Source organism: Marmota monax, unplaced genomic scaffold, assembly GCF_021218885.2.
Source record: "Marmota monax isolate L192 unplaced genomic scaffold, Marmota_monax_Labrador192_F-V1.1 WCK01_AAM20220418_F8-fsc00010, whole genome shotgun sequence".
NCBI lineage: Eukaryota > Metazoa > Chordata > Mammalia > Rodentia > Sciuridae > Marmota > Marmota monax.
Genome location: NW_026692321.1, coordinates 13,576,415 through 13,698,310, shown reverse-complemented (window position 1 = coordinate 13,698,310; position 121,896 = coordinate 13,576,415). Strand labels below are relative to the sequence as shown.

At 51.3% G+C, this 121,896-nt stretch overlaps 1 protein-coding gene and 2 long non-coding RNA genes across 5 annotated transcripts; 1 reads left to right on the top strand and 2 right to left on the bottom strand.

Moving 5' to 3' along the window:
* Positions 1-1,308: 1,308 nt before the first annotated feature.
* On the top strand, positions 1,309-38,096 carry Hs1bp3 (HCLS1 binding protein 3). Its single transcript, XM_046441329.2, has 7 exons — positions 1,309-1,413; positions 6,684-6,849; positions 10,082-10,289; positions 12,360-12,582; positions 24,652-24,809; positions 26,275-26,410; positions 30,993-38,096. Exons 1-7 carry the CDS (start codon positions 1,382-1,384, stop codon positions 31,240-31,242), a joined length of 1,173 nt encoding a protein of 390 aa, XP_046297285.1. The 5' UTR covers positions 1,309-1,381; the 3' UTR covers positions 31,243-38,096.
* A 17,638-nt stretch (positions 38,097-55,734) lies between these two features.
* On the bottom strand, positions 55,735-59,185 carry LOC124090644 (uncharacterized). The gene is made up of 2 exons (XR_006851189.2): positions 58,853-59,185; positions 55,735-56,443 (listed from the first exon to the last, which is right to left on the bottom strand). It is a non-coding gene; the product is annotated as an uncharacterized LOC124090644 (long non-coding RNA).
* An 8,491-nt stretch (positions 59,186-67,676) lies between these two features.
* Positions 67,677-95,928, bottom strand: LOC131424075 (uncharacterized). 3 transcript variants are annotated; one of them, XR_009226555.1, is made up of 5 exons: positions 95,708-95,928; positions 95,030-95,216; positions 94,329-94,393; positions 82,367-82,466; positions 67,677-69,469 (listed from the first exon to the last, which is right to left on the bottom strand). It is a non-coding gene; the product is annotated as an uncharacterized LOC131424075 (long non-coding RNA). The 3 variants fall into 3 exon arrangements; XR_009226553.1 differs by lacking the exon at positions 67,677-69,469 and adding an exon at positions 79,717-79,845; XR_009226554.1 differs by lacking the exon at positions 67,677-69,469 and adding an exon at positions 79,717-79,845 and having other exon boundaries at positions 95,801-95,928.
* Positions 95,929-121,896: the final 25,968 nt, after the last annotated feature.

The following is a 121,896-nucleotide window of genomic DNA, read 5'->3' as shown; positions in this document are numbered from 1 at the left end:
GATTCTCAGTCCCCAGCACATCATGTGTCTTGGGTAAACATGCAGTGGTGATTGCTGCACTGTGGGCACCACACCCAGATTCCCAGAATGCTAAGCCCAGGCTGTTTTCTACCAAGCCCCAAGCTCCCTTCCTCTAAAAAAGGGTGTGTCATTTTAAATAAGACACGGAGACAATTCGCTGCCACAAGCCGACCTTACAGACAGGCCAATGAGCAGACAGCAGGCTGTGGCTCCCCAGCCTCTAGCCTCTCCCCTGCAGCCTCCTGGGTCCCCCTCAGAACTCTCATTTACTTGGCCACCCTTCTCTCCATTATTGCTATCTTATCTGTTAACAAATCTGGAAAAAAGAAAAAGAAAAAGAAAACAGTAAGGCATATGAAACCTTATTCAAAAGACACAGCGGGAAAAGTCATTTTTTTCAAAATTTTTTACTGTGGGATTTCTTCACTAAAGTACAAGGTAACAATGATGTTGAGGATGATGGTAGTGGTTTGTCAGCGAGGTCAAGGACACCCAATGTTGCCTTCTGGGATGGCTAAACCCCAGCTTCTGTGGCTTTTGTACCTACAACAGGATAAGGGCCACAGTTTGCACCCGTCCCCTGACCCTGCTTCCAGAATTAGCCATTCTCTTCCTGGGCCACTTTGGCAGGTAACAGACTTCTGCTTCTCAGGAGAGGTGAATCTACCCCGAGCATGTCTGTTCCCTTCTGCAGGCCACCAAAGCCACCTTCTGAGGAAAACTGTTCCTGGGACCCCATTGCCCTGGCCCCCAGCTGGGGACCTAAAGGCAGCCATCAGAGGCAGGCCAGGGGTTCCCCGGCTCTGCTAACCCCCAGTCAGTGGCTCTCTGAAGCTCCTCAGTGCGACAGAGTGCCTGCGGGTACCGAGTGTGAGCCAGCAGTAGGAGGAAGAGCGCCTCCAGGACAGGGCGGGAAAGGGAAGAGGCAGCAGGCCTGTGACACACCGTGGTGTTGGCTCTGCAGTCCCCAGTCTCCACAGCGGGACGTCCCAGCCCAGTAGACTTCTGTTGACTGACAGGTTCAATGCTACCTAACACCAGGAGGGAAAGAGAGGGACCAGCAATAGAAACAGCAGTCCTGTCTCTTCAGGGGCTAAGCATTAGCGCCACACAATGCACCGATCAAATGTCACCACGCCAGGCCCTGGGATAAGTGTTTTCTAGGTGGTTGCAGGACCCGGGAGTCGCAGCGCAGGTCGCTGCGGGCCCCGGGCCACGGAGGCTCCACCGAACTCGGCTACGGCCGCCAGGGGGCAGCGGAGAGGCGGCGCGGCTCCAGGAGCGCGGAGCGGGGACGCAGCGACGTCGGCGCCGCCGGATCGCGTGATCGCGCTGCCGCCCGCCCGCAGCCGCCACAGTCATGCAGTCCCCGGCGGTGCTCGTCACCTCCAGGTGAGCCAGACTCCGTCCCGCGCCTCCCGCAGAGCCGAGCCGGGTGCGCGGGGCGGAGGGGCAGGCGCAGGCCGCCACCGCGGCGCCCCGGGCGGTTCCTGCAGGCCCAGCCGCCCCGCGTGAGAGGTGGCGTGCCATCGAGTGTCTCCTTTTTGCAGATGAGGAAACTGAGGCACCCAGAGGGTAAAGAATTCACCCAAGACCCAGAGGAAGGCCGGCGCCCGGCCGGTCCGTGCAGGCGCCCCAGAGGAGCCACTGCTCCCCTTTTCTTCCCACTTGGGTTCTTTTCTTTGGGGCCTGAAGATCGAGTTCCCCACCTTTCCGGCGCTCACTGTGGGCCAGGTTGGGCGTGGACACCGGGCCCTACTGGACAGACCCGCACCAGGTGGCAGGTGCTGGGACAGCTGTGCGTGCCGGTTGCCATGGAACGCTCTAACCCGGTGGAAGAGACTAGGGGCAGCTGCCAAGGAGGGAGCTCAGGGTGAAGTTGCAGCAGAGGCCCCTGATGAGTCCACCCTGGGTCAGACCTAGAGGACCCGCCAGGATAGATCCTGGAAAGACTGGGAGGAACGTGGTTTTACTCTTTCCCCCTTTTAAACGGCCGCAGTGATGCACTTGGGGTATTTTCATATATGCCACACCTGTGCTGTAACACAAAATCTTGGGCTAGGAGAGCAGTTTGTCATGTACATGAATGTGTGGCCCAATCCAAACGTTAACATTCCAGCTGTAACCTAAGCTACCTGTGACTTCAAGTCTAAAAAGAATAGAATTCTTTCTGTGAGCCTTGGGGTTGGAACCTGTTGGTCTCTGCTTGGTAGTGAGGCTGCAGGTTGCATCTAGGTTGGCAGAAGAGGTTACCCTATTGCCTAGAAAGTCTCCTCTTTCTGAGTCTCAGTTTCCTTTTCTGCAAATTGGAGAAACAGGTAAGAGCACATCAGCAGATTCCTTGAGTTGCACTGTGTAGACTTATAGAGTGTGACTTTGGGGCTGGGTACTTGGGAAGGGAGCTTTCCTCACTGCCTACCCCCCACTCCCCACACACATGGTGTGTTAACAGGCATGAGGTGCTGCTGATGGAGAATCCTGCTCATTCCCTCCTTCCAGCAGGTACCGGCAGACCCAAAGAACTTGCCTGCAGAATATGTTCAAATGCCTTAGTCCAGCAGTGAAGGTGGCCTTTCCCTTGGGGGTAGCTCATGTTCCCAGCCCAGCTTCCCCCCACCACCCATCTTCACGTGCATACCTGCATTAATTCAGCCAGTAGGTGCTGAGGGCCTGTCCTGTGCCAGGGATCTGTCCAGATTCTAGGATACAGTGGTGAACAGAACAAGGTCCTGCCCGTGGTTCTTTAGTGGGGGCAGGTGAACCACAGGCAGATACAGAATATGGCAGCGATGAGACGTGCCTGGGAAGGGAAATTAAATGATGGGGTAGACAGCGATAGGAATGAATGCTGTTTTATTTGGTGTGGTCAAATGCCATCTTTCTGATAGACTGACAGCTGGGTAGGTCTCAGCTAGGCTCTCTGAGGGAAAGAGCTATGGGAAAGAAATCTTGACAAAGTGGGTACTCAGGCAGAGAGGACGGAGGAGCCAGTCTTGTGAGGCCAGTGTGGCTGGAGTGCAGGGAGCAGGGGAAAATGTCAGGTGATGTGATGAAGAGGTGGGTGGAAAGGCCAGGGACTTCACTCTGAGCTTGATAGGATGCCAGTGTGAGCTGACCTGGTTCACAGGGATCCCATGGCTGCTGTGCTGATGTGGTCTGCATCTGAGCAGAGCCTTCAGTGGGCAGCTGCAGAACAGCCATTAGCATCTGCTGCAGTTTCCCCAAGAATGCAATGGAGAGCAGGTGCTGGGTTGGTCCAGCATGTTGGGGTGGAGACGTGTAGATTCTGGATGTGTTGAGGAGATTGTTTCAGGTTTGCTGATGATTCAGTGTGGGGTGTGAGGACAAGAATGAGGAGGCAAGACCAGCTGCAAACCTTTTGTCCTCAGATGCCGAGAGATGGGAAGACCTCAGGGGCAGGTTTAGGGGTAGAGGGAATCAGCACTTGCCTGGCAGGTTAATTTTGAGGAGCTTGTTGACAGTCAAGTGAAGATGTCAGGAAGGTGGTAGGAAGGAGGATGGCCTTGAAAGGAGAGTTTGGATTGCAGAAAGGAATTGGGTGTCATTGGTTCTGAATGGTATTTAAAGCCTTGAACCTAGTCAGATCGCCTTGGGAGGGTACTTCGGAAAGAAGGAGGTCTAAGGAGGGCACTGTGGACCATCCAGTTGAAGTGAGAATTCACCTTCAAATGTAACAGCACAGAGGTCACAAGTGATGTGGGCAAGGGCAGTTCAGGTGGACATCATGAGGACAACTTTTCTGTTGGAATTGGTTCAAGGTAAACAGGAGAGGGAATATAGGTCACTCTCTTGAGTTTGGCTGGAAAGGGGAGAGAGAGCTGGAGGGAGAATAAAGCGGGGTCAAAGGACAACTTTTGTTATAGGGGAAGCAAGAGGATGGCTGCCTGCCAAGCAGATGATCCCATAAGGAGAGAGCATTGTGGTGCAGAAAAGAGGGCTAAGTGCAGAAGCTGCATTCCTGAGAATGTATGCCAGGTCCACGGCCCGTGGAGAGGCCTGTCATAGGAGGAGCTGCCAGTTTGGCCACTGCCCCAAGAGGGAGCAAGCCCAGTGGTGGGTCTTCTGATTGCTTCATTTTCTCAGTGTAGTAGGAAACAGCATTATCAGGGGATAGTGGGTGGATTTAGTTGTAATGTCTTGCTATTCAAGGGCTGGTCCCTGGAGCAGCGCACAGAGCAGCGTTAGCATCAGCTGGAGTTCACCCTCGGGGCTTGGACGCAGAATTGGCATGTTAAGATCATCACCAGAGGCCTTGTAGGCACATTCCAATTTGAGCAGCTTGGTCTAGGACGAAGGGGAGTACATTATGTCTGTGGGCCATGTCCTGCCCACCACTTGCTTTTTATGACTTAGGGTTCTATGAGAACACATCCTCTTTGTGAAGGTGTGGTCTATAGCTACTTTCATGCTCCAAAGGCAGAGTTGAACAACTACAGCTGAGATCAAGGGGCCTAAAAAGCCTGAAATATTTCCTGCCTGGTCTATATAAAGAAAGTTTTCCTTGGGGCATAGGAATGGAGAGTGAGTGAATTAGGCCCAGGTGCATCAGGCTCTCAACAAGGGAAGATCTCCAGCCCATCCCAGGCTCCTGAGTCAGCAACCTGCACATGCCTATCTCGCGAGTTCTCAGATGATGCCGATGCTGGTCCAGGAACCACACTTTGAGAACTTACATATAAGGTGAGGTAGGATTACCAGAGCCACTGCTGCAGCTTGAAGTTAGTGGCCATGAGTTTCAGGCAGGACTAGGCAGTATGTTTGTGCCTATGTATGTTGAGCTTCCAGGGCACAGGGGCAAAGGAGTCAGACAACTAGAAAACTGGAAACATGGTCTTTTTCTAGGCCAGGTCAGCCCTAGGTGAGAAGGCAGGGGAGCCGAGGCCTGGGGCGAAGGGATTCCAGCAGTGGAGTGGGAAGCTCAGCCAGTGAGGCACAGGCATCCTGGTGCTCTCAGACCTGGGACACTTCCAGGGAGCCCAGCCCACTGGAGATTCTGGCATTTGAGGGACTAGAGGGCCGGGAGGGGAGATGAGATTTGTCCTGAGGTCCCCTCCAGTCTTCTTTCTAGCCGTGGGACCCTCCCCTTTGTCCCTCCCATCCATCTGTGCTTCCTTTTCATCATGATCCTAAAGAAACGGTGCCTCATTTCTTCATCATGCCCCAAGGGGCCACAGAGGCTCTGGTACGACTCTCAGGATTGAACCCTGGCCCTGCCTGGACCCACTGAGAGTTCACACGCCCCTCCCTTGGTGCCCGTTTCCCTGTCTTGAAGGTGTATTTGAGCAGTCACACTACTGTGGGGCCATGGGAGGTGGAAGTGACTTAGCACAGTCCACCTGCTGGGGGTCTCGCTGTTGTTGTCCCACTCACCTTAGCCGCCAGTCTCCTTTCCCTCCTGTCCTGTGACAGCAGAGAGATGCCGAGCACACATAGTCTGCTCAGAGTCAGGCAGAGGACACTGTGATTTGACCACTGGCAAAAGAAGGAGAGGGCTGATCGGTGGCCAGTTTTTCTCAGAGCATCCCTCTGCCTTCACTGCACTTTGACACCTCCCAGGAGTCAGGTCAGCTGGGCCTTCAGGAGGGACTTGTGCTTATCCGTGTGCACAGCACACGAGCGTGTTCTTCATGTGTGCCCATCGGTATGGTCACTGGGTATGCACACACCATGAGCAGCATATCACAGTTGGTCTCCCAGTTTTTGACGGCTGCCTGGTGTTGGTGACAGGGCCAACATGTTTACCCTGTGGGGACGCAAGGAATCCATTTGGAGCAAGTCCCAGGGGATGGATGTTTGATGGACTGGGGAGTAATTCCAGAAGTGAAGGGCAAGACCAAGCAGTTTAAGCTCCAGAAGCCCGTCCAGGCCTGGAGCCGCAGCCTGCATTCTGAAGGGCCTGCCTGGTGCACAGCAAGAGTGTACCTGCCAGAGGTGTTCGTGTGGGGTGCGTTTGTCTACACAGGTCTGTGACACAGGTCTGCAGGATGAGGAATGTCCTCATGTCTGTTCTCCCTTTGAGAGAACCCCTCGTGGTTTCTTTGCTCCCAAACAGACCCTGGTGTCTCAATACCATTAAAAACTCTCCAAGAGCTATAGTTTAGCTAGTACCTTCTCAGCCTCCATTGGGAGATCCTGGCTGTCCAGCTGTGGAGGTTGGCCTGGTCAGTGCCTCACTGGCCACCTTCAGCATCACTCTCATTCCCCAGCTGGGCAGGCACGATAGCCAACCCCCCTGCCTTCTCACTGATGGAAGAGGTGTGAGTCTGTCCGGGTTCACAGACCCAGGCTCCTTCCCTGGCCTGCACAGAGCTCCAGGATGCCGTCTGTTCAGGTTCAGCACATGCTGAGTGTGTCAGATGCTTAACTCTTCATGATTTTATGTGGGCCTAATCCTTCCCCGTTTCCTGCTAGGAACAGACGTCTATACCAGAGGCAGGACCAGGCCTGGTCCTGGGAAGCAGGCTTTGTGAGGAGTTGGTATGTGGCATGGCAGGTGGCCTGGAGCAGTGACTGCAGAGGGTGCCCAGCGGAGCAGCTGGGCCCCCAGGCCCCCCCGGGCATTGCCAGGTCTGCCTGCATTTCACTGGTGAAGAAGTGGCTAACTTAAACTGAACTTGGCTTGCCTTCTTTTCCTTTGGTAGGCAAGTTCAGAATGTCCACACGGGCCTTGACCTGACCGTGCCCCAGCACCAGGAGGTGCGGGGCAAGATGATGTCCGGCCATGTGGAGTACCAGATCTTGGTGGTGACTCGGCTGGCTGCATTCAAATCAGCCAAGCACAGGCCTGAGGATGTTGTCCAGTTCTTGGTAAGCAGGGGACCATAGCCAGAATGTTCCAAGGGTACCTAGAGTCAAGATGGGCAGAAACACCAGGGTGCAAGTAGAATCAGGGTGTGGGCACTTCTCCATCCAGTTCTTGCTCAGGGGCTGGAGTGCCAGGCTATGTCACAGGTGGGCACAAGGGTGAATCAAAAGTGCACAGTCTAGGGAGACAAACTTGCACGTGTGTGGGCATTACTGTGAGGACAGAGTGGTGGGAGACATGGGGGGCTGTGAGAATGGGGAGTGGGGTGGGGAGGGTTTCAGTCCTGCTTTGTCTGCACAGACCCAGGCTCCTTCCCTGGATGGTACAGGAAGCGCAAGCTCGGGCCATCGTTGGGCCTAAGATGCAGGTTTTAGATTCATCCACTTGGAGGTGAGGTTAAAAGTCTGGGAGTAGATGAAGTTGCATGGAGAACAGGAGAAGTGGAAGGTGCAGAGAAAGGCTGAGGAAGGGATCCTGGGGACCCCCACAGGTCAGGGAGAGTCAAGGAGAGGGAAAAGTCTGCAGTCAAAACTGAAAGACTCTGGTGGGGTCATCAGAGCTAAGGGAAGAAAGTTTCAAGAAGGGGTGAATTCACATGTTCATTTATTTATTCTTTACCCTTTGGTCTCTTATAAAAAGGGTCTGGACCTGGCAACCAGGAAAGATAGGCTACAGGATTTTAGGACAGGGTAAAATGAGCTAGAGCCCTGCAGTCCAGAGGGAAGCAACCTGCTGCAGACTTGCTCACAAGTTGGTTCTGAATCTTCTGGCAGCCAAGGAAAAAAGGGAAACAATGAATTTTATAGCTTTGAAGACCTGTTTATAAAGACCAAATTCTAAGAGAAATATATGGCACAATCTTTCTTCAAGGGACATTCAGTAACATCATGAGAAGAGCCTAAAATAGCAGTGCTGTTTTTCGTGTGACTGCTGCTTAAACCCACTCTTGGTGAGAACCCAGGTAGAATGTGAACTGCTGGTTATGTCTGCATTGTTCCAAGAGTGACTCTGCTCTGGAGGGCTGTTTTTTAGCTCCTGGTAATCACGCTTTATTCAAGATGGGGTTCAACACACCCTTATCTTCAGGGACAAAAGCAGAAAGAGAGAACATTTTGAGATTGTGTTGCTGGACAGGAGGGAGCAGCTGCACTGTGGGAACCCTTGAGAGGCACCAGGTCATTGTGCTCTGTCCTGTGCTGCGGGCCCACCTCACATGCAGGGCGTATGTGAAGATGTCTGTAACAATTCCACATGCCACACCAGTGCTACTTTGTCCTCACCAGTGATGCTCATACCCTGTGTGGTCCCAGAGCACACTGGAAGGTACTTCTCAGACATTTTGAAGTACCTGCAGAAGCAAAGCAGAACTCCTTTCCTCCCTGTGGGATGATCTGGGGTGGGGTGTAGCCCAAAATTGCATGCCCCAAACCTGAAATCTCTCTGGAGCTACATGATTTAGATAAAAGAATTAATGAGCATTCAGCATCTACTCCCTAAAAAGACACATTTTTAAAAAAAAAGTATAGATATGTTTAATTGCTAACCATGAAGTAAAACTAGCCTTCAGGACTGGTAGTATGTTCAAGGCTTGGCAAACCCCTGTGTGTAAGCATGGTGCAGGCATGTGCACAGGTTCGGGGGCTGTGGGCTCTGTTACCGTCTGCCCAGTGATGGCCTGTGCACGGGGTGCATCACGTACATGAGTTCTCGTCTCAGCTCCCTCCGCTCTCAGTTCCTCTCCCTTGTTCTCCTTTTGTGGTTGGGGCAGGTCACTGATGGCTATGGGCCTTTGATGGTCTGGGAGCTCAGCCTTAGAACTCCTGTCCTCCCATGCTCTCTAGATTGGTGGGTCTGTGGGCCCAGCCCACATGGAGGACTCAGGCCAGCAGGGGGCGCTCGGCCCCCACTGCTGCCTGCTCTGCCTTCTTGGCTGGAGTCACCAGTCCTCCAAACAATGTGGGTCAGGGCCAGTGTTACCAGTCACTCTTTGAGAGGATCCCCCTGCCTTTCCTGAAGGGATATTCTTAGGAAAGCTCGAGAACCAGATTTTTGTACTGACAGCTGCTGACACCTATCCCAGGTGACTCCCCACTTGGGAGGTTCTGAAACCCCCAGCCATCTCTGGTATTTAGAACCTTAAAACTGGGGTGCTGAGTGACCCAGACATATCCAGTACAGGGGACCACCAGACCTCCTGAGCCCAAGTGAATGGGATTGTCCCTGTCTCCTGCTTGCCAGCGTGTTCTAGAGAGTGCTAAGGGAACAGGCCAAGGCTAAGGGTGCACGTGTTAGTCACCCGTGCCTTTCCCCTCCACACTGCTACAGGCTCATCAGGGAGACAGCCCCAGCCTCTGGGGAAGCACTGAGGAATCCAGCAATGTGGGGGCTGTTGGTAGAGGCTGTGGCATAGGACAGGTGACTTTTCTCGTAGCCCACACCTGATTGTACAGACTACAACAATGGCACCACACCCTCTGTGCTTCACCCGCTCACCCGTATGAGACCTGAGCCAGCTGGAATATTCCATGTGGAGCAAACACACAGCAAGAGCTTGATAATTGAATGAGTAGATGATTAAGCTGCCTGGGAGTAATAGGGAGAGGCTGAGGAGGAAGAAGAGGTGGTCAACCTGGAGCCCTGCAGGACGCTGAACACCACCCTCAGGGACTCAGATGGCACTTGGGACCACCTTCAGCAGGAGTTTCACTCAGGTCCTGGCAAGCTGAGAGGTCCTGATGGCAGTGCCGAGAACCTGTTTCAGCAGTGCCTGATTCCACTGTGGCTTAGGATTGGCCCTGCTGGAAGGGAAGGCTGCTGCTGACGTACATGAGACAGCCAACAAGATTTCTGTGCTGAGAAAAGGTGACTCATGGCATTGCTGGAAGATTACCGGACAGTCTTCCAGCTACTGAGATCACCAGCTGATGCAACAGAAAGCCCAGGATGAGGCGGAGGCAGTGGTCTCTTGCAGGCCGGGGAAGGGTCCCTGTATCAATTGTCTTTACCTGGACCTGCAGCAGTACCTGGAATCCCACCATGGCTGCAGCTTTCCTTTGGGCCTCTAGGATTTTCCTAAGGGACCAGAGCCTGAGGTGGGGAAGCTGTGGAAGAGCAATAGGCAGGCCTGCTCCAGGCGCACTCAGGCGCACTCCGGTTGGGATTCTGGTTTGGGGGCAAGAAGACCTCTCCCCTCCTGCTCTTCACTCACGAAACCTCGTGCTCTTCTCATTCCAGGTCTCCAAAAAGTACAGCGAGATCGAGGAGTTTTACCAGAAACTGAGCAGTTGTTATCCAGCGGCTAACCTGCCACCACTGCCCAGAAAGGTGCTCTTTGTTGGGGAATCTGACATCCGGGAAAGGACAGCCATGTTCAATGACATTCTGCGCTGCGTCTCGAAGGATGCCCAGCTGGCAGGCAGCCCAGAGCTGCTAGAGTTCTTAGGTACCTAAGGCTCTGTCCAACATTCCTGAAGTCCCCCTGGCCCAGAACCTGGCCTTGCTGCCAGGGCGGAGCAGGAACCAGTCCCCAGCTGCCCTCCCCAGCCTGGAAGCTTTGACCAGGCTGTTGAGGCGGGTAGACCTCACTGACATCTTGAGCTGAATGGTGAGCTCTTGAAGGACTGACCGCTAGGGTGCCGGATGGGCTCACACTGTGTGTTCTCCCTAGTGCGCCCCCCAAGGCTTCCAGGCCAGCTCCTCCCTGAACACCCCTATACATACACCCTCCACCTCCTGCCAGCCAGGCCTAGGGACTGTGACATAGAGGGTAAACTGTGCTTCCACAGCTAGGCTGGTGAGCAGGACCCTTGGGACACTACCTCTCTGCCTCTGCCCCCACAGAGAGGCTTGTGACCCAGCACCCCTGCCTTCAGCAAGGAGACCTTGAGCACTGTCAGTCTGCGCCCCAGCCCTTTGCTCTCCCTTTAGTTTTCTCATCTGTAAGGTGGGGAGGTGACCAGCTGACAAGTGGTCATGTGTTAAGCACTTAGAACAGAGCCTACCTACCACACAGGAAGTGGTAGCTAAGATGATACCCCACCCCAGCACACTCTTGTCAGCTCCCGCCCCATGGCCTGAAGGCAGGAATTGTTCCCTGAGCCCTGAGGACAGGGCAGGACCACTGGGAGGGCTGGCCTCTTACCTGACTATCCCTCTTCAGGTCAGTGACTTAACCACTGTGCATCTCTTAATTCCATAGGACACAAGGGAATTTTTCAAAAAAAAGGTTGACAGCAGATAAACCAATTCAAAAAAAATAAGGGTCAGGGACAGAAGCAAAACCAGCAAGTGCACAGAAGGACTCAGATAAGACAGGGTCGCAGAACCCAGGTTTCTACTCTATTTCTGTGCCCTGTGCAAGGGTCTGGGGTTTTTTGCCTGCTCCATTTGCTCCAAAGCCAAAATCCTTTCTTCTCGCCTGGCCTGTGATGAGGGGTGACTGCAGCTGGAGGAGAGGTTCAGGTGTCCCCACCCCTCTCTTTTGGAGAGATAGGTGGTCCAACTTCCCTTGCTGCCGTGCCTGGTTCCTCTTCTGTAAAATAATGTCTCACGGGGTTTGTGTATTCACATGTCAGATGCTTGTTACATGAAATTGAAGGGACATGGGCTTTTGGATATCTAAAAGAAAAGAGCAGAATATACAATATGATCATCACCACTCGCTAAGTACATCCTGTATAGGCATTAAAAAATACTCTTAAGTTTTGTTTTTTTTTAACCTACAGGGAGATATTTTAAAAAGTGAAGGCTCTGAAAGATAAACTACTCAGTCACTATTTAGATAGAGACAAACAAGTAGTCGGACCCACGCTTCTCAGACTCTCCGCAGGGGAGGACTAGCTTTTTTATTCCCAGCCTTCGCAGACGTGTACTTTCACAAATGCCACCCACAGATGCTGCGGGGTGCCAAGCTGCTGTGGATGTTTCAGGATGTTTGCTCTCCCTTTCTGAATGTCCGTCATCCTGGACACCTGTCTGTGGGCCACACTTTGAGATCTAAATCAGATTGTAATGGAGTGATATTGTTTGTTCTGGAATCTTCTACATGCTCACTCTTTGTGCTCATCGAGGTCATAGTCTGATTGCTCCAGCTCTGTGAAGCCTCTCTGGTTGGATTGGCAGAGTCCCTTGCCATGTCCCACACTGCAAGATGGTTCTAGAACTATGCTGTACACTGGTTGGTGGAACGCACCCCAGCCCAGGGGATGTGGACTCAGCCAGCCCTGCCCTGCCGACAGGCTTTGGGCTATTCAGGAACCACCACCTTGGTCTTGCTCTGAAGCTCCCCCTGTGACTGTACCATGCCAGGCATCCCTGGAGAGCTGCATTAGGCCCCTGATTGCCCCCCGGATGATTGCTGCCTCCCATCCACATAGACCTGTCATTCTGTTCAGAAGGAACTTGGTCCCAGGGAGCTGTGGGATGCCCCAGGCCTCAGATCCTGGCATGAGGGAGTGCAGTGATCTCTAGCTCTGGGGTGGGCTTCAAGCTCCTGTTCTGCTTTCTCCCACAGGCACCAGATCCCCAGGGACTGGAGGTCTCACCAACAGAGATTCCTCTGTTCTAGATGACACAGCCAGTCAGCCAGGGGACGATGAGGAAGCTTTTGATTTCTTCAAGCAGCAGGACCTAGTGGCAGGTGAGGGCCCACCCATCCTGGCCCATAAGGATGCAGAAAAGTCCTTGGAAGAGGAGGAGGAAGAGGAGGAGGCATTGGATCCATTGGGCATTATGCGGTAAGTCTCCTTTTGTCAGAGGGACCCCCTTGGCTCGTTCTAGGCTTGGTGGAGACAGCCCTTCCCTCCCTCTTTTCTGGAGTCTGAGAAGACCCTGAGCTTCCCAGGTCACTCACTCACAGGCATGGGGAGCCACAGGGCCTTAGCCCAATATGTTCAAGGGATCTGGCTCTCTGTTCACCTTTTTTCTTTCTTTTTATTTATACATGGCAGTTGAGTCAACTTTGACATATTTATACAAACATGGAGTATATCTTATTCTAATTAGGGCCCTAGTCTTGTGGGTGTACATGATGGTCATTCACTGTGGTGGATTCATATATGAACACAGGGAAGTCATGTCAGGTTCATTCCACTGTTTGCTGTTCCTGTCCCCTTCCATTCCTTTCATTCCCCTTTGTTTAGTCCACTGAACTCTCTGCTCACTCTTCATGCACCCACATCTTTGGGGCTAGGCTCAGGTACCCTTGCCTACCCCCCGTGTCACTGGGTGCCCCCTACCCCTGCATTTATACCAAGGCCTGGCGAGCTGCCCCCAGGACAGCTTGGTAGCCCAGGCTGCTGGACCCAGCCTCCTGCCACCAGGGCCTGGGCTCTCCTTCTAGCCAAGTGCCTGGTGCTGTGACTGTACCTCCCTGGGCCTTCCTCACCATCTGTGAAGTCAGAGGATTGCCCTTGGCTCTGCTCCCGTGGTTAGTTGGAGGTTCCTATGAATCATGTGGTTGGAGGGGACTTGTGACCACAAATGCTGTATGTGATGCGGGAGGTAGAGCGCACATGGGTGCCTCAGCCAGTGGACAGTGTCCTTTTCCCCAGCATACACACGCACACATGTGCACACACTCTGGCTGGAGATGAAGAGGCAGGCCAGCCAGGCGACCCTTTTTCTTTCCTGGCCCTCTGACTACCTTCAGCCAATCAGCGAGCTGCTCCTGAGCCCCTAGTACATGTATCGTCCTATGCTGGGAGTGGGGGCAGGGAACACTGTTCAGATATCTGCTCCCAGGCCCTGTCTGGTGACACAGGTCATCCCAACCAGAGGGCAGTGGCTTCCTGAGGCTTGGGAGCTAGGACACTCAGCTACCCCATGGCTCTTGCTTTTTCTCTTTGGTCCAAGCAAAGTGAAATTCACATTTTCTGAGGACCTACTATGTGCTGGACATTGTACTTTGTACTTCACGTACTTTGTCTCATTGTCTCCCTGCCTTGCGAGCAGCTGGCAGTATCCTATTATAGAGATTAAAGAAACTGAGCCTGCATTGGCCAAGTGCCCTGCCTGAGGTCAGACAGCTGGCAAAGACTGGTACCAGAGTTGGAGCCGAGTTTGAAGTCCTGGTCTCTGGAGGGCTTGAAATCCTGCCTTTGCCACTTACCAGACATGTGCCCCTGACCATTTACCTCTTCTCTTCAGTTCTCCCCAGTGAAAATGGGCTCATGATAGTCCCTACCTCTCAGGGCTCTCAAGAAGATTAAATGAGTCATGTAGACGTTAGCCTTCTCTGTCATCATCCCCCGTTTTCTGTGGAATCAGATCCAAGACCAGGGTGCCCTTCTGCCTTCCATGATGAGCATGTCTTAGGGATTTACTAAGACCTCAGTCTGGAGAGGAGGGAGCCCTGTCTTCTAGGACCTGCTCCAGAAAGGAACTAGAGCCAGGGAGAAATCAGACAGAGGCAAATCCAACCTCAGCATGGAGAATGAGGCCCTAATAGCTCTGCCCCTCTGCCCCAGTGGGATGTGTGAGCAGTGGGCTGCTGGAGCATGAGGATGCACACTTAGAAAAGCGCCCTGTGCTCAGGAAGCCACAGCAGAAGCAGGGGTCTCTCTCCTTAGCGACCCTCCAGCCAGCCTTGTCCTGGAAGTTCAGGGCAGTGTGGATGATGCCAGAAGTCTATAATAGCCACTGCTTATCAGCCTGGCCCAGCCAGAAGCCCTTCTTAGGCTCTATTTTGGTATGGATAAGGCGTTGTTTGAACTCACTCTCTGTTGTTCTGAGTAACTACATGTAGTGCCAAACTGAGATAGACTTCTGTGGTTTGTGCCAGCCTTTGGCTGGAGGACATACTTAGAAAAGAGGCTCCTTTTTTGGGTAGGAAAATGCTCTTTGGGATTAGTAAATGCTGCCTTGAACTTCCTACTTGCTCCATTAACAGCTCACGAGGGGGATGGGTCAGCAGGCCTAGAATCCCCTGTACCCAGCTCTGCATTCCAGGGTCCTGGCTCTCAAACCCTAGGAAAGCTTAGCACCTAAGAGGAATCCCCTCTCCTGCCAGTTTTTCCTTTAAGAACCATGTGACACTAATTGGTGTTATCACCTCTGTCAAGAATAAGTAACATTTTTTGGAGCTTATTAAATGCTGAGAGCTGAGCTAGTTAGCATTTGCTTGCATTAGCTCATCCTGTCTTAGAGTCAGCTTTTCTGAATCTTTTTGCCCCCAGTAAAAAATGATGTTGTATGTCATAACTCAGGACATACATATTTCTTATAAAATGGAAACAAAAGTTTGAAGAATTCATATGAAACCTTACTAAGGGTATTGTGCTCTGATGGTTCCTATTCTGTTTCAGTTTTTGAAAAGGTCATGATGCATCAAACTGCTGTCAGGATCTGCCTTGGGCACAGTGCAGGAAGTGGAGCTCTGGGAGGCTGATACTGGCATTGACTTCATTTTGCATATTAGGAAACTGAAATTCAAAGTCAAGTTGCTCATCCACACTCATAAGGCCTGCAAATGGTAGAGCCAGGACAAGAGGCCACCTATAGTCTTTCTTGTCTTTAGTTGGTGTGCTTAGAAGGTAGGGCCCTAGGATTGTCCCCTTTCACAAATAGGGAAATTGAGGTCAGAGCTAATCAGGGATTTGACAAGAGCCTGGTATGTGGCAGAACTGAGCCTTAAGATCAGGTTTCCCACTGTGCCTCTTGTGGACACCCAGGGGTTCCTGTGGGTGGTCTTAGAGGGCTACCTGTCTCACCTTTGGTGGAGAACAATCTGTCCTTTGCAGGCAACTTATGTTCTACAGCATCTTTCTCTATGCTGTGCCCTCAGTTCCTTTGCACACATAGCAGCCCTGGCCTCCAGGCTGTGCCCACACCCCAAACCAAGCTCCCATCTGGGCCTGGCTCTGCCTTCCTGAAGCAGCCATGTTTCCATGCACCGGCCTCGGTCCTTCCCTGCCAAGGCCGCGGTGGGGCGCTGTGGCTCCACCTAGAGCCGCCTGGGAGGGTGGGAGTTGCCAGCACAAAGCTGGGGTCTGACGCTTTTCTTTGTCTTTTCAGCCTGCCTCTGATTAGGAAGAAGGGCGTTATTGTGCCTTTAGAGAGACAGTAGGACAGAAAAAGCCCTCACCCTGGCCCATCTGACGCTACCACTGCCCTTTCTTGCTGGGACAGTTCTCTGTCCCTGACCCTGTGCATCCACATAACCACAGACAGGGAGCATGTGCCGTTTTATACTGTTTTTGCACTCGGTGTCTGTTTTGATTGCTTCTCCGTGTCGAACATAGTTTTCATATTTAACACTCTGTTTAGCTTCTTCATGGTTCTAGGAAAAATGAAGTTATGCCATTATGGTCTGCATTCTACTAGAAAAACTTGCTAGGGACATTTTTCACTGTGACTCAAATAAGATGCAACTAGTAGAGAAAAATGGAGAACACAGGAAGAAGTCCTTCCCTGTGGAGGTGTACACTTCTGAGCATTCACATCTTGTTACCCAGCAGAGGGGTGGTACCTGTGCTGTTCCATAGTTTGGTTTTTCAGTGTGTGTAGATCTTTCCAGGTCAGTGAATCCACATTTCCAGTTGTGCACTGCTTGTCCCTCAGGCCATGTGCTGTAGAACACTGCCAGACCCTGCAGGTAGAAGCTGTGGTCTCTTCCTGGGCTTTTGCTGTGATAGGTAGTAGCTTGAGGAAGTTTTGCATGTACAGAGCTATGTCTGCTCAAGCATTTCCCCTAGGTCCAGAGTCCGGCGCAAGGTCCCCAAAGCTGTAGCAAAGAGGCTGCAGCAAAGGGCTCTTTGACAGTTAAGTTCCCTCTGTGGTTGGTGGGGGGGCTCTGCTTTTACAAACCCCTCCCACTGCAAGACTGCTTCCTCCCATCTCTCCTAGCCCAGTGCCCAGTCACAGGGAGCCTGCTACAGGTCCTAGGTCCCTGAGGATTCAGGTGCTCTTGGGTCAGGCTGCCTCTGTACACCCTGAGAGGCAAATATCCTCCCAGACTTTTTTTTTTTTTTTTTTATGGTGCAAGGCTGGAACCCAGGTGCTTGAGCTTGCTAGCTAGGCAAGCACTATACCACCAAGCTAACCCCAGTCCATCCAAGACTCTCAAGGTGGGGGTCCCGTGCTAAGGCCTCCAGTGGTGAAACTGCGTGTTTCTTTGGAGTGCTTTTCCATCATAATTTTTATAGAGATTTTGTTTTATTTTTCATAAAATAACTACAGGTGTTTCAATATAAAAATAATATTTTACTTCTTGTATTAGGATGAAATCACTGCTCTGGGAAGACTATTTGGTTTAGAATGCCCCTGGCATACTGTAAGTGTCACAGATTTCCTGACCCTGCATTCAGAACTTAAGCGGACCCCCAAAGTGAGCCATGATTCCCGTGTCCCCACTTTAAGGACAACATGGCCTTAGCCTACCCCCTGAGGGGCCCTGGACCTGTCTCCCTCTTTCTAAATAGCTACCATCTCTCCTGGACTAGGGCCTTGAGCCCAGGTATCCAGGTCTTCTAGAGATAGCCAGCTGGGGACTATGTCCAACCTAGAGCTGCTTAGAGATGCAGATTCTCAGCCCCCTGGGATCTGGGCAGAACAGCCCTTGAGGTAAGTCCTCTGTGAGCTCATGTTACAGAAGCCCAGAAATCAACCCCATTGAGTGCCTGCAGCCCCCAGGGTACCTAGGAGGGGTTCCACGTTCAGGGCAGCCCCTCCTTGACTCTGCTCCTCACCTCCTTGTGCTCCTCTTGGATTTTCCCTTCTGCCTGTGCTCTTCCTTGATTATCAGGGCAGGGGAGGCATGAGCCAGGGCTGGTGGGGCCTTAGCTTGCACTGTGCCCCCATGGCACCTGGAAGGACCCTGGCCAGACCCCATGCAGGTGAGGAATGCAGGAGGCAAGAGATTGTCGGGAGCTGCTCTGGAAATACACGCCCTTAAGTCCCGAGCAAGAGATACTGAACAATTATTGTTCCCCGAAATAACTTGGGCTTTACCTCCCCTCAGATAATGAGGCGTGGCTCCAGGAGTAGGTGTTACCTGGTGGATTGATTACACTCACCTATTTCTTTGTAATCCTACCCCTTTGCCCTTTTGGGGATAGAATGTTCCATGGAACCTTCTCTTGTGTGTCCCTATATAAGAATAAAGAATTCCAATGGCTCTCTCTATTTCCACAGACCCCTAAGGTCACAGAGTAGTCCCCGTATTTCGAAAAGATACTTCTGTGTGTTTGCGTGCTTTCTTTGCCATTTTCTTAAGTTATTGGAATAGTCAGATTTTGTGAACCCAGAATTAGGTCGCCAGCTAGGATAGATGGTGATAGGAGATGCAGCCCTCTTTGGCCTGACCCCACTGCAGAACTGTATTTCCCTTCCAAGTACTGCTCCCAGTCTGGCCTGCATGAAGGGACTCATGGGGACCACAGATGGAGCAGTTGTTTCTGCCTTTTTTGCTTCAGTAGCAAAATCTGTGGTTCAAGGAAAGCCTCCTACTGAAATCTCCTGATGTATAAAACAGACCAAAGTAGGATTGCTTCAGTTCAGACAGGAGTGGGGGCTGGATCTTTGGGCCTCAGCCCCACATTCAGAGGTGGCCCTAGACAGCTTCGCAGAAGCCAGGGCTCCTTAGAGCATGGTTTGTAAGCCACTGGGAAAACTGGGACCCAGGATGTGTGAACCCCAAGCCAGGTTAGAAGCAGACAGTCCTAAGTTCAAATCCCAGCTGGATGGAGGCACTGGGCAGGTGGCTGGCCTTCTCAGAACTGCAGGTTCATCTTTATAAAGTTGGGCTGAAGTCCAAGCCAGGGGTTAAAGGATGGAAGGGAAGTTCTTTGTAAAATGGTATCACTACTCAGGTTCACTCTGAAGGGATCTGCGTGTGTGTTCACAACAGTACAGTGCAGGAGGCAGCTTTCTCATTTCCTATCAGCACTGTGTGACTCACCATGGCTTTGCCCACTGCCAGGTGCATCATACACCTGGAGGTGGCAGCCTTGCCAGGATCCTAGCCTCTGTGCCTGAGAGGAAGGGCCTTGCTGGCATTAATGGTGTTTTACTCCTTCGGGATGGGATCTTGGAATTCATGTCTGCCATCCTCCTGTCTGAGGCTCTACCCAAGTTGAAACATTCTTAGCATGGCAGAGTCGTTAAACCTGAGGTTCCCAAGATCACACAGGAGCAGGCTGAGAGCAGGATGGGGGTCCCCTGACTGTGGGCCCAGGACTTTTTCCTTCATCCCTTACTGAGACCCCCATCTGTGTCAGGTACCGAGTTCTCAGCCCTCATCTGTTCACTCTGCACTTTGATGATGTGGGTGACTGGTATCTGCACAGCAGGGCAGCCAGCTCCCTGCCCACATCATGTCACATTTGGGGTGCTGGGGAAGGGTTATCATCGGATAGAAATGAAGAGCCCCCCAAATGAGAGCCAGCACAGGGTATTTGCTCAACTTATGGTAGCCAGGGAGGAGTTGGCCACCATCACCTGCATTTACCAAAGACTCTTTAAGCTGGCAGGGGAGTGGCCAGCTTCACCATGGACACAAGAAGGCTTTGTGTGCCCTCACTGGGGGTTATTGACATAAGGAAGTAGAAGCAGGACATCCTACATCCTACCTGAGCAGTTAGGGGAGCATGTTTCGCTTTCTCTGGCTTGTCCTACTGAACTAGAAATGGAGGTGACAGTTAGGGACATGGACGATTATTGGTCAAGACTTGACTCTTGCAGAAGCCGTGGTTTGGCATCCTGGGCTGGCTGCTGCAGGCTGTGAATCTGAGTTCTACTTTTACATGTGGCTTGGCCTTTGTCCCTTTGTAAACTCAATCTCTGTGGATGATTTGAGTGCTTGCCTTAGGGCAGAGGGTTGCAGAGCCCCCACAGCAGAAACACTCTGGTTTTCTGGTGGTGTATGATGGGTGAGGGACAGTGCTGGTCCTTATGCAGAGAAGGTGAAATGGTATCACCCACAACCCAAGAAGGGGGACTTGTTGCTGGGGCCCTGTACCCCAGAGTCGGGATTAGCCCTGGAGGGATCTGGAAAGTCAGACTTTAGTTATTGAAAGGATGACCCTGGGTACCATAGCAATGATAGTGTCCAGGGTGGCTCCCCACAGTGGATCCTTTTCCCTGTTATGGCCCAGGCCATAGTCTGCTGGGTGGAGAATGTAAGTGAACCTGGACATTATCAAGCAGAGACTGCGATCTGGGGCCTCTGGCCTAGCCCTCTGCTCACCTGCACATGAACTCCAAAGTGTTTCTGTGTCAGTTGCTCCCTTTAACAAATGAAAAAGCACATTATGTGCCGGTCTGGGTCACACACAGGTTCTCCTGCAAGCCCTTCGGCTGCTTCTCCCACAGCAAAGGCCAGAAACCCCCAGGCCCCTCAGGATATGCCGACTCCCCTCAGCCCCTCCTCTCCCTGTGCACCTGCTGCCCAGCTGTTGGGCACTGCCACCCTGCCAGGCACTGCCCACCATGGCATTTGCACAGAGCTGTCCCCTGCCAGAGGTACAATGTTTTCACCTCTGCTCACCCTCCCATCCAGTCCTGAGAAAGCCCAGGGAGGTATCCTGGCCATCAGGTGTGGGGGGGGGGGCGGGGAGATGCTCCCTGACACTGCTCTCCAGGGAGGCCTTGTGCTGGTGCCACAGCAGATAGCGCTGGGCTAGAATGAATTTCAGAAGCTCATTTCACCAGCACGAAGAAGCCAAAAACAGAGTGTAAGATGAAAATATGAGAAGTTCTTTATTTTAAAGCAGAAAATTTGCATCATTGGAAAGGAGGTTGATTTGCCTGTTTGGTTAGGCATCATCCTGGCTTTGAAGGTAAGGGCCCTGTGGTGGGTCTGGCGGTGGAAGGGACTCGCCTCCTTCTGTTCAGACCCAGTTGCGCTGGCTTTGTCTGGAAGATCCTCTACCACTCCCTGGTACAGGGGCCTGGGCAGCTGGTACCCAGCACTGGTCCATCAAAGTAAGGAGGCTGAATCTGGAATGGCGCCACTGGCCCCCTGGGTAACCGGAGGGGAGGACATTCTTATGTGTCAGTCACTATCACAGAAGTGCCTGAGCCACAGGGAGTAGGGCGCTTCTTGGCCAGTCAGAGCTTTGGAGCTGTCAGCCACAGCAGCTGCTGCCCCTCACTCCTGGGTACTGCACTGCACGCCTGCCTGCAGGTTGCGGCCTGGGCTGTGCATCTGTCTGCTGTCAGGCACGCAGCAGGAAAGCTGGCGTCTTCGCGTGCAACACGCGGGTGCTTAGGCATTAGACCTGCCTGCCTCGTGTGCCTTGTACGCAGCCAGACTGTCTTTCCAGTGGTCCCTGTGACCTGGGAATGTTCACCAGGATGCCAGGAGCTTCCCTCCCATTCTCTGAAGACCTCTCTGTTTGATGCCTCTGGGCCCCATCCCTGGTGACAAGAATCTAATCTGTCGAGGAAGAGAAGAGGGCATCCTTTGTCACGTCAGTGAGGGATTTGTCGCCCGTCAGTGCCAGGTGGGCTGCCGGGTGGTGTTGCAGCACTGGGAGGTGCGTCTGCCAACAGCTAGGTGGACACTGATATAGGAGTGGAGGAGGAGGAGGAAGAGGAGGGGGGAAGATCACCAGGGAGTGAGAGAAGGAAGGGCTCAGAGACTGAGCGACTCACGTCACTGATGGAATTACCGACCCAGCCATCCGTCAGTGAGGGCAAGGCCCAGCAACTGCACAGACAGCTCCCTCTGCACAGGGCTCACGTTCACCATCCGCTCTGTGGTCATGTTTGGCCTCTGGAGCTCTCTGGCCTCGCCTGCCTCCCGCACTGCTCTGCAACCTGGGGCTGGTTGTTTTCTCTGAGGGTCATGAGCAAAGGCTCCATGAAGAACCAGGCTTGCTGCCCTTCCCCTCACTGTGCTGCAAACCTGAGGGGTTCCTTGTCACTTAGAGACCTGGGTTCCTGGTCATGCCCAAGTTGGGCTCCTGCAGACACAGGGTTTCTTGCAGTTGGCTCTGAGGTCACTGCCCACCTCTCTACCGCTTCCTCAAAGAACCCCTCCTCCCTCTGCTCTGGCTGTGACATACTGTATCCCCTGTTTGGTAGTGATCAGGGTATCTGTGCTCATCCCTGTGCTTCTGGGCACAGTGGCAAGTCTTATTCATGTCTGTCCACATCACCTAGCACAGGTGGCTGCATGAGGGAGGTGCTGCATGAGTGCTAGTCATAGGAGGCTCTCCAAGGGGAGGGGTAGGTTGCTGATGGGTAGGGTGACTGACGGGCTGGCGGGGAGACCCATTGGTTGACTAAGAGATCTTCAGGGGAGCAATGGAGTGGGGGGCCTTCCAAACATGAGTGCTAAGATGGATGCTGGGAACTCATCTCTCCTCACTTGCTTTCCCCTCATCCCTGGGGAATAAGCAGAAACAAGTCTGAATTAGAGATGTGCTGTCTGCCTGCCTGTTTTCCTCTCCTCCTTCCTTGCATCCATCAACTGTCCAACCACCCAGATAGTAGCTGCCTCCTCCTCCCTCCCTTCTTTCTTCCCTTCCACCTACCCACCCTTCCATCTAGTATTCATTAAGCATCTCTCTGGACCAGGCCCACTGCTGCATCCCCAGAGCCAATCAGAACCATGAGGCTTTTAGGCTCCAAAGCTTCATGTTTCCTGATACCCTTTGTCTCCCCTTGGTGGGGTCTGAAGTATTGGGGGACAGGAAGCCCAATGGGTGGGGTGGGGCAGAGTGCCTGACTGAGCAGCCCCCCACGCCGTTTGTTTGCCTTATCTTAGTTAACAAAAGTTCACAAACGTCTCTAGGGAGAAAGACGCAGGTGTGAACAGTTTGAGAGGGAAACCCCCTAGAAGGAAAGTCCGTCTCATTCATGCTGACAGGCGCGCGCGCGCACACACACACACCTCTGAGCTTTCTCCTACTGCTGGTTGATGGAAACTACTGTTCCTGCCCCATGGGGCCATTAGCTGCATAGGATGCAGGTTTGATCCCAGGAAGCAGGGAAGGGGCCATGGGGAACATGGAACATGAAGCTGCTGCTGCTGCAGCCACAGCGCAGCCTCAGGCTGCACTTCTGGAACTGCCTGACCAGGTGCAGGTGTGCTGGGCTGGGGGTCTCACTGCTGCAGTCCCTACCAGATCCAGGGACAGAGACCAAGCAAAGGATGGTTGCAATGAGTGATCAAGGGACAGAGGTGACAGGGCAGAGCCATTTCATTCCACAGGAAATTTGAACCCGATTTCCAGGTTCCACCTGGGATTTCTGCCCACAGTCTTGGCTGGGATGGGACCATCTCCCTTGAGTCCCTGGCCCCTATTGGTACCCACTTTGAGGGGTCATGAGACTGCGCTGACTGTGCCTGATGGGTGAGAATGAAGGGCAGCTGAGCCCTCCTGCTGCATGTTTTAAGAGGAGCCAAAGCACAAGTTTCTGGAAAGTATTTGCTGTTGGGATGGAGAGTCCCTCACCCCACCCCCAGTGCCAGCCCCACAGGGCCTCGGGATGGTGCAGAGTGGAGGCATGCCCCAGTGGCCTGTATACTGGATGAGAAAGTCAGGGACTAGGATGGGGTTTTCTGAAACAGACCCTGGGCTGAGTCCCTGCACTCCATCACTATCTAACCGACCGTGGGAATGGTCACCTCGGTGCCTGGCCACTGTAGCGTTCTGTTACTTTTGTCTGCCACTGTTTAGTCTGCATCACTGTTTAGGGCAGTGCCAGCCTCTCTGCACAGTTTTGCCACATAGTGTTGCCAACCTGAGCTCAGAGGGTGACCTCAGTCCAGTGGGACTGCCCGCCAGGCAGATAGCCGCATACGATTTCAGTTTCCAGTAAAAAGTGCATTCTCGTTTGCGAAATCTTAAAATGACTTATGTTGGGCAGCAGCCGAAGGGCTTGGGTCAACATTAAAATGGAACCAAGTTTGTTTATTTACTGTTAGTGTCACTTAGGGTGACGTGGGTGATGTGCATAAGTTGTGAGCATGCAGCACATGAATGTCTGCCCATCCCTCTTACCAAGAAATAAAGCACTACCATGTCCCAGAAAATCCTGGGCCTCTCCTGCCACAAGCTGGCCTAGAGGGACCTTCTCAGCCAGTCAGTAACCAGGCTTAATCAGACCTGAGGGGGGCAGAGCCACGTGGGACCCTGAGTCCCAGATGCTTCCTGAAGAAGACTGTCCAGTGGGACCACAGCATTCATTAGAATAGTGGCTGGTACCCCATTTATGGAGGCGGGGGGTACAAAGGCTTTCTAAGGGTGCTTTTTGCTCTCCCAGGTCCCTGTCTCATACTATGTTTACCCATCTCCAGGTGGCTATAGAGGATGACTCTCTAGGCCTGTCCCCAAGTGGTGCCTCCACCTCAGAAACAAAAGCGTGTTCTCTGACCTGTGAGCAGGCAGCAGCCTGAGACCCAAGTGGGCCTTCAGAGTTGGGAGCTATCTGACCATCAGGATCTACTTGAGATGGCCACTTGGTTTCTCCCTGCCGTCCCCAACACCAAACACAGAGTGTGGCTGCTTCAGTAGCAGGAGCCTCACCACTTGTTGTCCAATCATGGTAAAGCAAACCTGCCTCCTCCCAGCTCCCTCTGCCTGCCTACTTCTCCCTCCTGGGGAAGGAGGACCTGTCTGTTGACTTAAGGGCCACTTCAGTTGCTCTGCCTGCCAGGATTGCTCGACTTGGCTGCTTTGGCATTCCCATGGTTTCCTTTTGGCCTGGTCTTTTCTGGCCTCAGCTTCCAGCAAGCCCAGTGCCTGGTGTGTCTCAGTGTGTCTCAGACTGTGGGCCCAGTGCCTAGGTGCAACTAGGAGGCCACTGGGGCTCTCACAAGTTAGTCCTTACCTTGTGTATTGTCTGTAATTCTCCAGCTCCAAGAAGTCCAAGAAAGGCCCCCAGGTGACGGTGAAGCCCAAGCCCTCACCCCGGCTCACCATCTTTGACGAGGAGGTGGACCCTGATGAGGAACTCTTTGGCCCAAGCAGGAAACTGTCCCCTCGGAGCCTCTTGAAGAACACACCCCAGGACTGTAAGTAAAACCCTAGCGTGAGTTCCCTTTGCTCTCGGTATCTGCTTGATGGCTGACCTCTATCCCAAATATCCTTTGTGAGTGGGATGTAAGTCTCTCTTTTATCCTGTTCCAACGGAATACGGGATCAGCTCATGGAGATTTTCTGCTTGAGAAATCCACCCTCATACCTGGTGTCCCTACAATCCAGAACACTCTTGGGCTGTACATTATTCTAAACATTCTACAGAGGAAGAGGTTTCTTTGTTGCTTGGAGAAAAAGTGCCTTCATTGTCTCTGCAGACAGATGTGGGCACTGGGCCTCTAGGCACCCTTAGGATGGACGGTGGTTGCTGGCCCACCTTGGACGTGTGTGCGACGCTGTATGATTATTTATTTATTTATTTATTTTTTATTTTTAAGAGAGAGAGAGAAATTTTTTTAATATTTATTTTTTAGTTCTCGGCGGACACAACATCTTTGTTTGTATGTGGTGCTGAGGATCGAACCCAGGCTGCACGCATGCCAGGCGAGCGCGCTACCGCTTGAGCCACATCCCCAGCCCATGATTTTAATTTTAACATTTTGTGTCACCTGCATAGACCCCACTGGAAGGGTCGATGCAGAGCTGGCAGCCTAGGGACTTTGCCTGTCCCTGTCTGACCTTTCCTTCTGATTCCCCAAATTCTCCTCCAGGGGGAGGGAGTGGATGTCACCCATTGATTCAGACAGTACTTGGTGAGCACCCACTGATGTCCAAACCCCAAACACACTGAGGAATAAGACCGGTCCCCGCATTCTCAGGGTCCCACAGGGAGACAGGACATTACCTGACTATTGCAGAGTAGCATGAGCCTGTACCAGGGCTGAGCAGAAACACTGGTTCCCGTGGAACAGCAGGCAAGACTTCCTGGGTGGCAGTGTAACCAGCCTGGCCTGTAGCCAGGCTGGGTCCTGAATGTTGGCTGGAGTTAGCCAGACTGCCAAGGAAAGGCATTCCAAGTAGAAGCCACGGTTGACACTCCCAAAGGGCAGCTGAGAGCAGCCCAGACGGGGAGGCAGGCTTCCTGTAGACAGGGACTTCAGCAGGACAGTGACTATCAGGGACCCCATGGCAGCAAGCGCCCCTGGCTGGCAGTGCCACTCAGTCCTAGCTCATTGGAAGACACTGTGACTTTGGGGTGAGCTGAGGGGTCCGGTTGTATTGGACCTGGGACCGTGACTGGTGAGTCAAGAGGAAGTTTCACCTAGAGCAGCGGGAAGCCAGTCAGGACTAGAAACTGGAGTGGGGCAGAGACAGATGGGTGTCCTAGGCCCACAGGGGCTGCTGTCCTCACCCTTTTGCATGCACCTGCTCCCTTTTCTCTAGTTTCCTTTGTCACTCACCTGGGTGGCTAGGAGGCTGGAGCAGTGTCTCTGCTCTGTCCCCAGCAGCTAAAGATGAGCCAGAGCTGCTCTGACCACTCTGCTGCTGCCTTCCCCACAGCCCTGAAGCTGTTTGATGACCCTGACCTTGGTGGGGCCGTCCCCCTGGGTGACCCCTTACTGCTGCCAGCCGCCTGTGAAAATGGAGGGCCCACATCAGGCCGGGGCCTCAGATCTGCATCTGAAGAGCTGTTCAGGTACCATTGTCCCAGGGGTTTTTCTCAGCTCTGAGCCAGCGACCCCTCCCAGGATGGGAAAGTTCACCAGCCTTGGCCTCCAAGGGGAGGGATCCTGGCCTACTCAAGGCCTTCGGCTGGGAATAACCAAGAGGCAGGGATGGGATTTGCATCCAGGGCAGCTCAGCGGGTGAGGGAACTTCAGTGTTCAGCCAGTCAGTTTCCTTTCTCACATACATTCCATTATGTGTAAAGAATGATAATTAAATTACATAACTCAAGAGCAAGTGTAACTGGCAGAGATGGGTTTGGGAACAAATAAAATTGATAATTCATAGCATGTGTCTCTCCCAGAGGGAGAAGAGCTCAGATGTACCTACAATGGCCCATCCCCTGGGAGGGTCCCATCAGAGGGATGATGGCTGCTGTTTCCTGAGCACTTGTTGTGTGTCCGGCAGTGTAGGAGACTCTACAACTTATTTAATCTTCACAACAGCCCCCAAAGCAGCTACTGTTCTTTGCATTTTACACAAAATCAAGCATGGGAGAGGTCACTTGTCTGAAGCTGCAGCTTCTGCCTGCCTCTGTCCTGGCCTGCACTCCATCCGGGACTCTGAGCGCTTGGAGACTGGGTGCTCACCTCCCTGCAGGAGCTGTGAGTTCTCCCTGGGCCTCTGCAACCATGTTCTCGGCATGCTCAGACTTGAGCAAGTGTCCTCATCTGCACCCCAGGATATAGGGTGTGCTTGGCCATTTACAGGAAGCTGAGATGCCTCTTTCTAAGAACAGTTTATGTGGCACCGAGGCATGTAGTCCCAGGAGGCTGTCATCTGCACCCCTTGTTAGGAGCCCCAGGCTATTAGATAGCCCTCTAAGTGCCCGCCAAGCCTGAGTCACTGCGATGGCTTCTGTGTTTACATTTCCCCAAGGCCCCTGACATCTGTTCACTTTCATCCTGTGTCCTCGCTTCTAACATTCCAGCAGGGTGAAAGGAACCAGGATAACTGTTATTTCATCAGGGAGGAAACTGAGGCAGCAGGGAAGCCAATACTGGATCATCCTAGGGAGCAGCAGGGCCAGGCTGAGTATATCCTAGAGGGGCAGTTCTTATGGGACCTCTCCAGTGTATTTATTCTAAATCCATTATTAGCCAGGTATGGTGGCACATACCTGTAATCCCAGTAGCTCGGGGGGCTGAGACAGGAGGATTATGAATTCAAAGCTAACCTTAGCAAAAAGTGAGGTGCTAAGCAACTCAGCAAGACCCTGTCTCTAAATAAAATACAAAATGGGGCTGGGGATGTGGCTCAGTGGTTGAGTGCCCCTGAGTTTAATCCCCTGTACCTAAATAAATAATAAATAAATCCATATTTACCAGTCTAATTTTGGCAAAGCATGGTAGAGTGGAGTGTTATTAGGCTACCTTCAGAGGGTTCTGTGGCCACGTGATTTGGGGAAATGTCAATGCTAGGCAGGACTCCTGCAGGCCTGTCATCTGGGCAGACATGTCATGTTTCTCATTGGTCCCTGGGACCCTTCCTTCATGTCTCTTAGCAGCCTGCAGAGCACCTTGGGAATCCCTGCTCACAGCATGTGAGCCCTGCATCCTCCCTTCACTCTAACAACATCTGGTAATGAAGAATTCGCTTCTTGAGAGCAAGAGCCATATTTCATTCTTCTTGTGTCTGCTGTGTTCCTACTCAGGAGTAATTAGACTTTCTTATAGAACAAAGCTCTCCAGCAGCCATTCCCTCCCCACTTCATCCCTTCTTTGATGCTCTCACCCCTCCATTCATTTCGTCAGCAGCCTGAGCTTCAGCCATCCCCAGGCAGCACAGGGTGGGACACGAGCAGGGTTTGGCACTGAGGAGTCTATGTTCCTCCGGTTCTGCAGACACATCAGGGCTGGCCTCTGGTTTTGATCTTTAGCCAAGTTCTGTCCTCTGTAGGGACTTTAGGACTTCCTCACCCCACACTAGAAGACCCCACCAAAGCTGGGTCTCGAAGAGAGTGGGACTGAACCTCGTGTTAGTGAGACCTGTTCCTAAGTGTGTCTCGGGGAGCCCCCATGGAAATAGGGTGCTTGGAAAGAGGGAGCCTAAGCAGCCACTTGTATCCCAAGAATGACTACAGTACCTTTGTATGGCCTCCCACCCACAGCCTCCCACCGCATAGCAAATCCAGCTTCAGACTAGTTCTATAGCAGCTGCTTCGCCTGAAATGTGACACGGGCTTTTAACTGCTGCTTCGTTTTCCTAAAGACCCCTGTTTTAAGATAATTCAGTCACTCTCAGCTTTCCCTGGTTACCCTTGGCCTCCACTGGAGAATGTAAAGGAACCAGTGGCTGATGCTGGGGAGCCGAGGAGGGGCCTTGGCTTGGAGGGAGCTGGGGCACAACTGAGCTAAACTTCCAGAAGCAGCCAGACCGTGACACCTCCCAAAATCTCCCTGAACCCTGTGCAGCTGCTCTCTATAGAGAGGCATTAGTGGGTCCATCTGGGTTTGGACCAGAAGGATACTTTTTGTTCATCTGGAGCAAGCTCAGAATTACCTCCCAGAGGTCTCTGCCCATTGCAGGAGTTCTCCCCCAGAAGCTCTGTGGATGGCAGGTTCCTGGCCTGCAGCCCCTCTGGGGATGCTGTGCCAGCCACCTCCACCCTCACACAGGCTCTGCCAGGCCATGCAGTGCCAGAGAGTTCTGATCAAGGCGCCTCTGCTCTGCCCCTACCCAACCCAGCCGGTGTCTGAGCAGATAATACTCTTGGTTCTGCGGTCGGGATATGCTGCTCAGGGCAAGAAACCTCTGCTGTCGGCCTGCTTGGCTCCTCTGCCAGTTCGTTCCCACCTCCAGACCTTTGCTCTCCGCTACGCCCTTCTCCAGGGTCCCTCCCTAACTCCCCTCATGCTGGGCCTGCCCTGCTCCCTTTCCTGGGAAGCTTTCCTCACCTGCTCTGGCCATGCGCTTCCCGCCTTCAGTGACATCAGGATGTTTGCAATTGGTGAATCCTGTTGGACTGGCTTTCAGGGTGCCCTGGGGAAGGAACCTAGGCATTGCTCCTTTGTGCTTTGTGCTTGCTCTCTTCAGTGCCCAGTGAATGTCGACTGGCACCTGCAGTATTTTTTAGATTTATAAAGCACTTTCCATCTGGATTTTGTTTGATTCTTACACAAATCCTGGCGAGGCTGGCAGAGTGAGAGCATTCCTACTTTACAGATGGGGCCGCCAAAGACCAGGAAGGTGGAGTGGCCTGAGGCTACCAGCCAAAGGAGCCACAGGACAAAGAATAGCAGCCGCTGCAGAGCCAGCACCTCTGTGCATAGTGCTGGCAACCCTGCCGGGCGGTGCTGCTGGTCCAGTTTTATAGATAGAGAACCAAAGCTTGGAGAGGCCAGTTGCACCTGCTCCCCAGGTCCGTTTTCTTCCGTGCCTATGTCCCCCTCACCCAAGCCAACATGGCCGAGGGTGCCTATGGAGATAACTGTCGGGCACAGGAGCAGCTTCTTTCTGGGACTGGAGAAGGGGCTTCCATGTAGAGGTGCCCCAGGAAGGTGAATGCCCCCAAGAGAGCCAGCCACATGTGGGCCAAGTATTCTGTGTCCTCAGGATAGCTGTGCAGACCAAGGCAGGGCCCTGTACTTCTCTGCACCTACGTTTTCATGTCTATAAAATAAGGCCAATATCTGCCACCAGACACTGTTTCGACATTATTAAACAATTGAATACATGTGGAATTGCCTGGCCATAACAGGCACCCAGCATGGTGCTGGGTGGGTGGCAGGTCGAGTGAGTCCTCCAGTGTATATCTGGCCTCTGGGAATCGAGTTCCTTTCCCAAGAGCCAGCAGCAGGAGCCTGCACCAGGCCCAGAGCAGAGGTGGGCAATGGCCTTTTTTCCCTGCCATTCATACCTAGAGATGGTCCTCCATGACTGTCACTTTACCGTGGACAGTCAGAGGTGTGAGCCATGAGTGAGTCTTGGTGGGCCCTCGCTGGGCCTGTTCAGCACCTGTGTGGCCCACAGAGAGGCAGGCAGAGCCCACATCACCACAACTTCAGGCCCCTCAGTTATTCTTTCTCTGGGTGAACTTGGTTTGGCTGCATGCTGGTCTCTAAGGTCTTGTTTGATCCTTACACAAATCCGGGTGAGGATACACATCCTCTTAGCTGGGCCTTCAGCCCCCTGGGTTCCAGCTTCCCCTCTACAAGGTGGACACATGGGTGCACCTCCCTGGAGTGGTGTTTTGAGGACAAAAGGGATAATGTGTCTGAAGTGCTTGTCCCAGAGCAGGGCTTGCCAGTGGACGGTTATTTCTAAAGGATTGGAGGGAAAGTCCCCTGAATAGGCCAGCAGGCTTAGAGAGAGGTCACCTGAAGAGCATCCTCAGGAGTGTCTGGGGGACTGGCTCTGCTCCCTGTGCTATGGGGGGAGGGAAGAGCACTGCCCTCTGGCTTCTCCCTGGGGCTGGGGGGATGGGGAGCCAGGCCTGTCATGGGCTGGTCTGGCCAGCTGCCCAGTGCCCTTGGGTGGAGGGGTGCTGCCTGGGGGTCTTGCCGCCTTCACAGGGGGTCCTTATGCTCAGGGCTGCTCCTTTGGTTCCCTAGAGTTGAAGAGGACTTGGACCAGATTCTGAAGCTGGGGGCTGAGCCCAAACCCAAGCCCCAGCTTAAGCCCAAGCCACCAGTGGCAGCAAAACCGGCACTGCCCAGCAAGCCGCCTGTGCCCCCCAGAGCAGGTGCAACTGAGAGCATGGCGGGGCGGCGGCAGCAGGTCCAAGCCATGGACGAGATGGACATCTTGCAGTACATTCGGGACCATGACACACCTTCCCAGACCTCTCCCAGCCTCTTCTGACCCCACTCCATGCTGCCTGGCCCTGCACACCCTCTGTGGAGGCGTATGTGTGTGCAGCCAGGACATCCTTGGGACAGGTGCAAGCCTGGGCCCCAGGAGCACATAATTCTTTTTTCTCCTGGGCTGTGGGCTTGAGGTGGAATCCCTGCAGAATACAGGCTGGAAGTGACCATGGGAATTGAAGCCCACAGTGTCCGTCTAGCTGGGTGTGGAGGGGAGACTAAACATGGAGCTGCTTGGCTCACCAAGGACAAGGTGAGAGGTGAGGGGACCCCGGGAGGTGTTCCATGGGACAGGGAAACCTCCTACCCACCTGTGCCCACTGGCTCTGCCAGCCCAGCCTCAAAAGGAAGACCTGGCCTGACTGGGCCCAGGCTGAGATGAGGGAGCACCCATGCCAGGCCACCCAAGAGTCTCTGCTTAGCATGCCAGGGCCTGGAGAGGCACACTGAGCAGAAGAGCCCTGCTGTCCAGAGTGCCCTGATGAGTCTCTCATGAGCCTCATAGTTACCAGCCCTAAGGGGAGCAGCTGGGCCCAGCCTGCTTCTCTGGGATATAGAAGACTGCTGGATCCCAAGTTTTCCTTCTACTTCCTTTCCCAGGAAGGGTCTAGCCAGCAGTGACCTCCTTGGGCCTCTGGGCACAGAGCCAGCACCCCCTAGACCTCTGCATGATCTTGGGACTTGAGTTGGCTTTCTTCCCAGTGCCGTCTCCTGCTCTCCAAGGAACATGATGCTCTCAGGCTTCTGCTCCAAGGCCTTGCCTATCCTCAGGATCTGGACTTGTTCAGTGGCCTTTCGCCAGTAGAATCACCAACCTAGGGAGGAGCCTTGTTCCAGGGCAGGCCAGTGCCTCAGAGTTCTCCCAGCCCCGCAGAACCCACAGTGGGGCACACAGTGCTGGCTAAGATGCAGCACCCAGGAGACTCAGCGAATGTTGCTTCATGGAGCAAATAATATTAGATTGTCTTTCTTGGATGTATATTCTCCATATTCAGAGCTAGTTTTTAATGAAACAAAATAGTTTTTAACAAAATGCAACCACTGTTGTTTCTTGGTGCTGTCCTGCCTGGCAGAGGCATTGGAAGGGGTCAGGACCTAGGCCTGTGACCCTTTCCTGATCAGGCCCAAGAGCCAGCCCAGGGGAGGCCCCAGGTGACGTGGGCCAGTTGTTTGCCACTGTGTGACCAGTATCCACAGCTCCTGCCCTGTGCAGGAACCGCAGGGCTGGGTTGGGAGCCCTGGGCCTGGTCTGTCATCTGTCTTACCACAGCCCTCATCAGCTGCCTGCCCTTGAGCAGGTCAACACCCAGTGAGAAGATGTAGGTGGTACTGGGCAGAGTTCTGCCTTGCCTGGTCAGAGGGGCTTCTCTCCTCAGGGACTGGGAGCTGGCTGTAGAACAGCTTCCACCCTGACTCATCTTTCCCTTTCTCCATCTGGCATTCAAACCCTCCACCCTTCACCTGTTCGTGCCCAGCCCTGCACCCCACAGTCTCTGCTGGCTGTGAAGGAAGGCCTCTGAGGACCTGAGACCATGTAGCCAGGTCTTCCTCTGAGAGTCTGCCCAGTCAGTACTGGCCCCAGCCCTCCTTTGGGCTCTTCGCAACCCCTGCCCTCTCCTCTGCATCCTGGCTATCAACTCCTTATCCTTCCCCACCTCCCCGCCCCCCTTTTCTGGGTGACTGGTAATGTAGGAGCAGAGGATGTAGCTGGCAAAGTGGCCATTGGACCAGTCCCCTGGCTTGGGCCTCTGACAGAATCTGGCCAGACACTTTAGTGTGGGTTTGCCCACTGCACGCCCTGCCTCCTCGGTGGCCTGGAATTTTCTAGATGCTTCTACAGAGGTCTGTGTCCCTGAGACATGGCTGTTCCAGCTGTGGCTTGTTCTCACCATACATCTAAGACCTAAAGCCAGTGGGTGACACCCAGTCATCCAGTAAAGTCTGTGTGCGTGCCTCATTCTGGAATGTGCCAGTGATGTCCTTTTCCATCCCTGGACTGATGGGAGGTGGTGGGGGGTGTCAGGGTGCAGGAGATGCATGTAGGGGGTTACTCATAGCAAGAGACAACCAGACGAGCTTCCCTCGTGGGACCCCACATCTTCTGTTGCTCTGCCTCATCCTCCCAGCTGCCTCTTACTAAGGTAGGGCAAAAGGAAGAGGAAGATTCTGTTCTTTTCCATTGTGTAAACTGAGGCAAAGGACCCAGAGGCGCAAGCCCAGTGAGGACATTAGGCCAGTAACTGATCATCCAAGACCTGTGTGGAAAGGGGAGCCCTTCCTTCTCCAGGCCTCACCTCCCACCCCCACACTGCAGAGCTCTAAGCTGGGACCATCTAATGTCACACAGCCCTCCTGGCCTCTGCTCTCCTGCTAGAGCTCCGGTTCTAGGCTGCTGCTTCATCCCTGAGACCCAGAGGTTCAACAGCAGATGCTGCAGGGTGACACCCACTGGATACCTGAGAACAGGTTCCCGGGGAGCCAGGGACTCCACACACAGGACAGTCTGTGGGCTGATATCGCTGCCTCCCTCCCCCATACCTTGAGCTTGGCTCTTGCAGCCGAGATTGAGTTGGGAGTCTGGGTTCCCACAGACCATCAGGCCATTCTGAGGAGGACGGCTCAGCCCCAGAGCGTGCAGCTGAATTCACCGTGGAAGAGAAACAGAGGCTGAACTGGGGACGGTGTCCTTTGTTTACTTGGAGGCCATTGCAAGCCCGGGTACAGGATGTGCCATCTGTGGCTGGGCTGCTCCCTTTCCCCTGCATTGTTTCTCTCAGGAAGCCATGAGTTCAGGCCAGTTCTGGAAAGTCCCAGTCTTCGGGCTGGACCTAGCCAGGCCAGTGTCCTGGGCTCTGCTGGAGATGCCCACCCATTAAGCTCCAATCTCATGACCATGTCGATTTGATGTGACCAGACCTCAGCTCACCCATGGTACCCCGAGGGCTGTCCTACCACTGGAGCCCTCATGCCAGGTGAGGCAAGATAGCCACGTCACTCTTGGGGACCCTGTTCCTCCATGCCCAGCTGACAGCTGAGTTTTGTGGATTTAACTGGCATGGAAGGTCATGGTCAGTTCTCTAGCTCACCAGCTACCCAGCCGAACACATCCTGAGAAAGAGGGCCACAGAGCTACCAATATGTCCCTGAATAGTGGCTTTGGCTGGACAGCAGTCACTTTCCCGTGCTGTGGGGGTGTGTGTGTAGACTGCTGGCCACCCAGAGCAGGCACAGTTAAGGCACAGACCCCTTTAAATGGTCCTGTTCACTGCAAACTCCCCGGGTTCAAACCATCCTCTGCTTTGTGCCGTTGTGGCTAGGGGAAGCTGCCCAAGGGGCACGTGAGTGGTCATAAGTGGCTGTTGGTTCTCCTGGAGCCCACAGCATCCTGGTGAAGCAGTGGTCAGGCTGAGTCACCATGGAGCTATCTGGGTTCCAGCCCAGCTGGGCTCTGTGAAGTCCCCTCACTCCCCAGTGCCAAGCAAGGACCTTTACCCTGACTTATGTGAATGTAAAATCCCATCCGTGCCTAAAAAATGTTTTAGTGGCTGGTCCCTCCTCACAGAGGGACCCTCTGCCCAGGACAAGCTGGCTGCAGGGTGGGTGACCAGAAACAGGTCAGCTTTAGCTCAACCTCCAGCCGGGTGCCCCTGATCTCTATGCTGGATGTTGTGCTATGACATGGTGAAAACAGAGTGTGCAGACCTCCACCTGCCCAGTGTGCTGGCCTCTGGCTCCTGTTGTCCATGCTCTGGCCACTGGTGAGAACTGAGATCATTCTCAGGACGAAGCTGCAGCTTCTGGCTTGGGGATTATGGGCTCGGCATGAGGCTTGGTAAGCGGACTCTAAAGGCAACTTAGAGGCCTGATGCATCTCTGCCGACTCAGCAAAGAGAATGGCCTGTGAACAGATTGTTAATAAAGCTGGGGTAACTCCCTCCAGCCTTGCTGGCCAGTTGTGTTATGGTTCCTCATTCTCAAACCGTATTCAGTGGGCATCAACTGTGTGCAGGAACTGTGTCCCTCAAGCAGGGAATCAGGAAGGAAGAGGCCTAGGAAGGCAGAGAAAAGCATGACAGCCCTCCTGGTCAAGAAGCACCATGTTGCCAGGTGTGGTGGTGCACATCTGTAATCCCAGTGACTCAGGAAGCTAAGGCAGGAGGATCGCAAGTTCAAAGCCAGACTCAGCCAATTAGTGAAGTCCTGAGGTCCCAAGCAACTTAGCAAGACTCTGTCTTAAAATAAAACATAAAAAGGGCTAGGGGTGTGGCTCAGTAGGTAAATGCCCCTGGGTTCAATCCCTGGTACAAAAAAACAAAAAAAGTGCCTCATCATGGTGGCAGTCACAGTTGGTGTGCATATCAGCTGCTGGGAGAAGAAGGATGAGGGTACAAACCATACCGCACAAGCAGGGCGGGCGTGGTGAGGGGCCTGGCAGCTGCAGCTGTGGCCAAAGAGGGACTAGGCCTGTGCAGACAGCTGGCACTGCCATGGAGCTGCTGTCTGCAGTGCCTGTTCCTGGCGTGGCGGAGGACACAGAGACGGAAGCTCCACCGTTACAGCTGGTCCTGCCAGGAGCCATGCAGAGCCCTTGTCTCAGTCCTGTTCTTCAGGCCTCCTGCCCAGAGACAAGTAAAAGAGGCACCTTGTCCTCCATGCACCCTCTCTGCCCCCGTTCTTCCCTCTTTGCTGCCTGCAGCAGGTATGGTTTGTTGTAGCAGCCTGAGCCCAGCTTTTGGTCCCTGCACCAGTGTCCAAGGGCTGCCATAACAGAGTGGCTGTAAACAACAGAAATGTTCTTTCACAGTGTGGAGTTTAGACCTCTCAGATCAAGGTGTTCTCAGGGCCACGGTCTCCAGAGTGTCTTTCTGGCTTCTGGTGGCTGCTGGCAACCCTTGCATTCCTTGGCTTATAGCTACATCACTCCAGTCTCTACCTCCATCTTTGTGTGACAGACTCCCTGTGTGTCTCTGTCTTCACACAGGGCTCTCCATGGCCTCTGTGTCCAAATTCCCCTCATTGGATCAGGACCCGTCCTAATCCAGAGCTTACTACCGTATTCACATCTGAGAGACCTGTTTCCGTACAAGACCTTCACAGGTTCCAGGTGGACATGAATTTGAAGAGACCATCTTCAACCTGAGTTGCCAGTCACTCAGGTTGAAGAGTGTCTCCTCAAATTCATGTCCGCCTCCTGCCCTGAGTGGTGGACATTCACCTCCTGCCCTGAGTGCTTGGCATTAAGGCAAGGGAGGCAGCTGCCCCTTCTACCCTGCAAAGCCATGGCCTCCATGCTGGTCCCTGTAGGAAGCCCCTTGTCCTGGCCCTGTTCTTCAGACCTCCCGCCCCCTGGGGCATCAGTGACTCACTTGGGGCTGTCATGCTAACAGTGGGCAGCAGTGTTCCTCCCTTTCTGGAGGGCAGCACAGCTCAGGGAGGGTCTTCCCTGGCAGGTAGCATCTGCCACCCAGAGACTTGGTCTCACGTGGCCTGATGGCTGTTCCAGGCAGCTGCCTCCTGGGGCTTCCCCTCTGCATCTCCTCATCTCTCACCGCCCTCCAAGGAGATCAGAGAAGTTTCTTGAGGCAGGAACCCAGAGCTTCCAGAGCCTGAGGGCCTCAGACAACTCCTATGCCCCGCATGCTCAGCTGGTTTCCTGCCTCTGGAGAGCAGACCCTTGACATCTCCACTGTGCACTTCTGTTTTTCTTTTGCCTTAATGGCACTTTGTGGACTTCCCCTGAATTCTCTGGTCCCAGAGGGCAGTTTTGTAGGTCAGAAAGTGGACAGTAGATTCCTTGTCCACCTGTTTCTCAGACATCCATGAGCAGAGTCTGAGTTTGATGCACTGCCCCACCCCGCCCCATGACAGCCGTGCTACACTCCCCAGGCTGGTTCTAGGACTCTCATGAGGTCCCCTCTGAATTTGAATCTGGACCTCCCAGGCTGCAAAGCTCCTGAGTGTGGGAATAGAAAACGCTGCAGCACCTTGGAAAGAAGTCGGGCAGTTTATCATAAAAGCCGGATATAAATTTATCATACAACCCAGCAACTCCCCTCGTAGGCATGTGCCCAGAAAGAAAGGGAAGTATGTGCCCACACGAGGCTTGTACAGAGATGTTCACACGGCAGCATTACCTACCACGCCCCAAAGTGGAAATAATGGAAAAGGTCCGTCAGCTGGGGAATGGGGACACCATGCAGTCTGTCCATACAGCGTAATGTCATTTGGCCATTAAAAAGGACTGAAGAGGTGACACCTCCTACAGCGTGAATGAGCAGCAAAGCATCATGCTAAATAAATAAGCCGGACTCGGAGACCACTTATTGTTTCCACGTCCACGAATGTCCATGGCAAATCTCAAGGCAGAACATAGATTAGTGGATGCCTCAGACTGAGGGTCAGGACCAACAGTGATTGCAGATGGCCACAGAGGATCTTTCCTGGAGCGATGGAAATGTTCTCAAATTGGATAGTTGTGAGAGTTAAACAATTCTGTAAGTTTACTGACATGATTTAATTGTACACTTAAAAAAGTTAATCTTACGGTATATAAATTATACCTCAATAAAACCATTAGAAAAAAAATAGTGACTGGAAAAGAAACAACCAAACAAATTCATGGGCAGTAGAATGCAGTGGCTAAAAGTGTGAGTCAACTCTTGTCTCTCTGGCCTCCTAGCAGTGTGACCCTGGGCCAGTTCCTTAACCTCTCTGTGCCTTGGTATTCCTGTAAAATGGGAATGATGATTGTATTTGCCTATTAGGCAAGCCAATATTTGGAAAGTTCTTTGATCAGTACCTGGTGCATTGTGTACATTACATGTGAATAATTAAAATAATGTTTACTTGTCACTCCATTGTCTGTGGTGCCTGAGAAATTCTGGAGGGAGGGCCGGACTTTGGGGTGGGGAGGGAAACCAATGGGGGTTGCCATGGAGGGCGGATGTAGGTGAGAGGAGGGTCACCCCCCATGAGAGGTCATTTTCTGCCAGTCACTCAGTTTCTCTGAGTCCATCTGCCAGGGAGGGTAACAGGCCCTGCTTCTGCTGCCTCATGGTGGGGTGGGGACATGGGAGATGGCACATGCCAAAAAACCATTTGAGACCCACAAGAGGCCCAGCATGAGGAGCCTGGAGCCCGGGGGGCCTGGGAAGTGAAGAGGGGCCAGATCTGGGTGGGCCCTGGAGGGCCGGGAGGAGGCAGCTGGAACGTGCTGGAAGCCGCGGGCTGTGGCGCAGGCGCTCCCCCAGTACACCCCACACTGAAGTTTTCCCTGCACCATGGAGATGCGGAAATAAACACACTGCCCTCCCTCTCAGGGCCCCTGACCTTTTGTTCAGAGCAACTGGCCAGTGGGGGAGGGAGGCGGGGAGGGAGGCGGGGAGGGAGGCGGCTGGCTGAGAAGGCAGGAGCTGCCCCTTCTGTGGAGCTCCCCATCCACTCCCCGCTCTCTGTGGGCCCGAGTGAGCCCTCACCCTTCCTCCCAGGAGAACCGCCCACAAAGACTTACGCACAATGTCCACAGCAATTCCCTCTGTCCAGAGGAAGCCACCCGAACAGCCTTTAGTGGGTCAGCAGACAGACCGAGTCTCCATGTACGGTGCTGTGCTCTTCAGCAAGGAAAGGGGAGACTTCCGGTGGCTCCAGCATGAGCGGATCTGAAAAGCATGTGGGGTGAAAGAAGCCAGACCCCAAGCCATGACTGTAGGCTCCCATTTATATGGAATTCGGGAAGAAGCAAAGCTGTAGTGACAAAGAGCAGGCACTTCAAGGGGACAATCAGAGGGGACTGACAGCAGCAGGAAACCTTTAGACCCATAGAGCATGACGTGAACGTGACCACAGGTACTCACCCAAACTCACCACCTGGACACTGAAAATGGGGGACTTTATTGCATTTACATTATAACTCAATAAAGCCATTGAAAAAGGAAGCTCAGTCCAAAACTGAACATTTATCCAATCCAGAAATCATGCCCCTTGGTGTTTACCCAAAGGAGTTGTGGACATAAGTCTTCCACACGTGGATATTCACAGCAGATCTCTTCATAATTCCCCACACTTGGAAGCAACTAGGATATCCATCAGGAGGGGAATGGCTGGATGAGCTGTCACACAGCTGGACAGTGGGACACTATGAAGCACCGTACAGAAATGAGCTATAAGGTCATGAAACGTTATTGAGGGCCCTTGAGTGCACATTAGTCAGTGAAAGATCCAGTCTGAAAGGCCCCGGATGGTATGACTCCATGGAAAAGGTAAAACCACAGAGACAGTAGAAAGATGAATGGTAGCCAAGTGTGAGACGGAGGGAGGGATGAGCAGGCAGAGGACGCGATTTTTAGGTCAGAGAAACTGCCTGCTTAATTCTCTGTGGATATGTGTCATTGCATTGGTACAAACCCTAGAGTGTACACTGGTGTGTACTCTGGTGTGGACTGGGCTGGATGATAGTGAGGTGCCACGTAGGTTCATTGGCAGTAATGTCTGTACTTCTCTGGTGTGGGGTGTCAGTGGTCAGGAGGCTAGACCTGTGTGGGGAACAGGAGGATACAGGAACTCTCCACTTTGTGTTAAATTTTCCTGAGGAAATCACTCTAAAATCGCTCTTTAAAAATCTACTTAAAATAAGTCATGGAGGATGCTCCCTAACCTGGAAGACTCTCTGAGATGTTGGCCCTGCGCCACCTTCCACGGTGTTCCCCACCTGGAAAGCTAAACCTCACCTGAAGATGGGCAAAATGGAGAAAGGAGTTGGGGGGCACCCTTGAAGGAAAGGAGGTCCCCAGAAGGGAGGTTCCTTTCAAGGCCTTGTTTCCTTGAAAGCACCTCTCTCCTCCGTGTGATTCCCATCTTTCCTCTCCCTGAAGTTGTCCTGGGCGGCAGGTGGGGAGGACGCGTGGCAGGGTGGTAGGGCCTCTCAGAGGTGGGTGACATGCAGCTGAGCAAAGCCAGCCATTGGCAGCCCACCCTCCTTCTCTCCCTATTTGGGATGAAGATGAGAGCGTCCTTGAGCACATCCAGGGTGCTCCCCAAAGCCCTCAGGAAGCTCCAGGGCCTTCCAGGGAGGAGACCCCCTGGTCCACCTGGGCCCCTGCAGTGGGCTTTAAAGTCACAGTCCTGCTGAGATTCCCCTCAGGCCCCCATGAATCAGAAAGTGCCAGTCCTTGGCTTGTTGGGACAGGGGAAGTGCTGCTGCATGGCTCTCAGGAGGCAGAGTGAGGGAGTGAGGGTCATGTCCCTGAGGCCCTGGGACTCTCACAGGGTGCTAGAGCAGTGGGCAGGGTCCTGGTGTAAAGGTCCCCTGGCTCTGTCTCCCAGGACAGTGACCCTCTTGCTGCTGGCAGTGGCCCAAGAAGGGGAAAGTGTTTTGTTTGGCTTTGTTTTGTTTTGTCCCATGGTTACATAAGGACTGTGACTATGCTGCCAGCTACAGGCTAGGAACTTTGCACAGGTCATATCCTGTCCCCCTACCCCGTACCTGCTGTTGCCTCCGCCTGTTCCTGGTATCATTCCCCCGCCCCTCTCCTGGCATTGATGGTTTGGAGCTCAGCTTTGGAGGGCCTAGACCTGAGGCTCCAGGGTCCTAAGTTTAAGAAGGAGACCTGGGAGCCCCAATCCTAGAATGGGGTACCTGGGCTCATGTGGAGATCAGGGCAACAGAGGGACCTTGGCAAAAATGGGAAGCTATGGACAAGGTCCCCTGTCAGCTCCCCAGGCCTGGCCTCACTCGGGTCCTTTTCTTCACCTGTCCATCACTCTGCCGTACCCCTTCCTCGTTCATCAATAATTATCTGTTTCTCCTATGGGTATTAGATTCATGTTTTTCTGACTCTTTTCAAGTTAATTTTGGTCATTTATTTTTCAAGGAAATTGTCCACCCTATCCAGATTTCAAATATATATCTTATTATAACTTTGAAAATTGTGTATATCCGTGGTGTCAGTTCAGTTTTCATTTCTAGGGTTGTTATTTGTTCATCTCTTGATTACTACTCGTATTTATGAGAAATGTGTGCTGCTGGTCTTTGTAAAAAGCTAGCTTGGTTTTTTTTGTTTGATTGTTTGTTTGTTTTAGACTTTTATTTATTTATTTAGTCATACATGACAGCAGAATGTATTTTGACATATAAAACATACATGGAATGTACATACATCAATCATATTGTCTATTCTATTCTGCTGCCCTTCCTATCCTCCCTACTCCTCCCCTCCTCTCCCATCCTTTCTCTCTATGCTAGCTTGGTTTTTAAGGATCTATTTTACTATTTTTTTCTAATTTAATATGTTACTCTTTTGAACTGTATCAAATTTGTTTCTCCTTTTAATTGTTTTTAGTCATTTTTTTTTAGACTCATATCAAATTTTTATTTGCTTTCCATTTTTGTTGTTGTTGTTGTTGTTGTTTAATTTTAGAAAACACTTTGGGCTACAAATTTTCCTCTGAGCTCAGTTTGGGCCATCTCCCATACACTTTATCATGTGGTGTTCTCATGTTTATTAATTTTCAAGAAGCTTAAATTTGGGGCTGGGGTGATAGCTCAGCAGTAGAGCGCTTGCCTAGCACATGTGAGGCCCTGGGTTCAATCCTCAGCACCACATACAAATGATAAAGAGAATAAAGGTGTTAAAAAAAATTCCTTCCTTTAAAAAAAAAAAAGAAGAAGAAGAAGAAGCCTGAATTTGAAGTTTTTACTTCTTGTTCAAAACAGAATCTGTTTAGAGTACAACTGATGTTTGTATGTTTGTATCTTTGTTCCCAGAGTTTTCCCACTATTATTGCTACCTTTTTGTAATTCATTTCTAGTTTCACTGAATTATATGGTTTGAGGATGGGAATGTATAACTTTTACTTTCTATAATTTGAAATTTTTCTTTACAACCACACGTACACATACCCACACACACCAATAGTTAGAAATGTTCCATGGATATTTTATATACATACACCTTATTTGGAGAATATATATAGTTTCGAAGTCATTGATTATGTGTCTCAGAATTCTCTTTCCTTACTTCCTTTGGGTCCACCTAACATCATTTCTGAGGATGTTAAAGTGTCCCGCTGTGGGGAGGGTTTTGTCAAATTCTTTTTTTTTTTTTTTTAAATATTTATTTATTTATTTATTTTAGTTATCGGCAGACACAACATCTTTGTTGGTATGTGGTGCTGAGGATCGAACCCGGGCCGCACGCATGCCAGACAAGCGCACTACCGCTTGAGCCACATCCCCAGCCCCAGGTTTTGTCAAATTCTTCTGGGAGTCACTTGGTGCTGGTCTTGGCCAAGGGTGCTGGCAGACTCTGGCCTTGCCTCGGAGAGGTGCAGGATCCCAGGGAAGTCTCCTCGCCTTGAGCCTCACTGTACGCCTGGCTTAGCAGGGAGCAGGGGGATGCTGCTCACCTCCTGGGCTCATTCTGGCTTCTGACTCTGGGCTTGTGCTCCAAACCCATGTTTGTGTGTCTCAAGTCATTGCCTTCACAGAGGTGCCTCAGAGCCACGGGCAGCAGGGTGGGGCGAGGAGTGGAAAGTCTGCCCACAAATAAGAGTTTCCATGGGTTGTCAGGCTCCACCTGCCCGGAGCCAGGTGCCCTGGACACCTGTGTTTCTTGGATGGCCATCAGTGTTCCTGAGGTCCTGCCAATCAATCAGCTGACAATATATGGAGATTTGTTTTTCCTGTGCCAGGCAGGCCAAGACATAGTTATTCTTAGCAAGCCTGATCTTCTAGGCTTCCAAACATAAACCCCAGAACTTCAGGACCCTAGAATTTATGAGAGGCACACCTGCCCCCTTGGCGCTGAGGGCTGAAAGAGGAGGCTAAGGGGGTGTAGACAGGCTGACTGTCTAGTATTAACTCAGGGGCTCCTTAAAAAACTCTTAACTAGAAAGACAGGAAACTCAACTGGGAAGTAGGAGGCAGAAGTGGGGACTATAGGATGTGGGTGTGGCAAAGGCTGGAGAATAGTTTCCCTAGAGCAGAAGAGTGGGCAAGGGTAAGACCTGGACTCTCGGGGACCATGGGAGATGAGCCAATGAGAGGCAAGAGAGCACTTCCACACTAGGACCAAAAGATCCAAATGCCTATCTATGCTCCCTAGTTCTACTTCACATTAACTCGAAGTCCTAGCCAGAGCAAGTAAGAAAGAAGAGAAAACAGGCATCCAGAGAGATAGTAAGAGAATCAGTAAAACCCCCTCTAATTACAGATGACAAGAGCTCATATGTAGACAATCCTAGAGAAACACACACACACACACACACACACACAACTATTCTAGCTAATACATGAATTAAAAAAGAAAAGAAAAGAAAACTGAAGGGTGCAATAGTCACAGAAAAAAATCAATTGCATTTTTATACACATTGGGAAAAGGAAATTAAGAAAGCCATTCCGTTTATAATAGCCTCCAAATCTAAAATGCTTAGAAATTAATTTACCCAAGGAAGTGAAAGACTTGTACACTGATAACTATAAAACACTATTGAAAGAAACTAAAAAATACCTAAGGAGATGAAAAGACATCCCATGTTCATGCTTTAAAAGACTCCATATTATTATAATGGTAATAATCCCCAAATGGATACATAGATCAGTGCCATCTCTATCAAAATCCCAATGACCTTTTTTAAAAAACAGAAACAGAAAAACTGATGCCAAGATCCATATAGAATTTCAAGAGACCCTGAAGAGCCAAGCAGCCTTTGAAAAGAACAAAGTTGGGGGATTGGGGGACTCACACATCCCAATTTCAAACACTACTACAAAGTTATAGTAATGAAAACAGTGTGGTATTGGCACAAGACTAGACACATAGGTCAGTGGAATGGATGTGAGAGTCCAGACACAAACTGGTACAACTATGGCACTTGATTTTGAACAAGGGCGCCAAGACCATTCAATGTATACAAAGTAGTCTCTTACAATTCAACAAGACAAATAATCCAATTACAAAGTGAGTAAAGGACTTACATGGACATTTTTCCAAAGAAGATACACAAAGAGACCACAAACATGAAAGTATGCTCAATGAATATCATTAGTCTCAGGAAAATACAGATCAAAACCCATATGAGCTGCCACTCATTTTACCAGGATGGCTAAAATTAAAAGTAAAATAAATGTTGGTGAAGATTTAGAGAAATTACAACCCTCATACAGTGCTGGTAGGCATGTAAAATGATACAGTCAGTATGGCAAATACTTCTTTATTTCTTCAAAAGGTTAATCAGAATTACCACATGACCAGGAATCCTACTCTTAGGCATATATTACCAAAATAATTAAAGACAGGCATTTGAACAAAACTTGTGCAGAAATGTTCATAATGGCACTATGCACCATAGCTAAAAGGTGGCAACTACCCGGATGTCCATTAGCTGATTGATGAACAAACAAAATGTGGAATGGAATACAGTGGAGTGTTATCCGGCCATAAAGTATTTGAATTCCAGCCCACGAAGTATCAGTACATGCAGCAACATAGATGAACCTTGAAAACATGAAATTGAGCAAAAGAAGCAAAGTCAGTTTCAAAAGACCACATACTATACATTACCCAGGCTCATGAAATATCCAGAAAGGCAAATTCAAAGACAAAGAGAGCAGCTGAGTGGTTGCCAGGGACTGGGGAGGGAGGAATGGGAAGTGACCACTTGGTGGGTGTAAGCTTTCCTCTTGGGGTGACGAGTTGTTCTGGAAGAAGATAGTGGTGATGGTTGTGCGACATTGGGAACGTACTAAGCACCACTGAATTGTACACTTTAAAATGGTACATTTTGTATTTTGTGTATTTTATCACCCCTCCTCCTAAAAAGAAGTGAGTACCCAGGGTATGATAAGAATAAGCCCAGAAAGGGAGGTGACCTTGCTGCCAGGCCAGAAGGCCATGGAGTGGTACATGATGTGGAGCAGGGGGTGACCTACCTGGGAAATTAGGGGGTCACAGAGCCTGGAGGTATGAAGCAAGCAGGCAGAAGCAACATGTTTCTATAGTTGACGTCAAAATCCTGGTGGAGAGCCTGCTGGGAACTGCAGGCCTCCCAGGTTTAAGAGGCTCGTGTGTGTGTGTGTGTGTGTGTGTGTGAGTGTGTGCATTTCCTGTAACTAATGTGGGCTGGGACTTGTCTGTCTTGGCTGCATTAAACCGAAGACAAGTTCTCCCTGGCTTGGCAGGAAGCATGTGAAGCTACTGCCAAGACATCTGTTTCATCTTTCTTGGCAACGTGAGGCCTCCTGAGAGAGAGACTGCAGCTTGGAAATGGGAACATCCGTACTTCTTTCTCCTATTCTCCTGTGGGACTTCACAAGACGCTCCGGCCTCAAGTTTAGAGAGAGTCACATGCAGGAGGCTGGGCTGCAGAGAACCCAGCACTCAGGGGAGAGGACCATGTGGGGTGCTGGGCGCTGGCGGGCAGGTAGCACAACCAGGGCAGGCCCAAGAACAGCCCGGAAATCCCGACTTGGGAGCAGCGTCTGTCCTCCTCTGTGACCTTCTTGGCTTCTGATGTGGGGAAATTGGGGGAACTGGTCTGGGAGAAAGAACATATGGGCTTCTGCTCAGATAGGCCAGGCCTGAGTCCCAGCATGCTTCCTCTCTGAGTGACCTTGGGCATGTTCCACAGCCTCATCTGTGAAAAGGGAAAATATCTTGTCTCTAATACCAGGGACCTGCCACTGACTTGCTGATATTTTATGACAAAACTCCAGTCACAGAGCTGTCCCTGGGAAGTCCTTAAAACAGGTGTTGAGAAGCAGGGTTCAGGTGTGGACAAAAAAGCTACTGAGTCTACAGTTGAGACTCAAATGACCATGGACACAAGGACAGCCATCTCTCTGACCAGCCCCAAGGCTCCCTATGGAACAAGTACAGAAGTGCCCTTAGTTATGCGACATTTCTTGCCTTCTGGAAACTTTTCTGAAGCTCTCAGACCTGAAAAGTCTGATGAATTTTTTTTAATATTTTTATTTTTTATAATATTTATTTTTTAGTTTTTTCAGCGGACACAACATGTTTGTTTGTATGTGGTGCTGAGGATCGAACCTGGGCCGCACGCATGCCAGACGAGCGCACTACCGCTTGAGCCACATCCCCAGCCCAAATTTTTATTTAAATATTTAAACATTAACTAGACCCTATAAAAGGAAATCGGCAGGCCCTGTTTATTTCGGAAATTTCACACATTCTGAGGGCAAGGTCTTAGAAGCATTTAGTCTATTTTCTGTTGCTATAACAAAACACCTGAGACTGGGTGATCTAAAAAGAATAGATATTCATTTGGCTCACAGTTCTGGAGGCTGGGAAGTCCAAGAGCAAGTGCTATCATGTGCTTGTCATCTGGCCCTCTTACTGCATCCTACATGGCTTTACATGAGGAGACAGAGCAAGTGTGCTGGCTTGGGTGTCATTTCTCTTCTTATAACGCCACTAATGGGATCATGGTGGCCTCACCCTCAAGACCTAATCCCATCCTAATTAGCTCCCAAAGGCTCTCCATCCAAAAATAACTAATGTGTAACTTTGGGAATTAAGTTTCCAACAGATGAATTTTTGTGGACACATTCAAACCATAGCAGGTCCTCTGGGAAGCGGCATATCCAGCACCTGCCGAGTTCTGGCACCTTCCAGGCTGATGGAGCCCACTGTGCATCAGGTGTCACTGTCTCCCTCACTGGGAGTTGCAGTGACTTGTCTGAGGAGAACTGAGAAGTCACTGAGCTGGAGTTAGAACCACCTCGTGACAACCCAAAGACTTGGGGTCCCTGTCCCAGTCTACAGGTGGGTCAGCAGGGTAACCTTACAGTTGATTTCTTAAATAGCCTTATTGAGATCAAGTCCACATACCCTGCAATTCACCCATTTAAAGTGTACGATTCAGTGGGTTTTACTATATCCATAGAGTTGTTACACATCCGCCACCACAACCAGTGTTAGAACTTCTTCGTCATCTCAGAAAGGAACTCCACACTTCTTAGCTATCACGCTCCCATCCCCACCCCTCAGTCCTAAATAGAGACCTTCTGTCTCTACTTCCCCTCTGAGCATGTCATATAAACACAACATGTAACGTGTGGCCTCTGGGCAATTCTGATTATTTCACCTTGTTAATGCTTCTCGGTTTCATCTGTGTTGTACGTGTCTCAATACTTCATTCCTTTCTGAGGCCAAAAAATTTTCCATTGTATGAGCGCACCATGTTTTTGTTTATCCATCCATTAGTTGATGGACATTGGGTTGATTCCACCTCTTTTATTATGAACATTCGTGTATAATTTTTTTGTGTGGACATAGGTTTTCATTTCTCTTAGGTGCACCTAGTAGTATCGCTGGGTCATGTGATAATGGAGTGCTTAACTTTCTGAGGAACTGCTAGGCCATTTTCCACCATTGAACATTCCCATCAGAAGAATCTGGAGCTCGCCATCTCTTCCCCTCCTGTAGATCTTTGTCTTTTTAATCAGAGCCATGTTTATCAGAGTGACATCTCCCTGATGACACTCTTTAGCATCTTTTCTTGTGCTTATGAGATATTTGCATATCTTCTTTGGAGAAATGTCTATTTAGATCTTTTGCCCATTTTTAAATGAAGTTGTCTTTTTACTAATGAGTTGTAAGAGTTCCTTATGTATTCTAGATATAAGTCCCTTATCAGATACATGATTTGCAAATATTTTCTTCCATTGTGTGGACCATTTTTTTTCCCCACATTCTTGATGGTGTCTATTTAAGCACTAAAGTTTTAAATTTAACTGAAGTTTATCTAGTTTTTCTTTTGTGGCTTGTGCTTCTGGTATCATAGACTTCCCAGTTTTTTCAATCAGTATTTAGCATGGATAATTATGACTACACCAAAACAGTCATTTGGTTTTTTAAAAATCTACTGAATGAGCAATCATAAGGATTTAAGAAACTGCTCAAGAACTGTTGAGTTTTTGTGTTTTCAAGCCCAGACTTTAAAAAAAAAAAATTCTTTCATTATATTTCACTTCATTCCAAAAATAATTTGATGCCACTTTTGAAAATTCAAATAAGGCAAAATACTATAAGTAAGGAATTCTGGACAAATTGAAGTATGCATTGAAGGCAAATCCAAGGGTAAATTAATCTGTAGAATTGCATACATAGAGTTTCCCAGGGGCCAAGGCAAAGAGGAGAATGCAGTTATTTATGATATATGCAGAACCATGACATGGAAACCACCTCGTAATGTAGAGGAGGCTTGGCTTTCTCCGGCACAGAGGCCAGAAATAAATTTCTCCCCTGGCTCCTCTTAAATGGAAATGCATTAGATTTATCAGTTAAAACAGCTCACATATCTTGTCCCTGATACACAATCTTTTCACAGCCCAATTTTCTTCTCTCTCTCTCTCTCTCTTTTTTTTTTTCTTGATCCACAACTCTCTTCCTGCCAATAGTTTTTGTCACACATGAACTTGTTCTTGTTGTAATAATCATTTGAAAAACATAAAAGGGGGGTGGAGGTGGAGCTCAGTGGAAGAGCACATGCTTAGCCTGTGTGAGGCCCTGGGTTCAATCGTCAACACCAAAAGTTTAAATAAAATTAATTAATTAGGGCTGGGGTTGTGGCTCAGTGGTAGAGCACTCGCCTAGCACGTGCGAGGCCCTGGGTTCGATCCTCAGCACCACATAAAAATAAATCAATAAAGCTATTGAGTCCCACTACAACTAAATAAATATTAAATAATAATAATAAATAAATATTAAAAAATTAATTAATTGAATTGCTCTGAAAACACAAATATGAGTATCTCACTTCCTTTCTTGAAGCTCTTCAGTGGCTCCCAGTTGCTGTCAGGGTAAAATGCGACATCATCGATGTGTCTTTAATGTGACTTGGAGGAAGCATCAAGTATGAACCCCAGCCCACAGGTGCCATGCGTTTGAGCCCTCCCCACCCTGGAGTTCAGCTTGCCAGTGCCTTGGCTCCGAAGCCCTTGCTCAGACCTGGGTTTCCTTGGTTTACGTGCCTTCTCATAGGTTTTGTTAAGCGAAATTTGATTCCAGAGGGAAAGAATGTCAGACCTCTAATGCTCTGCACCAGTTTTTAAAGAAATTAAGGTTTTTAGAAATAACAAGAGAGTGCTGACATACGCCTGAAATCCCAGCAGCTTGAGAGGCTGAGGCAGGAGGACCTCGAGTTCAAAGCCAGCCTGAGCAATAGCAAGGGGCTAAGCAACTCAGTGAGACTTTGTCTGTAAATAAAACACAAAATAGGGCTGGGGATGTGGCTCAGTGGTCGTGTGCCCCTGAGTTCAACTCTGGTACCAAAAAATAAAAATAAAAAAAATTAAAGAGAAATACTTGTTCATTATAGAAAATACAGATAAACCAAAAGAAAAAATTTACACAATCTCCTTTTGTGAAGATACTTATGGCTAACCTTTTGAAATATTTTCTTCTAAATTTTCCCTGTATATACATACATGTGAAGTTTTTTGTTGTTGTTTTTACAAAAATGCAGACACGGACTGCCATGTACCATAAGCATTTTAATTCAATAAACATAATTGACATCATCATTTGAAGACTGAAACTGTTACTGCTCGGTTTTACTGAGTTTAAGAGGAAGCATTTGGGTTGGACGTTTGGGTTCTTTCTACTTTTTCTCCTCCTTTCCTGATTCTGGGCTCCAGGGTGACTTTTTGGACCATGCTACGGCCATTCTTTTAGTTTGCTGGGTTCTCTGTGACTTGAAAGCATGATGTATCTCCTGGTAGGGCCATTGCCACTTGTAATAATGGCGCCTTGTGGCTTAATGAGAACAGGCTCTATTAATCCCTCTTTGTCTGACCTCAGACAACCTCGCCCTCAGTGGAAGCAGGATTCTTAGGCCCTTGGGACCCTTTTGAACTGTTGTCATAGTGATTGGTGCCAGGGGCAGGGTCACTGAGCCAATATCCCTAACCAAACCATCTCTGTCTTAATGAAACCCACAGATCATGGCTGTTCAGTCCCAAAGATGGAGAGAGAAGTGATTAATCAAGCAACACGGCCAGCATTTGGTCTGAGTGTACTAAGGCTGGGGTGCCCCACAACCTTCTGGAGCCTGGTAACTTTCCCCAAAAGAAAACTTAGCTGACCTGCCCAGAAGGCCCCCAGGGTGAGACTGCTATAGCCCCAAGGCTCTGGAGCCACTCCCAAATGCTTAGCTCAAGCCCTTGGGGGCCTCTCAGAGAATGCTGTCACTGAAACAAGCTCTGACCCCAGAGACTCTCAGGCCCGCTCCCTGTGGTGCAGGTGGGGAAACCGAGGCCCACCAGAGCCGGCTCTGATTCCAGAGCACTCAGCACCTGAGATTCTAAACCAGGCCCTTTTCCTCCCCACCTCCCACTTCTGAAAAGGAGTCTCTTTAAAAACAGTTGGTATTTTTGCAGTAAGTTTTTTTTTTAAGTCTGATCTGTTAAAAAAAAAAAAAAAAGACCACACACACACCTTTTTGTTTTGTTTTGTTTTAATTACACAAGCAAATCATGAGTATGTTTTCCTTGAAACAACAACAGCAACTACAAAAACACCAGAGCATTGCGGATGGATGAGATTCAAATGCCTTTGGCCTCAGTCCACAATCCCAGCAGCACCTCCCCAGACAGACAGGGACTCCTGGTATGGTGCACGTCCATATCTGATTTTAAATCATCTAAATCTCATTTGCTTGACTTGAGTGGCCTGGGCAATTGGGGTGATGCAGACCTGTGTACCCAAACCAGGCATGAGCCCAGGCAGCTCACTGGGGCCAAGGGTGACTCTTGGCTGCCCCTCGGCTGGCAGGATCACTCGTAGGGACATACTTCCCTGAAGTGAGTAGGACTTGTTGACTCCTGTGCTGTCCTCATTCAACCTGGGGCTGTGACAGCTCCTCCGTCTTCCTGCCCCAATTGTTGTTCCAGGATCCAAATAGCCCCCTGCTTCTGGCCTGGATTGGATGTCAGGAGTCTGAACAGACAAATAGAGATATTGCCATGGTTTAGCAATCTCTCCAGCAAGCTGTGGGGCCCTGGGGACAGAGCAGAGGCTGTGGGCTCCCAGGCCTACCTCTGGTTTCCATCCCAGCTCACCCCATGCCTGCCACTCTCCTCCAACACGGCAGGAAGCACCCTACTCAGAGCCCCCAGGGAGCATGGTCCTGCCAGTGCCTGATTCAGACTCCAGAACTGTGAGGAAGACATTTCTGTCGTTTTCAGTTACACGGTTGGTGGTCATTTGTATTGGCCACCCTGGGAAGCTGATTCCGATGTGGACCTATGGCGGGACTAAGCAGAGGTGGGACAGACTCCATGGTAAAGGACCCCTCTTCCTGCTGTTTGGAGAAGTGGGGGCCTGGAGGCAGATACAGTTCCAGGAAGTTGCTATGACGCACCTGGAATGAGCTGGTGGGAACAAGAGGACAAGCCCCAAAGTCCTGGAGAGCAGAAGGAAGGAGTTGGGAGGGGTGAGGGAGGTGGGTGGGGGACACTGGCATTGGGGACCAGGCCTTTAGGTTTAATGATCCAGGTGGAGAGGAGCCCCTGGCTGTGCTGACTGCCCAGAACTCTCAGAAGTGATCACACAGGGCTGCAAAGGCTCTGCACAGGTGCCTGATGCCCTGCTGTCCTCTGACCCCTTCCAGCCCTGTGTGGTCACTTCTGCTGTGTACCATTGGCAGCTTCCGACTCTGGGCTCCCAGATTCTGAGCAGTGGGTGAATCTCTGGGGACTGGCAACCATGCTCAGGCTTGAGGGTCTTTGTTTTGGTCAATTATCTGCTTTTCTTATCTGTTTTCTAGCAAGGTTTTGGTGGATTTATTGAAAAGTTATTTTAGGAGCTCTCTATATCTCTACATGTTATCCTTATGGACTAGAATGTGGTTTAGTTTCTCTCTCCTTTGTTTTTTTTTTTTTGTTTTTTTTTGGGGGGGGGGGTATCAGGGATTGAACCCAGGTGCACTTAACCACTGAGCCACATCAAGGGAGCAGCAACTGGGGAGATGGAAAGACCAAGAAGCTTCTGGGGTAAGGGGGTGATGCAGGGACCCACAGATCCTCCGTCATCTCCCAAGGTCATATTCTGCTGCAGAGCCCTAAGGGCAATAGATGGTGGCTCCGGCCTCAGTAAAGAGCAAATGGAGCCAGGCAAGGTGGCACATACCTGTAATCCCAGCGGCTCAGGAGGCTGAGGCAGGAGGGTCGAGAATTCAGAGCCAGCCTCAGAAAAAGTGGGGCACTTAGCAACTCAATGAGACCTTGTCTCTAAATAAAATACAAAATAGGGCTGAGGATGTGGCTCAGCGGTGGCATACCCCTGAGTTCAAACATCAAACAGCAGTATATTTAGAAGCAGCATAGTTTCCTTTGTGGTTCTCTGCTTATGACCCGTCTCCCTCTCGACAGTGCTTTTCACTTGAGCCTTACTGTACTCTCACTCAGAATAAAGTTCTCTTGCTTGGGTTTTGTGTCTGACTTTGAATTTTCTTCCATGGGACACGAGAACTGAGGTTTGGAGCTGCAGCTCTCTACTCGGCTGTGACACCCACCGGGGCTGAGAGGCACTGTGCTGCACGTCAGTCAAAAGGTCTGAAGAGCTTGTTAGGTCGAGCAGGGCAAGAAGCCACCAGTGCTGCTCTGCGGAACTGGCCAGTGGTCAGGCTGTGCTTTGGTCCTCCAGGAGGCCACATCTTCCCAGAGAGGCTGTGCAGGGTGTGCCCTGCTGTCTCCACTCCAGCCCCTCCTGCCCCTGAGGACCCGCACCTCTGCAGAGGCTGCTGTGCTGGTGGCCATCCCAGCTTCAGGGGACACTTGGTGGCCCTCCCTGCCCTCCTCACCATGGTGTGGAGCAGGTTCTTTAGAAAAGACCCTGGGACCCAAGGAAGAACTTCCAGCTTCCAGCAATCTGCCCAGGAACTAAACATGCCCAGGGGACTGAGTTCCCATGTTTGAGTTGCAGGGCCCCAGTTTGGGATGACTAACGGCCCTGGCCCCTTGGAGAACTCAAGCTGGTTTCCTGGCGACAGGTGCTGGTACACTGTGTTCAGCTGGTGGGTGCCAGATTCCATGCCCAGCAGAGTCGTCAGAGGGGGAAACATCACAAACTGGGGATTGCACTGCTTAGTGACCTACTTTTGTCAACTAATATTTTGTAGTTCTTTTTCCTATACCATTTTAAATGGCTGTGTAATCATGCAGGTGTACCATAATGTGGTTATTTCAAAACATGAGCTTCTTTTTTTTTTTTTTGCTATTCAACATTCTCTTTATTGATCATCTCTCATCTCTGTACATAATTTTCAGTATAAATCTCGGAATTATTTCCTTAAGGAAATTCCAAGAATTTTTTAGTTAAATATCCTAGATACATTTTACCAGATTGCCTCCAAACAGGTTGCCCCCGGCTTACGTGCCCCATTTGGATAGGGCTGGTGATGTGGTTCTACACCAGCTTAGGATAACCCCAGTGGAGCAAATCCTATTATCTGAAAGGCAAATTATGGTATTTTCAAATTATAATTTATATAACTATCAAAAAACAAAACATTACATAACATTGCAAGAGATTAACAAAACAAGCCATTACAGGCCATGTTTATTTATTTATTTTTGGTCAATTATCTGCTTTCCTTATCTGTTTTCTAGCAAGGTTTTGATGGATTTATTGAAAAATTATTTTAGGAGCTCTCTACATCTCTACATGTTATCCTTATGGACTAGAATGTGGTTTATTTTCTCTCTCTTTTTTTTTTGGGGGGGGGGTATCAGGGATTGAACCCAGGGGCACTTAACCACTGAGCCACATTTTAGCCTTTTTTTTTTTTTCTAGAGACAATCTCATTGAGTTGCTTAGTGCCTTGCTAAGGCTGGCTTTGAACTTGTGATCCTCCTGCCTCAGCCTCAGGTGTCACTGGAATTACAGGCATGTGCCACCGAGCTCAGCTGGAATGTGGTTTACTTTTGTTTTTGGTCTGGTGGTTGTCAACCTGCCAAAATTTATGTTTTTATTGTCAAAGTGATTGGCCAATCACTTTGTGACATGTCTGTGACTTACAAAGTCCTTCCTGAGAGGTAGCTTCTTAACTGGGTTTAGAGATTGCCTTTTCCTCTTCTTGGGATCTCTATTTTTGGTAAATTTTGAACAAACATCCTTTTCCCAAATACCATTTTCCCGGGAACATCTGGAATGCTGGAATGTGTTTGCCCTGTCCCTCCTCCCCAGAGGTTGGTGTGGGGTGGGAAGAGGCATTTCCACTGGGATGCTCTCCGGCAGGGAAACTGGCGGGAGTGGGGGAGTGAGATTCAGAAATGGCTCTTTCTGAAGCTCCAAGACAGCCACGGTCTGTTCTGGAAGATGTCTATCTTTCCCACCAAAGAAATGAAGAAATCATCCAAGGTCTCTTCCCGGTGATGTGTCTGCATGATGAAGAACACCTGTATATGGCCCAGATAAGCTCAAAAGGCAAGTTATTCTGCTCCATGATAGAAGGACACACTCTGGGGCCTGTGGATTTAGCCATAATCATCTCTGCTGTTCCCCCACCCCTGAGAAGCCAATCCCTTGGAGTCCAGACAGCTTTCCATCTCTCAGTTCCAGCAGAGTGCTGACGGCAGTGAACTGACCCCATGTCACACAGTTGGGATCTCTGAGTTCTAACCCCAGTCCTGCCTCCTCCCAGCTGCCTGACCTGGAGGAGTTTCCTGTCTGTGAAAGGAAGACCCTAACACCCATATTGCAGGACAGTGTGGAGATCAGATAATGACACCCTGTGCCATGCCTGGCACAGAGTAGGAGCACAGTGCTTCTGCATCGCATGATAATGCTGTTGCTGCTGATGCACAAACCATCGTTGCACACACTGTCCCTTGGAAAAGGAAAAAGGCAAAGATGGCCACGGGGTGGGGCTAAGGAAAGAGCTAACAACAGGACTTTGTTATTTTTCTGGTATTTAGGGATTCCAACTTCTTGGTTCTTCAAAGCATCAGTGAAGGGTCTTAGGTCGGCAAGTGTGGTTTTGTGGTTAGCAAAGGAGCACTGGAGTCAAGAGCTGAGTTCCTGACAGTTTCTAGATCTGCCACTTGTCATTGTGTGACCTTGGTCAAGCTACTTCTCTAAGCTGCATTTTTTCCTTTCTTTCTTTCTTTAATTTTTTTTCTTTTGTACCAGGGATTGAACCCAGGGGCACTCAACCACTGATCCACATCCCCAGCCCTTTATATTTTTTATTTTGAGATGGGGTGTTGCTAAGTTGCTTAGGGCCTTGCTAAATCATTGAGGCTCACTTTAAACTTGTAAATCCTCCTTGCCTCAGCCTCAGAAGTTGCTGGGATTACAGGCATATACCATTGCACTGGGCTTAAACTGCATTTCTTTATAGTAAAATGGGGTTACTAAAAGCGCCTCTTTTGAAGGGCAGTGTTGGACCTAAAAATGAAACAATTTAAGAACGCCTACTGTTAGGACCAAAAGTGGAAAGAGTACAGAAACAGACCAAGGAGAGGACCAACCTCAACAGACCAAACCAACTTTATTGAGCCTTGGAGAGGGGCGCAAAGCCGACCTGAGCAATCAGGAGGGAAGGGCACATGGTGACAGAGAGCAAGGGTTTTTTGTAGGCAACTTAAGAGGAGGTGGGTACAAAGAGCTAGTTTCAAAGAAAACACACTGATGGTCAATCTGACTTGAGCAACAGTTTTTCTGTCCAGGAATAGACCTCAGGGTGTGGGCAAGGGTGGTTCAGGGTGCTTCAGGGTGGGTCAGGGAAGAATCAAGCCACCTGTAAAGTTAAGGCAAATATATAATTACCTTCCAGAGTGGGACACTTTGGGGAGGGAAAGGAGGCTATGAAAAGTTGCCCCAGTAACCCAGGATTGTCACAGCCAGCCAGGGCATATTGCCATCCTGTGTGAAGGGCCCAGTGCAGGGCCTGGCCCTGAATATGGTCTCAGTGATGACAGCCAAGTGTGGGGCTTTCTCTTCAACAGCAGTGGCCCATGCTGGACATAAATAAGAACTGTGGAGAGAGCCCTGAGCAGGGTGGAGTGGAGTGCTCAACTCACAGTTATTCTCAGAGGGGGACGGGGAGCCACCAGGACCTCAACAACCTGTGTCCTCTGGGAGGTTGTCTTCTGTGTCAGGAAGTAAAGATGGAGCAACCTCCTTCCCAGGGTCACTGCAGGGGAGGCCCTCTTGGATTGGCCCCTGTCCATTTTCCTCCTGTGGGAGCAAATTAAACCCAGTTCCCCAAAATGCAAAGCCTCTGTTCCAACTTGGATCAAGCCTTCCCCTCACTGGGTCTATGACTCCCTCCCAGCAGCATCTCGGTGGCTCCAGAGGTCACAGCCTAGGTCTTCTCCTCCTTGACAGGGCCTTAGCCTTTGGCTTGGGGCCAGCCAGACATGGAGTGAATGGCTGCTTGTGTGAGGTCCCTCCAGGACCCTAGCTTCCCTCCAGCTCTGTAGCATAAACACATTCCTGAGGCCCAAACAAGAACCAGGCATGACTCAGGCCTCAGGAATGTGTAACTGGATCCGCTCTTCTGGGGGAGAATTCCTCACCCTAAGGTGAGCAGCCAGCTGGCTAGGCCCAAAAGCCAGAAAGGGGGCCTCTGCTTCTCCAAGGAGCATCAGGTGACTGGACAGGTTCCAAGGGGGAAAACCCCCTTCCATTGCCACCTCACTGCCCCCCCCCCCCACAGCCCTCCAGAGTCTTCGTGGTGTTGTGGGGAAGGTGGAGCCAGGGTAGAGGGAGTATGCTAACCCCATTCCAAGTTCAGGTTCAGTGCTTAGAGAGAGTGGAGCAGGCAGGCTGACTCAGCAGGAACAGAGGCCAGGAGCAAAATGAGGATAGACATCCATACTCCAGTTTTCCCACCAGCCCCGAGCATGGGTAGAGAAGAGATGCCCCTGGATCTGGGACTGAGAGGGCAGTCCGGCCTGCCTGGTCCAGGGAGTATTGGTACACTGACCTCCCCAACACAGCCTTTGAGAGGCTGCATCTCCAGGTTACCCAGGCCCCACCTGGCCCACACGATGCCAAGGGTTCTCTGGGGACAGAGCTGTGTCCTTGTTCAGTGCCAACAATCATTTTAATAGGGAATCTTGGGTTTAATAGGGATTTATAGATAGGAATTTTTATGTAGATCCCAATTTAATAGGGATTCATAGAAGTCCCCCATTTGATGGCTCTGAGAGTGGCCGTATTGCTGGAGGGTCAAAGATTAATGAGGCCCAAGTCTGTAAGCCAGTTGCCAAATATGATACAAATCAGAAACACGAAGTAATGGGACCTCAGCAGACACTTTGCTTGGCTTGGTGGAGGGACTCAGGTCTGGGACTAGACAAGACACGGTCACTAGCCATCACCATCTAGAGGACAGTGTGCAGGTATGGTGCTGACCAAGTCCTAAGAGTGACCTGCCTTCCTTCAGGTGGACCAGGGAGATTGCCAACCTGACAGTGTGGTCCACGGAGCAATGCGGAGCCCTAGGGGTTGTGATGGGGGCCACACCCGAGGCCCAGTATCTGAACACCCTTCCTATGCTGGAGACCCCCCAGGGAAGGGGAGAGCCCACCTCCTCCCACTGTGGGAGACCACACAGGGCTAATCCTTCTCCCAGCTCCTGGGCCAGAGTGACATTGTTAGTGAGGCTTGGCCAGTGGGCCCTTCCCCCCAGGACTGCAAATGTGCAGAGATGAGGCAAGGCTTCAGAAGAGGCACTAAGGACTGCCAGGCTGAAGGACTCCAGCTGTGTCCATCCATAGGTGGCAAGTCCTGGCATAGTCTCCCCTAGTGAGATCCAGTTATGCTCCCTCCCCAAGATCTTACTAGTTCCCAGCCTGGTCCTCTAGCCTGATAACCCAGTGAGCCCTCGATTGGTCCCTACAACAACCCTTTTCCACATGAGTTGGCCAAAGCTGGTTCCTGTGGGTGGCACTGAAGGTGCAATACCGTGGGATAGCATGTGCCCAGGCTCAGGTGTGACTAGTGGGCTCAGGACAGCTCAGAGGGGTTATCAATGGAGTCAGACCCTTCTATGGCATATGCGTACTCTGGAATCCCTGCTTGCTCTGGGCACTGAGCAGAGGCTGGAGTAACTGAGGATCTTGGTTCTGAGCGGAGGAGCTGGTCTCAGAGCTCTCAGGTGAGGTTGGGGTGTGGGAGCTCTCAGGTGAGGTGTGCCATGGGAGCAGGGCCTGGGAGTAGCCTAGGGCAGGATTCCTCCTGGGCCTGGTCAGAGCAGCAGCTTTGCAGGTTTTGGAGGTCCTGACCCTGCTGAGAGGTTGTCTGCCTGGACCTGAGTTCCTTGGGTGGGAAGAAGCCCAGTACAGCAGGCACTTGTCCACATGTGACAGATCCTCCCTGGAGCAGAATGGGCTGAGCCCAGTGGGCTGAGGTCATGTCTGCACGTGACCATCTTCTCACTGTCCTTTGGTAGGGACATATTGTGCTGTCCTTCTGCCCTCATCAAGAAGGGGTGGTGGCAAGGAGGTAGGCAGAGGAAGGACCTAGAGTGAAAGGAGCCGACAGGTGTGGGGAGACGTGCTTGTCTCTGAACCCTCTCAGCTGGAAGTGAGAAAATCTAATGACCCTCCCAGGATCTGCCACCCTCCACCCCTCACTTACCCTTGCAGTCTGAGAGCCAGTCCTTCCCCAGGACCTCTCTTTCCCTCTGTTCCTTATCACCCAGCTCCATCCAAGCTAGCTGTTCGTCCAGAGCTCCCATTCCCTGATGGAGAAAGCTGTATCTCTCTAGGCTCCCTGGGCTGCTGGACACTCCATCTCCCCTCAACAGAATGGTGGCCTTCACCTTCCAGAAGGTGTTAGGCAGTGTTCCTGCCCCGTGACTCCCAGTCCTGGTGTTCATACCCTGACTAAGTCCTCCTTTCGGATTGGGGTGCACAGGACATGTTTATAGCCAACAAAGAAGGGCAAAGGTAAAGGAATTTTACAGGTAAGTAGGGCTCTGAATCAGCTGGGTTTGAGTTAACCAAAATAGGTTTTTCTCTGGGTCCTGGCTCAGTCATGTGAAAACCCTTGCAAGAGGGGCAGCCTTTCCTGAGTAGAGAACATCTCCACACAGGTTTGATGAAGCAAGCAGCCACCTTCAAGAGGCCTAGCTAGTGAAGAGCCACAGGCAGCCAAAGGGACTCTAAGGCAGCCTCTGGCAAAAAACTAGGGACCTCTATCTTATCACTGCAAGGAAATGTGTGGATGCAGATTCTTCCCCAGCTGAGCCTCCTGATGAGATTGAGCCATGAATACCTTGATGACAGTCTTGTGAGACCCTAGCACAGGGTCCAGGTAAGCCGTGCCCAGACTCCTAACCCGCAGAAATGGGAATCAAAAAGGGACACTGTCCTAGCCTGCTAACTTTGTGGTGATCTGTTATGCAACAATAGATTCTATTACAGGCAGGGAGTTGGGAGGCTTCAAGATGTCAGGCTGGAGCTTGGAGACGGCACAGGTGTCTTGCTTCATCCAGAGTCTGAGTCCTAAAAAGCCCCCCAAACCCCACCTGAAGCCTCTAATAGGCCAGAATCAGCAGCTGGACAGTGGGTAGGTCCTAGGCTGGGGTTGGAGCTAGTCTGGAGATGAGGGTCTTTCCTGGGACCTGGTTGGCTAAAGACAATCTGCAAACTAGGAAGGGCGTGGCTAGAAGTGTGTGCCCGCCCGTGGCATCTGTGTGGGACATGCACCTGAGGCTTCCTGGGGCTTGATCCATTTCCTCAGAGTGAGCCCGGCATGGGTGGGTTCCTGCTCACAAGGGCTGTGCATACTGAATTCATCTATTGACTTTTAACGAAAACTTCTGGCTTGCTGGCCCCTTGCCTGCTGGGTGTCTTCTTTCAGCCCCTAAGCGTTCATTTAACTCCCACATCCTTGTCAGTGTTTGATGTCATCTTACCCGTAATTTTTGCCATTTACCTGGGTGTAGAACAGGACCTCAGTGTTTTAATTTGTATTTTTTTCCAATAACTAGTAACATTGGCCACCTGTTGGTGACCTTGTTCATCATTTGGTTTCCCTTTCTGTGAACCCTTTTCATAACCTCTCTTTTTCACTTCCTTTCTCTCCTGGAGATTTCTCAGGGCTTCCAGCTGGTTTGAAGGCCAGGGACAGCCTCTCAGCCCTCGCCTAATAATTTCCATATCTCTGTTCTGCTGGGGCCACCAGGCTCTGGGCCTTCTGCATCAGCCCTATCCCCTTAATGCTGAGTCCCCCAGAGTGGCCAAATTCTGAGAAGGGTGGTAGGGATGAGTTCAGGGTGTTCATACCCTAGGTAAGTGCAATGGTAGAAAAGACCCCTAGCTAGCTTTTCTATTGAATCAAAGCTTTTTTTCCTTATTTTTGAAAGCCAGTAGGGAGAGAGGGGAGAGGGGAAGGAAGACCATGTGCGCAGCCTTTGTGGATACAGCCTGAGCTGGGTACTTTATGTGCCTAGCCTCAGGTCATTCTGACAATAGCCTTGTCTTTTTTAAATTATTTTCTCCATTGGAAAGATGGAACACACAGGAATCAAAGAGTCTTGGAAATTAAACCATAACCCAGAACCTGATCCTCCGCCTCCCAGGCCAGGTCCTGGTCCTATATTGGGGGAAGGGTTCCCCATTAGACTTGTGGGTGAGCCACTGAATAGTGATTTTCCTCCCATTGCAAGACCCAGGCAGGCTGGTGGACCCCACCTCCCAGAAAGAGCACAGTGACAGAGAACTAGGAAAAAAACACAAATGACCCCATTGAGTCTGCTGTGTGCCCTAGGGGCTTCCGGAGCAAACAAAGTGTCTGTTGTCTCCTCAGGACCGGAAGCCCCCGCCCCCCCCCCCTGCAGGGCCCACCGATGAGTCATCTCCTGCGCTGGGCTTTGTTGTGCCCGACAATCTCTCAGCCCAGCCTGAAATGGCAGATGATCTCATCGGGCAGGATCTGGGGAAACCCTGTCACTTTAGCCCCAGGGAAGCTCACCGCCCACAAACAGCCCAGACACTGGAGCCCCTGCCTTGAGAGAGTTCCTGGAGGCGGTGGGTAGACGCTGGGCAGCTGCCCTGCTCCTCAGCCAGCCCGTGCAGAGCCAGCCAGGAGGAAGAGCCTGTGTCCCCGAGTCCAGGGAAAGCCCCGCTTTGTTCTCTCAGGACACCGCCGCGCGTGTCTGGTGGCCGCCCACCCTCAGCTGCGTCCTGTGGAGTTTCCTGGCTTCCAGAGAAGCCCCCGATGAATACATTGGGAGTCCAAGGAAGGCTGACCTGAGACTGGCAGGAGGCCGAGGGCTGGTACAGCTGCCAAACCTGACTATCTGGGAAGACTGGGAGGGAACACACCAGACTTTCCACACGACAGCCTTCAGAGGACTTCAGAAATAGAAATTTAGGAATGCTGAAGCTATTTGTATTCTTTGAACTTGGATATTACTATCGTTTGCTGTTTAATGTGTATCTCACTGTCTGACACAGACCAGTGCTCTGGGTCCCAGCCTGACGCCTACTGACTATGACCATGAACAAGGGACTTTTCCTTCCCAAGCCTCAGTTTCCTCCCCTGACAAATGGTGGCAGTGGTGCTGCTCAGACAGCTGTCATCAGCACGTGTGCGCCTGCACAGGCCCAGCACCCAGGTCATGGCCAGCAGGAAACATGGCCTCCCCTCTTCTCTTCGCTCCCCAGAGCTTTGAAGAGGCTCTAGGTTGGGCATCTGTTCATCACCTCTCTGAGGTTCATGGCCTGAATCCCTTCCTTGGGAATACCCACCTTTCCTCAGCACACAGGTGGTGGGTGGGGGCACCTGCTAGAGCCTCTGGGAAAGAACCGCCCTAGTTGTCAGAGTGCCAAGGATGGTGTCATCGGCTGGGCTAGGGCTCTCCGTCTGTCGGTTACCATGGTGAGTGACTGCTCAGAGGCCAGATCAGAGAAAATCACTGTAGCGATAGGAAGTCCAGATCCTCAAGGCCCCAGGCAACAGGTGTGGGGATCTCCCCAAGTCCTCTCCTGTGCAGACTGTGTCTTCTTAGAGCAGGGCTGGAGCCACTGAGAGCTCCAGGTCAGACACCAGGCCCTAGTCAAGAGAAGCCGTTCTTATCCCTGCCCTGGGCAGCCCTCCTGAGCCCCACTTCTGAAGCACAGTGGCATGAGCCTTCTTCCTACACCTTTGCCAGGGAGCAACAAGGGACCTGTAGGGAAGTGACACACCTCTGAGTGTTCCCTACCAGAGCTTTCCAGCCTACTGGATCATCATGAGACATCAGACACATTACTGCAGCTTTTGCAAGTCCCTGGTCACCCCTGACCACATTACCCAGCTGTGAAGGGAGCTGAAGAGTCACTCTGGAGATGTTTGAAGAGGCCACTTTGGGCAGGCTTAGACAGGTGGGTCTGTCTTTGCAGGTGGTTCTGACACACCTATATATTGTAGAGCTGTATGAGACAGTGCTTGGGGCCCAGCTCTCACCTGGCCAGTGCCAGAGAGTGCTGCTTGGCAATGCCCCCTCATACTACAGTCTTCTACCTACCTGAAGGAGTAGCTGCTCTAAGAACATGATCTAGCCCAAGGTTCAAAAATGTGGTCATTTCTGCTTCGGCACGCTTATGGTTTAGATACAAGGTGTCCCCCAGAAGTTCATATGTGACAATGCAAGAATGTTCAGCAGTGAAATGATTGGGTTCTGACCTAATCAGTGGATTGATTCACTGATATGGATTTATTGGGTGGATTTATTGGGTAGGCAGGTAGGGGGTGTGTGATATGCCTTTGGGGTTTATATTTTGTTCCTGGTAAGTGAGCTCTCTCTGCTTCCTGGTTGTCATGAACTGAGCTGCTTCCCTCTGCCACACCTTTCTGCCATCATCTTGGGCCCAGAGCTATACAGTTAGTTAACCCTGAAATGAACCTCTGAAACTGAACCAAAATAAACTTTCTTCCTCTAAGTTGTTCTTGTCGATCCTTTGGACATAGCAAAAAAAAAATCTGTCTAAAACAGGCACCAAGGTCTTAGCTGATAACCTCTGTTTACCTCCACGTTCTACTGCACTCTACTTCCCAGTCTGCCGCAGCCACAGAGCAGCACCCGTATACTCCCTAGTGGGCCGTGCTTTGAATCTCCGCCCATGCCTCCTAGGGCTGAGAGATGTTCTTCTCACACCTGAGTCAGAGCTGTATCAGAGGCAGGTTGATTCAAGCCACTGACAGGCCAAGTAAATGCAAGGAGGCTGGAAGGTTGCATGGATCCAACCTTCTTTTCGGGAGAACACTGCACGTGGTTCAAAGGAAGTTTTGGATGAGCCACTTGGGGAGGAGTGGAGACCCCCAGGAATCACGCTTGCTCCTGACCCATGGTTGGTGGTCTCCTAAGAAGACCCTGTCTGCAAGCTTTAGTCTTCCCTAGAGGCTGTGTCCATCAAAAGGGTCCTCCTTTTCTCCCCTCTCCCCACTTAGCTCACAGAGGCCCCTGCATACGTGAATCCTGAATTGATGGTGAAAAAATATCAGTTTGCCACGTCCTCCATTCATAATCTCCCTGAGCCACCCCACGTCTCAATCCAGGGCCAATGGCAAACACTAGTGGCCTTGCAAACTCAGCTCAAGTGGCTCTTCCTCTGGGAAGCTCAGCATAAAATCAGTGCCAAACACAAGGACTGCTTCTCATTCTTTCTCCACACTTATGGCAATGCCTGGCCCGCTGGAGGTGTGGAGTGTTTAAGAAATGAATGGCGGAAGCTCCCTGCCCCTCCCCGCTGTGCAGCTGTGAACACCCCCTCATCACCCCCTTTCTGGGCTGACAGTGAACACCTGCTGCAAGCAGAGAAAAAGGTACCTGATGTCATTCCGGGTGTCTGGCACGGGCGGGGATCCTCCCTCTTCCTGCACAGATGTGCTTACCTGCCCAGGGCCTGTGGCCATCCTGGCCCCTGAGCTCTCAGCACGTCACCAGCTCGTTGCAGGTCAGGCAGCAGGGCCACCCTCACTGTGGTCACCCAGGTCCAAATCCAGCTTCCTATCCGCTCTCCTCAGGGCCCCTGGCCTCCCTGTAGCCTCCTGACAGCCAGCCCCTGGAGCAGCCAGAGGAAGAGCCCCTGAGCCCAGCTTTCCTCCCGACACGACTCAGCCTTCCAGGCACAACAGCAGGTGCACCCCTCCCTGCTGCCTGCCTGGAGGGCCTCTGGGGCCTGTCCCAGCTGGCCTCTCTGTCACCTACCCTCCTGTGAGCCTACTCGCCATATTCCCTCTCCCTCCCTGGCAGGCCCACAACAGCCTTTGGTCTCCAAGGCCCAGCTCTGCCCTCAACTACCCCATTGCTTCCCTTTCTGGCCCACACAGCCCCGTGAGCTCACACTCATCCACACATTCCCTGTGGACTGATTATCCCAGAGTTAGACTCTTTGGAGCTTTGGTCTACTTCCCATAATTATGAGCACCTAGTGTATGCAGAGCACTCATCTCAAACAGACCTTCAGAGTCAGATTATCCATGGCCTGATTGGACGTGGGCTCCAGGTGTTGGGTCCTCTGGGATTGGTGTTGTCACAGGGCTGAGGACCTTTGGGGACACTTATGTGATGTGTGAATCCAGCTCAGGCCTTCCCTCTAGAGTGGTCAGATCTGGAACTGGAGCCTCATTCCAGAGGTCCCAAGAAAATTTCTAGGAAATTCCCAGGAACCATCCATCTTGGACATCCACCTGGAAAAAATCCATTGGTGGGAATTCTATTCCCTATCATTTGTTTCCCACTGACCAAAAGAATATGACCAGTTGTCCTCTGATTCTTAGTAAGCAACCTGTTGTCATGGTGAACAGAAACCGAAACTCCAGCCTGGAACATCCTGCTGCTGATAAACATTGTTTCCCGTAAGGCGAGCAAGACCCAAGAAACTGGAGACTCACCGCTACCCATCAACTTGCACCTCGCTTGCACAATAAAAGCCCCCAGCTGGCGGTGGGAGCCCCACTCTCAAAGAAGACACCACTCATGGCCTCTCTCCCCTGCAGAACTCCCCAGGCCAGCAATGTGGCAGGCACACTGATGCTGAGATGATCTGTCGCCACTTTAGAAAGGTCAGGGAGCTAGAACATGGTGGAGCTGGGTGCCAACTCAGCCCTACCCTGATGTCAACAGCCTCTAGAATCAGGTGGAGGTCTCAGGGTGGTCTCAGGTCAGTGGGCAGACAGGGCTGCCTAGCATGACTTGAGTGACAGGAGGGTTGTTCTGGGAAGGCTTCTCAGAGGGAAATTCCAATTGGTTCTCTGAGGACAGAAAAAGAAGAGGAACTTCCAGGGTGGAGAATTCAGGTGCAAGAAGTCACGTGAGCAGAGGTTGAGTGGAGAATGGCTCATGTGGAGGCAGATGGGGAAGGGATGGGTTTCAGTTCCACTCCTCAGTCTCCTTTCCCCATAGCTGCCAGGAGGCCCTTGCATATTCCCCTTCATGAACAGTTACCCTTTAAAAGCACCTCCCTCCTTGTGTGTGTATATCAGGGCTCACACTACTCACACCTTCATTTCATTTCTCAGCCACACCTGTCCTTCCTGGCTGGAGTGACCAAAGGGAGAGAATGGCCCTGAGGATCAACAGGAGTCACTGCCCAGGCCCCAAGTGGAAGAGCCCAGCCCCAAGGACCAGGCCTATGCATCAGCAAGGCACACCTGGAGAGCAGAGGAGGAGGAGTTTCACCTGGGCTTCCTCCTGGGGCACTGCCCTCACCTGGTGCTTCAGTGGGTCTGAGCCCCCTTTGGGAGCCTTCAAAGTGGGAGCCGAGGGCTAGCTATTGAAGCCAAACAGCATGTTGGGGCTCAGAGATGGAGGAGGAGGCAGCCGATACTTATTGGTCTCATCTGGCTTTAAGAGTCAGCTGATGGGTTTCAGTAAGCCCAGGAGGCTCTAAGACTAGGGATCCTGGGCTCAGGGGTGGATACGGATGTTTCTGGGCTTCATGCCCCTCAGCACTCCCACTGCAGCTATCGCACCAGTTCAGGTAAACATCCCACCAGGCCCCTTTACCCCTGGAACGTGGCTTCTGTCTCTAGCTCAGCAAATGCCTCCCTTAGGGGTGGGAATAGCAGCAGAACCAATAGCCCTCAGGACCCCTTGTTCTGAAAGCTCCAGAGAAACCAAAACAAACTCCCAGCCAGAATGTGAGACCAAGTGGGGAGAGCAGGAAAGGCCCGGGCTTTGTCTTAGATCCTGACGTTTACATTTTCCACATTAACGAACTGGGAAGTGGCTTTTTTAATGCCAATAATAACAACTACTATCCCCTCTGTGTTCTCATTTAATCCTGGCAAACACTAAGTGAGGCCACCATTATGATCCCTGTTGTAGAGATGAGGGGATTGAGTTCACAAAGGACCTAGATTTCTCCAAAGTCCCAGGGTTAGATCACACCTGAGCTGAGACTTGAACCCAGTGTCACCGCTTCTTTCCCAGTTTGTTGGTAGAGCATTGTGTGCCCTTTCAGGAACAGGGTTAGATGGAAGGCTCTTTTCTGGTTCACTTGAGCCTCCCAGCATGGACACAGCCAGATAAGGAAGCAGACTCTTGTGAGGTGGCCAGAAGGTCAGCCTGGCCCAGCACTGCCTTACTCAGCAGTGCTGAGTGAAAGTCACCTGCCAGCCAAGCAAGGCTAGCCAAGTCATCAGCCCAGGCTGACCACATGCTCTGGGATACAGTCTCTGTCTTCCCTGGCCTGTGGCATTTCTTTCTTCCCTCTGGTCCCCTGGCCCTCTGGGGCCTGGCATTAAGTTCTCCCTCGCTTCCTCTGAGGCCAGTTTGCCAAGCCCAGGCCCTTTGAAACTGCAGAAATGGGGCAGCCCCATATCATCCGCTTGCAGAAAATTAGCCAGGGACTAGATCTCCTGGAACTCTGGAATTTTTAGTCTAATATCTTTAACAGAAAAAGAAAACATTGGATTCAGAAATAGTGGTTTTGCAAATGCATCTGTTTCCAAAGCTCACTGCCGGACAACTAGAGCTTGCTCTCTGAGGATGGCCAGGTGGTCAGTGGAATTCTACCAGGTTCACTTGAGTCTTGGGACCTTAAGGTTTGCATCATGAAGCTGCGTGTTACCGCACTTCCATCTGGCAGATGGCCTCGCCACCGCAAGGCACTCAGAAGTCAGGAGCAGGAGACACCAACAGAAGTGCAATTAATCAGAGCAATTGCTTCCCCTGCTGTGAACATGCCACTTCCCGGGGTGTGGAGGGCAACACACGGAAGGACCTGCCTTTGCGTCGCTGCAGCATTCAAAACCACGTCAAATATGCAGCGTGCTTTCATTTTTGACATGGGTCTCCATGAAAACTGCTGCAGCCACAAGCCAGCCAATGTGCAGGGCTGCAAAGTCCCTGGCTCTCCTGGCCCGGGTGGGGACGGGTGGGGACGAGTGTTGTGCTTCACCAGAAGCCAAAGGTTCCCTCCAAATCAATACAATGAAAGCTTCTGACGGAGACTGGCTGGAATCCCGGCTTTGCTAATTGTTATTTTTATGGGAAAATTACTTGTTTTTGTTCCTTGTGAACCAGAAGAAGGAAAACAACTTAAGGTGGTTGCTGAACGGGAAGGGAAAGCCCGCTAGCTCCCTAGGGAGATGACACCCGAGAGCTGTGGATTTGGTGGGACTGAGGGAAGCAAAGGCCCAGGGGCTGGTCTACCCTATGCTAGTACTTGCTTGGGAAGTTCTGAATCTTGGGTTTCAGTGCACAAACTGGTGATTTAAAACCTGCTGAATTATGTGAGTTTGGGGATTAAATGAGTCAGGGGCTAGGGGATCTCCCTAGGAGGAACAAGTTATAAAGAATCCCAAGGTGTGAGGGTGGGAGCAGGTGCCTGTGATTCAGGAGGAGAGAGTCCTTTGTGGGAAGGATAAGGCTGGTGCCTCCCCTGGAAGCCAGAGAACCAGGCAGATCCTGAACAGTCTGGGTCTCTTGCTGTGGGACCCAGGGCCTGAGGAGGAGCTCTGAGGCCAGGGGAAGTTGCCCTTAAGGTTTCCCCTATCCCAGGGGTCTGGGTTCCCCTCTGCTCCCCACACTTTTGGCCAGGCCTTGGGAGAGAGGGGCCTGATGGCCCATTTCAGCTACTGGGCTAGGAGGAAGCTATTTGCATTTTCCCCTTCACCCAACTCAGCAGCAGAGACGCTTTGGCATGGGTTGGTGGGAATGGGGCTGCCTTCTGCTTGCCAGTTGGGGAATAAGGGAATGGGGGAAGGGCTGGCCCCAGGTGGTGCTCCTGGTGTCACTCCTTGAATAGGGGTGAGCCCCTGAGAAGAGGGAACTGCTGGGACCTCTGCAGGCCACACCTGTGTTCCTTACTTACAGCTCGAATTACCATGAATTTGGCAGTGTAAACAGCAGATGATTCGTTTCTCCTGGTTCCGGAGGCCCGAGTGCAACATCAAGGTGCTGGCAGGGTCCTGCGTCCTCAGCAAGCTCTAGGGGAACCCCTCCTTGCCTGTCTACCTTCCGGCAGCTCCCATATTCCTGGGCTTTGGCAGCACCACTCCCGACTACCTGGCTTCACACGGCCTTCTTGGCTCTGGGTGTCAAATCTCCATCTTCTTTCTCTTAAAAAGATACTAGTCATTGGGTTTGGGGCACCCTAAATTCAGGATGGTCTCATCTCAAGACCCTTTACTTAATTACACTTGCATTGCTGGGCATGGTGGTGCACACTTGTAAACCCAGTGGCTCAGGAGGCTGAGGCAGGAGGGTCATGAGTTCAAAGCCAGCCTCAGCAACTTAGCAAGGCTCTAAGCAAATTAGCAAGATCCTGTTTCTAAATAAAATATCAAACAGGCTGGGGATGTGGCTCAGCGGCAGTGGTTAAGCACCCCCGGGTTCAATCCCTAGTACCAAAAAAAAAAATTACACTTGCAATGATTTTATTTCAGATAATGTCACACCCCCAAGTGCTAGGGGTTAAGACTTGAGCATGTTGTTTGGGGGAGACACGATTCAACCCAGTAACATTTAGAGATTCCATGGATTTAGACCCAATTTCTTTGGACTCTGCCTACCATATCTCCTATGTTTTCATGGCCACCAGTGGGCTCTGGCCCCAGAGACTACAGATTCCTGAACTGGACTAGATGACAGGCAAGATGCCCAGCCCTCTTTGCTCCATTGGAACCTGGCAGGGTAGGACTGCAGCCCTAGATCCTTGGCTGCCTGTGTCTGTCCACACAGTTCTGGGCAGGTAGACAGGATCATCTGGGGCTGGTCCCAGGGGCTGAAGCTCCCTGCTGGAAACAGGACGATGGAGCCTGTGAAGATCAGAATGATTACTGCTATTGATTGAAGCTCTTGTGTGTTCTACGTACTTTTCTTCATGATTTCACTAAATACTAACAATCATTCTGACCATTTTATAGACAAAAATACTGAGGTTGTTGGTAAGCTTTTATAACCTGACGTACATGTCACAGTTTATAAGTGGTTGAACCAAAGTGATAACCTGGGTTGCTTACAGGACATGGTCAGCATCTCTCCTTGGCAAACTAGGATCCTGAATTGCAGGCATAGGGTAGAGTTAGGAAGAGAGTCCCAACCTCAGGGCTACACCAAGGCCTGAGTCAGGGGTCTTCATGGTCCCAAGTCTCATGTTATGGATGGTGGTGGCATTGGTGGTGCAGGTTCTGGTGGGAACAGAGAAGTGGCCCCAACCTGGAAATCCTGGTGTTCTGAACAGACAGAGCCAGATTGGGAGCTGACGGTCGACCAGGGCCAGAGTACTGCTTCCCAGGCCAGCTCTCCCCAGTGCCTGCTGTCTCCTTCCAGGAAGGGCTTTGGGACTGAGCAGCCCTGGACACGGCAAGAAACCACACACCCAGGGCTCAGACCCTGTCCTGGCTTTATCGGTTCTGTGACTTTCGAAAACGATTCAACCTCTCTGAACCTGGAGTCCCGGGAAGTAAGATGAGGCGACTCGGGTAGGCAGGCGGGGGCTGAGAATTGGTCAGGGGTCTCTGGTTCTGTCTTCCCCGGAAGCGCTGGTCTGCTGGAGGGGAGCAGACAGAACTAAACAGACCTGATCCGTATTCTGCCCTGGCCTCCCCGGCACTGGGGAAATTGCAGGCTCCAATTCAAGCTCTTGAATTGACGCCTCCTCTTGATGTGGGGACCCAGGAGCCTCCAGCATTTGCTGCCCCAGTGGCTCCAAAGAGAGGCTCCCTGCAGAAGTCCTGGTCCTTCTTCCCAGGGAAGGAGCTCAGAGGTGCTGTGGCGGCTGGGGGCCCTGCGGTGTCCTGGAGGGCCCGAGGGGAACAAGCAGGAGGGAAGGTGGGTCTTCTCTACTGGCTTCTCCCCTCAGGAGGAGGGGGGTCTGGGGGCTCTCAGGACTGTTTTTCTAATCTGTGGCGCCAGCCCCAGTTTGGCAAATGACCCTTCAGGGAACCAGGGCAATAAAGTTGGAATGTCTCGGGCACAGGAAAAAGGACACAAAGGCAACAGTGTAGGGAGGGTTCTGCAGGAAGAGATGGGAACCGGGGTCCTGGGCTGCTGGGAAGGTCACAGCTCCAGGAAGCACGCGGTGACCCTGGGGCTCAGGCAGTCGGGGTGGGGGGGGTCTGTTATGGCAGACTCCAGAGCCTGGCTGAAGCCCACTCCCCAGCCTGGACCTGGGTGGGAAAACACAGACGGAATGAGGGAGAGGAAGACCTGGTAAAAGGGGTGCAGCCTAAGGAAGGGGGTGCTGGGGTAGCATCTCTCCTGGCTTCAAGCCAGAGGAGTTGAGGAAGAGCTGACTCCAGAGTCAGGCCTTGGCTTTCATCTTCCTTTTCTAAGGGCAAAGTCAATTCAGGCAATGTGTAACCCCTGCTTGAAGGAAACCAGAGGGGAGGGGACTCAGGGCACGACCCAGAAGCTAGGCCCTCCCCACTGTCCTCACTGTTTGGCCTTCCTCAGGTCCCCCTCCTCTCTCACCTTGAATCCCACCATCCTCTCCAGGCCTCCTGTGGCTTCTCAGGGTCCTTAGTAAGATCCAAGCTCCCAGGAGGTCTTTGAGGCCCCCTCATGATGTGGCCTCTGCTATCCTCCCACCCCCAGACTTAACTCCCACACTTCTCCGTCACAGAGAGCCACTTGCTTCTGACCTCAGGCCCTGCCCATTTTTCTCTCTTTTCTGAAACACATTTCCTCTCTTCTTCCCTAGCAGGACCTTACCTGCCCCTGGGATTGCGGTACAGGCAGTGCTTCAAAGGAAGCAGCCCGGCTTTCTGCCTCGGTACCCATAACACCCTCCATCACAGTTCTGGAAACACTGCAAGCGATTAGACATGTCCCATCTCTCTCTCACCATCCCAAGCAGCCTGGGAAATGATGGAGCCTCCCCTGTGTCCTCACACACCCAGGACCAAGTTCAGCCATGCTGGGGGCAGGTGCCCAGGTGCCCAAGTGCCTAGAAAGCATTTGACAGAGAGTGAGGTTGAGAGCTCAAGTTCAGCTACCTGGGGGTGAACTTTGGAAGGCTGGAAATGGAAGGGATGGGAACGTGCATACCCCTAGGGTGAAGGTGTAATGCTTTGGATTGGAAGTGGGGCTCCAGGTTCTGGTGTCTCTGACTAAAAAGAAAGAGGAAATGGCTTTCTCAAATAATGCTGTGTGAGGTAGGTGCTGGGGTGAGAGAAGTCAGTTCAGGAAGAACTTGTAGCCCGGGAGCTCTGCTGTGGAAGTGATTTAGGTGGAGTCCAAAGACAGAAAACTTTTGGCTTCTCTGCTTCAGGTAGAGGCCAGGAAGCCCTGGACAGGGCAGAGCCACTCTCATTAATGAGGGTGCTGATAAGGGACAGAGAGATGGCACCACCTGTCTACTTCCTTGAAAGTAGAGGGGGAGGAGGGTTGCTGCAGATGGAGGGACCAGCAAGGTTAAGGGAGTGGGCCTCTGGCTGCTCTACAGCTCAGATGGAATCCTGGCTGTGGCTTGAGGTCTCTAAAACCCAATTCCAAGGGCACAGGCAGAGTTGGGCCAGTGGCTGAGATCTCCCTGGGGTCAATGGAGTTGGGGATTGGAGCCAGAGATCAGGACCCAGTGGGACTTGGTGCCAGGAACAGCATGCCCAGGGGCCACTGCTGGACTTCAGAACAGTATTGCCAAGTAAAATACAGATTAAATCTGAAGTTCAGAGAAACAAAAAAAATTTTTTTTTTATAATTCTAACTATGTCCCAAAAATTGCATGGAAATACTTTAAGACTAAATAAATAAAAAGTATTTGTTGTTTATCTGAAACTCAAATTTTGTGGCATGTCCTGTATTTTTTATTTGCCATATCTGGCCACTTCAGTTAGGTGTCAGCCACATCTGTGAGGCACTGTGGCCCACAAACTCAATTCCAGTAAAACAGCCCTAAAGCAAACAAACCCCCTGCAGCTTGCACAGAAAACAAAACACGTAACTTCCTAAGAACACGTTATTGTCTGAAGGTGGAAGTCTGTGATTTTTTGAAGGAAAAAACAGTCTTCTTCTGAGGAAGAATGAGTCACAGGCAAGCTGAACATGTTTCTCTGGCTTTTGAGGATGGGCTGATCCCTGCCCAAAGGCCACCATCAACCCTACAGCCCATGCCACTCCTGGCTACCAGCCTGTCTGGGACCTGATGTCAGCCTCCGACTCCACTGGGGGCCTCAAGCTGCAGGCCAGACTGTGGGTCAAGCTTTAGAGAAGCCAGGGCAGCCCCTGGGTCCCAGGGCAACTCTGAGCCAGAGACGGAGAAGGGGCTTCTGGATCCCCAGGGAGTCCCAACCCTGAACTTGGGGCTCAGAGTGGGGAGATTATAGGGATGTGACCCGCACCCCAACAGGGTAGGTTCCTACCCAAGAGGTGTGAGCTGCCTGGGAAAATTAAAAGTCTGAAATAATCAGCAAGAAATAAAGACAGAGCCAGAAATTACATTCAAAGAGGAGCACCTGGTGGGTCTTCCAGTCCTGATAGGAGTGGAACTGAACAACTGAGAAAGAGCCCCATTTTTCATTCAAGGGGGAGTACACCAAGGCGGGGATAAGGTTTCAGCAGGAGGAGTCTTGGTTGGGTGCTTGCTTCTGGGTGTGGCAGGGGTCTTGCAGTGAACAGATTGATTGGCATTTTGGCAAGTCACACCCATCTCTGAGAGGCTGCGTGGCTCTGGTGGGTCACCTCATCTCTGGTACTGAAACTATGCTAGAACTTCAGTGGGAGCTAGAACAGGGTGCCACCTGGATTGGGCGTTCTCAAACCAGTGGACTCCGACTGGGAGTTCCCGAAACCAGGCTTCCCTGCCTAATGGCTTCAACGTCACTCAGTTTACCCATGGCTCAGTTCACATATGGGTCATGGATGGCTTCCAGCAGGAGATACCACCTTGGTCTGCCTGTCTCCCACCAGATGGGAGTTCTTTGAATCTCTGTGTCCCAGGCTCTCCCTCCTGCTGAGCACCTGTCCTGGTGAGTGGGAAGGGATGTGGCCAGACAGCTGTCCAGCCCCAGGTCTCGCTCCTGCAGAGGAGCTGCTACTAAGAACAAGCAGAGGTGTGACACCTAACTGAAGCGTCCAGAAATGGCAAATAAAAAATACAGGACATGCCACTAAATTTGAGTTTCAGATATACAACAAAGACTTCTTATTTACTTAGTCTAAAAGTATTTCCATTCAATTTTGGGGACATAGTTAGAATTATAAATTCTTTGTTTGTTTCTCTGAACTTCAGAGAAACAGGTGGCAGGGCCCTGGTTGGGCCAGGGACCTCCTACCTGGACTCAGACTCCTTCCTCCACCCCTTGTCTTGTGCCCATATGGGAGTAGAGGGTCCTGTTGAAGTTCCCAAGTCTGCTGCTGTCAATCCTTTACTCAAAACCCTGTGGTGACTGTGACTCGCCAGAGTGAACGCTGATGCCCAGCAAAGGCCACTTGGCCCTTGATGCCTGCCTGACTTAGGCACCTAGGATTGACCCCTCCCATGCTGGCTCTGCTGGCCTTGCTGGTCCCTGAACAAGCAGGGCTGTGGTCTGCTGTTCCTCTTTTGTAGAATTCTCTTCCCTCAATAGCCACAGGTAAGGCTCACCACCTTACCCTCAGGCTGCCACTCAAGTGCCTGTTCCTCTGACCCGCAGCCACCCCACCCCCACACAACCTTCCTTCCCTCCTGATGCTCCTCATCTCCTGAGATCTCTGTAGGCTTCAGGCTGATGGTCTGTCATCTCCCGCTGGAATGGGCTTCACATCTGTTTTGCTCACACACAAGTCCCCTCCCCGGCTCCTGGGGCAGTGTGGCACCCAGCAGGAAGGAGGAGCCCTGAGGCACCAGCAAGCTCAGCCCTGGAGGAGAATCAAGGAGGAAACTGCCTTTCCACAGGAGTCAGGGAGCCCCTGTGGCCTGGCACCTAAGGTGGGCCTGGCACTGATGCACGGGCTGATGGGGCAGAGTGGGGGCTCGCTGAGCAAGCGACCATCAGCAGGAGCTCCCTCTTCTCTTTAGCTTTTGGTGGGTCCCACTGGAATGGAAGGGACACTGGGGGTCCTAAGGAGGCGGGAATCCAGCCAATCCCAGGGACTGGGGTGGGAGAGCAGGATCACAGGTCAGAGAGTGACCTTCTAGGCTGGGGTCAGTCTTCCGGGTACAAAGGCAGCCTCTCCTCTGTCTGTAGGAGCCTTGAGGCTGTCTGGCCCCACAACATTCCAGACATTCTTTGGGGTCCTGGAGGCTGAGGGCTATGTCTGGGGAGGAGGGCTTTGTGCAGGAGAGGAAGTATCCAACTGACCCAGACCCCTTTGTTCAGCTGCCAGCACCTCTAGCGCCTTCCTCCTGTCTGGCCTGACTGACCAGCCGGGGCCAGGCTGGGGGTGGGGACAGGACAGGATCCCTGGGGCCTGTGGCCCCTGCTGCCCTGCAGGCACAGAGCCCTTGGACTCCCACAGCCCTGTGGGGCCTGACGGGAGGTCCAGTGGGAGTCTGAGTTTTAGAGCAAGACTGACGTACCCCAAGCTTCTACCCCTCATCTCACAAGTAGCACCTTAAGTGGGATGTGGCTAGCCTGTGGGAAGAGCTAGAACCCAGTCAGTCAGCACCCATGTTGGTTTAAGTACCAGCACTGCCACTTGCTAAGAATGTGACCATCTCCCAGTGATGCAGACTCTCCAATCTTGGTTTTGTCGTATGTCACATGCTCACCAGATCTTGTTAGTGAGAGATGAAAAGAGGGTTATGTGCTGGGGACCAGGACATGCACATGGTCTAGGGATAGCTCTGAACAGCATCCCTCTGCCCCTGCAGGGCCCCTCCCCACAGTTATTGGTCCTGATGGAATGAGCCTCCCTGCTGCACATCACACCCTGACCCAAGGGCACCCAAGAGGCCCCCTCTCCAGTGGGCACACGGGACACATGAATTCCACAGTCGAGAGATTCCGAGAAGGGAATGGAGTGGATGGAGAGGGGATCCCTGTTCTCCGGAGCTCACAGGGTAGGAGGCATCAAGGAGAGCCCTGGGCGGAGAAAGGAAGGGAAGGGAAGGGAGGGGGAAGGGGGGGGGGAAAGGAAGCTGGGAGCAGCCGGAAGGCCTCATGGCTGCATGTGGCCACAGTGCAGGGAAAGTGCCCACAGTCAGGTTGTGAGCCAGTGACACCGTTCCTCCTTGTCATGGACTCAAGAGCTGGAGACATGAGGCCTGGGGTGGTGCAGAGAGCTGCAGACACACCGGGGCTCTGGCGGCCAGACAGAAGCGTGGAGAGCTGGGGTGTCAGTCACCCTGCTCAGGTCCATGTGCCACAGATCCTGGGGCAATTCAGAGTCCAGGCCTGGAAGGAGATCGTCCCAGTGCTGTCTGTGAGCTGTCCCCAGGTGCAGTTGGGGGCCTCAGAGGGGCGGTGGCACTTGGGCATTTGTCAGGATGTGGGGAGGGTTGGTGGGAGTGAGCGCCCCAGCACTCAGCCAGGGACCAGGCAGAGCTGGTGACTGCAGCCAGGAACTGCAGAGGGCCCCTGTGCTAGGAAACAGGCCCTGTGCAGCTGTGGGGATTCAGAGCTCCTGGGGGGCGATGCGAGCTCCCCTTCTGGCTTGTGGCCTGCAGCAAGGCCTGCAGATCCTTCATCAGTCCAGTGGGACGGCCACCGCCATGGTACCAGGTGGCAGTGGGTGTGAAGCAGCCAGCAGGAGGCTCTCACCAATAAATAGTGAGACACGTGGTTGCTTCTTTCTCCCAAGAAGCCTGTCCCACAAGGCAGAGCATTCCAGGTCCAGCCCTGGCTCTGCTGCGGGGTTCCCAGCAGGCCTCTGACTGTTTCTGGCCTGTCCTTTCTCCTTTTATATCCTGAGAGGAGTGACAAAGCCCTCCTTATTCTGACCTACTTGCTGACTTTGGCTTGTCCCTGAGAGTTTTGCTCCATGCCAACAGAGCAGGGCCAGAGGTCCCACATTTATCTCCCAGCTGATATTAGATGTGCCCAGCTGCAGGACATGTTGGACTGTCCCCTGGAACATGGCTAGCCTGCCTGGGAGGGTCGGGTACCACTGCGCCCACTCTAAGTGGGCCCTAGTTACAGGTGCCTGCCAGGGTCAAGCTGGAGAGGGGGGCCTCTTGGGTGCCCTTGGGTCAGGGTGTGATGTGCGGCAGGGAGACTCATTCCATCAGGACCAATAGCTGTTGGGGGGGGGCCATGCAGGGGTGGAGGGATGGTGTTCAGAGCGATCCCTAGACCATGTGGCAAGTGGATAGAGCGGCTGGGAGCAGAAGCCTTGGAAATGTCTGGTCAGTTTAGGGAAGGAGCCCTTGCTACAAGGGCAAGAGCGGGCTGCAGGCCAGGGATTCAGGCACAGGTAGAAATGAGCCACAGGTGAGTGCAGTACTTGAGGCCACCAATGCTCAGAATCCTGGGTGTGGCCTCACCCGACTTTAATCTCCATGCACAGCTTGGCACTGAGCTTGGGCCAGCCCTGCCGGGGGCCCCATGGTCTCGAGTCTTGCCCTCTCGTTTATTGACAGGAGAGGCCTGCTGCTGCCAGGAAGGTGTGGAAGTGAGCCCCTGTCTGTCTGTCTGTCTGCAGTTCTGCATCTTTCCACAGAGAAAGCTAGGCCTGCCACTGGGAGAAAGGGACGTGACCCGCCACCTGAAAGTGAGCTTAAGCTGGGGTTGGGTTTCTGCTAATGTCCCTTTCCTCTTCCTGAGCCCCAAAGAGCACAATGGTGCCCTGACAAAAGTGGCATGTAGCTCCACCTCTCTGCATGAGGAAAGCTAGTATGGACACAGGAGGACATCTTCCAGAAACACAAATAAGATTGCAGAAAACTGCTTGTCAAAAATCCTTCAATCAAAACCCAGGGCCTGTGGCAAAAAAATCTGGTCTCCTAAATGAAATTCCACCACTCCAGTCAAAATGGCAATTATCAGGAATATTAGTAACAATGAATATTGGCGAGGATGTGGGGAAAGAGGTACACTCATACTTTGCTGATGGGACAGCAAATTGGTGCAACCACTCTAGAAAGCAGTATGGAGGTTCCCCAGAAAACTTGGAATGGAACCACCATTTGACCTAGTTATTCCACTCCTTGGAATATACCCATAGGACTTAAAATCAGTGTACTACAGTTATACACCCACATCAATGTTTATAGCAGCTCAACTCACAATAGCAAAGCTATGGAACCAACCTAGGTGCCCATCAATAGATGAATGGATAAAGAAAATGTGATATATATACACAATGGAACATTACTCAGCCATAAAGAAGAATGAAATTATGGCATTTGCTGCTAAATGAATGGAACTGGAGATTATCATACTAAGTGAAATAAGCCACCCACAAAACCAAAGGCTGAATGTTCTATAATGTGGATGCTAACACACAATGGGGTCAGGGAATAGAAGTTCATTGTAGTTAGAAAAATCGGAATGAAGGGAAGGGAGAGGGGATGGGATTAGGAAAGACAACAGAATGAATCGGACGTAACTTTCCTAGGTTCATATGTGAATACATGATCAATGAAACTCCACATCATGTTCAACCACAAGAATCGGATCCTAATTAGAATAAGTATATTCTCTGTATGTGTATTATGTCAAAATATACTCTACTGTCATGTATATCTAAATAAATTAAAAATTAAAAAATTCATCTCTTTCGTGGGGGTACAAGCAAACGTGGGTATGAGTGGAGGGTATAAACATGCTTGAGATCCGACCTGCTTGGGTCCAAATCTTAACCTCAACACCTGCCTCCTGGGGCTTGGGGTCACCTGCTGAAGGGCCTAGGAACATCTCCATGGGAGTTCCCAAGTCCACGTGTGCAGTGTGTGCACACATCCTTGCACACACATACACACAAACGTCAGAGATGAAAGGGGCAGCCTGGTTGCCCCTGTTCTTCTCAGATTTTGAAAAAATCACTCCAGTCACCAGCCAGCTGAACCTTATCCAGACTCATGGATGGGCACTTGGAGTAAAGTGGAGCAGGCTGAAGAGGGAGTCAGGCTCTGGCTCCAAGCCCCTTGCACGAGGTAACTGCCGCTCGGATGGATCTTAGGATGAGGAGGACCAGTGAGGAGGCAGAGAGGGGGTAACAGGGCTTGGACCTGGTCACTGCCAATGGGGATGGAGAGGGAAGAACAGTGTACACTTATGAAGGAGGGGGGATTATCAGAATTCCAAAATTGGCATGGGGGTATGGTGGAGAGAGGGGAGGGAGTGGAAGGTCAGGGCTGAAGGTGACCCCATGTTTGTGGCTTGGACAGCTGAGCAACAGTGGAGCTACTTGATAAGGAAGAGACGGCAGCAGTGCAGGGGAAGGGGGGAGGATGCCTGAACTTGAGGCCTTTGGGACGTGCAGATGGAGTCATCAGGGGCTATGTCCTGGCCTAGAGCCCTAGGAGAGGGCAGGGAGGCAGGGGTCTGGACTTCCTGTACTGTGTACATGTCCTGGCTCAACAGAATTCCCTGGGAAATGATCCTTGGTTCCCTGGGGAAACAAGCCCCTGTAGTTCCAAGTCCCTATGGCAAGGGGTGCTATTCCAAGCTGACATGCCACACCTCTGCACCTTTTGCAGGACAGTGTCTGCGCAGTTTGGGAAAGGCCTGTGGATATTTGACTTAGCTGAGCTGCTGTGCCTGCTTGTCTGAGATGCAGGAGGAAGGGGAGGAGCGAGGTCAGCACCACCTTCTGCATCCCAGCCGTGGGACTTCTACCTCTTTAACAGTGTGGCAGACTCTGGGCCTCTTTAACAGTGTGGCAGACTCTGCAGTCAGGGAAGACAGGCTCATAAATGACTTTGCAAACATAGGTGGAAAGTCAATTTCTGATGGAGTGAGGAGGGAGCTAAGAAGGACCCGGCCAGGGGCCAGCAACTCCACCTGAGTGAAGTGCTGCAGAGCTAGCAGCTGGGCCCATGCAGTGGCATCTGCTCCCCTTCTGAAGGCTCCGTTAGTCCCAGCATCCACCCTGCAATGGACAGCCTGACAGGTGCCAAGCTCCTTGTCACAGCTGGGACTAGAAAGCAGCTGTCAGAGATATGGGAGGAGCCTTCAGCCCGCCGAGGAGGCAGCCTGGATGAACTTACAACTTTTATTTCACCGGATTCCATCACTCTGACACTCCCAGGGGCAGCAGCACTTTTAACTCTGGATTTTTCATCCTAGGGATTCTTCCTTTCCTGGTTCCAGTCCTCCCTGACCCCCTCCTGGCAATGAATAACATTATGTATGTGCATTAATCACACATGTCACTGCTCGGCCAGACCTGATGCTAGGTGGCTCCAGAGGCCAGTACTTCTCCGACTTTAATGAGCAGAATCACTTGGGGTGTGAGCCAGCAGCTCTGGGGCGGGGCCTGCACTTCTGCATTTCCAATGAGCTCCCAGGTAATACAACCTATTGCTTCTGGGACTGCACTGTGAGAAAGGAGGGTGACCCCTATTCTCGATCTTTGGGGCCATTCCTAGTCTCCCTTGCCTGAGAAGAATAAACCTGTCCTAGCAAGGCAGTTCCACCATGTCCCAGGGACCCGCCATAGGACCTCCCTTCGTGGTTACCGAACCCAGTGAACTGCTTCCACTTGTAGGAGCTGCCCCTTGGTTCTGTGGAGTGTCTGGGGCTAGAGCAGGGCTCAGTCTGTGGCTCAGCCCTGCCCATCTCTCAGCCCCACTTGGGGCTCTGGACTGCAGAGCCTCCCCCTCCTTTACCCTGACTGGCGGCAGAGATACTCTGCAGAGCCCCTCCCTGGGTCCCAGGCCTGGTGTGTGTCCTTTCTTTGTATGGGCCTCAGTTTCCCCATCTGTAGTGTGTGGGTGACCTGAAGGCTGTCCCAGAGGATCTGGTTGGCTCCCTGAGGATGCAGTCTTTGCAGCCTCTCTTGGCATCAAGGGTTCAGGTATTTTTAGGAAGGTTGGCACCTCCTGGGCTCTTTCATTAATGTAGCTGGTGAAGATCAGCATTCTTTGAAATCACAGTGGGAAGCTGAGAAGCATCCCTGGTGCTGCTGTGTGTGCACAGGGGAGGGAGGGGGTCATGGGGGGAGGGGGGAGAAGGTCAGAGGGGTGAGTGGGTGGGGGAGTTCAGGGTAGAAAAACCCAAAGTGCTTTTCCTACTGTCACAACCACTCAGCACTACTCTTCTGACACCAGATAGGCCAGATTGTTTCCCCAGGTGCCAAGTGATTCTCCTGCTGGTGTCCTCTAATCAGACAATGCTGACACTGTCTACCTGGAGATAGTCCATTCCACAGGTTGAGGGCTCAGTCCCGCAAGACTACCCCCACTTCAGATGCCAATCACAAGCCCCAGGTTGTGACCTGTATTCCTGTTCAACTGGCTATAAATTGAGGTTCATATGACCTCGGCCTATCCCAATTCAATTAATTCGTGAGTATGGCTCTCAGAATCCAGGGAAACATTTCATTTCCCCTTACCGTGTATTATATATTATAATGGATATTTGTAAGGATTTGGATGAAGGGCAGATGGAAGAGCTGTGTCTGGCCAAGCATGTGGGCACACTACTCATGTGGCCAGCAATCTAGAAGCTTCCGGAACCTGGTCCTTTTGGCTCTCTATGGAGGCTTCATTATGTAGGCGTAATGGTGATCAACTTGACCTTCAGCCATTCTCCCCTCCTGAGGCTGGGATGTGGCAGAAATCCCCAACCTTCTAATAGCGTCTTGGTTTTTCTGGCGATCAGGGCCCATCCTGAACTATCTAGTGACCTACCGCCTGTCATCTCTTTAGCAGACAGAGACCTTATTATCACTTGGGAGGCTCTACAGTTTCAGGAGGTAAGTGCTGGAGCCAGGGGAGGAGACAAGATGTAGAAGTCTCTTATGACATTGTGGTGTCACAGCAGGGCTCCTGGGAGTTGTGCATTTGGGAGCGAGGGGCTTGGTGCTCAGAGCAGGATTATTTAGCAGTGACAAAGCATGACATCCTCAAAGTGGTTCTGAGTGTTCTGGAAAGGTGTGTGTGTGTGTGTGTGTGTGTGTGTGTGTGTGTGATAGAGAGAGAGAGAGAGAGAGAGAGAGAGAGAGAGAGAGAGAGAGAGAGAGAGAGAAGGAGGGAGAGAGAGAGGGGAGCCAAGGGGCACTCTGCGGCATCAAGGGCAGGACTTCAAGGCTTCTTTCGCTCTGTTCTAATATATTCTCGTGTGCATGATCTTTATTTATGCCTCAGTTGTCCATCCTCCCATTCATTCTGCAACTGTGTATCTGCACCTGCTCTCTGTGGGCCCTGAGACAGGTGCTAGGGACAGAGAAGAGCCAGGCACAGTACCTGCCCTCAGGGCTCCGAGTGCATTGGAACCGAGCTCCCTGTGGCCAGCTCTGAGCAACAGGATGGGAAGGCCACCCTGGAGCAGGCTGGGAGTCTCCTAGGGGAGTGGGCACTTGGCAGGACCTGGAGATGTGACTGAGGACAAAGGACGAGGGACTGCTGGGCAGAAGCACAGAGGAGTGTCGAGGTGGGGCAAGTTCAGGGAGGTGGCCCAGAGGAGGCAGCTCAGGCCCAGCCCTGGAGAGATCTGGAGCGGGTGCAGGAGTGGGCTGTGCTGGCTGCTCTGTCTGAGTTCACGGCTGTCCTCTGGGCCCAAACACAACCTATCCTTGTGGGGACAGAAGAGCCCCCGAGACCTGACTTACTCCCGATCCCACAGCACGGGCCCAGCCCTGGCTCCAGCCTCTACCTTCTCTCCTCGTCACCACTTCACACCACTTACCTCTACAGCTGCTCTCGGCCACAGTCCCCAGGGAAGTGTCAAAGTCAACAGACAGCACGGCATCCTGTTCTACCTTCCAGGAGCAGCTCCACCATGGGCCCTGCAGGAGGTACGGGGGGAAGGGGAAGGGCCGAGTCTAACTCTGGTTCTGAATCCAGCATTCTCTGCTGTGTGACCTTGGGTGAGTCCCTTCCCCTCTCAGGGCCTTAGTCTCCTCCATCAAATGAAGGGGTCTGTGTACATCACAATTTCTTTCCTGTCTGCCTCACTGTTTAACACAGGCAAGGCCTTTGAAAGGCACCAAAACGCCATTCTTGCTATGGCTGCAGAACAGAGCTCTCTGAGGCCAGCTCTTAGCAGCAGGATGGGAAGGCCACCCTGGAGCAGGCTGGGAGCTGCTTCCTCACCCCCTCGGAGACTGCACCACAGCTATCTGGTGGACACCCCAACTTCATCCCACCACCCCTGCCAATATGGCCCTTAGTTGGGGTGGGCAGCCGGTGGGCTGGGACAAGGTAGGGAGGATGGCTCCAGGTCCTGCCTCCTGCCCACCACCAGGCCCTGGCCTGGCCCCAAGCACTGGGACACTTGGCTGCTATAGGAACCACATTCCTATTTCTTTTCCTGGCCTATGCTCAGGGTTTACAGAAGCGTCCCTAAGAGTCAGCCTGGCTGTGCCAAAGTACAAAAGCTGTCAAACATCCATGGGTCTGTGGCTTCTTCCAGCCCTGGCTGTACTTGCCAGGTTGCCAGATGAAAGATAGTATAGTGTCCTGGGCAGCTGCTCCCAGTGCGAGCAGACTTAAACCCACCCCCGAGGACGCTAAGACTCAGGGTCAGTCCCCTCTCTTTCCTTCAGACAACCTCCAACACTCCCTGTAACCTCAGGAACCCATTCACAGGCTTGAAACAGCCATGGCGTTCAACTCTGGGGCAAGGGAGGCTGCACCAGCCTTCCTGGGCAGGAGAGAAAGGCTGGGAGAAGGGCAGCACCAGGCCTGGGCAGGGCCTGGGGGCAGGGGACCTGGGGACAGTGTTGTCCATTTATTTATTCATCCACATGCCCCACAAGCCCTGGGAAACACCCCAAGCAGGGTCCAGTCCTACCCTGAGCACTTAGGAGTGACAGATGCAGGGACAGTGGCTCAGCCCAGGCCTCATGGGGCTGGTGGGGGACTCAGGGACCAAACTCCAGCCTACCTGGAGGAGTAGTTTGAGTCCTAAGGCAGTAGGCTTCCAAGAGGCCCTGCAGTGAACAGGACTGTTCTGGGGGCCATAGGAGTGTCCTGTGGATGGAGGAGTCCAGCCGCCCTTTCTGGCCCCCTCCCTACTTGGACAAAGAAGTTGACTAGAGCAGCCCCAGGGCCAAGACGCAGGACACGGCAACTGTCCAGCCTGCTCTGCCCTGCTGGTGGGGAGGCAGCCAACCTTAACAGGCAGCCTCAGGCATTCTGCAGACCTGCCCATCTGAGCAACGCTCCACACACTCTGCCTGTCCCAGTTTATCTTCAGACCCACCACTTCGATATGACCCCCTCCCCAGCTGCTACTCACGCAGATTCCTGGAGTGAGAAGCCTGACCCCTCCGCACTGTGGGCCTAAGTTCCAATTTCTAAAATGGCCAGTGGGCTCCCCAGCAGAGCAGTCCCTCCCTTCCCTCAAAGCCTGGAAGGCTGAGCCTGTCTCTGGAGGTCATAAGGAGTTTATCTGTCACTATAGGAGAACCAGGTCCCAAGCCGTGCGCTTCTGAAGCTGTCCCTGTGTCTTCTCCATCCCCGTCGGTTTGCCCCCTCCTTACAGGCAGGATTCAGAGCTCATCATAACCCCTCTTCATGCCACTCAGTGCCCCACACATCCCCTCCCTGAGTACTTCTGAAAAGGGACACTTGGCGGCAGGGGAATCTCTGCTGTTGGCTTCCTCTAGGGAGCTGAGACCGACAGACGGTGCCCCACTGACCCCCAAGAAGCTCGATAAGAGATGGTGCAAGTGGAAGGGAAATCAGAAAACTCAGGCACAGGGAGCCAAAGAGGAGGGAAGAGGGGCCACTCACGGTTCAGCCCCTGGGGACCTGGTGGGCTATTGTGAGCGGCCCTGTCTTCCATTTGGCAATGTCCACCATGATCTTCCCCTGACTTTCCTCAGCCCTCACTGCCCAAAGTCCTTCACAACCATTTCCCACCCACCTCTTCTCCTTCCAGGGGCTCCCATATGTCAAAGCCATCCATCTTAAGACTGAAAGGAGAGGGAGGTGCTCTGTGGGCGGCACCTAGCTGCCTGTGGCCTCTGCCCTGCAGAGCCAGGTCAGGCCCAGCTTCCCACAGAGGCTGGGGCCCACTTTCCCTCCTCCAGGCTCTGCCAGCCCACTTGAGCAGGGGCCTCTCCTCTTGCTTCCTAAACACTGCTCTCCCCACCCCTTCTGTGGACACCCTCTGTGGAGGCCATCAGCCTCGATCTGGGCCCAGCAGTGATCTGCGCCCCTGAGCCAGGCAGACTATACCAAGGCTCTGCTTCTGTTACAGGAAGTTATGCCCTCTTAGGCACCTGAAAACCAGTGTGGCACCCTCCTTCTTTCCAAGAAGGACCCAGAATCTTCCAGAGGGGAGTTTTCTGTTCCAGAAGGTGGTAGAAGCACAGCTTCCCCATCCCACTGAGATGCCCTTAGGAATCCACACGGAAATTCCTGTCAACATGACAAAGAACTTCCGGGGTCAAATTGTTGACTTTCTGGAAAATGGGAGGAAGACCAGAATAGCCCCTTATCTGATTTGCTTTCCAAGGTTTTAGTTACTCGTGGCAACACAGTCTGAAAATATTAAATGAAAGACTCTACAGATAAGCAATTCCTAAGTTCTAAGTAACTTTTACAACTGTGTAATGTTATAGTAATCTACTTGATTATTAATTATTGTTGTTATCCCTAATTTAATTTATAAATTAGACCTAATCACAGGTATGTATACATAGAGGCTGGAACTACCCGTGGTTTCAGGCATCTGAAGGTCTTGGGATGTATCCCCTTGTGGATAAGCATGGGGATACTGTATACTGAACTGATAGTTGAACAGAGAAGGAAATCACAACCTAAAAGTGGCCCCGGACATTTATACACAATGGAGTATTACTCTGCATTAAAAAATGACAAAATCATAGAATTTGCAGGGAAATGGATGGCATTAGAGCAGATTATGCTAAGTGAAGCTAGCCAATCCCTAAAAAACAAATGCCAAATGTCTTCTTTGATATAAGGAGAGTAACTAAGATCAGAGTAGGGAGGAAGAGCAGGAGAAGAAGATTAACATTAAATAGGGATGAGAGGTGGGAGGGAAAGGGAGAGAGAAGGGAAATTGCATGGAAATGGAAGGAGACCCTCAGGGTTATACAAAAGTACATACAAGAGGAAGTGAGGGGAAAGGGAAAAATAATACAAGGGGGAGAAATGAATGACAGTAGAGGGGGTAGAGAGAGAAGAGGGGAGGGGAGGGGAGGAGAGGGGGGATAGTAGAGGATAGGAAAGGCAGCAGAACACAACAGACACTAGTATGGCAATATGTAAATCAATGGATGTGTAACTGATGTGATTCTGCAATCTGTATATGGGGTAAAAATGGGAGTTCATAACCCACTTGAATCAAAGTGTGAAATATGATATATCAAGAAATTTGTAATGTTTTGAACAACCAACAATAAAAAATTAAAAAATAAATAAATAAATAAAATAAAAAAATAAAAGTGGCCCCGGAGATATCATTAGCACAGTTCCTTCATAAAGGATCAGGCCAGGGGACTCAGCCCTTATCATTCAGAATTCCAGAAATAGAAAACCAAGAACACAAAATGAGCCCCACTGTAAGATGTGGGTCTTTGTTTAAAGAGGAACCTGAAAAATTCTTGCCATATTTCAAGCATCTAATCATAAGATCTTGGCTTCTAGATAGTACAAATGGGCAATGTGCAAGGAATGGGAATCCAATATCTGATGCCAGAGGCCAGAGGGTTCAGAGGGACAATGATCTTGAGCTTCTAATCCTAGGACTACACCAACTGTCAAGTAAATGCCCTTTCAGATAGAGATCATTTGAGGATATACTACTTGCAAAATAAAAAAGGAATCTCAGCCAGGCATGGTGGAGCACACCTGTAATCCCAGCAGCTCCAGAGACTGAGATAGGAGGATCATGAGTTCAAAGCCAGCCATAGCAGCAATTTAGTGAGGCCCTAAGCAACTCAGAGACCTTGTCTCTAATAAAATACAAATAGGGGCCCTGGATGTGGCTCAGCGGTTAAGTGCCCCTGGGTTCAGTTCCCTGAACCAAAAAAAAAAAAAAAAGAGAGAGAGAGAGAGAGATGAAGGAATCTCAAGAAGAGGAGGTTATGGGGTAGAAGAAACAGAGGAATTCACCCAGGGGGGTCCTGAAGGAAATCCCAGCAGGGGCTACATAGGAACTTAGAAAGCCAATTTAGATCCCTTCAAACAATATTAAAATCCAGCGATTATAAGAATGTAGAAAAGAAGAGTGTGCTCCTTCTTGAAATGGGGAGGGGGGAGGGCAGAATAAGAGGCAGCCAGGGAAAATAAATGAACTGGACAGGCCATTGCTGGAATATACGAGGCCAACCAAACACAGCAACCCATGGGTCTGTGCAGCCGTGGGCACGTGCAGGGTTAAATGAAAATGACAGGGGCCCAAAGCCCAGACTAAAAGCAAAATGGAGTCATTCATGCTAAGGTTCCCCATCAACAGCCTGAAACTAAGCTGTTTATCTGACCTCCTGAAATCAGGATTAGAGAGATAACAGCCAATTTTCCCCAAATAGGTCAATTTTGTTGGCATGATAATGAAGTTCCCTCTGCTTTAATCCTTACACACTCACAAAAGAAGGAATCTAAAATAACCTGATGTTCGCTCTTTGGTTATTTTCCTTGTGTTCTGTCGCTGTTCCAGCCTCACCAGGAAGGGACTTTGCAATCACCTCTTTGTTCTTCCCGGTGCTTTTCTCTGGTACTCCTGACAACAAAACCAGCCTCCTCTGCTCAACCTATTGAAACTCATTCTACTTGATGCAATGAAGTGTCAGGAGATTCTAGAATTGAAAATAAAGCCAATTAAGATCTTTAAATTATTATGCTTTTTTGTCCCTTGGCTGCAGTGAGAGAATCTCTCTAACCCCTAAGTTCATGTCTTTCTTTTCCTGCAGCTTTGGTTTAGTGACTCAGAAACACAGTTCCTTCCCTGTGGGCCTCCCCTGGACAAAGCTTATGTAACCACTGTGCTATGAAGGCTATCTTGACATCAACCAAAGACAAAGCCCAGAAGTCCGGCTTGCAAACGCTGTAGCCTCGATGATGTAAAAGAAGCCGATAAAGTAAAATATATTTGCTAATGCACTCGATCAACTTAAAGCACCTGGTCCCGTGAAACAAGTCAGAACATAAGACTCAGATTGAGGAGCAGCAGAGGCAGAAACCGTTTTCCTCTTGCGGAGCAGGCAGTGAGGGGACACTGTGTGACGCGAATGGAACACACTGAGCTCTGAGCAAAAGATGTACACTCAATCACTTGTCATGGCAGGAAGTGAATAGAAACTGTTCAGAGCTAACAAACCATGAAATAAAGGTCTAGGCGCTTCTAGAACTATCATTCTAACCACCAGCTCTGTAAATAGAAGTCGCTAAATTAGTTCCCTCTGGGTGGCAGGCCTGGGTATAATCAAGGGACTTACTTTGGACTGGATATCATTGTCTCCTCTTTGCATCTTTCTTGTGCATCTGCCTACAGTCATTTGACCATTAACACGTCATCGTGACAGATTTTAAAGCCCTACAGGGGAAGAATTGAGGGAAGGGGAAGGGCTTGGATGAGTGGACAGGAATTATGCAGATGGGGAGTGGCAAAGAGGAGAGAATTGGGGTTCCATTCTTCTCTTGTGTGGGTGTGTATGGAACTTCCTCAGGAGCAGGGGACCCATGGCATGACTCCAATGGGTCATGCAAGGTCGACACTCATAGTAGGTGCCCAAAGAATTTTCATAACTGAATAGTAAGAACTAGATAATGTCAATGTTAGGCTCCTCCTCCACCCAGAAGGAGGGAGGGAGAGTGAGAGAGAGGAGAAAGGAGGGATGGAGGGAGAGAGGGAGGAAGGCAGAAGGGGAGTAGGGAGGTAAGGAGATCACCACAGGTACCCAAGGCTTCCAGAAGACTCCCTTGGGCAGGTTGCGCCCCTCTGAGGCCCTTTGCCTTCACAGGGTCCACAGGACATATGAAGGTGCCTGATGTTACTGCCAGTCCACGAGGCAGCTCCTGTGGTCAGGGCTGGCTTCATGCATCCCTTTGGGCCTCCCAGTTAGAAGGGCTACATCTTCCATTGCCTTGTGATTCTCAATTTTGAAACAAGGGAACCCTACAGTTTTATTCTGTACTGGGCCCCACAAGTCAGACAACCTGTTCTACTTGCAGGCCTATAATTGGTGTAACAGCAACCATCTCCCATTTTAAGCCTTGGCCCCCTGCCCTGGCCCGAGGCTCACTCAGCTGATACAAAACAAGTCAAACAAAAGGCCTGTTTCCCAGCAGCTCCCAGCCTAGGACGGGAAGAAAGTCCAGAAAACCTTGGATGACTATTGTATCACAGCTCAGAGAGACAAAGGACTCTGTAGGCACAAACTAGGAGGGAACACTGTGTAGAGAACAGTTAGCTCCCCAGGCCTGTGATTGGTACTGGATGTATCTCAGGCTAAGACAGGGGACCCATGTGAGTAGAGGGTGGGTGGATGCCCCAGAAAGTAAAGTGCCAGGCTTCTGCACAGGTCAAGAATGTGGTGCTGGGGGCTGGGGTTGTGGCTCAGCGGTAGAGCACTTGCCCAGCACATGCAAGGCCCTGGGTTTGAACCTCAGCACAATATAAAAATAAATAAAATAAAGGTATTGTGTCCAACTACAACTAAAAAACAAATATTAAAAAAAAAAAAGAAGAAGAATGTGGTGCTGGGCTAGGAGAAGGGGAATGAGGACTCCAGGGTGCAGAGCCAGGTCAGAAATTTGTGGAGATTTGTCCTAAACTCAGTGGGTTATAAGTGGAGAGAGTTGAACTCAAAGGGCAAGGTGTGTAAGGTGTGTGGAGCATGAATGGAGGTGAAGACTCAAGCTAGGTATAATCAGCTCAGGCAGGGAGGGTAAGGACCATCCCAACCCCTTTCCAAGCACTTTCTAAGCATTGGGTATGTTTGTTGGACAGTGACCCCTGTGAGTCAATATACATGTTTCCGTGCAGAGATGTGCTCACATGCTATATGAGGGCAAGCTGGGGGAGTGTGTCAGACTGTTGGGATGCATGACTGTGAACCCAAGTGTTAGCAGACAATTGTCCATAGATCTCTTGAATTTCTGCACATCTTGCAAAGTGAGGTGCTTACTGTACTTTTTTCTGGACTATCTTTTCAGGGATGTTGTATAATGAACAGTCTCGGTAAATACCATCAGTGTCTTGCTCCTGAGTGAAAAGTGGGCATGTTTCCAGCTTATTATAAACATAGGTATCCTAAGCTCAGACTTTTTCCCCTACAGGATAACTGAGGTATCACCTGATCTTTTGGACATCACCCTGTGGAAATTAGTGCTCGGAGATCTGGCACTAAAATTCTCATTACTGTTATTGCTGTGAATACTAAACTGTCCTTCATCTCTGACCCAGGAATCTCATGTCCTTTACCAGTGTCCTTTAAACCAAGTCAGGGAATTTGCTGGCTTGTGCATAGGGGAGAATCTCGGGCCATTCACAATTCTCAATAACGTGTTTCTAGATATTTGTGTTTCAGTGAATCTGGCTTTGACCTCTTTTGTTTGTATGTGTGAGGATTAGGGGTTTTGGTATCTGGGGAAAAGAGTGTTTCAGAGTTTATACATATTGGGAAAGCAGCCCTTGGATAGTCTGTGTCTATGCCAGAAAATGATGAGCTTGTATTTAACGTGGGAATGAACCAACTCTTCTCATTGAAAGACAGGGAGAAGAAATATGGAGAGCTAGATGTTTCTCCTCCAGCTGAGGTTTATGGGGACCCTGGGGTGTTCTATTGCATTTAGGAGCACTGAATTTGAATTGGAATGACTGTGACCATAGGGAGAGGCCCATAGAGGGGCTGATAAGGGGCTCTGCTTTGTAAGATAAGCCTTCTTCCCCATCCTGTCTTAAACTCATTGACTTCTACAACATTCCAACATCTATCAATGCTCAACTGATCCTAGAGCAATTCGGCCATACTCTGAGACATAACCCCTGGTTCCAGTCTTTATAACCTACTTTGGGTGTTTCTGTTCTAGGAGCTAAGCCTGAAAACCACTCCTCTGTGGTAACTGTTGTCCCTTTCCAGATAAGAGAATGGGATGGTGTAACAGAGGTCCACGTTATGCTTTGAATATAACCCTTGCTGCTCAGCCATTCAACTTATTTTTAAAATGGACATTCTTTCTCTTCCTCTCTCCCTGCTCCTCCCTCTCCTTAATCTCAGGGAAGACAAGATGACCTTTCTTTCCCCTCTTAGTGCAGAGTTATCTGTCTGAGCACACACCCACTATAGGAACAAAGTGATCCAGACTTTGGGGATGGTATCAGAAGACCTCAGAAATGACTATCTCCTAAATTAACAAGTAAATTACAACTCCAGAGAACTCGTGGAATGTAGCCTTTGAGTCACCCTCTGTTCCTGCTGATGGGCAGAATCACAGCCTTTGGGACAGGAGTCCCCTGTGTTTCTCCTTTGTTAGCAAAGCACTAAACCTTCTTTTTCCTTTTCCATTTTCTCAAAACTTTGTCCTCATTAATGAATTGGCATCAGGGACAAGGACCAAGGTTTCGGCAACAATGGGGGCATTTGTGAATTCACTATCTCATCGTGGGGTTACAGCAGGAACCGACACCCACCCTTGAGGGACACTGTACTGGCTGCTGTTCCCAGTGGTTTGCTGGTTGGGAAGAAGCCACACCTGAATAGCTCCTGCTCTAAGCATGTGCTCTCTGTGCCACTTGCTTTGCCTTTTCTGACTCTTCCAAGTGATGCCAGTGGGCGATGCCATTTCCCCATTTGAGAGGAGAGGGCTGAGAACCAGTGGAGTTTGGCCATTCAAAAGCAGAGTCCAGCAAGGCTTTGGGCCAAGGAGGTGGTGAGGAGAGATGAGACAGGACCTGAGAGGAGCACCCTGGTTGTCAGAGGTGGCTGGCAGTGCCACAGAGACAACCACAAAGGCACCGATGGCTGACTAGAGGAGTGCAAGCACAGGGAAAGGGGGACAGAGGAGGAGGGCGGTGAGCGTTTGAGAGGCTGCTGGCTGGAGTCCTGCTATGGTTTGGATGAGTGACCCCCAGAGGCCCCTGTTTTAAAGGCTTTGTCACTAGGGTGGCATTCTTGGGGATGGTGAGACTTTGAGGGAGGGGGGTATGGTCATTGGAGGTGTGCTTTTGAAGGGGATGTGAAATTGAGTCTTATCTCTTTGCTAAGACTCATGGTTCATGATGTAGCAACTTGTTCCACCATATGCTCCTGCCATGATGTGGCACTTCTGCCAGAGGACCAAAGAATGGAACTGCCTAATCTTGGTCTGGAACCTCCAGAACAATGAGCCAGTGTAAGCCTTTTTTCTTTATAAGTTAGTTGACTCGTGTATTTCATTATAGTAATATGAAGCTGACTAATGCAAGTCCAAAACCTGGCAGTAGATGGAGGCCCAAGAATACATTTAGGTCCCTATGTACCAACCCAAGGCTAGAAGCCAACTACTCCCATCCCATAGCCATACACTGCTCCCCCCACCCCCTGAAGTTTGTGGATGGGTCCATCCCAGCAGGCCAGCCCAAGATCAAGCTGAGAAAGTCTCCCAGGCAAACAATGGCCTCCTTGCCTCCTCTGGCCTCTCCCAACCCCTCTTATTAGCATTCAGGCAGCTCCCCACACCATTCATCCCAGGCCACAGAGGAGCTGAGATTTGATCTAGTCTGGCTGAGCCGCATTAAAATCAATTAAAAATGAGAGATAAGCCTCTTTTTTCCCATTGAAAAATTCACAGGAATAAGAGAAAGACACACAGCCCCATCAATCACCCACCCCTCTGCTTTCCTGGGCTGCTTTTTCCAGACAGCTGCTGGGGGAGCCAGCTGAGAGGAAAGGACTTCTTGCAACGGGGTTGTGGCCAGAAGCCCCCAGGCTGGATCCCAGCTGCCAACAGGATGTGCCTGCTGTCCTTGCTCTCCTGTGATCAGTCGACAGACAGCACAGGTGGTAGCAGGGAGCATCTAGAGGGAAGTCCAGGAACCTGTCCCTTGAGTTGTCTCCAAAGGCCTGATACCAGATCCCTTTCCCCTGCTGGACCCAGAAAATGTAGGCTTCAGGGAAACCACATATTTCAGGCTTATCTTTGCTTCCCATGAAAAGCTGGGCAGAATTAGATTCCCTTGCTCCTCCTTGGAGAACTTCTACTTCTGTACCGTGAAGCTGCATTTACTGATGTTTCCAAGCAAAATGTGCATGTGTGTGTGTGTGTGTGTGTGAGAGAGAGAGAGAGAGAGAGAGAGAGAGATATGCACTGGGACATGCACCCACACAGAGCTTGCACATTAAGTAGCTATTGAGTAAACACTAGTCAAATGAATGGGAAAATATGGCTAAAGTGCATGTGCCACTCCCTTGCCATCATCCACCAAGCAGGCAGCATTTGGTACAGTTTAGGTAGTTTTGATCTCAACCATTATCAATTTAACTTCTTTGTTTTTTTCAACCAGTGGACAAGTCTTTGGTAAATCTCTTACTGTGCTGAGAAAATGTTCATTCATATGGGGGCATATGAATAGCCCACCCCACCCCCCACCCCCGTCACACCCTGGATGGCACATTTCCTGGAGCAGGTGGGCTTGACCTATAACAGTGAGTGTCCTTGGCGAGGCAAGGCTGGAGGGAAAACACAGCATATCCTGATGGCCAGAGAAAGAAGCCTGACTGTGGATTGTGTGGGTCACTCCTCTTTATTCCTCAGATGGCCTGCCCACCCCCCAAATGATGATTTTATGCTCTTCCCTGAGTCAAGATGACCGTAGAGATGATGACAAAAAGTGTCTTGATCTGGGGTCACTGAGGTTTTATTGAGCATTCCCCCATGAAGACAATGATTGGATTAGATTTAGAATACAATTCTTCCTAGCAATTTATAGAAGGATATGGACTCAAATGTAAAATAATTTCAAGTAACTGGAGCACTTTGCAATTCATTCAGTTAGGAGTTAACCTGTAATATGAGTTGGGAAATTGCAATACAAAGGTTGAGGACTTGGTGTCACTCCCTCTGATCCAAGGATATCTGAGGGATCCAAGAACTGTGGGAGGCATTTTTTTTGTAGGGCGGGTGCATTCTCTGCTTTTCCTGGTGCAGGCCTATGAAGAGACTGCTGGTTGGAAAGACATAGTCAGCTGAAGGAGATGAAGCCCTCACTATTCAATATGGTGTGGTTCAAAGAAAATTATTAATTGGTTGAAGGACTAAGAGCTCAGGGCTGTGCCACACAGAATGTTCCCAATGTAAGACCAGTGATGAGAAGGACCTTGGGCTGGAGGTGTAGCTCAGTTGGTGGCAGAGTATGCATTTAGCATGAGTGAGGCCCTGGGTTCAATACCCATTGTGGGGGAGGGAGGTGGGTAGGCTTAATCACCAACCCTGACATAGGGGTTCTGAAAGCAATTTATTTTGTAACTTTGGAGCCCAGAGCATTTTGTTCATTGATTCATTCTGCAAATATTTAATGAATGCCTTCTTTCAAGGCCTTTGGAAAGGGAGATTTTAACAACCAGGGAAACAAGCAATCAGAACAAGAAACTGACCGATCAGAATGGACCCTGCCTGTCAACAACCAACACATCCTGATTTGCACAGGGGTGATCTCAGCCCTGGCACTGCAGCCTGGAGTGTGACCGACAGCTTACCTTCTAGTGGCCTTGTCAGCAGGGTGGGCAAGGGCTTTCCAGAAGAGATGATTCAAAGCCAAATCCTGCAGAAGCAAACAAAGAAAAGAAAGAAGCAGAGACTTTTGGCAACCCTGGGTTCAGGGTAGTCATTACATAGACACTGTCCTATAGCAAAAGAGCCTTTAGGACTCCAGAAACCTTCCAGTAGCTGGGTGAGGCTGGTGGGAGGTAGTGATTCTAGGAGGGTTCAGATCACAGAGGACGTGGCATGACTTGAGAATATTCCAGTTGACTGGGAGCTATCAAAAGATTTTTAATTGGGAGAGATTGGATTTAACTGTCTAGTATTTTGGACAAATCATATCTATATTCTAATTAAAAGATGGGTATTAAAGGTGAGTATTAAGTGGTCAGAAATTTCTCAAGGGAGAGCAAACAACCCAGAATTTAGAACAGGGGTCATGGAGCATGGGATGTCTAATATTTGCCTTAAGTGGGACATTTTTCTGTCTGGAAGCAAGGGTAATACTACGGACCTGTTACTACCCAAGCTAACAGCTTCATGAACACGACAGACAGGCATGTTAAGTAAGCACTTTCTGGCTGTCTGAGCCACCCATGCCATCCCAGGCTGGCACTTTTGGAAGGTGGTGGAACCTTTGAGGTGGGACCTATGGTTATTGAGGGTGTGTTTAAACAACAAGCTTTTATTGTCTCACAGTTTGTGTTGGTGAGGAATTTGGGCAGCTTAGCTGGATGCTTCTGGATCAAGCTGTCTCAGGAGTTTGCAGTGAAGATGTCAGCCAGGGCTGCAGTCAGCAAAGGCTTGACTGGGGCTAGAAGATCCACTTCCCGGATAGCCATGGGGTCCTCTCTTACAGCATGGCGCTGGCTCCCCCTGGAGAACTGATCCAAGAGAGAAGCCACGATGTCTCTTAAACCTAGTTTCAGACATTCCACATCCTTGTTCTGCAATGTTCTATTGATTACACAGACTACCCACCCCTCTTCAGCAGGGGAGGGGGCTGCATAAAGTACATGGATGCAAGAAGGCAGAGATTAGTGGGGCCATCTTGACGACTGGAATTCCCAACTGTTTGCACTCACTGTCAGGCATTCGGTGTTTTAATCAGTGCCTGCCACATTGTAGACACTCAAATACCAATTTCTGAATGGAAAAAAAAGGGGGGGGTCTAATTAGTTCATCTAGTTCAAACAGTAAGTGGGGATTCACAAAGTAAACCTGCCCTCTTTGCATTTCCAGCAAATTCTCAGGGATGTTAAGCCCAGCTCTTGATTTGCCCCTCTTGGCTCTAAAACCTGGGTATCCTAGGGTTAGGAAGATACTGTCAGGCCCCAGCCCTGGCTGAGGTGAGCATCCTGCCCTGGGCACGCACCCTCTCCTGCAGAAGCTCCCAGGCAGCTGCTCATTCCTCAGATATTTGTTCTGGAGGAGGGCAACTGGGAGAATTGGAAAGTGCTGGTTTCACCTTATTTGCTTGTTCCACATCAGCTGCCTTCCAATGAGGACGCAGAAGCTGCACAAACATTTCTGTCAAGTGCCTCTTTTTTTGTGGCTCTGCCAGATCCCAAATCTCCATCGCAAGGAGCAAGGGAAGCGGCTCTTCAATAATGCATGGAGCTATTAGCACCAGGCCCAGGACGACTTGCTCCCTCCCAGCAATCAAAGCTGCCGCCCAGGAGCCGAGAGGTTGATCAGATTTCATGGGCTCCTTATAACTGCTGCTCCTGGTATGAGATTAGAATGGGCTGTTTCATGTCCAGGGATGAAAGCAGCAAGGATTTGGGAGAAAATCCGGCTTCCCAGAGAAATCAAAACGTTTCTATTTCATTACAAGTGGATGCATGACACAGCTAATCGCTCCTGTGAGAGGCAGCGCTGCGGGACCAGCTGCTACCTCGACAGCTCTTCTCAGATGCTACATAACGTGCGTAGGATGCAGGACCGGGGAAGCCACTCCATTTCCTTATGTCTAGGGCATCTCTTGGACCATAGGTATCTGTCAATGAATCCCTGGGAGATTAGCCTCCATCCCACAGTACTAGCAAGGTGGGTGCAACCCCCTTGGAGGTAATGGGGTGACTGAAGCCGAGGACCACTGAGGAGCAGGAGGCTGCAGCCGGCAGCTGCCATAATATTAATAGCTCCTCATTACTGTGCACGATCATATGTCCAGCATTTTGCATACAGTATGCCACTAATCCTTGCAGCAACTGGCAGTGTATTATTAGATCTTGCTACAATGAAGAAAATGAAGAAACTGAGGATCAGAGGGCTTAAGAGATCTTCTCAAGGCCACCCAGTTAAGACACGCTGGAGCCAAGTGAAACCCTAGGGCTGTGTTTCTGCCCAGCACCAGCTGCTCCCTCAGGTCCTCCAGAAGCAAAGCCGAAGTCCATAGCAAAAGGAAGAGCCCCAGGAGGAGCAGGCCTTCCCCCATACGTGAGAAGTATGGGGCATTTAGCCAGCATCACCATGGGAACTGTCTGCTGGGATCTCAGAGGCTTCCCAGTCAGTTTCGGCCTTCATCCCAGCTAGTTTCTGTGTCTTCTCCAGGGAGCTTTGTCCTTTGACCCAGGGATCACATGAGCTGAGATTCTGATATATTCTGGTTACTGACTCTGAGCTCTTGGTGGGTGATTATCCTCTCTGGCCTTGCTTCCATTATCTGTGAATTAGAGAAAATGATACCCCCTTAGTGGCAAGGCAAAAGGGGAGATGCTCAGGCCATGTAGTTAAGTGGGACTCTCCAGATTGGAGACCACACCAAGTGCCTGCCTCAGCCTCCACGCCCATGCCTTCCTTCCTCTGCTGTCACATTGCCTGTTGTGCCTAAGTCCCCAGACTCTGAAGTTTGAGTCAAATCTGTTTCTTCTAAAAGACATTTTGCAAGTTGGCATTCCCAGTAGCCTTCCCTGGAGGGGACTGGGCTCCACCCAGCATTCCCAGCTTTGTGAGATGAGGTCCCATTTCACCAGCTCAGCCTGGAGCTACATGGGGCAGGCTCGACCTCCACCTCCTATCAGCCTCCCCAATCCCTGCCTGGGCATCCAGCCCAACACAAGCCCCAGCAGGGCTGCTGGTGACCTTGTAGACCTGGCTTCAGCATGTTGGGTCGGCTCTGGGGAAAGGACCATCAACTCTTTCAATCCCCCTGCCCCATGGACAAAAGGGATCTGCCTGCAGGCTGGGGAGTCAGAGGCAAGCACCCTCCCTGCCCAGGCTTGAACGTGTCTGTGCCCCTGACATCCCCAAAGCAAAGATGCCATCTGGGAGGGCTGCCCACCCACCCTCTGCCCGACTAGGCCTTCAAGGGGTGGACTGAGTCTAATTCATGTGCCTGTCACTTCTGCACAGGGAGATGCTCTGAGTTTAGAGAGACACTGGGGATTGATGAGGATCAGAGCTGAGGTTTGCCATGTAGGAGTGCGTCTCAGGAAATGAGGAGATTTGGCAAAACTGAGTTGGAGAGAAGGAAGCTCAGCCACTGAGCTCTGTCTGGGACACTTATAAATATTTGCACGCAAATTGCGGAGCTTGTGCTCCTACACAGAGCTCCCATCCCTGGATGTCCACTGCCAGATTTGCTCTCATTACTGCCAAAGTCATCTTTCTGCTCTCTGTGTCACTTGCCATCTGCCCACCCAGGAAAGATGGCAGTGTCAGTGTCCTTGCATGCACTGTGTCTCCAGGTGTCTCCCAGGGGCCAGCTACACTGTGGGCACTCAGTGGGTTTGAAGTGAAGACAACTGGGAATGTGGTCCATTTCTGGCCCGGCTGCAAGCACCCCAGCCTGTATTAAACACCCTGCATACGCCTCTGAGCCCGTGGCTAGCTGTTGGCTCAGAGATGTCCCGGGGATCACTTGTCCAGCACGACTGAAAACTGCCATTCTGACTACAATGACAGCACTTTTCCCCATACATGGGCCATACATAGACGACATCCCCTCCGATGGCCCTCGCTGTCCACTCACCAGTCACTGAGGGCCTTTGGTGGCTTCCTCACCTTTCCTCCCACAGACTCCCTCTCTCTGTCTTTGTTCCCTGCTGATGGATGCCCCCTTCTATCGGGCCCAGAAGTCACTGTGCTCACAGATCTCTTGGCGCCAGCCTGTGGCCCGCCTTCCCTGGATGGGCATGTTGCAGCTGGGTGATAAGGGCATGGGCCATTTCCACTTGCCTCAAGTGTCTACTTCCTGGCTGTCCTCTCTTCTCCTCAGACCCCAGCTCAGAGGTTTACCCTTTTTAATCCCTCCCCCTTTTTTTTGCACTACTGGGGATTGAACCCAGGGCCTTGCACATGCTAGGCAAGTGCTCTTCCACTGAGTTACATCCCTAGCCCTTTTTATACTTTTTATTCAGAGACTGGATCTAAGTTGCTCAGGCTGGCCTTGATCTGTAATCCTCCTGCCTCAGCCTCCTGAGTAGCTGGAATTACTGGCATGTACCAATGTGTCCACTAAAAATTTTTGCTCTTAAACTTTTGATCTTGAAATAATTTTTGATTCACATGAAGTTATAAGAGAGATGTCAAGTAATCTTGACCCCATTTCCCGCAGAGAGAACACCTTGCAATGCTCTAGTCCAATATAGCAAACAGGATATGGAGAGACTAGTATTGCTACAAGCAAGATACAGAACAGGGGTGTCCCAAGGATCCCTCATGCTTCTCATTTCCAGCTACACCTGAGCCTCTGTCACCCTGCTACTTCCTTAGTCACATCTGGAAGGTTTCTAAGCTCCTCTTTGCTGGGGTCCCTGGCTCCCCTCCCCTGACACATCTCTTGGGCTGGGCACCCACAGCGCTCCATCTTCCCCCCCTCAAATTCAGAGGCGGCCTCACTGTGTACTAGGAGGAAGGAGCTCTGCCGGGGAGACAGTGCAGCCAGTGCCTCCCTGGGGAAACACATCAAGCGTGGTCCCTCCCCAGGCTCAGTGACCTCACTCACGGCAGGGAGTCAAACCAGCCAGTCTCTCCCCAGCCCTACCACAGAACGGCCATTGTGAGATCTCCTACTCAAACTCCTAATGCGTGTATGGTGGAGCCCAGCCCTGGCCACAGCACTGTCGGCCTGAGGAAAGTCAGACTTTCCCTGTCAGAATCCTCTTCCCTTGGTTCTGTTTTCAGGTAGCTCTCAGGGTCTATCAACCGAGCTGTTCATTTGTAACTGGGCATGTCAGGACAAAGGCCTGCATGGCCCATGCAGTGTTTAACTCAAGTACTTGTCTGTTCTTTCTTGTGCTTCAGAAGCTACTAGTGGATTGAAGCAAAGCCTCGGCTCGCTGCTCAGGGACAACACCCAGCTGCTGCATCCTCTAATGCTGCACATGCAGGAGTCAGCACCCTGGGACACTTTGATGCCTCCTTTGGACAGGGCAGGGGGCCTTGATTGAGCACATAGCTCCAAGAAGAGAAGTGTAAACAGACATCCATGTAATGAATGTAAATTTTCCCCTCTGATGTGCATATGGCTCCAGTTTGCTTTCAGCAAGGCCAGGGAGGAATCTTTCAACAGGAAGAAGATCAGAGCAGATGTCAGGGGCACCAAGCCTGCTCTGAGCTGTGTGACCCTGGTGCGACCACAGTTCCTTTTCTGCTATGGCAGAGTTTTGCACCAGGAGCTCTCTAGGTCTGGCTGACAGTTGCCTCTACTGACTGGTCTGGTGGCTGCCTAAGCAGAGGGGCACCATACCCGTCTCTTTCAGGGTATGCTTTTGAGCTCATGCAGTGCAGAAGGCATTGGATGCCTTTGCAATTCCTGGAAAGTGACAGTGGCTCTAGACTGTGCACTGGGGTGACCAGGCTCAGACCCAGTGAGCATGACCTGAGCACCCCCAGGTTTCCACACTGGACTGGCCTTTTCATGATGGCCTCAATCTTCCTCGCCTTCTGAGGAATCAGGTCCTTCTTGACCTAGCGCTGGGTTACTCTACCTCTGCACCCTCCTTCTGCCAGAGCTGTCATTCAGCCTGGCACCTCACCTTTTTTTTTTTGCAGGGGAGAGGTTGTGTGGGCGTGTTTGCACAGTCCTGGGGATTAAACCCAAGGCCAGCATGTGCTTAGCAAGTGCTCTAGCACTGGCCTCATCCCCAGCCCTTTTAATTTTATTTTCAGGGATAGGGTCTATTTTGAGACAGAATCTTTCTAAGTTGCTGAGGCTGCCCTGGAACTCTCGATCCTCCTGTCTCAGCCTCCCGAGTCATTGGGATTACAGGTGTATTCCACTGCACCTGGCCGGTCTTTCTTTCTTTATTTTTTAATTTATTATTTTTTTTTAGTTATCAGCGGACACAACATCTTTGTTTGTATGTGGTGCTGAGGATCGAACCCGGGCCGCACGCATGCCAGGCGAGCGCGCTACCGCTTGAGCCACATCCCCAGCCTTCCTTCCTTTCTTTCTTTCTTTCTCCTTTCTCTTCAGTGCTGGGGATGGAGAGCTCAGGGCCTCACACATGCTAGGCAAGCTCTATACAATTGAACTATGTCCTCAGCTCTTCCTCTTTCAATACAAAACATAAAAATGTGAATCCCAAGGTTGGCAGTATTCTCTGTCCTTAAGTGTCAAATGCCCCTTCCTCTGTGGAGCACTCCAAGCCTCTCTTTCCCCACGATGCAGCCCTTTCTTGCATCCTCTCAGGCCCTTATCATACTGTGGCTGTAGTTATTTCACACCTGACTTTGCTGCTTTGAGCTCCCCAGTGTATGAATATTGAATCTTTCAGTTGCTGGTGACCCCTTACTCCAAGCACTTGTTGAACAAAAGCAACAGCAGTGCTTGGCTCATGCCTTCCTTGAGGCCGAAGACTAGGAATTAAGATTTAGGGATGTAGGCAGACCCCAGCAGGGGTAATGCAGGATAAACTCAGTTAACATGAGAGTGACCTTGTGACACAGCAGTGCTTATCCATCAGACACTCTGGAGCAAGGGAAGCTGGTGGCACCAAAGTGCTCTGTGTCAGCTATAGATCCCATGAGGCAAAGCCCTGCCTGCTTCCTCAGGCCCCTGCAAACTTTTCTTGGCCCACAGATCTCAGGGGATGCCTCCAGCGGACATGCTTTGTGTCCTGCTAGAGACTTACCTCTAAAGGAAAGCAAGCCCACAGCTCTCTGAGACTTCTAAGAAGATTGGTGGAGTGGTTATTGCTTTCTAGATCACTGTGCATTTACTAGTAACACACCAATCATCTTTTGCACAATCATAGCCAAAATCCACAGCCTACAGGAACAGAATGTTCTAGGCCCACTCTCCTCTCTCCTGGGGGAGTAGAATTCAGAGCAAAGGCCGTACCCAGAGGAGCAGCACAATGGGTCTGGGCCTTGGCTTGAACTCTGTGCAAGACCTGCCTAACACAGACACAGCTCATTGGGGAGATACCTGGGCTCCAGCCCAATCTTTCTACATGTGACTCCTTTGTCTCTATTCAGGATTTCCAAAGAAGCATGGCCCCAGCCCTGCTCCAATATATACTGAGCCCAAAGTTCACATATGCCTTTTTTTTTCATTTATTTATTTATTATTATTTTTTAAATGTGGTGCTGAGGATGGAACCCAGTGGCTCACGCATGTTAGGCGAGCGCTCTACCTCTGAGCCACAACCCCAGCCCTACATATGCTATCTTGAAAAAGGGAAGAGAGAGACCTCCTGGGCTGTCTGAGGGCTTGAGGTGCTGGTAAAGCAGCCACCGAAACTTGACCAAGGAAACCAGCACTCAGGGCTGTAACTGGGGAGCTACCTAAAGGTGAAGAAGGTCCCCCAGAGGGAGCAATGGGGAAGGGGAGGCTGGGGACATGCACAGGTTGAAGTTGGCAAGGGTGTGTAAGAGCAAGGTCTGGAAGGATGGACAGGTACAGAGAGGGACAGGGAGGAACGTCCAGCTCCAGACCTCCTCCAGGAAGTGTGTGTCCTCTCCAAGAACAAAACTGACCAAGAGACCCACATACAGAATGTGGCAGCTGGGAAAGGACCTCTCCTCCCTGCAGAGGCTCCACCAGCACCTCAGAGGCTCTGTCACCCAGGTCCACGCATGACTTACTAGGTCACCTCCTCCTGGGCCAAGCCCAGCATCTATCTCTAAAACCTTTGGCCTCAAAAAAGGCACACTCTGCCCCCTTCCAGAGAATGACATTGCCAAGTGTGCCTCCTGTCCTGTCATCAGTGCTCCTAGAAGCTCTGAATGTCCCTCCGCCTGGACATTGACCCCAGCCTGGGAAGTTAGATTCACCCCACCCCTCACTCACCCCAGCCCAGAGGAAAGAATCAGAATCTGGAGTTCAAAGACACCTGAGTTTCCTGACGCAGGTAGGTGGTTCATCCCACACTGCTCTCGGCCTTCATCTCCTGGTCTGTAGGGTGGATACACCGACTTATCTTGCAGTTGATTTGGAGATTCAAGGAGACTGCCATTCAGTAAGTGCTCACTAAATAGTCACTTCCTGTTTTCTCCTCCCTGACCTAACCACTCTGGGGGCCTCTCCTGCAGCCTGTCCTTGTTGCTGAGGCCAATGTTGGCCACATGACTGCTTTGGGCTGGGAAAGCTCACCTTAGACACTGACTTCCCCATATTCCTGAGGGCAGCAGAGAAGCCATGGGTGGAGCCAAGATAAAAATGGAACACAAGATGTGTAGAAAGGGGAGGGGGCCTAGGATGAGGGAGATTCAGGGTCCTGATTATTTCTCGTTCCAGCTAGTCCCAGCCCCCTGGCAGTGGCCACCTCGGTTCCACCCTTCCTTTTCCCAGATGGCCAGGGCAGCACCAGGGAAGGGCTGTCAGCCCTCTGAATTCTGCATGTGGATGGACAGGATGCAGCCAGACCCCAACCCTTAATGCCCGATGAGCCTTCCCAAGCCCTCAGCACCCCTGAGATTCCCCAGGACCCAGAGAGGACAAAGAGCCCTCCTTTGGTGAGCAGATTCTGCTGAACTGAGGAGAGCAAGGAGAACCAGGAAAGAGCTCCCAGGGCACCTGCTGCCAGAGCCAGGCCTGGCTCACCAGCCCTACCCCACGCTGGGAAACCCCACCTCTCACCTGCCCCTGTTTTTCAGCAGGGGTCATCTCAGAGGAGCTGGGGCTGGATCCCTCCTGCCAGCTGAGAGCCAACTCCAGGCCACCCAGCCTTTCTGGGCCGAGCCAGGGCCCCAGGTGCCAAGGCCGCCCCACATCTCTCCTTGGCAGTCCAGGCGCCTTTTTGTTTTAGGTTTGCACAAAAGTTGCAAAGAATACAGAGAGTTCCCATGCACCCTGCACCCACCTTCTGCTAATGTGAACATCTTACATAACCACGGTACATTTGTCAAAGAGACGAAATTAACATTGGAACAATACTATTAACCCGACTGCAGACTTTATTTGGATGTCACCAGTTTTTCCTTCATGGACATTAAATGGTCATTTTTCTGGTGCAGGCTCCAATCCCAGCCACCATGTTTCACTTGGTTGTCACATCGCCTTAATCTCTTTCTTTCGGAAAGAGACTGAACATTTTCTCAGTCTTTCCCTCTTTCTCATGACCCTGACAATTTTTTTCCTCCAGTGTGGTAAAATATATGGCTATGTAGCATAAAATTTGCTATTTTAACCATAGTTAAGCACACAGTTTGGTGGCATCAATTGCACTCATAATGTTGTGTAACCATCAGCACTATTTCTACAATGTTTTCATCACCACCAGAAGGAACTTTGTACCCATTAAGCAATGCCTCTCTCTCTCTCTTCTCCCAGGGAGATGCAAAGGAGCCCCCACCTAAGCCTTGAGCCCAGGAAAATGTTCCTGGCCAGAACGGGTCCCTCTGGACCCCACTGCTGCACAGAGGCCTGTGGGAGTCCTGGCCATGTGGCACCCACTGTGGGCCTTTCCTTGATCCTTACCAAAACGTGGACCTTCTAAGGGACAGAGGGGTCATTTCTCTGGAAACTGTACTGCGTGGGCTTTCTACCAAAGGTTGGGACACCTCTTTCATTGTGTCCACCAACAGTCTGACTAAACTCAACCACTGGCCCTGGCATTTCTCTTCCTGGGGCCAATGGGGCTGTCAGAGCAGCTTCTCTTGCAGGGGAGAAGGCTCTGCTGCTGTTCTGACCTTGAGATGCCCTCCTCAGAGGGCTGACCCCAAGTGCCAAGGGCCTGCTGGGCACAGGATGGCCTAGAAGCCAGGCATGTGCCCAAGTTCAGGAGGCGTGCATATCCCACCTTCTAATATGCCCCGAACATTAGTGTGCCTGGCTTCCTGCCCTGTGCAGCAGCCCCCTGACCACCATCTGCAGGTGCAGCCTTGCCGCAGATCAGGCACACAAGACTGGCTGCCTGTAGCCAGACTCCTGTCATTTGGCTCCAGCCACCTGTCCCGACACTCAGGCCCTCTGCCTGACATACTTGCTGCCTGCCACACCTGCTGCCAGGCCCCCACACCCTGGCTCCTCTTTCCTGCTGGCCTCCCTCCTACCGCCTGCTTCTCCCCACTCACCCGTGTCTAGTTCTAGGTCAGGGCTCCTCCATCAGCCCATTAACACTCTGTGCCTGTCTCTGTTGGGCATATGCAAATGCCACGTTGCCAAGCAGCCTGGGCTGGTCATGGGTGAGCCTGGGCCTTCTCTGCTAAGGGTTGAGCCGTGTGTTTGCTGCCTCCTCAGTGAGGGGGCGCCTCCGTGTGCTCCAGGGACTGCCCCATCCTGCGGTCTGCAGGCAATGCTCTTTCCCCACTGGGAGTGGCTACTGGGTAGCCCCTTCAGGCTCCTGTCAGTCACCGTGGGGCCAGGCCAGGTCCCTGCTCCACTCCATATTACTCACTGAGGCCTATCCTAATCAGACCCTGGGGTGGACAATGGGGACACAGAGGTAGGGAGACCCAGCCAGCCCTGGGGCTGCTTGCTGGCCGTCTATTGACACAGACAGGGTAACCAAGGGTCACATAGTACTGGCCATCTTTCCAGAGCCTCTGAGGCCTCAACTCAGAGAAATCCCAGGCAACTTCTATTGTGGGGTACAATACCCACCCCTTGTCCTTCTAGAGCTTCGTCCTGACACAGGTGACTCCGTGGTTCAGAGCATTAGCTTTGGAACCAAGCACACCTACCCCAGAAACCCACCTCTACCACTTATTTGCTGTGTTACATGGAACAAGTACCTTACTGTCTCTGATACTCACTTTTCTCATTTGCAAACTGGAGATAATTATTTCCATTGGGTAGAAATAAAGTGGGCTTGGTTTATAGCACATGCCTACTTCTTCCTCTTCCCTTTACCCCCTCCCACACACAAAAAATAAACTTTTATAACTTACCATGGTTCCAGACATCTTATCAGTATGTTCAAAGCCTGTTTCTATCTGAACCCAAGTTAGATTACCCAGGACAGTGAAAAACTCACCCCAATTTTCCTAGGACTTTCCTGATTTTCACACGGAAGCACCTGTGTCCTGGGAAGCCTTATAGAACTTCCTATTACTCAGCCTCCTCACCTAGAAATTCCTACCATGAAAAACCCAGACTCTTCACATGCCCAACATGGCCATTCCTCCTGACCTCTGACCTTCACAAATGCTGTTCCCTCCTCCTGAAAATGCCCTCCTCGTTTTCAACTGTCAAGCATCAAATCCGACTCCTCTGTGAAGGCTTCCTGGCTCCAGCAGGAGTCAGATCTCCACCCTCCACCTCTTCAAGGTTCCCCTGTGGCCCCAACACAGGCCCAGTCACTCCATCTCTTCCTCAAATAATGAGCAACACAGAGAGAGCAGACTCAGCCAGCATTGCCTGCTGCACACCATAGGTGCTCAATAAGTGCTACGCTCCCATTCCAACCTCCTCCAGCTGGCTTCTCTGGTCCCACTTACCTGTGCCTTTGCTCCACAGGTGGACTCAGCAAGAGAACCCTCCCCCTGGGTGGCTCAGATTGAGCCACAGCCAGGATAGTCCTCAGCCTTGCTAGGGGACTGGACTCCCCAGTGGACTCCTGCCCTGTCCTGAAAATACCCCAAGGGCAGGAGCCCTAGACTGGGGCTCACCTACTTCCAATAATCGTCCTCCAGTCTGTCCCTGCCTACCCTTTCCTTGGGAGGCACTGCGCATGCCCCTGGTGAGCACGGGCTACAGATGAACGCTGAGCAGTGGGTGCCAGGGACATCTTTCTGAAGCAGGCAGTTTGGAGCAGCTGGTGGAAATCTGACCGTTGTACTCAAATCACAGAGTGGCCAGCCAAAGGCCACGGCTGGGCCTGCAGCACATTCCTAGATCAACAGCAGGGCTTTGGGGAGATAGCGTGGGTGTGAAGGGAGGGCAGGAGCAACAGATGTGCCGAGGGGACACTCCTGTCCCAGGCAGGGACAGCTGTAGCCTCACATCCTGGCAGGACAGGGCGGGTAGGTGATGCCAGGCAGGCTGGCGCTGCAGGGAACTTGGCAGCAGTGACGCGCCCCACCCTGGGGCAGGAGGACAATATGGGGCAGGGCAGGAGGACAATATGGGGCAGGGCAGGGTGGCCCAGCCCAGAGACCCCCGCTTCCCTGGGGGAGCCAGCCCTCACTGTCCGCCTCTGTGTCTGGGAGGCAGACAATGGAGGCCTCTGGCAGCCACAGAGGAGGGGGCATGGTAACTGGGGCGTGGACAGCCCTCTCTGGTGAAGCTGAATTGGAAGGAACAGCGCTGGTGTGAGGCTCAGATGCCCCTGAGTGTGTGGAAGGGCTCAGTAACAGTCACAGGGGCCAGGACACAGAGCTGGGGGCAGGCGGCAGGGCTGCACCGTAGCAGCTACTGCTTAGTTTCAATTCTGCGCCGCTGTCTGATCTGTGTACTTCCCTTGCATGATTTGTTCAACAAACATTTATCGTAGGCCAAGTATGCACCGGGGATGGAGCAATGAACAATGTAAACATGGCCCTTGATTCTCTCATTTATTTCTCTCCTGCCTCTGTCACAAGGGGCCAGCCTTGCTATTCCCCCTCTTACAAATGAAGAGATTAAAACTCGGACATGGGGGATGGAGAAGAACTCACAGCTGCGTGGCATGGAGATTTCCTGACACTTGACAAACCTCCAGGCCCATCAACCTCTCGCCCACTTCCCAAGGCTCCTGGGACCCTCCTCTGCAAATAGGAGCCCCGTGGGTGATTGCTGCCTGCAGGTTCTGGGAAGATGTGAATTGCAGCAAGCCCCGGACAGGGCACACCAGCCAGGACACCGCCCTCCTGGATGTCACCTGCCCTCCCAGCCCAGGAGTGCTTTGAGAACACTGTTGTGCATTTCATTTGGGTGTGGGGAGCTGGAGAAGCTGTGTCAAGCTTTTTCCTAGGGCATGTGTTGCAGGAGGACGGCTCCATTTATAGGTGAGAAATGACATTGCCATTAGCTCAGCCTCCCAGGGGAAGGCAGCACTGGGGCCAGAGACTGGGGACCTGCTCCCAGCGAAGTGTTCTCTCTAAGCCACCAGGCACCCTGCTGGCATGTCCCAGTCCCTCTCTGCCCTTCTCCTGTGTCCGCCCCTTTAGGACTCCGAAGGCCTCAGATGTTTGCTCTCACCTGTCTGGCAAGGGTTGGTGGCGTTACTTTTCTTTATTCTGGAGAGGTAGTGTTGTAGGGACAAATGGGGCAAGGCACCGAAGACAGCAGGACACAGTTTTATTTGGCTGCAGCCAGGTTCAGGGGGCACAGCTTTTGCTGTAATCAATCAATCCCCTGAACCCTGAGTTCAGGGAGTTTCAGAGTTTTATACCCAGCATGTAAGGGGAGGGGCTCAGAAGTTCACAGCCTGCAGAAGTTCACATCAAAGCAGCTTTTTCTCTCTCTGTTCTGGGCAAGTTAACCCTTCAAGGACAACACCTGAGAAGGGGAGAGCTTCTTCTCCCCTTTCTTTCCTCCCCCTGCCAGCTGTTACCATGGAGCCCAATTGGTAACTTATTTTTAAAATGTAGACATCTCTGTGAAGCCCAGCTCAAGGCCAGAGGCCTTGTTTGCACATTTCTATAAAGTACTATACTGGATACATGTTTGTGAGAAACTAGTGAGGGGTGTCCAGCACCTGGAGTGCTGGTATCTTCCCGGCCAGTGGCCAAGTAAAACAGGGCAAAACGAAAATAGGAAGTTTATCTACATTGACCTCTTTTGCAGAGACTCTTTTGGTGACAGTCTTAAAATCAGCCATGGTGAAGATTTTTGGAGAAGCCCAGTTAAGACTTTTCTGTAGAGAAAGGGGGTGCCACTTCAGTAGGACACAGGGAGGCCTTCTTACCAAGGAAGGACTACCTGGGATAGGCACCACGGGGGGCAGATCCTGGGCTCTGGCTTTTTTTGGCCCTCAGATCCCCCAGGTGGGTGCCAGCCACTCCCCAGGTTGGGCCTCACCACAGCCCACTGCTGAGGCTAACCGCCACCTCCTCAGCAGCCCCAGAGGAAAGGGCACATGCCTCTCCCTGTCCCCCACTCAGAAATAAAAGGAAAACTCTCCGTTGGTCTCTGTCCTGAAAACAGTTCTATTTTCTGCTCTTTTCCTGTCCAGAATACAGAGCGACATACAATGTGGACAGGGGCAGGGGGGTGGACACGTGGACCCCCTCACCGGTGAGATAAGAAATAATTCATTGCCCCAAGACTCTGAGGGACTGTCCTGGAGCCCCTCGGAGACGCCCTGACGGCTCCCGTGCCTATTGTTGGCGCCATGCACAGGAACTGTGTCCTCTCTGTCCTCAATGCCCCACAGATGCTCGCTGGGTGGAGGACGGTGACTGTCCAGGAGTGGGGCTGACCAGGATTTCCACAGCACAGCTGGCCGCTGACCTGCCTCAGAGGTCTCCCCCAAACCCAGGGTCTGGCTGCCCTTAGGAGCCGAATGGCCTCAGCAGAGCTGGGCCTGGGTCAGGTCCAGAAACTACTTTTTTTTTTTTTTTTCCTGGCAACTGCTGTTCTGCCTCCCACACTCCACCCTCAAGGAGAGTTTGCTAGTGCCACATACTTTATCATATCTTCTCTCTGCTTAAAGCCCTTGATATAAGGTTAAGGCTCCTTGAGATAGCTAAAGTGGCCTTTTAGGATCTGGCCTGTTCAGCTTCGGATGGCAACTCCCACTGCTGGTGGCCAGAGCTTGGTACCAGTGCTTGGTACCACGGTGCCTTTGCACTGACTGTTCTTCTGCAGTACCACTCCTATCTTGTACGTTTATCTTCTCCCAAGAGCTGTCCTGGGGCCTGGCTGCTCTAGAGACCTTTTCCAGGAGCTCCATAGTGCTGTCGTGTAACAGTGGCAACACTGAAAACCACTCTGCTTTCTACCAAGGCTTTGCAGACAAGCATCCTGCTCATAACAGCTGCAAGTATCCTTGCTCTTTGCCCAGAGGGCTTCTCTGAGGACATGTTTGATGCCACTCAGAATCCCCAGCACCTAGTTCAACACCTAATACCAAGTAGGTACTCCATACATGTTTGTTGATTGAAAAATGACACAAGGCCTGAATACCTAAAATTTACTGCTTCCTTTCTTCGCTGGCAACAGCTAAGTCAGGAGCAGGATGGGTTCTGCTTCCTAAGAAGCCCTGGACTATCATTGGCTGGAAGGAGACAGGAAACTACGTTCAGGACTCTCTAATGGATAAATAGTGCACGTGGCTGCTAGGAACACTGCAGTGAGCCACTTGGGGACAATCAAGTGAAAAGTGACGGCTACGGCAGACTCAGGCAGCACCCAGGTTCCCTGGTCTCCATGTCGCTTGAGGAGGCTGAGCCGCCACCTGGAAGGCTTTCACTTTGCAAAGTGGAGTGTGTAGTTCAGGCTGGAGTCAGAGTGCTCCACCCCACCCCCACAGAGTCCTCAGACTGCCTGCCTGGGACACCCCATATCCTGCCCTGACCCCAGCCAATTCCATCAGGTCGTCGAGGCCCAACTCCCAGGCCTCCTCCTCCAAGAAAGCCTTCCCTGATGCCTGGAAGGAAATGCCATGTCTCTCTCCTTGCTCTTCTGCCAAATGTGGGTGTCTCAGGCCTCCACCAGACCTCCAGCTGCTGGAGGCCAGAGCTGTCTCCTTCACCTCCCCACGCACAGGATTACCCTGCCAGAGAGGGTGGGATCCATCAGAGATCTGCTTTGTGTTTGGAGGTTTAGACAGATCACAGTGTGGGAGGTAGGGGGCTGGCAGGAAGGGGAGGGACCCCCTCCCAAGGGGGACATAGTGACCTGATTTGAGGCCTAGCTCCAAGTGAGGGGTCCATGGAAAGAAGAGGCCAATCTATCTGTGCAAACCTTCTGCAGGGGCCATCATAGGCACTGCTTTTCCAAACACATTCTACAATCACATGAAACATGGAGACGCTCAGTTAAGTCAGGCTTAAATTTGCCTTCAGAGTGGAACTTCTCAGCACACACGCTGACATGCAACGTGACTCTCTAGGAGAGAGAGAGTGGAGAGAGTATGGAGCGTTTCTCAGACTTATCTGACTACAGAACCCCTGGTTCAAACAATTCTTTATTTCATAGAACACACTTTGGAAGAATATCATCAAATCTTGATGATTTTTAATGGTCTTCTCCTTTTGTAGTGGAAAAGGTAAGATCCAGACACGCACCTTGGCAGAACCCAGGCAGCACCCCAACTCACCTTGACCTCAGAATTATTACCCGAGTGAGACTGGGTCCTGAGGAACAGATAAAGGCATTGTGTGGCTTTGGGAAGGTCTCAGCTCAACCTGTCCAGCCCATGAGTCCCCCAGGAAAGGCCAGGGTCACAATCTGAGTCCTAGACTCAGTGCAGTGCTGGTTTAGGGGGCTCAGGGGCTGGCATGAAGTGCACTGGTCCTGGTTTATAGAATGGTGGCAGGAAGCACAGTGATCCTCAGCCATGGCCTTAGCCATTCCAGTAGAGCAAGGAGGGGCCACAGCCTTCCTGAAGGTCTCCTCTCCAGGGAGCTTGAGAGTCTGGGTGAGGACAAACTGTCCTTTAATAATGGATCAGGCATTTGTTTACACAGGGTCATGACCCTGCTCAGTTTTCTGCTGCTGCACCCAGGGCCTGGGAGAAGGGAGAAGGAGAAGCCTGCACCCACCCAGAAAAGTCTCCAAGGTCCATTCCAGGAAGCTACACGGGAATCACATGAGGATCTCCTCTGGAAGCATGAGCAGGCCAGATGCCACAGCAGAAGGTGGCAGAGAATGGTGACATTGATGCCATGGAATCCTGGGTAACAAGAGACTAGCGGGCAACAGAGAAAAGGCAGCCCCCTTGCAGGGAGCCCAAGTCATGGTCAAATACACAGGGGCTTGCTCATCCCTTCTAGCAGAGGAACCATGGGTAGATATCAAACCCCCCAGTGCCCTAGTTCCCCATAGGTATAATGTGGATGACAATCATGGTACCTCTGCACATGGTTGTTAGGAAGATTCCATCTGTTCATTGCTCAGAACATGTCTGACATGGGGTAAATGCCCCACAGGGTGGCCTAGAGCAAAGGCATAATATGGAAACTGAGGGTGGGTTTGGAGCAGGTCCTCCTGCCCCCTAGCTAGCAGCCTGGCTGAGCATTCTCCTATCTCCCCACAGCGCACTTTTCTTAGTTAGGAAATGGGATAATAAGGTACCCACAGAGTCCTTGTTAGGCTTAAAGTGCTTACCATGCCTGCCTCAAAATCAACATGAAAGCACATTAACCCTTTTTTTCGGGGGTTGGGGGTACCAGGGGTTGAACTCAGGGGCACTCGACCACTGAGCCACATCCCCAGCCCTATTTTGTATTTTATTTAGAGTCAGGGTCTCACTAAGTTGCTTAGCACCTTGCTTTTGCTCAGGCTGGCTTTGAACTCATGATCCTCCTGCCTCAGCCTCCTAAGCCTCTGGGATTTCACCACTGCACCTGGTGAAAGCACATTAACTCCTAATATTTTATCAGTGACACAGAAATGGGGACATAACATAATATGAAGCAAAAATAAATAAATGAATAAAAGAAAGAAAATGAGAATACAAAATGGCCCGAGCTTTGTTTCCCAGGTCACGTGAGCCAATTCCAGAAACCTGAGGCTGCACTGAGGCTGGGTAGGGGGCAGGTGTGCAAAGTCATCCCTACCCCTGAGCCACCATCCTAGGAAAAAGTCTCATGTCCCCAACACTCTTCATATTAAAGATGCCCCCCCTCTTCATCCTGGGCCCCACCACCTGCCCAGGCCTGCTCCCCTCTGGAGTCTTCAGACCAAACCCAGGGGCCTGAACATTTGTCATGTTCCACAGGGGTGCCCTGGGGTTATGACACCAATCTTGGGTTTGGGCCTCAGTATCTCAGAGTTCTCCATTCTCTCAGGTCGGATGAGTCCCAGCCAATCACTTCTCACCTTCTAGGAGTGGCCTTTGCTGAGGACCAGAAGTCAGGTGTTCAAGTCTCTTTTTTATTGGGTCTTTTTTTCTGTAAAATTTTCAAAACATTCCTCCCTTTAAGATCTCTTACTTTCTCTGTCCCCAGCTTGATGTGCAGTCTCGAAGGAACCCTGTGCTTCTTGAATGAGGATTTGACATTTAGCAGAGGTTTTTCTGAGCACATTTACTATTATCCTTCAAAGAGACCACATGAAACAGGCCAGGGACTTGTTCCCATTCAGCAGACAGGCTGAATCACCACAAGATGCAGACACGGTTCAAATGTGTTGAGCTACACACACACACACACACACACACAAACACAAACACGTGCATGCACACACATACACACACACACTCATATGCATCAGTCAGGCTGCACTATCCCTGGTAGCAGAGGAGAAAGAGGGTTTATTAGAGTAACAGCGAAGTTTTAGGAAAATTTACCAAGCTCCAGAGATTGTTTTCACATGAAACCTCTAAGCTTTGTTTAGCGATATCCTGAGTGTTTAGGCAATGGGCTTGAGGAACAGCGGGGAGCCGTGGGTGACATGGTAATCCTATGTGAGTGGCCCATGTTTCTCCCAGGAAAAAAGAATGGATCCTGGAGCCAGAACAGGTCTGGATACAAACTCCAATCTGTCCTTACTCACTGTAACCAGGCTCTTGGCCATAACTTGCCATCTCAGACAGAATTTGGGTATTGAAACAGCCTAGCCTTCAGATCAGCTGGTGACAGAGCCTGGTTGTGCCCTGTGGAGAGTTTCCTGCCTCTGGCTGCCCTGTTGCTCCAAAGAGAGCCCTGTGTTGCCAGAACCAGGTGATAAACAGAGCTGGGGACTTTGAACTGACATGTCAGTCATGGGTTACTGACAGCAGCCAAGGCCTGCTAGGTCAGAACATGGATCTCCCTGAGGACAGCGCCCCGCGTGTGACCTGGTGCTGGTGAACACAGCCCCTGGGAGCCACTTCTGCTGTGTCCTCAGCCTGGACCCTGTTCTCTCTACCCCGCCCTTGAGGAAGGGATGCCCTGAGGTCTCAGGGAAGCAGCATCCCAGAGCTGGTGCCTCAGACCCATCCAGGGTCACACAGTGAGGCTGGCAGGACAGCAGGGAAACAGAAGGCTTCCATATCCTAAGGGCCGCTGGCCTCCTGTCCTATGTGGGGAACATTTGTTTTATCCTGTGGAAAGTCCCCAAGTAGACAGCTAACAATTGATTGCAGCTGGACCCGTGCTGCAGACTTTGGCCGTGTTTCCGATGCTCTCTGTTCCTCTGATCCATCCCCTGCCACTTCCCAGTCTGAAAGTGACCTCCTGGGCCTCCTGGGGATGCAATTGTCCTCCTGGCAATTGGAGCCAGGGCTGCTCCTTCCTGGTGGAGTCGTCTTCTGAGCCCTCCCACCTCTACTAGCTTTCCAGTCCCAGCAGGGGGCCTCTCTGGGGACTTGTTTAAACAAAAAAACAATGGCCTCAGATAAAGAACTGCTGGCCTCCTCCCTGTAAGGCTAAAATTACCAGAAACTGAACAGGGCAGTTGCTGACCTCAGCTCTCCCTGGCCATATGAATCCTGGAAGCCTGTGACAGCTCCTGCTCAGGACCTAACCGAGAACCAGAGCAGGACACGAGGACCTGTACAGCTGCAGTGTCTGTAGCCAAGTCCCAGTATTAGGCCGTCTGCTGAAGTTCCTGGCCCCAGCGTCTCTGAGCTTCGCGAGCTTGCCCAGGACAAGGCAGGCTCCTTCCCGCAGAGCTGTGTCACACACTTCTGGCTTCACACCACATACACAGAGCTTCAGGGACCAGGGCTGGGAGCCCAGAACACCTACATCCTACCTTAGCACCATCACTGCCATTGCCACAGCCACACCCCCACGAGAACTCTCCTGGAGCTGCGCAGTAGGTCCCCCCCTCTTCCACAGCTGGCCCTGGAGCTGTCTCCACGCTTGCCTCCTCCTCACCCCTCAAATGTCTGCTGTTTTCATTTGGTACTGATGTGTCCTAGTTCCTGTATTATTCCACGCACCCAGAATGCTTTGATGAGGGAATGTCATAGATCCCTTCGTAACCCTCCCAGAGAGATGTGCTTGGGAGTCGGCGCCCCACAGGAAATATCCATGAGTGTGCTGATGGAGAGCCTGGCAGCCCCCTCCCTGCTGTCCCTCCAGTGAATACTCAAGGAAAGCACTGGTGCACACCAGGCTGGAGCGCAAGCATGTCTTGCAGGGTACAAAGCCCCTCTCACCTGCATCATCCCACGGAGGCTTCTCAAGGTTCCTGTAGGGCAGGAAGGGTGGCAGTTAATCCCAATTGACTCAAGAAACAGCCCAGGTGGAGAAAGTGGCTGGCTTCTCTTACTTGGACTCAGGACTGAGTCTAACCACCTGACCTGCAGCCGAAGCCCTTAGCCGCAGCTCTCCTGGTCAGGCTGCCTTGCTTACCAGAAGTCAGGCCAGGGATGGGAGTAGGGTGGGGGAGGACTCGGTGGCCCCAAGTCAGGTGCAGCACATCCTCATGGCGTTGGAGGGAACTTCTGACTTAGGCTGAGGCAGATCCTCCTCCATCCCACCCCACCCCACCTCCAGTCTAGGAATTGCTCTGTCCTTGCAGAGTGGCTTCTCAAAAGAGGTAGCTCTGAGCCATTTGGAGGTGCTAATTAGGGCCAGTGCCAATGGGTATGGTCTAGCCTGGAGGACCTAAGTCCCTTCCACTGCTGTTTGCTCCAGCATTTCTGTTTATTATGGTCATGTCCCAGTAGCAAAATGCATCAGATACATTGCATGATGCATTAGTGTCAGAGCTGCTATGACAGAGTGGCTTAGAACAACAGAAATTTGTCCTCTCATAGTTCTAAAGGCTCAAAGTTCAAAGTCAAGGTGTTGGGAGGACCTTGCTCTCTCTCTGAAGGCTCTAGGGGATAGCCCTTCTTTGTCTCTTCTGGCTCCTGGAGCTCTTTGGTTTGTGGCTGCATAATCCCAATCTCCTCCATCTCCACATGACCTCCTGTCGTCTCTCCTTCTGTCTCTTACAAGGCCATCTGCCTTTGAAATTAGGGCACCACTGGACAATCTTGGATAATCTCATCTTAAGATCCACAACCTAATGACATCTGCAAAGATACTTTTTCTAGATACAGTCACATCTGCAGGTTACTGTGCTTAGGATAGAGGATGTACGTTCCTGGGGCCACCATTGAGCCCACAAGAGCCAGATTGAAATCCCGTCTTAACTTACTTACCAATTGGCCTTGGGCTAGTTTAGGAATATCCCCAAATCTCATTTCTTTATTCTTAAACTGGGAAGAACAATGCCTACTTCTAGGGTTGTTAGGGGAGTTGAATGATGATGTTGGCTGTTTGGCATGTGGCTCATGCTCACCCAATGGCATCAATGACAATGTTGATAAAGATGATGATGAAGAAATGACTCAAAGAAGTGGAGGGATTTGCCCAAGATCACAGTGCTCCTTAGGTGGCAGAGCCAGACTGGAACTTGAATCTCCCTCTCACCAAAGGCCCTCCTCTCTCCACATGCCCTGTGTTTGCTAGTTCTACAGTGGCAGCAACTTAACAGCATCTCCTGCTCACCTGATCTGTCCCTGACACGGTGGCCCCTGGCAGGAGGAGAAGAGCATTCTCCAGGCCCCTGCCTCACCTGGGAAAAGCAGCTGGTCACAGCATCTCTGTTGGGTGTTGACTATTGGCCATGTGGCCAGCGTGGGATCGGCTCTTTCCATGTGCCATCCAATTCCTGTGAGATAGGAGTGATCCACTCAGGGTATCACATTCATTTCACAGCCAAGATGGTGGGCTTGGCTGTGATGGTCAACCGTGAGCTTCTGGCCTCCTCCTCTGTGGTATCTGCATAGACTGACCCTCACATCAGGCTCTGACAGGGGCACAGGCCGTGGCATAAATGATCCTCCATGGGGGATGGACAAGGCTTCCTTTGTCATCAGGACACAGTCTAGCTTATGATCTGTGAAACATTTTAAGTCCTTGGAGAAAGGGTACCATTGTAGATGTGCTCTGCTATGGAGGATTTAAGGTTCCTTGTAAAATGTCAATCTTAAAAGTTTGTTTCTCCTTAAATCATTTCAAGAGCTCCCACTCTTGCCAAGATGAAGTCTGGTCTTCTCAGAGTAGATTACAAGACCTTGCACAATCTGCCCTTTACGACTCCGGCTGGACCCCTGCCCCTCCACAGGCTCCCTGTCCCTCAGAGTCTTGAATGCGTTGTGGGGTTCTCAGTAAACCAAGCCTGCTGGCTCCAGTGCGTCTTTGTACAGGCAACACTCTTGCCCAGAACACTCACCTCTGGTCTGTCTGAAAAACTTATTTTCATCTTCAAATATCCAACTCAAATTTTGGTTCTTTGATCATGAAAGGATACTCAGTGGACAATGGATAGAATGGAGTGATCCTCTTGGAGCTATTTATCTCTTACTCTATGAAATCAGAGGAAAATAATTGAGCCTAAGTGTGTTTAATTTTCCAAGTCCTAGGTAAGTATTCCAAACCCATACCTTTCCTAGGTATACTCCAAAGCACATTAGATCATTGGGGAAATATATGCAGAGCACAGAACTCGAGTGTCTTTATAAAAAAAAAAAAAAGACCAAAATATAAAAATGATTGAGACTTTTGATGAAACTACCTCATAAGCCCTTGCTTAGGCTGTACACAGACCCACCACCATGTGGGAGTCTACAGGGGGAAGCCAAATGTCCCTTCAGGTACAGGGGCCATTCTAGAATCCACTGGTCAGTATATGCCTAGAAGACAACTGATTTCTAGAGTCCCCTGCATGGTGTTGGCCTTATCAAGTGGGATAAGGACCTAGACGCTAGAGAGGGGGTTATTGATGGTAGAGAGCCTCCTGAAGAAGACAGAGGGGGCTTCTAGTTTCCTTCCCTCCAAACAGCTGCCCTTGGGCCCACCCCACTGCTCCCACCAGGCAGCAAAGAGCTGCCGTTGGCTTCCTTCTCTGGATCTCAGAGCCAAGGGAGAGAGAGCGGCTCAGGCTGCAGCTGAAGGGGAGACCAGGGCCGTTTTCATGAAGGACAGAATGGATTCTGTCTTTAAAAGGATGAAACCCCACTTCTGAAACAAGCCACTGTGGGAAAGATGTGAAAGGTGACACTTTTCTTTTCACTTCTTCTTCTCCTTCTGGAATTACAAAGTTAAGTCTGGACAGTGAAGGAGGTAAATATCTAATAAAGCTGTAGAGCATTCCTTCCCACTTTCCAACGTATTCATTTATTCATTTCTAAGAAGCCTGCAGAGCCAAGGTTAGTGCTAGGGATCTGAGTGTGGAAGACCCAGAAGGAAGCCTTAGGTCAATGTCACCTGGACGCCCTAGTTCTGCTAGTGGTACCTGCAGTACCGGTGGGGTGCCCAGTTGAAGTCCCTAGCAGGCACCTTGACTTGACCCAGCGAGGGTCAGGCATGAACAGGGGCAGGCCTACCCAGGAGAGGATGACCGCTGCCTTTTCTCACTCCAAGATGCATATCTAAGAAGCCTGGGCAGCTGCAGGGACCATTCCGCTGGGCGGGAGTGGACAGAGTGGCCTCCTCCCCAGCTGTATGTGGAGCTCTTTGATATTTCCCTAAATAGGATCTGATTGAACATTTTGAAAGGTTCCACCTTATGTAAGGGCTACCTTCTGAAATAGAAGTTCTGCTTCATATTATTTTCAGCTTACAAAGAGTGAGCCCCAGATTCTTCCAAGAACTCTTTGTCCAAGGCAGATGGGGGGAAGGGTGGGAAGGCAGAGGTCCAGAGGAATTGAGGTTATGTGTCATTTAGAATCACAGACTTCCCAGAGTGAAAGGACCCACACAGTCATTTCCCACAGTCCTCTGCTCCAGGCAGGAGCATCTTTGGAGCAGGAGAAGGTTCCGAGGACCTGGGGCGACACTGGTCTCTTTGCCTATAACCAAGCAGCCCAGACTCTCCGGCTGCCCTGGGATGAGGGTGGACGGACTCTTGCTCTCACATTTCTGTCTGTGTTGGGCTCAGGTCTTCCTATCTCAACATTGCCACCTTCTCTTTCCTTGCAGGGACAAGCTGGCACTCTACCCTGTCCTGTCCCCGAATGCCAGGTAGATGGCAGGTGCTAAATTGGTACTTGCAGGATTGAGTCAGCCAGGCCCCCCAGACCTGCCAGTTCAAGGCGTGTCCTCAGCGTGTCCCAGCTCGCTGCCAAGGCCTCCTCAGAGTCCCCTTGTCTGCTGAGCACCTCTCACTGCTCCACAGCCTCGTCCCACCACTAAGCTTCCAGGACCTTTGCCACTAGCAGGACACAAAAGAAGCTCCAGGGTCCCCCAGGCCTGGGCAATTTCAAGAAGGGGAGGCCTCATTAGGTCCCCCTGGAAAACCGTGGCTTCTCACCTCTCATGGGGTCCAGGCGGAAGAGACAGGACGACTTCACCTACTTGCTCTTCCACCCAAACCAGTCCGTGGACAGGACCAAGAGGTGGCCAGGTACATGCACATCCAAGCCATCTGCCCTTCCCTGTCCTCCCCCACTGTCAGCTGGCCTGTGGGGAGGGGGCTCAGCCATCCTCCTTGAGCTTGCCATCACAAAAAGCGTGCTCTCAAGGCACTTGGGACTCATGACATGGCCATATGTCACATGACCTGCGGGGACAACAGAGAGCACCTCGGCCTCTAGAACCATGAGCCTCCCCAAAAGAACCTTTCCTCCACACTGAGTCAGGGTGAGGCCCCTGCACCTGCCTCCCCACCTGAGAGTCCTTCAGGGAAACATTAGGATTTGTCCCCCAGGGGGGCACCTTGCCCAACAGGAAACTGAAGGGGAAGGGACAAAAGCAGCTTCTAATTGGACCCAAACCCCAGCCCCTGCCTTGCTGAGATACCCTGAATAAGGGTCTCACATTTCCCTGCCTCGGTTTCTCTGTATGCAACAGGGGAGCACAGAGAAGTTTCCAGGATGGCTAAGGCCTACTGGCTCATGCTGTCCTCTGTCCCTAGGAAGAGGTCACTGGTCCATCTAGGGGAAGGTCTGTGCACTTAATTCCTCCCTTCCTAGTGGGAGACACACCTTATCAGGGTTTTCTGTACCCTCAGACTTCTCTTTAAGGACACTCTGCCACTGCTATAAGATAGATTCAGACTGTCATTCCTCACCAGAATGTGTGCCCAAGGATGCCCATATTCAGAGGAATGAGAATGCCTGGTTGCATAATAGGTGCTCAATAAATATCTGCTGAACAAATGGATGGATGGATGGATGGATGGATGGAGACTCACTGATATTAGAAGCACCATCCTTAGTAGGTTGGGGCTGACTGATCACACACAAAAGCAGAGTACTCACCCCAACCCTGTTACATTGCCTCTTCAAGGGATAGCCATGCGGAGAGATCACCATGAAGCACTAGAACCAAGAACCAATGAGAAGGGCCAAAGGAACCATCCATGGCTCCCTGGAAGCACAGAGGAAGGTGCCAAGGAGAAGTGGAAAGGGACAGGACCCAGAGAAAGGGCAGGTGCGCTCAGGCAAGTGCAGGTGCCAGGATGCATCCATGTCCTGTGACTTCCACGATGATTTTGGTGTCATCAAGGTGGGTTCCTCCTGGAGGACCTGAGGAAGAACCGGCTCCAGCCCCTGAGCTTCTGGCGGCTGCTGGAAAGTCTTGGCTGGTTTCCAGTGCTGCCCAACACCAGCTCGTGACATGCCAGATGAGATGTACCATCCTGTGAGCAGATCCTCCTCTCTGGCAAACACCCTTGTGGGTAGGTGGGCATGGCAGGGGTGAGCCCTTGGCTGCCTTTGAAAGACCGAACTTGGGAACCCGGGCAGTAGTCCCATGCATCCAGAGAGGGGCGTTGGTCAAGCATGTCTGCTGCTCCACAAACCAATCATTTAATTAAATCAGTGCAAATTCCTACTGTCTCTGCGAGTATGAGTTGTTTACAAAACCGACTGGCTTGGCAGGTCCTAAGAGAAAGACTGCAGAGGAAGCCGCAAAGAACTCTCTGCTTGGGCTGCGGAGGCCTTTGCTTGGGGGTCCTTGAATACTCTGGGCAGGCAAGGAGGCCTGGAGTCAGGTTCTGGGCAGAGGCACAGCTGGTGCCTGGTGAGGTCATGGCCTGTGCCCAGTGTCCCTATTCCTCACACGTGTCCTCTTGCTTTGCTGGGCCAAGTGGAGCCTGGAGCTCAGGGTTTCTGTGGGGTAGAAGCCAGGGGAGGGGCTTCTGCTCAAGGCCCTAAGGAACATGGTCAGGGCCCACCATAGGGCACAGGGCACACTGGAGACCTCTCACTGCCCCCTCCCTCCATCCCCTCCTGGGGGCAAGGGCTTCTCTGGACAAAAACAAACTCAGAGGACAAAGGGGACTGCAAAGTTGTCCTCTAAATATCTGCAAGAAGCATAGTGCCTGGCCCAGGATGTGCCTTTCCCATTCTGGGCCTCAGGCAAAAATCGGCTGCACCCTGAGAGGTCCATCAGGGTGACACTGACTTTAGGAATGAGTTTAGGTGAAGGAAGAAGTACTGCTGGAAGTAGACTCAACTGAGACATTGTTGTGTGTTATCCGATTCCTATTTTCCAGGCACGGTGAGACTAAGCCTCTGCGTTCTGTGAGCTCCGTGCAACTAAATTCTGACCAATGGAATAACACTAATTGTTTGTTCCAACAATAAGCCCCCTCTGAGTTAAAAATGGTGACACTGGCACTTGGGGATATAGGTGGGAAGCACTTGACTCTACCAACTCTACCCTCTGTTGGGAGTAAGCTATGACTGGATTCAGGTCTTAGTTCTGCCAATTAGAGCTAGGTGACCTCCAACAAATTACTTAACTTCTCTGAACCCATTTTCCGTCTGTAAAAATGGAATAATCTAATATTTAAGGTTGTTGTAAAACTTCAGTTTAGGTAATGCACCCCCAAAAGTGCTTAGCCTGGGTCCTGGCTCACCAAGTACCATGAAAATAACAACGACTGTTATTGTATTAAATTGAAAATAGTTTAAAAGATTATTTAGAAACATTTATCTGTGTGTTTAAAATTGCATGACTTATTTCATAAACAGCATGAATGGAAACTAAGAATAAAGAAAGCAGTCATTTGGCTCCTTTAAAGTCCTGGACTATGTTACCAGACTGCAAATTAAAAAAAAAAAAATTGATTTTAGGAACAGTTTGTTCTGCTCCAGAGAGGCAGAGCAGGGAGCCTGTCTTCTTAACAAGGATGGAGAGCCTCCTGACCCTGGC

What these genes read in the sequence shown, in the direction of transcription:
- Hs1bp3 (XM_046441329.2), top strand. Translation starts at nt 1,382, where the DNA reads ATGCAGTCCCCGGCGGTGCTCGTCACCTCCAG. An exon ending in GATCCATTGGGCATTATGCG is followed by an intron (nt 12,583 to 24,651) that starts GTAAGTCTCCTT and finishes GTAATTCTCCAG; the next exon opens with CTCCAAGAAGTCCAAGAAAG. An exon ending in GAAGAACACACCCCAGGACT is followed by an intron (nt 24,810 to 26,274) that starts GTAAGTAAAACC and finishes CCTTCCCCACAG; the next exon opens with CCCTGAAGCTGTTTGATGAC.